Source organism: Magnolia sinica, chromosome 14 (genome assembly GCF_029962835.1).
Source record: "Magnolia sinica isolate HGM2019 chromosome 14, MsV1, whole genome shotgun sequence".
NCBI lineage: Eukaryota > Viridiplantae > Streptophyta > Magnoliopsida > Magnoliales > Magnoliaceae > Magnolia > Magnolia sinica.
This window is the reverse complement of record NC_080586.1, coordinates 78,030,995-78,154,750: the sequence shown is the minus strand read 5'-3', so window position 1 is coordinate 78,154,750 and position 123,756 is coordinate 78,030,995. Positions and strand designations below refer to the sequence as shown.

Here is a 123,756-nt window from a genome sequence, read left to right as displayed (position 1 = left end):
GGCTTGGTGAGGTGGTATGGATAATGCAGATGATCTGTGGGGCCCACCATATTGTATTTGTCTTATCCATGCCGTCCATCCATTCTTTTGGATCGTTTTAGGGCTTGATTCCAAAAACGAGGGATATCTAAATCTCAGGTGGACCACACCACCGAAAACAATAATGATTAAAAGTCCACCATTAAAAAACTACTAGGGCCCACTGTAATGTTGGTTTCACATCAAAGCTGTTGATTAGGTCATAAAGCCCTGGATGAAGGGAACAAAACAAATACCAGTTTGATCCAAAACATTGGTGGCCCACCAAAAGTTTTTAATGGTGAGTGTTCAATCAACATTATTTCCAGTGATGTGGTCTAACCGAAATTTTGATGTAACTTATTTTTGGACTCATGACTTAAAATTTTCTAGAATAATGGATAGATGGTGTGCATGAAACAAATACAACATAGTAGTCCACTTTTATCAAGCCCACATTACTAGCATTTTGAAAACATGGGCCCATTTTTATGGCCCACATATTGATTAGTTTAGCTTAAGAATCGGTTAAACTATTTATTTACATGGGATTAATAAAATAAAATAATTTTATCCCAATCTTCCTATGTATCAAATTGATTTTTCAATGATTTTTTATTTCAACTCTATCCAATATAAATATTTAAGTTATTACCTGTAACAAAGTTATAGATTATCCAAACACAAAAACAAAATTACCTATAAGTATGTTACAACTTACATCTAAACAAGCTTACTTGTAACTTACTTACACTTGTAAGTAAGTTATATGTAACTTTCTTACAACTAAAAAAAAGTTACAAGCATCCAAACAGGCCCTAGGCCTTCTTCATAGAAGAATTGCCTAAAACACTAGCTTGCAAAACACCCAAGCTTTGCAGGGACCCTGTCTTCTGCAGGACCGTTTGTCAATATAGATTTCAAACTCTAGTTTTCAAACCCTCATTTATAAATCCTCGATTTTCAGTTGATTTTCTTTTAAAATCATGGAATTCAAGGAAATTGTGTATTGTTGTTTGTATTCGACTTTTTATATATTTTTAAATTACTTTATGCATATATTCACGTAATAATGACATATGCCCTACATGTTAGCATAATGTTAAATATATTTGGCTCAAAAATAAAATAAAATAAATTTAAATGGCATGTTGCTGCAAAAGTGGCTCCACTAATTTTATAATTAAAACAAAATCATGTATTTCTTTACGATTGTTAAATATGTTCTATGTTAAAGTTATATAACAGTTTCATAAGTTTAATTTTGTAATATTTGCATTAACATGAGTATAAAATGTAGGTGAAAATATTCAACAATTGAAAACTTGGTCTAACCCTCTTCCAAGTGAGACACACTTAAGGTTGAGCTCGCAAAATGGTTCTATGCGATCAAGCTCACGGGAACTTCCCATGAGGTTGAGCTGTGTGGGCCCCACAATGATGTGTGTCAAAAATCCACCCCATCAGTCAGATGCACCATTCCATGGTAGGCCTCAGGCTTAAAAATCAAGTCAATCAATGACTTTTGTGGGCCACACCACGTACAAAAGATGGGAGCACTTACCCTCCCATTAAAACATTCATAATCATTTTCTGGGCCCACCAAGGTGTGATTCACAAATCCAGCCCATTCATTATGTGTGTCCCACTTGGATGAGGGGTCAGACCAAGTTTCAGATTCATCTAAATTTTATGTGGGCCTCACCAAGTGCTTTTATATGTTTTATGCATGTCTTCACATAATTTTAGATGGTATGGCGCACCTGAGTTCCATATACAGCTGATTTTTAGGATATCTCATAATTCAAAGGGGACCCATCAATTGCACGGTATGGATGTTCGACACACATCACGGTGGGGCCCACACAGCTCGACCTCATGGAAAGTTCCCATGAGCTCGAACGCATTGAACCATTTGCACAAAAAATAAATAAATAAACATTTCAATATATGAATACACCTCAGGTGGCGTGAACCAACTCAATAAGACAATGAGCTTGACGCCTGAAACCAAAAGCTACTTAGGCTCAATGAGAGAATTTTATTTTCATTAAATTTGAATACTTTTTCTCTTAATTGTAAAATTGATACGATGACAAATCTGCATGGTATTGCTTTAATCACCATGAAATAAGAAGAAAATTTAAAATTTAAAATTTAAATTTAAATATATATAAAAAAAGCCATTACATCTGAGATGGTGTCAAACACCAGATGGACGGCAGATTGAATGAGTCAGAACCATTTGAAATTAATAATGGTGAGTATAAGATATCGTACCATGTTACATAAGATAGTATCAAAGTAACCTTACAGGTCCAAGTAAACTTATGAACGGCTTAGATGGCAAATAAACATCATATTGGGCCCTAGAAAGGTTTCAACGGTGGGCATCAATATCCTGACTGTTCCTGTGGTGTGGCCCACTTGAGATTTCGATCCGCCTAATATCTGGGTGCCTGCCTTAACATTAGTTGGTGAAAAAGATGGACATATCAGATATAACATATACATCAGCTTGGGCCCACAGAGCTTAGTGCTGCAGGCAATCCACATCCCCCTTCTCCTAATTGAGTACTCCTAGCCGTTGATTAGAGGAGTTACGTGGAGATGAAGCTAAACTAACCGTCATCATTCAAAGGGCAAGAGTCCCCCAATCAACGGCTATGATCATCCAACCTTGTGTCTATACCCACCATGTAGATACCTGACCATGGTGAGATCCAAGCCGCTCATCAAGTGAACACTCCCCTCCATATAAATGGCCTCATAAGAAAATACCAATCATAGCATTCATTTGGTGGGCCCCACATGCATGTTGAATGTAGACTTTCAGTCAAAATTTTAACCGTTGATTTACATTCACTGGTTAAAGAACGACCATGGATGGCCCGAAATTTTCTATCTTCTGGGACCTACCTTTTATGAGAAGCCTCTGCTCATAGTTCAGAAATCCCAAACTCGACTCGATATTCCACCTCCTGGTTGACTCAAGAGTCGAACCGAGTCAGATATTTAACTACTGTAAATTGACCATATTAAGTTGGAAAATCTCTCATAGCGGCATTATGGCATATGAGCAGATGGTCAAAAGGTTGAGGGAATCGCGAGTCATCGAGTCAACTCGACTAGTCTCTCAAAGTCCCGAGTCATTAAGTTAACTCGAGTGGTATTGAATTGTATTAGATGGGATTAACATCATTATTGCCTAATGATTGCATGTTTGGAAATACCATAGTATTGTAGCCATCCAATTCCATGTTTGAGATAAAAATTTTGCTACCAAAAAACACCAAATTAAGCAAAATCATGTTTGGGGACCATGGAATTGTAATCCACGGACCAAATTCACAACGGATGTCATTCACTTATACACATGTGTAACTAGAACGTCACGTGTAAACGGTGTATATGGATGGACGGCATGGGTAAACGCATGCATCAATGTGGGGCCCACATGTGTAGTGGATTTAAAAATCCACGGAAATCTGCATGGGACCAAATGCAATTCCATCCCACAACCTTTCCCATCCTCTCTAGATGGTGGATGAAATTGCACGGGACCAAGTGCAATTCTATCCCACATAATCTCACCTAATACCCTGCGCCAAACGCCCCCTCAAGAGTCCAAGACAAGTCATGCCCGGTACCAAGTTTCCCAGTGACTCGGCTAACTCGGATCAAAATCTTGTTGAGTCAAGCTGACTCGGTTGAGTTTCGAGTCAAGTCAGAGAGTTTTGGAACTTTGCATCTGCCATCAATTGTGGAATCTTTGGATTGAATGTCAGCACTCAGCAGCTTTCATAGTAGGACCCATTGGATTAGGGTTCAGCTCTAAAATGTGGGGTCTATCTGATGTACGTAGCATATCCGACTCGTCCATCAGATGCATGATCTCATGCTACCTCCATGTCCTGAAAATCAGATTGACCCAAAAATCAGGTAGGTCTAAGAACAGGTACGAGTTGGGAGGGAATGCCCACCCTTGATTTTCAGTCTGAACCATCATCCATGTCAGATGAAGGATCTGAATGGCTTGAATTCCACATAAACAACACGGTGGGCCACCACTTGAATTAAGGGTGGTGTCCCCTCTCAATTTGTTCCCTGCAATCTAGACCGCCTGATTCATGGATCTGCCTAAATTTTGGGCCTGGAAACAACATACATTGACGCATCCGATGGACGGCTTGGAAGTCAAGCACTCATCACTTTGGCCCCACATCTGTCCGGTATCACCTTGCTGATGTAGAGCAGGTCAAGAGAAGGACCGATAGGAGGCGGAGATTCCATCATATCAACGGTAGGACACTTACTATGCATAGTAATTTACTAGAAGCTACAAATTTTAGGGAGTTTGAGGTGAGTTTGAGCTGGAGTTCGATTCTGAAACTTATTCCTCATCATCAATCAAATTTTGAATTTCTAGAATCATCTCTGTGAGGAGTCCTGAGAAGTTCCGTGGATTTGAGTCATCTCTGTGAGGAGTCCTGAGAAGTTCTGTGGATTCGAGTCATCTTTGTGAGGAGTCAAAGTAGCTCCGTGGATTCAGAGTAGTTATCCCCTTGAGGAAAACAGTGATCACCCTCATTACGTTCATCCCTGCATCACTTAAGGTGTTACCGGTACCACTGCAGCGCACACCATCAGATTAATGGTCTGGATTTCATGCATGAGTACTATGTACATGGAGACGGAGTGCTCGATAAGTAAGAATGTATAATACCATCTAAGTTCAGATAATCAGCTACTAAATTGTTCTACAATAATGATCTTGTTCAAGTCCATGATCAAGCAAAGGTGGATAATTCCATCTGATCAAAGAAGAGTCCAGATGGTCCACTATCAGGCAGCAATGCCAACATTACAGGAGCTTTAGCACCATCTTCAACGGTCAAGATCCCAGTGTTACAGTTAATATCTGTCTTGACAAAGCCAGGATTCACACAGTTTATGCAGAATCCTGGATATTTCTTGGCTAGAATCCTTGTATAGGCATTGAGAGCAGCTTTGGAGACTGAATATGCAGATAACATGGTGGGCCACCCATTGGGGCCCAAGAGATCCTCCTTGAAATCCTTTAGAAACCATTGCAACACCTCTTCCACTTTCTCCTCTGTTGGAACATCAACACCATCTAGATATTCTCTGGCCCTTGGATTGGAGATGAACTGAAATAACAACATGAGAAAAACCAGCATCATCTCTTCTTGAAATACCCTTTTTATCATTAAAAAATAGATATAGACTTGTCCAGTTTTTCTTTTTTCATAAATTAAAAACCAAGTATTGGATTTAAAAGAAGGAAGATGACATAGGGATTATAAAACCCAGTCACTCGACACCAAACTCGGACATGTCAACTTGACTCGATGAGATTTCAGCCGAGTCACTAGGAAAGTCAGAATATCAGTCTCAAAAATGGTATTTAAAAATAGTTAAACATCAGCTGCTGCATAAAGGAATTGGTTGCTCCTGTTATGTGATGCGGGGATGAATTGGTTCCTTATGAAAAGGATGGCCCGTATCAGCCCATATTGACCAAGGGGACAATATGCCCTGATTTGGCCCGTTACAAAGCTGATAAAGGGCCCATTTTGAAAATTTTTATTTTCAAGTTTTATCTCGTTTTTTGACTTCTTCATTTCAACCACGATGGAAGCTTACAAACTAATTTTTACTATTTTGAGAATCAAAACACAAATTTCAGTAGGATTTGATGAATTGGAGTTGAGCACTTTTGAAAAATATCGGAAGAAGGGGTAAAACATCACTTTTTTCTTTTCTTTTCTTTTTTTCCTTTATTTATATCGAACATGCCTTAATCCACCAAATCATGCTTGATTTGTATTCAATTAGGGCCTATTTGGTCAACTTTCTGCAAATCAAGCTGATTGTACGCGGTAGACAACATTCTTACCAAAGAATGGCTCGTTACACCATCACATACGTCTTCAAAAAAAATATATCAGGGATCCTCACATTTTTAAAAATATACAAATAATTTTTGAGATTTTTCCCCCCAAAATTTTTTTTGCCCGTTACATGACCGTACCAGCAACGTGGGGCCCATATCGGCTCATTATGCCAGCCAATACCATTTGTAGTACTTTGGTCTCAACTCAGAAGACCTGTGGAGTCAGCTCACATCGGTTGACTCGACACAACTCGCAGTGACTCAAGCTGAGTCACATGATTCAATGGATTAATAAAAGTAAAGCTACGTGAGCATATGTAACTAGCAAACCGCCAATAGCAGATCTGTTTAGCATTGTAACTAACTCATATATATATATATATATATATAACTAAATTATTAAATACCAAACAAAGTCCAAAGAACAGTTGATTCAGTCCTCAAATCAACCAACCAGGCTGGAAACTGAATCGAATCGAGTTTTCAGGTTTTTGAACTATGCTACTCATGAGGGGAGAAGAACCCAGAAGCCATCGGGTGTGAATCATTGAACTTTGATATTTCATGGTGTTTAAGTGTTATTTGATACATGTTCGAAAGAAACAAAATTTATATCATTTAAACCAGCAATGGTATATGTGAAGGCCCACATTTCTGTAACCTAAGTCGTTGATCGGATGGACTATGCACAATCAGATGGTTAGGATGAACTGGGTCCAGCTCCATGGTTTAGTGGTAGACAGACTCTATTTCAACACTGAGATCATGGGATCAAGTGCCCATGTGGTGTGGGTGTGGGCATGGGTGTGTGTTAAAAAGAGAGAAAGATGGTTAGGATCAGCTACTGGGGGGAGAGATTTTGGGCAATCTCCAATCCACCATGTGATTTGGAGCGGGTCGCAGACACTTTCACAGCAAAGATGGACCAGAGAAGGCCTGATCGGAGGCAGAAATGATACAGACCATCAGAACCTTAAAACAGTCGTATCTCGCAAACCAGGATGAGTTTTTCAACATATTATATATGATTTTAGATTCGAAGAAGCTCTGTGAGGAGTCCAGAGAGCTCCGGGGATTTAGAGTAGATATCCCCTGAGGAAGACGGTGATCGACCTCATCACACCCCTCCCTGCGTCACCATGGGGATCAGTACCTAATTGATCTTGGATCACCCAAATGCAGAACCCATTCACACAGATTATGGGGTTGAGAAAATGGATGGTTTACCTTTAGCTGCCCCATGTTGGAGGACACATTCACTATCCTTGCTGAACTGGATAGCTGAAGAAGAGGGAGAAGCGCTTCAATTACTGCTTTGCAGCCATAATAGTTTGTTTTCAGACATTCTTCTGCTTTCTCATATGTCTGCTGCATCACTCCCTTCACTAACTCGGATTTCTCGCCTACTACCTGCATGAATGAAAAGAATTCATTCCTTTAGCTAGCTATTACATTAGTAAATTTTTAAACCATAGTCCATAGCGAAAAGAATGCAAATTTCTCTTTTATTTGAAATTACACATCTTGAAAATATTTTTTCCTTAAATATTGACTTAATTTCGTGTACTTCGGCATACATCTTCATAGAATAGCTGTAGCTAACAAGAAATTCGATTCAATCTACCCACAGCAATAGATGAAAGGGCACGCACTAGTGGTATACAATGTTTTAAGTATCGATGATATCGGCCGATATATCCCATGATATATCTCGTATCCCACCTGTGCGATACGAAACCCCGCAAGTAGTGGGATATATCCCACATGTTCAATTCGGTGAGCATTTTCAATTTTCTATCCTTTTTTTTTTCTGTAAATCATATTAAATCAATGTCAAATTATTACAAATCCATGATTTTTCATGTTTTACATGAAAAACCATGGATTGCGAGCTTCAATTTTAATATGTGGAGGAGAGGGGCCAAGTTGCAGAAAATTGAAAAAAATCAAAATTTTCTAATTTCTCGCAAATCAGTTGCAATCTTTGTGTCCAAACATGTATGTAACATGATCTAGTGATTCATCTTTTGAATGTATTAATTGTGTTTCCACACATATTCTTACATTTATAAATTATATGAATAGACTTTGAATATACTTGCATTAATTCAGTCACACAATGCATAGATTAGGACGCCATACAAAGAAAACGTATTATGTGCACTTGTTTTTGTAATGTTTTGATTTATAAATGTGTATTGATGTCTTTTTTAACAATCACTGAAGTTTCATTGAAAAATTCGACCAATTTCCCAATATTTCACCGTGTTTCCAACAACAGCAATACATTACGCGATACAACCGATATATCCCATGCGATAACCGATGTGTATCTGTATCCCAAGGGTGCGATACCGATATTTTGAACATTGGTGGTATACGACCATAAGTTTACGGCAATACCGGGCAGATGTGGGGCCCATGTGATGTATAAAACACGTCTAAACATCCATCAGATGTGTGACCTCATGTTCTTCCGAGGTCCAAAAAAAATCAGCCCAAACGTAAACTTAGGTGGGCCACAGCATAGGGAACAAGTTGGGAGGGAAAGCTCACCCTTGATTTGCACTGGAGCCCACCTGACTTGCAAAACAGCCTGATTTTCGGCCTAACTCTTCATCCAGGCAAGATGAAGGGTCTGAATATCCTAGATGGGTGAGCATCCCCTCTCAACTTATTTGATGTGGTGTGGCCCACCTGATTCACAGACTGCCTGACTTTCAAGACCTGCGAATAAAATGCTCTGACGCATCTGATGATGGGTTGGACTTCATGCATGCATCACATGGGCCCCACATCTTCCTTGTACCACTGTAGCTTACAATGGTACTGGTATCACTGGAGTACGCCCCATAGATGAATATGCTGTTATGCTCATTATGTATGGGGGAAATGGACAGTAATCTGCTGTACAGGTGGGTCACACATTTTTGTGAACCGGAATGTTCATATGGTGGGCCGCACCGTCAATGGACAATGATGGAAAGAACTCCCGTGTTGGATAATCTTTGCCGACAACTTGAGTGCAATTTGAAAGAGAGAAAAAAAAGTGTCCACCTACCGAATGAATGTTATTGTTTGAGGGAGAAGATTTTAGCCCATTGTGCACCATGGTTGGACTCAATTGGATTAGGATCATTCAAAGATGGGCCCCACCTGTTTGGGATTCTGGCCTGATGAAAACTGTGGTGACCGGGCCGAGTCTGGTATATTTACCTCTTATATGTAAGCTATCAGTAGAACAAGTCAGTTACAGGTTAGAAACTTACCTCACCAGCCCCAAGTTTCAAGGCCCTTAGAGCCTCACAGTCTACTATAACTCCACTAACTCCTGCATTGTTCACCTGCATTGTATCAAAATCGTCTTTGTCATTATGAAACCAACGGCAGGACCAGCAAGTAGATGAGAAGAAGTACAAGAAATTCATCACTGGCACGAGTTCTAAAGGATTTCATCATTTCATCAATCAGGGGATCCTTTGATCCCCCAAACACTTGAAAAGCCTATGTATCTGTACATTCCTTCACAATCTACAAGCATTGCAATGGCACACGTGTGCAAGATCGGAGCAGTTCCTCACCTGGGCAAAACCTTTGAGATGTCATGACCCAAAAATCAGGCAGGTCCACTCATCAGGTGGGCTTAAGTGTATGCGACAAATGGTTATGATAAAATCCAGCCGCTCACTTGTTTTGTATACACGAGTAGGTCTACTCTTCAGGTGGGCCAAATTGTATGAAACAAATGGCTTTGAAAACACAGCCAAACATTTGTTTTGTATACTGTGGTCCATCTCATGAGCAGAAGAGAGTAAAATTTGGCCAAGCAGCTCTCTTTTACCAAGCCTATCAGCTTGTAAATGGGCAGGATTATACACGTGGGCTTAGAAAACCTGATTCCCGAGTATATTTCTTCTCTGATATACTTCTATTTACCAAGAATGGTACTTGGTGTATTTCAGATATTACAATCCTACTATCTTTTAAGACCAAGTGGCTTATTTTTTTCATTTGGATGCACTATTCAATTGCCCCAATTGGTTGGGATAAGGCTTAGATGACGATGATGCACTATTTAAATGAATGTGAAAGTGGAAATGACCATACTACAATTACCTTACTTCAATTCATATGGATGAACCAAGGTCCAAATTGCAATTATGATAGTGCTGTGTTTTGAAGCACTTGAAATTTGCATTTGTGGATGAAAGGTTTTGCAATTAACTGGAGTTGAAACGACCTTGTGGTCTGTGAAAAGAACTGTGAAAAGAACGGAAAACAGATTCCAGATTGAGCTGGCTATCTGTTTTGTGTCAATCTGGCCTGGAATAACGATTCTGCTAACATCATCTATGAGATGAAACAAGCAGGCTATTTGTTTTAAGCTTTTTGGCAGAAATACTCCTGCCAAAATGATTTTGAAGATACCCTAATGCAGCCTTACTTTCAAGCGGTGTTTTAAATAGCACGTAGCATATAGCGTAGCATTTGGCCCTCTATAGCATATAGCGTAAGCTACACGATATTTAATATTTTTTAATTAAAATAATAGAAAAATATGATCAATTTTACAAAATGCAAAATTCCTATGAATTTTTAACTGTGAATCTGGATCGTCAACCACATATTTCCATGCAAAATCCCTGTATCTCTTTGCCTTCAGACATCTCTAAGTGTGACCGCTTTTTTTTTTCTTATTATTGAAATACCACAAATTCACAATATGGACCACAATTTGGATGGTCCATAATGTAGTGCCACGTGTGATGGGGATGAGTCACCACCAATTTAAAATAGGTGTTGAACTAGCATAGAAAAAAAAAAACTTTAAATTTTTTTTTTTTTTTTTAAAGGAGATTTTGGGTAGCATACACTACGCTACATAATATGTAGCTTATGCAACATGCCCTGTAGCTTATGTGATGCGGACACAGGTGCATTCAAGGTGTACCAACGAAGAAAGCGCCAACCACAAGTGCCGTCCTTGTGGATAGGCGAATATTGAGGAGCTGAAGACCTTTCACATGTGATTGGACATATAGAAGACCCCACTTAGGGAAGACACATGTGAAGGAAGATTGGAGAAAGAAGACCGAGTGCCCAAACTTTCCCATACTTATGTTATTTGCACGTTTTTTGACTTAGTTAGGGGTCTTTTAGTAATCTTATATCTTTATTTGCTTATCCTAGGGGTATTTTAGTAATTTTACGTCTTTATTTGCTTATTTAAGTGGGGTAAAGCCCTAAACACGAATTTCAACTATTGATTAATGAAAAGCAAACCCTTTGGTTGCCTCCTTCCTCTCTTCTCTCTAATGGTGCTTCTTCTCTCCCCTTGATCTTCTTCTTCTAATTTCTTCTTGTGCCCCTCTAACATCCTCAAGATAATAACTTTCTTCCTTCTATTTTTCAGTTTTGGCTAATTCTTCTTCGATCAAAATCTTGAGAACCGATCTAAACCCTAAATCCCCAAATTCTCAAATCCCTAATCCGAGAAACTTCTTGGTTCTTCGGACTAGTGATCTTCATTGATTGATTGGGTGTGACCATGCAAGATCGGGAGGTCTCATCCCTCGCCGGATCCAACCTAAGTAGTAATTGAATTCCATACTCCATGGTTGTAGTGATGGCCCGCTCCATTGCATGTTTCCTTTTTGATTTTCTCAGTTATGATGATTACTGTTAGAATTTTAAATCATTTATTCCTTTTATTTCCACTGTTTAATTATCTCCATGAGCATGCATCATAATTAGGGCTGTCCTGCGTCATTATGCTACCAGGGAGTTACACTACCTACATATGCTACGTAGCGTTTTAGATACGCTAAGCTACAAGTGCTACTGAAAACACTGCTTTCAAGTCGGACTTCAAAGGAATGTAACTGCAATTTGGAGGATCCCTCGTTATTCAATGTAACTAGGATTTTGTCATTCCTCATGACTGAATTAGTTCTCATTATCCCAACTCAGTTCAACTCATTTGTGCATCCAAGAGCAGAATCTATATGCAATTTTTAAAAATAATAATAATAATAATATTCAGATGCCCATCATATACATTAGTTTGTTTCTTACCATAATATCAAAGCTTCCAGACGGATTTTGAATTTTGATGAAATTTCAATGAAACAGTACCCTATTCCTTTCATCATGTTGAAGAAAACCAACATCTGAAAGTTCAAACCTGTTAACTTGGACACAGCTGCATGTCAGCATTGGGCATGGACATGGGCTGTCAAACATGGGGGTGCTGAAAAGCCAAACATGATGATACATTCATGAAGATTGTTGATATGGAAAAATGTATTTGTATAAATTTTATATAAGCATTAGATTCAGAAAAAAGGAACCTAGCCAACTGAAGTACAAGAACCATGACATAAGTATATTAATACTGTTAAATGCAATGAGAAAAAAAAAAAAAAAATCCTAATCGAATTAGTCATCATGTATCCAACACATGTTTGACATGGGTATCGAACATGGCAATCTTTTAGAAAATATAGGGTGTTGTGCCTAAATTGAGATTCGATGGAATCTACATTCCCGGTCCGCGAAAGGCTTACAGCACTGAAATTTGCATAGATATGGTTATTGCTCACCTATACAGTAAGTACCCGACGTAGTGCCATAATGGAAACTGTTAGACTCTTGAAGCTCATAGTGACTTTTGATTCCTTTTTCCACAAAATGGATGAAAATGAAGGCATGGGTAGTTTGTAATATGCAATGTTTCTCACCAAGATGTTTACCCAAATTGGTTTTCATGAATTTTCTGATTAAGCAAACCAAAAGAGAGTATCTTACAAGAAATCAGCTGAAAGCGAGATATCGTAAGCTGTATTTTACACTTTTCAATGCTCATAGATCTTGCACTTTCTTTCTGCTGACATGAAATCAGCTGAAAAAAGATTAGGTATGTTGTAAATTGCTCTGTTGGTAGTTGGTATACAGTTCTCAATCTTTCCAAAATAGGTTGTGAATTGTGATTAAAGCCTTATTAACCAGTGATTTAAAACCCGGAGTGGACCAGACAGTCCAAATGGTTTGGACAAGATAATGCAAGGGCATTTTCACATCAAGCTCAAGTGGGTGGCCTGTGAGATGCAGGGGCACAATCGGGGTAGTGGCCTATGCGAGGCGGGTGGCTCGTTTGAGGCAAAACCCATGTGATGTGGGACCCACAAGGGGGGTTCGGCCGAGAACCTAACCCATGGGATGTGGGGCCTGGGCTATGAGATAAAGGGATTGATTTGCCATGCTCTATCACTTCAAGTTTTTCGAGCAAGTGGCTAGTTGTCCTGCATCAAAGTAGTATCAGAGCAGGAGGTGAGTGATTAATGTAGGGGCATTTTCACACCGGGCTCAAGTGCGAGTGGCTCTTGTGAGGCGGAACCCATGTGATGTGGGGCCCACGAGGGGGGTTCCGCTGAGGACCTAACCCATGGGATGTGGGGCCTAGGCTATGAGATAAAGGGAGGGATTGATTCGCCATGCTCTATCAGTTTGAGCTTTTAGAGCAAGTGGCTAGTTGTCCTGCATCACAAGAACTAGCCACAAAAACAGGGGTTCGGGACTCCTGCACAGAGGCACAAGGGTACGAGTCTTATAGAATTCTCGCTCTCAGTAGAGGTCCAGGAATCCTATGCAGAAGTGGCTCCACTTTTGCAGGTGATCAAGTTGGTGATAGAAAATGGGTTGTGGTCTGCAGTGGTAGATGGAGATTCTAAATGCATCATTACATAGGCATCAAATGGCCACGCCCATGGAGACTTTTCAGGATGATTAGCAAAGCAATGACCTGTGCAGAGGCATTCCCACCTATTTTCAGCAGCTGCGAAAAGAAGCCAATGACACCACAGATGCTCTCGCTAAAGGAGCATCTCGTAGAGAGTTGAGAATCTGGGATCATAGATTTGTTAGATAGACTGAAATATGCCTTGTATCGCTAGCATACCTTATATAGTTGGTTTCCATAGGTAGATGATTCTGATTTTATTTCTTTCCTTGTATAGATGCTGTAATCTCTATATATTCAACCCCTTTGGGTTGTCTCAAATACACAAAAGCTTTCAGCTCCTCTCAGTTTACATGGTATCAAAGCTTCACTGATCCAAATCCGGCACCACCAGTCAGATCCGACCACCCCTGCGTCGTCCGGCCACCCCTGCTGCGTCGTCCGGCCACCCCTGCTGCGTCGTCCGACCATCCCTCTGCTCGTCCGACCGTCCCCTATTGAAGATCCGACCACGTCCTGCTCGTCCGATCGCCCCTCTACTCGTCCAGCGTCGACCGGTCACCTTTATTGCTCGTTCTCTTTGAGTTCCAGCAACCCCATCCAGATCTGTTGCTCCCATCCAGATCTGTTGAAAATCTGTTGCTGTTACTCCCATCCAAATCTGTTGTTGTTGCTGCTGCGTAGCCAAATCTCGCTTATCCAGCTCCAGATCCACTATTGTTGTTGCTATTCGGCCAGATCCAGATCTATATTTTCCAGATCCAGAGCTCCTGTTGCTGTTCCTATTCCGCCAGATCCAGATACTGCTACCCCTTAGGTATCTCCTGCTGTACGGTACACCTAAAACATTCTTCTGCTGCAACTCTTTGCGTGCTTTATATTAATTCCGATCAATGGACAAGAACTCATCACGTACAGAGGCCCCAAGGTGTAGTTTTGATGGTACCAACTACTCGCTATGGGCCATCCATTTTCAGAACTTCCACAAGGGTCATGGTTTGTGGGGACTAATTGATGGATCTATTACTATTCCCACTTCCACGGATGCCGATAAATTGGCTGATTGGGAAATGAACAATGGACGGATTATTACCTGGATTCTCGATTCGGTCAATCGGTCCATTGCTGTTGGCCTCACACCTCATCGCACGGCTAAGGCAATGTGGGAGCATCTTCAAATAATTTATCAACAAAGTAATGCGGCCCGGTCATATCGTCTGGAACAGGATCTCGTTAACCTTACTCAAGGTGACGACAGTATTCAATCATTTTATTCTAAAATTGTTACAATTTGGACTGAAATGGCCTTGATGGATCCAATATTTCCTAATGACTTTAAGATTTTTCAAACTATGCGCAAGAGTGCGCAAGTTGGCCAATTTCTTATGAAACTGCGTCCGGAATTCGAGCATTGTCGAGCTGCTCTCTTGAACCGTAGCCCTACTCCTTCATTGAATTCGGTTATTAATGATCTATTGGCTGAGGAACAACGACTGAAAGTTCTATCACTTCCTTTCTCGACTCCGGGATCATCTGATATGGTGCTTGCTGTGTCCACCACTACACCAACACGTGGCTCCTCTCCTTTAACTTGTCGCGGCTGCAACAAGGTGGGTCATGTTGTCGCTCAATGCAAAGAATGGTGCGCTTATTGTCGACGAACTGGTCATGGTATTCAAGACTGTCGTACACGTGCATATGCATCTTCTTCCGGCCGTGGACGTGGTGGTCGTGGTCGTGGCCGTGGTCGTGCTCTTTCTGCTACTGTTGCCACTATTTTTTCCGAGCCGACTGTTTGTGATTCTACATCTACTGTTTCTGCTGAAGGTCTTTCATCTCCGTTGACTCCTGCGATGATCCAGCAAATCGTTCATGCCCTTTCTGCGGCTGGTATGTCAGGTATATCCCCATCTTCTACATGGTTCTTCGATTCGGGTGCTTCCAATCATATGACCGGTGCTGTATCCCATCTTCGTGACATTCGTCCTTATACTGGCAATCAAGCTATTTCCACTGCGGATGGCACTAGACAACCTATTCAGTCTATTAGATCATTGACTTTCTCTCCTTCTGCTCTTCGCCAGTTCACCCTTCGTGATGTGTTTCATGTCCCTAACCTCTCCTTCAATTTAATTTCAGTTGGTCAACTCACATCCAATAACTGCTTAGTTATATTTCTTCCCAACTGTTGTTTTGTGCAGGATCTGGCGACGGGGAAGGTACTTGGGAGGGGTAGGCGGCATGGTCGTCTGTACGTGCTGGATTTTCATCCATCTGTCACTCCGGCTCGTTGTTTCTTTTCTCCTTCTTCATCAGATATTTCTTCGGCAAATAAATTGTGGAAACTATGGCACTTTCGCCTGGGTCATCCACATTCCGATCGGTTACTTCAGTTAATTTCGTCTGGTATGTTAGGGAATATTTCTCTTAATAAAAATAATTTGGATTATTCTTGTTCTTCCTGTTGTCTTTCAAAAAGTAAGTGTGTTCCATTTTCTCTAAGTACTACAAAATCATCTTCTATGTTTGAACTTGTGCATACAGATGTCTGGGGTCCTTCACCAATTATGTCTCTCTCTGGGTTACGATACTATGTTATATTCATTGATGATTTCATACGTTACACTTGGATTTACTTTCTGCAATCGAAGTCACAGGTTTTTGAAAAATTCAAGTTATTTCACTCTATGGTGGAGACTCAATTTCGGGTTTCAGTTCAAACCAAGGTATGCCAAATCGGTTACGTATCGGCCGTATCGGCCGTTACGTAACGGTAACGGTGCGAACCGTTACCCGTTTCGGGGCCGTATCGGCCGATACGATTTTTTGTACCCGTATCGGCCGATACGGGCCCGTTACGGGGTGTAACCAGGGTGTGCCGAATCGGTTACGTATCGGCCGTAACGGCCGATACGTAACGGTAATGGTGGGAACCGTTACGCGTTTCGGGGTCGTATCTGCCGTCACCCGATTTTGTACCCGTATCGGCCGATAAGGGCCCGTTACGGGGTGTAACGGTCGTTACAGGCCGTTACGGGCCCGTAATGGGCTCATAATGGTAACCTTTTTTTTTTTTTTTTTTTTCATTTTAAGCTCTGTTTTTGCTGTTTTTTTGAAACCTCTTGCTTCCAAACTATTTCTCACTCCTTCTACTACTAATTTCGACCAACCTTAGCTAGGTATTTGAGATAAAAACACATTATATTATAGATTTTTTTGAATCAAAGCTCGGTGGGCCATTTTTCAGAAATTCATCAAAAATAAGTATTTATACTTTTTTTAATATGTTTTGCTGTTTTAATCATGTCATATGATGTGTTAATCATAGTAGAACATGTTAATGTGCAGTTTACAGATTTGGGGTGCCATTTAATAATTTTTTAATATTTTTTTCTATTTACGCATGAATTTTGGCCCTTTTTTTAAAATTCGAAAAATCAAATTTTAATGGTTGTTTTGCTGTTTTAATCATGCCATTTGATGTGTTAATCATAGTAGAACATGTTAATGTGCATTTTACAGATTTGGGGTGCCATTTTATATTTTTTTAATATTTTTTTCTATTTACGCAATTACTTTGGCCCAACTTTTGAAAATTCTTAAATTCATTTTTTATAGTTTCTTTTGCTGTTTTAATGACTTCATATGATGTGTTAATCATAGTAGAACATGTTAATGTGCATTTTACAGATTTGGGGTGCCATTTTATATTTTTTTAATATTTTTTTCTATTTACGCATTTATTTTGGCCCTTTTTTTGAAAATTCGAAAAAACATTATTTAATGTTTATTTTGATTATTTAATGTGATCATATGAAATGTTAATAATAGTAGAGCATGTTAATGTGCATTTTACAGATTTGGGGTGCCATTTTATATATTTTTATATTTTTTTCTATTTACGCATTTATTTTGGCCCTTTTTTGAAAATTCGAAAAATCATTTTTAATGATTCTTTTGCTGTTTTAATGACATCATATGATGTGTTAATCATAGTAGAACATGTTAATGTGCATTTTACAGATTTGGGGTGCCATTTTATATTTTTTTTATATTTTTTTCTATTTACGCATATATTTCGGCCATTTTTTTGAAAATTCAAAAAATCATTTTTTAATGATTCTTTTGCTGTTTTAATGATGTCATATGATGTGTTAATCATAGTAGAACATGTTAATATGCAATTTACATATTTGGGGTGCCATTTTATATTTTTTTAATATATTTTTATATATAAACAATTATTTCGGGCCAATTTTTTGAAAATTCTAAAAATCAATTTTTAATGATTCTTTTGCTGTTTTAATGATGTCATATGATGTGTTAATCATAGTAGAACATGTTAATGTGCATTTTACATATTTGGGGTGCCATTTTATATTTTTTTCTATTTACGCATGAATTTTGGCCCTCAAAAATAATTGCAAACACCTAAATGTAAGATATTTTCATATTACATTCATTCTAATATATCTATCATTGATAGTAGATAGTTAGAAAATTAAATATATGAATTTTGTAGTCAAATTCAGGTTATCTGGTTCATAAATTCATCAGATAGTCCGATACAACTTCTCACCAAAGAGTGGACCGTTACACCACCATAAACATGTTCCAATTTATAAATGAATGCATATTTGGAATGCTTAGAATATTCCGGATTTAATCCATATTTTTTCATATTTTTTTGACAAAAAAAATTTTTTGCACCGTTACGGGCCGTTACGCCCCCGTATCACCGTTACGCCCCCGTATCCGTATCGGTTTTGGAGGTCACCGTTACGCCAACCGATACCGATACGGGATACCTTGGGTGTAACGGCCGTAACGGGCCGTTACGGGCCCGTAACGGTAACTTTTTTTTTTTCCATTTTTAGCTCTGTTTTTGCTGTTTTTTTGAAACTTCTTGCTTCCAAACTGTTTCTCACTCCTTCTACTACTAATTTCGACCAATCTTGGCTAGGTATTTGAGATAAAAACACATTATATTACAGATTTTTTTGAATCAAAGCTCGGTGGGCCATTTTTCTGAAATTCGTCAAAAATAAGTATTTATACTTTTTTTAATATGTTTTGCTATTTTAATCATGTCATATGATGTGTTAATCATAGTAGAACATTTTAATGTGCATTTTACAGATTTGGGGTGCCATTTAATAATTTTTTAATATTTTTTCTATTTACGCATGAATTTTGGCCCCTTTTTTTAAAATTCGAAAAATCAATTTTTAATGGTTGTTTTGCTGTTTTAATCATGCTATTTGATGTGTTAATCATAGTAGAACATGTTAATATGCATTTTACAGATATGGGGTACCATTTTATATTTTTTTAATATTTTTTTCTATTTACGCATTTATTTTGGCCCTTTTTTTGAAAATTCGAAAAATCATTTTTTAATGATTCTTTTGCTGTTTTAATGATGTCATATGATGTGTTAATCATAGTAGAACATGTTAATGTGCATTTTACAGATTTGGGGTGCCATTTTATATATTTTTTATATTTTTTTCTATTTACGCATTTATTTTGGCCGTTTTTTTGAAAATTCGAAAAATCATTTTTTAATGATTCTTTTGCTGTTTTAATGATGCCATATGATGTGTTAATCATAGTAGAACATGTTAATATGCATTTTACAGATTTGGGGTCCCATTTTATATTTTTTTAATATTTTTTTCTATTTACGCATTTATTTCAGCCCTTTTTTTGAAAATTCGAAAAATCATTTTTTAATGATTCTTTTGCTGTTTTAATGATATCATATGATGTGTTAATCATAGTAGAACATGTTAATGTGCATTTTACATATTTGGGGTGCCATTTTATATTTTTTATATATTTTTTTCTATTTACGCATTTATTTCGGCCCTTTTTTTGAAAATTCGAAAAATCATTTTTCAATGATTCTTTTGCTGTTTTAATGATGCCATATGATGTGTTAATCATAGTAGAACATGTTAATATGCATTTTACATATTTAGGGTACCATTTTATATTATATTATATATATATATATATATATATATATTTTCTATTTACGCATGAATTTTGGCCCTCAAAAATAATTGCAAACACTTAACTGTAAGATATTTTCATATTACATTCATTATAATATATCTATTATTGATAGTAGATAGTTAGAAAATTAAATATATGAATTTTGTAGTCAAATTCAGGTTATCTGGTTCATAAATTCATCAGACAGTCCGATACAACTTCTCACCAAAGAGTGGACCGTTATACCACCATAAACATGTTCCAATTTATAAATGAATGCATATTTGGAATGCTTAGAATATTCCGGATTTAATCCATATTTTTTCATAATTTTTTGGTAAAAAAAAATTTTGCGCCGTTACGGGCCGTTACGCCCCCCTTATCACCGTTATGCCCCCGTATCCGTATCGGTTTTGGAGGTCACCGTTACGCCAACCGATACCGATACGGGACACCTTAGTTCAAACTCTCCGCTGACTCGGGGGGGAATATCTCTCAATTGATTTTCATACATTTCTTCAAGGGCATGGGATTATTCATCAAACCACCTGTTCTGATACTCCACAACAGAACAGGGTGGCTGAAAGAAAAAATCGTCATATTATTGAAACTGTCAATACCCTGATGACAGCTATGAGTGTTCCTCGTTCTTTCTGGGCGGAAGCAATGTTACATTCCGTCTACTTGATTAACCGGATGCCAACCAAAGTTCTAAACAGTAAATCTCCTTACTCTGTTCTCACCGGCTTACCTCCTGCATATTCCACATTTCGTGTTTTTGGCTGTTATGTTCACCTGGCTTCACATGAACGTAACAAACTATCTCCAAAATCAGTCAAATGTATGTACTTGGGATTTGGGAAAACTCAGAAGGGTTTTCGATGTTATGATCCGGTTTCTCGTCGTTTTCAGGTTTCACGACATGTTGTTTTTCTTGAACACATTGCTTTTCATTCATCTCTTCCTCCTCCGCACACTCCAAACTCTCCTGGTCTAACTGCCTTTCCAGAAATTTCATTTGCCTCAAGTACTCTCCCTCGTCCGTTGCAGGTATACTCACGTCGACCACGTATAGATCCACCACTTATTACTCAACCTGAACCTACTGTACCTGTTGCAGATCTTGAACTTACCTCGATACGTCGTTCCGCTCGTGAACATCAAGCGCCTGATCGGTTGATATGCTCTATGTCTGCCATGAATGCTACTCTGAATACCGTTTCTATTCCTACTTCATACTCTCAAGCAGCCACTCATGATTGTTAGAAGAAGGCTATGGCAGAAGAACTTGCCGCATTGGACGATAATCATACGTGGGACATTGTCACTCGACCTGCTGACCAACAGCTAATTGGTAGCAAATGGATTGATTCTGTCAAGCTCAAGTCTGATGGATCATTGGATCGATATAAGGCTCGACTTGTCGCTCAGGGATACAAACAGGAATACGGAATTGATTATGATGAAACTTTTGCTCTTGTGGCCAAGATGAAAACTGTTCGTACTCTTCTGGCTATATCTTCTGTTCGCTCATGGCCACTCGCTCAGATGGATGTGAAAAATGCCTTTCTTCATAGAGATCTCCAAAAAACCGTATATTTGAAACCTCCTCCTAGCTCTTTAATCCCTGACAATAAGGTATGTCGCCTAAAGAAAGCCCTGTACGGCCTCAAACAGGCACCTCGGGCATGGTTCCAACGCTTTCACGATGTTATTACGGGTGCTGGCTTTACTCAAAGTGGTCATGACCATCCTTATTTTTGCGCATCACTGCTCATGGAATTGTCATTGTTCTGGTCTATGTTAATGACCTCCTCCTAACTGGTAGCGATGTTACTGACATCTCGGCTTTAAAGGAAGTTCTACAATCCTCCTTCAAAATAAAAGACCTCGGCCACCTCACATACTTTCTTGGGCTTGAAATTTCACGTTCTAAACGTGGGATCCTGGTCAGCCAACGTAAATATGCCAAGGATCTTCTCGCTTTGACATCATTGACAGATCAGAAAACAGTTCAAACTCCCTTAGAACTTAACATTCATTGTGGCCGCGACGATGGTGATCTACTTGCACAGCCCGACTTATACCGCCGTTTGGTTGGGAGTCTGGTTTACTTAACTATGACTCGCCCTGATATTGCCTACGCTGTCCAAGTCGTCAGTCAGTTTGTTTCTTCTCCTCGGACTCTTCATATGACTGCGGTGTTACGCATCATACGGTACCTACGTGGAACTCTAGATCGATGACTGTTCTTCTCCTCCACGACGACTCTGGACCTTCGTACTTATTCGGATGCTGATTGGGCTGGTTGCACTCTCACACGAAGATCTACCACTAGCTACTGTGTTTTTCTTGGCACTTCTCTCATCTCTTGGAAGTGTAAGAAGCAGGCCACTGTTTCCAAATCAAGCACAAAAGCCGAGTATCGGGCAATGTCTGCTACATGTAGTGAGCTTGTTTGGTTACGTGGACTTCTTTCCGACTTGGGCATTTCTGTGCAAAATCCTACTCCACTCCATGTTGATAATCTCAGTGCCATTCAGATTGCCTCTAACCCGGTTTTTCATAAACGGACGAAGCATATTGAAGTTGACTGTCACTTTATCCGTGAGAAATTTCAGTCTGGGCTCATTTCTCTACCACATGTTGCATCCCATGATCAGATTGTAGACATTCTCACCAGGTCCCTAACTTCTGCATGTCACTCATTTCTCGTTGGCAAACTATTACTTGTCGATGACCCGCATTAGTTTGAGGGGGGATGTTAGATAGACTGAAATATGCCTTGTATCGCTAGCATACCTTATATAGTTGGTTTCCATAGGTAGATGATTCTGATTTTATTTATTTCCTTGTATAGATGCTGTAATCTCTATATATTCAACCCCTTTGGGTTGTCTCAAATATACAAAAGCTTTCAGCTCCTCTCGGTTTACAAAATTATCTAGGAGTATAGCATCTGCTGTATAGACTGGATTCTGGGTTTTCCTTTGAATTTTTCTGCTTGGATGGACATGGTTTCTAGCCACGAAACAGGCCAGTTCACCATAAAAACTGGCTGATTAAGCACACAACTGTTTTGTAAAAAAGAAATGCAATTACATCAGTCAAAGCTCACACTATAACCATTAGGCTAACTATAGATTGGTTATTAATTGAATCTGTTTTTTTTTTTTGTTTTTTTAATGATTTAGGTGAAGCAGATTTTCAGGCCAAAGTGGGGATGATGAGTTCAAATGGAAGTAGGACAGAATCAGCCACAGAAACAGGCCATGGCTTTGATGGTTTTAAAACATTGGTATTAACTGAAATGAAAGTTTCTAATCAAGCTTGCTTAAACACTATGGACTCTTGAATATTCACAATGCTGATATTTCTTTGTTGGGGAACCGTGGAAACACCCACAGACGAATCAAGCAAAGTACACGCAATCACAACCAAGTCCAAACAAGAACAATCTGAATTTTACATGGAAAAACCCTTGTGAGAAAAAACCACGGTAAAAAGCAACGAGTAATACATTATAAAAGTAGAAATTACAAGAGAGAGTGTTACCAATTCGAACAAGCCTCGAATCCACTTCACAAGCCCTAGCTATGCCCTTGAAACCCTTAGGAACAATTTAGAAAGCCCTAGAACACCTCTACTCATCTCCCAAATCCCGATTACACTCGATATATAAAGTATCACAACTGGAATAGGAAACAATTCCCGCACTTATCAACTTTGCGTGTGCGCTCGATGGGACTTCAATGGCATCGACCACACATCGAGGATCTGTCGATGGCATCGAACTCACTTCAATAACATCGAGTAGCAACACTAAAACATTCCAGCAATCAACACGGAATTTTCCGGATTTTCCCAATAGGATCGAGCACCTGTCGATGGCATCGACAGACCTTGTTGCTCACAGATTTAAGACATCAACAACATTCTCTTCGTGGAAGGATGGTGCTATCACATGCATTGGGCATGTGGAAGATCTGAAACAATGATATGCCAGATCACATAGATTAGATATTCCGACCATACACTCATTGGCCTCTTTGTGACATGCATTTTGCAAGGTGCCAATCAGATTGTTACCACTGTTTAATCAAATTAGTGCTCAAGAGACATGGGCAACCCAAAGCAGACACCTCAGGGTGGACATTCCAGATTGGTTGGGACCTTATTTCGTTGTGATCATTCCTGGCCATGAAATCATCAGCCTCTTTCATGATATTTGTCCGTTTTCGAGGACACTGGTCAGATGGTTAGGATCGTCTTCTCAATTTAATTCAAGAGAGAAATGAGCAATCCAATGTGCTGCATGCAGGGTGAAGGTCCTGATCAACAATTGCACCCTTTTAGCTATAATGATCAGGACTGTCCATTTTCTGGCCACTGACCTTACGATGAGCTTGTCCAGTTGATGTGGTTTTGACCCAATAGTCCACAAAGGGTGGCTGGATTAGATAGTCTGTCTCTGTCCAGTCGATGTTTCACACCATCCACCTATCCAGTACATGCAATGTGCATCATAACACAGTGCATATGATTTGTATATGATCATTCCTAGCTATTTAAATATGTATTTCTTTTATTTCTTACCAAGATGTCAAGTTTCCCAAATTGGGTTTTAATGAAATCTGCTAATGAAGCAATGCTTATTGAATCCTTCACATCCAACTGATGAAAAACCACATCAGAAATCCCAGATTCCTTTAGCTTTGCAACAGCCTCAAGACCATTCTTCTCATCTCTAGCTGTTAGTATGACCATGATCCTATTAGAAGCCAGCTGTCTACTGATCTCCAATCCAATTCCCTTGTTTGCACCTGTAATAACTGCCAACCTGAAATGACAGTTATACATGGAATGGAACGTTTAGAGACTTGGGGTGACGAGGGAGTTTGCTGTAAGAAGTTGGAAATATATGAACGTTGATTCATACACCCACCTGACTGACTTGCTACACCTGTTTTCCAATTTCTTGGGACTAAAATAGTAGAAAGTGTACTTTTCCATTTCCAAAAAAAAATGGAAATTTGGATACCCACCCTTATTGATTTGCCACACCCATTTTCCAGTTTTTTCGGGAATGAAATAGTACAAATTGTACTGTTCCAATTCCAAAATGAAAATTGGGACCCCACCCTCTCTCTCTCTCTCTCTCTCTCTCTCTCTCTCTCTCTCTCTCTCTCTCTCTCTCTCTCTCTCTTGCGCGCGCGCGCACTGAGATCATGGGTTTGGGTACCCACATGGTGTGTGTGGGTGTAAAAATAAAAAATAAAAAATAAATTCATGACCTCAGTGTTAAAACGCGCTCTGTCTACCACTAAGACATGGGTTGGAACCCGACCCACCCCTACAATTTGTCGCACCCACAATCCATTTTTTTGTGAATGAAATAGTACAAAGTGTACTGTTTCAATTCCAAACATTGAAATTGGGACACCAACTTATTGACTTGCTACACCCATTTTCCAGTTCTATGGGACTGAAATAGCATACAAGTGTATTGTTTAATTTCCAAAAAATGGAAATTGGGACACACACCCTTACTGATTTGCTACACCCAATTTCCAGCTTTTTGTGACAGAAATAGCACAAAAGTGTACTGTTCCAATTCCAAAAATGGAAACAAGGTCACCCATTATTATTTATTTGTTGATGCACCAATCTTTTTTTTCTTTTTTTCTTTTTTTTTTTTTTTTTTTTTGGGGGACTGGTTTTTTACAAAGTGAACTCTTCCAATACCAAAACTGGAAATCTGGACGGTACCCTCATTGATTTGCTACACCCATTTTCAGTTTCTTGGGACTGAAATAGTACAGAAGTGTACTGTTCCAATTCCAAAAATGGAAATTTGGACATGCACCTTGATTGATTTGCAACACCCATTTTCCAATATTTTCGGATTGAAGTAGTACAAAATTGTACTGTATCAATTCCCCAGAGAGAAAATTAGTATATGCAAATCAAAATGGATGAGTGTAAATGTACCTTTTCGAAATTGGGCGGGACATGGTTTCTTCTGCCATCTCTGAAGTGAAGGCCCAATATGTTGAACGGTGATGAAACTAAGGACTTGAATGCTGGTGTTCTTGTTTTTCTGTGGAAATCTACGGCACGCCTTTTGTCTTGGAGCCGCGCTTGGTACATCGCGCTAATCAACTCGCGCTCATACAGCCACTGGAGTGGAACTTTCATGAGATCCACGCCGTCCATCACGTACAATACATCATGTTCACTGTAGAACCCAAAAATCACGATCATCCAGAACTCAGTTAGGCTACACCATCAGAAAAGATTGGGATGGGACGCTCACCATTGGTTTTCCGTAGATCCCACCGAGCTTTTTACGTGTCATCCAATCCATTCATCTGATATTGATAATTGTGATTGAAGAATTACCTATAAATTACAGTATTAAAGAACCCAAGTGGGTCCATATCATGTTAATTTAGAGGTTATTTAGGTATAATTTTATGGAGTGGCCCTCATCAAGTGCATCAAACCTTGTTTAGCCTCCATCAAACATGATGGACGGAGTGGATTTCATACCCCTTGATTTGTTTCCCCATGTTAGAAAGTGACCATGGTAGGTATAACAGGATTACTTTGGTTGACCGAGAGCCACCTGGGTGGAAATTTCATGAGACCCATTTCATGAGACCCACCTCATCCATCAGGCATGCTGCCTCACGTGATAATTCAAAATCTCAGGTAGGCCCCACCACACGAAACAGTTGAGATGCGACTCCCCCAATTCAATTTTTTTTATTTTTATTTTTTTAATGTATCCACTCCATTCATTTGATATGCCTTAACAGGATGAGGAAATTACCCAAAATCACAATATTAAAAAATCAGGTGGGTCACACCACGTGAATTTAAAGTTCATGTATAATTTAAAAAGGTGGCCCACCCAAGTTAAAAATCAATATGATTTTTGTAATCATGGTGATGTGCCTAATGGGGTAGATTTCATGCATGTGAAGTTTTACCTTAGTTAGAGAGAGTAACCCAGGTGGCTACCTATGTTAAGTATGTAAGCATTTTCCACCCATCCATTTAAGGTTTTGAAAGGGTAAGCAAGGAGATGCAGTTTGTTTACATTGTCATCGACAGGACATTTACACTTGTTTAGAAGTTAGAGAATATTGCAGTATATGGTTGATTTTGCATTTTTCACTTTCACTAGGAAATAAAATTTTGTTTTGGAGGGAGAATGATCTACTAGTCAACCAAGTCTGATGTAGAGCGGGGTCACAGACACTTTCATGGCCAAGATGGATCAAAAAAGGCACAGTCAACGATAGAAGTGATCCAGACCGTCGGAACTTAAAACAGATATATCTCGCAAACCGGAATGAGCTTTAGGAGTTGGGCTTTAGGAGTTGCGCCCAAAAAAGTGCTTAGAATAATTAGGAGAACATCGTGGTTCAGCCAAATAGGACACTATTTTTGGCCGAAAACCATACACTAGCAGACATCACGAACGTCTATAAATAGTAAGTTTAAGTCGAGATTTCTAGAAGTTCTAGTTGTAGTTTAATTCCGAAATTTCTCTCTAGGGTTGTAGCCTTATTTAAAGAGTTGTAATCTCGTTTTTCATCATCAACCAAATTATTTCGAATTTCTTAAAATTATTTCTATTTTCTTTCATCATCAATCAAATTATTTCGAATTTCTTAGAATTATCTCTATTTTCTTTTCCTCGCAGAGAAACGTCCACAGAAGTTCTGTGGATTCAGAACAGTTATCCCCTAAGGAAGACGGTGCTCGACCTCACGCCCTTCCCTGCGCAAAGTCTGACTGCTCAGATGTGGCAAGGGTGGGCCATGAACAATGAAATCTAGGCTACTCCAACTAGATTTTCTAAAGCCCATTTTTCCATTGAATGTCAAACATTGCTATATTTTCTTTCTTAATCATTTATTTGTTGCACCACCTATTGAATGTTGTTCATGATATCAATGGCTTGAATCACTGGACAACGGGCAGCACCGCATCTGTATAAACTGAAAGCTGATCATACTGCACAAACATTCAACTAGAGCATTTGTACAATAACTCTTGTAAAAAAACATGGATGCATCATACCAGCAGGTCTAAAATCGCCAATGAATGATTTATTTATTTATTTTTCCTAGCGATGATTGGGCGGTGATACTCCCTTTGCACATAGAGATCATCTCTTTTTCATTGTAATTCAATAGAGATCATCTTTAATACTGTGTATAAACAATCTTAATTCTCTTGCCTTCCTCACATGTTCTGGTGAAGTATCATTTTCCGACTCACTCAAATCAATTACATCCATCTGCCGATCAACTGTTTCTCGAGACTCAGTCGCTTTACAAGCACGGCTAGGCAGCAAGGGTGTCGAGAGATCGACAACCTCGGGTTCAGCAATGCTTGGACCAATTAAGCCGAGATATGTGGCAGCGTCAGGCATGTCATCAGTTTGTGATTCTATGTCGAGTAAGAGGCGTTGGAGCTGCTGATCAAGTTCAATGGGCCTTGTTTCTTGACACTTAGCAGTCTTGCAAGCACGGATGGGAGGCAAGGGTGACGAGATATCGATGACGTTGGTTTCAGCACTGCTAGCACCAGTAGGACGGTGACAAATGGCAGCATCCTGCGTGTCCAACTCTATGCCGGGAAAGGGGCCGTGGGGCTGCTGAGCAGATTTATTTGACTTTTGTTTTCTCTTTTGTTGCTTTGCTTCAGTTCTTTTCTCCATGGTTTTAACACTGCTGGCACCGATAGGTTGATGATGCATGGCAGCACCCTGAGCATCTGATTCGATGCTGAGTGAGGGGATCTGGGGCTGCTGAGCAAGCTTCTTTGGCTTTGGTTTTCTCTTCTTCTGTTGTTTTGCTTCAGCTCTTCTCTCCATGAACTCAGCAATCTTCTCTGGGCATGCACTGAAATGATGAAAAAGTAATATTTTCAACATCGGGGAAAATGCAAAAATTAAGGGTCCGTTTGGGTAGAGGAGATCCTGCATAATCAAGACTAAAGTCTAATCCTGATTTTGGCAGGCCCCATGCCCTCCATGTAGGATTTGCACACTAAAACTGTGCCCCCCTCCACATAAATGCAATTAAATTATAGAAAAAACAACAACAAAACGCAAATAAAAAAATGCCACTAATTGCGTCTGTGCAGAGGATAGCACCAGCTTAGCACATTGAAACCTAATGGAGGGGCATGGGGCCCGCAAAAATTGGGATTAGGCATAATCCTGATTGTGCAGGATCCCCAGCCCAAAAGGACCCCCTTAAGGAACTACAAAACATACAAAGATGCAAGTTCTATATTTTTCAATGTGCAATGATACCATCGAACGCCTCTTATGGAAACTTTGGTCCGAAAGCCTGATGATGAGGCTCATGTGGACATGATTGTCTGGCCATTCAGCGGTGACTGTCGTGGATTGCTATAAGGAAAATCTGCTCTTATAGGACAATCCTAACAATTGAATTAGAGGACTTCTGCATGTTGAATGTGGAGGATATCTCTTTTACTTTCAATATTGGTATGACGCTGATTGAATTGCTAGGATCCTAGTCCACAACCTAAGGCTCTGTCCCTTTTTTTTTTTTTTTTTACGGGGGGGTGGGGGTGGGGGGGACTAGCGTTAAGGCTGGACTTGAGACCAGGTTGAGCTAGAGCTGGAAATCCTCAACCCGATTCGGGTCAGGCTGGACTAGCGTTAAGGCCTCGGGCAACCTTACTCTATCTTACATGAATAGTATTAATTATTATATTTAATGTATGTATGGTATTAGATACTAAATTATTAACACTAGTCAACTGCACTATCCAACCCAACCAGAGATGAATTGGGGTTAGGGATATGGTCGGGTTGGTCACGGGCTGACCCTACTTGATGTTGAGTTGGGCTCAGGTTGACTCCTCAACCCTACCTGACCTGACCAAGTAGCACCCTCATGAGGCTGCACGTATGAAGTGGGAAGTTCTCATGGAAAAGCCTGAGAGAACAGTGTAAACTGCAACTTTATACTGGTTCGACCCAATTCCTTTTCTTTCTAAACCAGACCAATTTGCAGCTTGTTGCAGTCTAACCAACCATACCATCCAGTTTGATCCCTTTTTTTTCAGACACTTCATTGTAGAATCACAGGAATTTTCATAAGAGGTCAAGATGAGCCGTCCCACCTGCCCACTAGTTGGAGGGTGAGTTGTCCCACTGAAATGAGGTCAAGGTGAGCTGAACCATTCAGCCTGCAGGGCCCACAGTGGATTGGCAACAGCCTGAAAATTTCCTCATTGGGTGATCCAAATCATCCTATCTTGACAATGCTTTTCTTCTTTTTCGGTAAATGAATAGAAAATTTTTGAGAAATTAGCTTCGTATTTTCAAAATCCAGGGCTGCTCAGATCAACAATCCAAATCCATGCCCAAAACTCATACAGGCCTGTCAGTACCATCATTGATTACAATGATGACCATCCTATATTTTCGAAAAATACAACATAGATGTCATGATTAATAAAAGAAAGAAAATTCCCAAATTCATATTACCTTTCCACCAGATCAGCAGGCACTATAGACGTTTTGAGCCCATCCACTTCTTCCCAAGCAACCTCGAAACATTCTCTTCCCTGCACTGTTCTTTGTTTTACAATAGCAGACACAGGACATGTAGCTGGTATCTGTGAATCAGAGAGACATTTAAAAAATGGGAGGAAAAGAAAAGAAGTAAATATCCAGTAGCATGCCAATCTATACTCATTATCTTTAGCCCACACACACCTCCATGAGAAGGTAGCACACTCGAGACATCTGAGCTATCCATTACTAGAAGGCCTTGAGGTGGGGCAAGACAGGGATTTGGGCACGCCACTTCTACTTTGCACATGACACGAGGGTGCTTTGCAGAAGCACCAGAAGATCAAGTTGCTCATCTTAAATGCACCCTTCGTTGTTTTGAGGCAATGTCAGGGTTGCAAGTAATAACCTCAATAAAAGTCACGTGGTAGGAAAGAAACTCAAGAAAGTGGGGCTGAAAATGATAATGCAAATCCATGGATGCAAGTTCACATGATTGCCAGTGAAATACTTGGGGACTCCATTAGGATCAAAGCCTAAAATCTCTTTGACTTGGGATCCTATTATTGAAAGGTAAAAAAGGAAACTGTGAATCACCTAATAAAATGGGTGCAGCTTCAAAAATGAAAGAAAGGAAGATTGGAGTAGGAAGACTACGGTAAACTTTAGCCTTCTAAGAGGGGTTGTCGAAGTTTTGGGACCAACTGGTTGTCTTAATTACACGTGAAGTGCACCTGATGAATAGACTAGCATAAATTTTGGGCTAGGTCATCTATACAATAGGCCCACCTTACACATGTAGGGACGTCCCACATGCACATGTGACCCAAGTGCAGTGCTGCATGTGGCTTAGCAGAACTCCAATCTATATAAGCAAATTCACAGTTCTAGTAATCATAAAGACCGATACCTTGCAAAATGGAATCCGTACTCCGAGTTCTTGTGAAGTGTTACGTAGGTTAGCAAATCGTCTAAGATCTCTCTCAGCAATCTTGGGAAGGATGTACTCATCTGCAAGAGAAGTGAGCTATGAAAAAGGAGAGTTGGAAAATCTATAAGATGAAAAAGATGAGCGTTGAAATAACTCACATAAGTCTGTAGGAATGATAGGATCTAGCTCATCAACAATTTATAGTTTGCTGATGTATTGGATTCCGAGTGGGACCCATTATTCAGTGGACCAAACCACTAACTTGATCATTCCTGCCATGGATAAGAGATTCCCTGAGAGTCCTCCGGATCAGAAGATCCCAACCCTTTGTTATGGTAGCCTACAGATATTGGAGGGTTAGCATCTTCCCACAGGGGGATTTTCAGACATCTCTCAGCCATGGTGGGGGCCATCAGATCAACAGTTTGGATCATTGAACTGTAACCCGCATGCATGAAGTCCAGAACATCAACAAACTATGACTGCTACAAGCAGTATCCTATAATTCCTCGAAGTGCAAACCCTGAATGTTTGCAATGTATTAGTTTATACAAAAATGTGTCTGTGAAAGACAGAGAGTACCTGTTTTCTCAGGAGTCCAACCAAAGAAATGAGCACATATCATTTGAAGTTGGCTTCGTTGAAATGGATGCGGAATGAACACACTGCAAAATTGATGGAGCTCAAGTGAAAACATTTCAATCAACTTTTTCCCTATCTTTGTTTTCAAGAGGGCAGGAATACAGATTGGGACTCGATAAGGACCTGAGCCTGAGTTCACTTGGAATACAATCGAGTTGAATTGTGTTTCTGAGTTTATAAAATTTATGTTGTAATCTTTTTCTTCTTTTTTTCTTTTACTCAATTGAGTTCTTTTCTCGTAGAGGTTGAACACGGAGGCTTGCTCGTCTCCAACAACTCAACTGAAAAATAGCACATTGAGCAACTCGAACCATAGTCTGATTGGTGCATGGGCACCACTGGTTAGGGCTTTGGCTAAAAACATGGTGGCCATAGAACTGTGTGAACCATTGGATTAGTAGCTTGGAAGTTGATAGTTATGGAAAAAAATGATGAAAAAATGGAAACAGGCATCGGTCCACCACATCAATGACTGAAGATTGCACTGGTCAGAAGGCTATCATTGTCCTACCACCATAACTTTTTGAACCATGGCCTGTCCATGTGGTGGCCCACAAGATTAACAGTTCCGCTTGCAGTAGAAGTGTGCAACATATACATGGAGATGCTGGACAAGTGAGTATCTATCTCCATAGTGGTTGGCGACCCCAATGCCTTTACATTTAGGGCATGTTTGAAAACAAGGAATCTAAGGTGTGGATATGGGAAAAATTAATGACTGCAAATAATTATCTTCTACTTTACTGTAGAAAGTAGGATTCCAAATTTAGGAGCCCTGTTTGGACTTTGGATGGAAGCGGAAATCTCATTTTCATTAGACAACGGTCACCTGGTATCTTATGCTAGGTAACTATCACTGTGGATAAGATTAATGATTATGTTGAAGAATCTCATATCCAAGCATGCCCTTTGGGGATATTTGGATTGGTGGAAAACAATGGAAAACCGTGGAAATGAAGCAGATTTCCACAGATGTGACGTTTTCCCCTGTTTGAACAAATACAATTAGATGTGGAAATCGATTCCAATTTCCACTGTTTTCCTCAAAAAATGAAAAAAAACCACTATTTTCCTAAAAAGCAAGAAAACCCATTTCTAGAGGGACACTGATAAATCTAGATTTCCACAGTTATGAGAGATATCTCACTTTTGACTGTAAAACTTTTTTAACATTTCTATGGAAAATACGTGTGCTAAAACAAATAGGTTAGTGTTAATTCTTTTCTATGCATTTCCCTCTCTAATGTGATGTTTATTTTTCCATATCCATGTTTTGGTTTCCACAAAGCAAAACAGGCCCTTATTAGAAACTAGCAATCCTTTCCACTTTACCACTTTTTTCTTCTTCTTTTTTCTTTCTTTCTTTTTCTTCTTCTTCTTCTTCTTCTTCTTTTTTGTGAAGGGTCACTTCACCTGCTTCTGATAGTGTCAAACTGGGTAAGTAATAGATCCAATTTCCAAATAACACTTATGATCCGAAGTTTTATAGACCAATGCACATCACATGTAGAACACATAATGCCAACACATGAGGTATAAACTATTTACCTTTGCACATCTGTTGAGTCCAGAGAGTGACATTTTGGCTTCAAATATGCATCAATCACTTGCAAGAACTGATGGTCTAATGCTGCATTTTGATCGCTGTCTACAAGAGAGTTAGTTAAGTGCGACCATTTCACATAAATGGGCCCAGAGGAATTACTGGGGTCCTGATGCACTAGGACATGAATAGTGACCTGATGTATCAGTGACATACAATGGGACCCCTGATTTGGTAATCCAGACATTTGATCTGATGGGACCACTGTCGATGAGGGATACCCAAAAGCTCTCAGATTCAAGATATTCAGTGACCAGCAAAATGTAAAGGAAAAAAAAAGGCAATAGTCCAGGAAAAAAGGGCCAAAGAGTGGATGGCTAGGGTTCTTGCATCTGCGGAATTTTTGGGCTCCCCCCATCTAGGGTGGGGCCCATCATATCAACAGTCTGGATCAATGAACTATAGTTGTAAAAGAGTGACGCGATATGGAAATATAGGAAGCATCTTTCTCAATATGCTTTGGAAGCAGGAGCAGGAGCACGAGTCCAAAGTGTGACTTGAAGCAGGAGCAGTACCTAGTAAGAAAAGATTGTGCAACAAAGAAAGGAGCCGTGGGCTCCACTTGGTGGCCATCAAATGGACAGTTAAAAGGAAAGTGGTCACTGGTCTATATTGATGGCTGAAATCAGATGGTTAAGATTGTCTACTCAGTGTCATTTTGTGCTATGCTCCATCCACAGCAGGGCCCACAATGTCGGTGGTCTGGATTGCCGAGATGTATGCCATGTTCCAGTGGGTGAATCACCAGCACTTCAAGCAAAAGGAATCACCAGCAGATGATATATTTTTTTCAACCCACCATTAACATTCTGCTTATCTACACAATTCTCTTTGCCTGTATTGCAATTGAGAATTTGCCCTTGTTTCTTTGACCCCCTTGTCTTCTTTGCGAATGCTAATCCCTCAGATGCAATCTGCTGCAGGACAAGATCGTCCCCTATTGATTTAACAATCTGGCATGCCGTCTCCTGCAGCCAGTGTAAATGCAAAATAAGCATGGAAGCAGGCATCTGGTCCAATGCATCCATAGAATAAACATCAGCTAAGCAGTAAAAATGGAATTTCCTTTATTCACGATGCATCCTCTGATGGGGTAGAATCCATCAAAAGATTGGTAAGAGGAAAAGAACCATGAAGCACTCTATGGCCAAATGCTATTTGCATTGCATGAGAAATTATAGGGTCATAAGTATCCACCGACATATGCTTTGCCAAGGCACAACATCCCACGCATGCAGAGAACATGATTCGGAGATACAAACCATTGATCTAACGGCTTAATATGGATGTTGGAAAATCTTCCAGACCATAAGATCCTAACCCTTTGATCAATGGCCTAGAAACAAACGAGCAAGGACAAGATACCACAGCAGTCCACCTTCAGCAGAAAATAGTCTAAAGGTAAAAGGCTTGGATCTTCCAATCTAGAATAATTTGAAGACAACGCCATCCACAGTGGGGCCTGCGGTCCACCTTCAGAAGAAAATAGTCTAAAGGTAAAAGTCTTGGGATCTTCCAATCTAGAATAATTTGGAGATAATGCCATCCACAGTGGGGCCCATCAGATCAATGGTTTGCAACATTGCATCACCAAATCATGAGGCTCAAATGGACCTGTATATCTGCTGGTGCGCATGACTCTGTCTTCCCTCTTTTGATGTAGTATCCTGGTAAAACAGTTCCCACAGCTTTTGCCTATTCTTTCTGTGTGCGCACATTTGTAGTCTCAATATGGCCATAGTTCAAAAAACCCAAAAACTCAACTCGACTCAATGTTGAGGTTTGGTTGACTCAGAGACACGACCCGACTAGACTCAATATTTAATCATTGTAAATTGAAAATATTAGGAACATAAATAGAAATTTAACAAAGTTAAATTCAATAAACTCATATAAAATGTAACTCTAGTCAACAACTATGTAGACACCTCACTATTTCATGTGTCCTGCTTCTTTTGGTTGAGGTTGGGGTTTTGAATCCCACTCCACCCACCTTATTTATTTTTAATTCTCCACCCAAGAGGTGAGTGACTCAGTTCAAGTCATGCTGAATCGCATCGAGTCAACTAAGCCATCGAGTCAACTCAACAAGTCTCTCCAAGACCAGGCTGAGTCAGCCCAGTACCGAGTTTCCCGGAGACTCAGCTCGAAATTTAGCAGAGTCAAGATGACTCGGCCGAGTCTTGACTCAAATCAGTGAGTTTTGAGAGTCCGAATATGGCGCACAAATTAACCATGAAACTTATGCGTATACAAAATGTCAAAATTGCAAAACCGCCACATCACTTACCTGACCAATCCCATGAACTCCTTGAGAATAGTCACTACCAAGAAAAAGGGCCAGAGATATCTGAAGATCAGAAATTAAACGAACTTGTCATATAAGAAGCCATTTGATGTGAACTTAAAATAATGGGGGGATCTGAAATAGCAATTTATTGAGTAATGGCATGCTCTATCTACATGAAGAGGTTTGCCAGCCACACTCGGACTCCTTCTCCTTTTTGTGCAGATTTGGGCACATCCCAACCTGACACGTTGTAGGAGATCTGAGCCATGCATTACGGTAGCCTCATTTTGCAGCTGACCAGGTGCAAAAATTGGGCAGTACAACCACAATCAGGAGTGCACATATCCAAAAACAATTGACAGTTTAGAAAAACTTGCCAGCAGTCACCATAGAATACACATGCGTGGCCCGAATGATGAATGGAGCATCCCCATTCTTGCACCAGGTCATCAGCACAGTTTGGTCACCTTAAGCATGGCTTCAAATTCCCACACTTGGCATCTACGACTGTGCCCAAGTGTAAAGGTGAGCATGCACAGGGTGCATTTGGAGCTGGCGAACATCTCTGCATCAATCAATCTATCTGCAAAAACACAAATATGAATGGTGAACACCCATTCACATGTTAAATGACTTGCATAGGAAAGCTTCATTTATTCACATATGTTCCTTGAGTTAGATTGAGAAGGAGAAAGGGAGAGAATATGAGAAAAAAGCAAGAGAGAAGGTCAAGAAGATAGTGATGCACCTAGTCTCTCCTCTTATATTATAAGGGCTTTCATAATATATGTCAAAGTACAAAAATACCCCCATGCTTAAGCCATTATCTAAACCAAAGCCCATATGCTTAAACTCTATGCTAACACAACACCTTAAAGACTAAAAGGGGGAATAATAAAATGAAACAATAGAGACCATAATCTCCATGTGAAGTGGGTCACACGAGAGTGATCATCGCCAAGGTATTCAAAAACGGTTACATAATTATGGATTATGGTTACGGGGCCATAACGGGACCGATGCAATTTAAAAAAGAATTGGCAGTAACTGCCATTATGGCCCGCATCAAAATGGTAATCATGGTGGTTGTTACAGCCACCATTACCATTATTCAATACCTTGATCATCACCATCCAGCATGGTCCATCAATAACATAAAACTCTATCCCAACATGGACTCAATGAGTAATGAGGAACCATCAAATGTTCAGTCTGGGAGGTTGACAACTCATATTTTCAGCTTGTACAGTATTCGTATTAGGTGGATAGCCAACTGACAAACTTCAGTTCCACCAAGCATTCATGAGAAATAGCTGTTTAGAACTTGGAGGAAGAGGATTCGCTAAGCCAACTCCAAATAGATGGGACAAGACTAGGATTATGATGATTTTTTTTAAATGGTAATATGTTATTCTATTTTTAATGAATGAAAGTAGAATTTATTAGACAATGCAACTCAGCAATAAAAATACAAACCCACAGGCAAATCCAACAGCAACCCAAAAAGGATCATGGGAAATCAAATAGAATTACACATGAGACACCATTTTTCTCTCTTCAAATTTGGGAGAAAGAAATCTGCCTATTGGAGCACAAATCAATGACTTCAGCAAGCATATTGCCCAATCTCGACGAGAATGCTTTAGAAACAGCCATTTTATTGTGTTTCCAAGAGTCCCCATCAATCATCACCATGAGACGCTGAAAGTTTACAGCTAGTCTAACTGCCTGTAGGAGGCTGGCTGCCTAAGCAAAACTGGATTCTCTAAAGCCAGCTGGAGTAAAGAAGGTAGCGATGTGTTCCCATTACTAACCCAGGCAATGCCACAACACCCTGCTAGACCTGGGTTCTCCAAAGAGCAGCCATCGAAGTTGATGATGATGACGATGACACGTGGGGCATTTTAGTGATCCAAAACATTGATATGAAGGCCCTCCTCGTGGACAGCCCATGTACCAAAAATCCCCAAAACACATATCCCACCCATCAAATCTTTAACATTTTTTTCTGTAAGTGGCCATAGGCATTTGCTAGCCCCCAAATGAAGGTTTAGGATTTTCCCATCAAGGAAACTATTGGTGCATGTACCAGATGCAAAAATGATGCATGAAAGATCTCATATAACAAGGATTGTTTGCTCAGCCAAAAGCATAAAACAATTGCAGGAAACGAGAAGCAAGTCACATTGGTCCCAGAAACAAATGCATTAAACCATGGACACTACTTTTACAAAGTAAAAACCAGGAATATTTGTACAAACTCTCGAACAAGCATTGCATAGTATTTGACTATTTGTAGACACCCCACCGGTAACGAGATAGTCAATTGCGCCCAATCGAAAGGATCGCTTATCACGCACAATCCTAGAACCATGCATGATACCCCAAGTCCACAAAGGTACATCCCAGAAAAAACCCCAACCAATCCAAACCAACAGAGCCTTATCCAACCCATCCAAGCCCCGAAATAAGGCCAGATTGGCTATCTAGTGGCAGTGGAAATTCAACTTCCGCTAGCACCTTTTCTCCCCTAGAAGTTGGCAGGTTTCCCATCAATCAATGGCCAATCAGTCAGATATCAGGATTCTCAAAGATCACTAGTAGAAATTGGATTTCCACTTTTATAACGACCCAATTATGACATCATTTCCACGAGTTCTAGGATTTCTTATCATATCAACACAGAAGCAAAGTTGTTACAAGTAAGATATGAACACTGCAAAGGATGTGTCCATCCATGAAGATCACTTGATGCATAAATCAATCAAATCCACTCAATAGGTGGGCCACACATGCACATTGAATTAGAACATCAGCTAGTAAACTCTAAATAGTATAAGCCATTGTACAATGTGGCATGTGTGCTCAGTGGACTGGCCTGACTTTTTCACCAGGTGATCTTCATCGTTGAACCTACCTTTTGCAGGGCTTTGGATGTTTTACGCACATGACATAATGGCACATGTGTTGCAGGCAGCCATTGTCTTGCTGTCCATCACAGTGTTTCAAATATCGCTCGTAGCGTATGCAACGTAGCGTAGCTGTAGCACTATGTAGCATAGCTAAATAGCATAAATCCCTTGCAACGTATGCTATAGGGTTCATAGCGTACGCTACAACTAAGTAGTGTGTAGCGTTAGTAGCGTACGCTACAATGTTTTTTTTCTTTTTTGAAGTTTTGTTTGCTACAATGTTTTTTTTCCATTTATCAAAAATTGTGTAAAACTTACATTATAAAATACTTTTAAAAAACTTAAAATGTAAAGCTAAAACCAAACATTTCTTTGTTTACTTTCCTTTAAATGGTGGTGATCCCTTGTTAAAGTTGGTGTGAAACTCACATGCTAAAGAACCTTTAAAACTAAACTTAAAAAAGAAAGGGTTTTCGAAACCCCTCTTTGTATAGATGGCATTTGTATTGTACTTCATACTCTTTACCTGTGGAATTTTTATTTCTTTTCATACTTATGAGTTGTGACTTGTGGTTTTTAATTAGACATTATTAATTAAAGTGGTTTACTCAGAAAGGTGTTAATGTGATAGTTATTTGATTTGGTTTATGAATTTATATATATGGATTGGCTTTTGATAAATGATAATTAATAACTTTCTTGAACATGCTTATACTTGAAAAAATGAATCATCTTTTAGGCATTTTTATATTTTTTGCTTTTTATTTTTATTTTTATTACTTATCATATTTTTAAATTAAAAGTTAGGTGTATCGTGTAGCTTACGCCACACGCTACAAAGGGTTGATCGCTATGCAACACACTACCGTATTTAAAACACGAGTCCATCATTCCTCATCTACATAAATCATCTATACACCTAGCTATATTTATTTAACCTTCAACATAACTCTAAAGAGGACCATTGAAATTTCAAATTTTTTTCGTCATCATCATTATCATCTAAGCCTTATCCGAACAAATTGGGGTCGGCTAGTTGAATCCCGTTCTGCCATTGAATCTATCAAGGACCATAATTTCAGTTAGAGCATAGGTCATCAAGTCTTTTCGTACTACCTCCACCCATGTCCCTTTAAGCCTTACCTTTGCCCTTTTAGAGCATTCAACTTGCACCAATTCACTAGGGGTGCAAACTGGGTCATACTCAACCTGAACCCGACTAGCCCAACCCGAAGTTGGATTTGATTGAGTTGAGATCAAGTTGGGTTCGGGCTAGAAATCTTCAACTCAAACCAAGGATTGGGTTTAAGCCTCAGGCAACCTAATTCAACCCAAACCCAACCTATGTCATAGGTTTTTTATCCCAACATAAGGTACTTCGAATTTTCAACCTCCAAATCATAACAAATTCGAAATGAGCGGATAAGATTTGGGCAGAGATGAGAAAGCATGAACCAACAAAACAGGTTATGCTTTCGGGCCATGTACATACACAACCCTACACAAGAATAAAAACAAAAAACAAAATCCCCAACTCTCTCTCTCTCTCTCTCTCTCTCTCTCTCTCTCAAGAAGAAGAAGAAGAGGCATGTCATTATTTTTATTTTGGTTTTTTATCTTTTTACTATGCCTCCAAATCTGGAACTTGGTGCCCATCAAAGAGACTATTTTACTCTCTTTTTTTCTACGCCTCCGTTAAATCTAAACCATGGAGCCTATCAATGGGACTATGCCATCGATTATGGAAGGTACTAATGCTGCCTAACCCAAACGACCCGACTCAACCCAACAAACCCACCCAGCCCAAATAAGATGGGTTAAGGTTGAGGAAATCGTAAATATGGTTGAGCTCAGGTTGGGGAAGTTGGGCTGGATCCTGGGTTAGCTTGGGCTAGGTTGACCTAGTTTGATGCCAGGTTGGGCTTGGATTAACCTTCAACTCAACTTGACGTACCCAGGTTGTACCCAACACACTCCTAAGACTGCAATTCTAGCTTCTAACAATACACCTTTGTTCTCATTAATTGCTTTTTGTACATCATCATTCCACCACCAAGTTTCTTTATATCAATGGCTTTTCCCCTGAGATACACTTAAAACATCTTTTGTCAATTTCCTAATGCACTCAGCCATCTCATTCCACATAACATTGACTTGTTCCTAAACATTCCACTTTCCTTGCTCCAAATTATTACTACATAACACTATTCTCTCCTTTTAAATTCCACCACTTGGTTTTTGGACACCTGTTAATTTCAATCCCTTATTTCCATCTTTTAATGCGCACATCCATAACCATTAACCTATGCTCACAATCAAACTCTCTCCTAGTATAATCTTGCAGTCCTTAAATATTGATCATTTTGTCCTTCCTGAGTAGAAAGAAACGTATTTGGCTTGTATATAATCTGCCATTATAAGTTATTAAATACTCATGTATCTTTTTAAAGTATGTGCTTGCTAGATATAAATTGTGTGCAATGACAAAGGCAAAGATAGCGTGCTCCACCCCATTTCTTCTCCCAAAACCATATCCTCCATGTACCCTCTCATATTCTCCACTTGCTTTTCCTACGCAACCATTTAAGTCTCCTCTCTCCTTTTAGAATTCCATGCACTAGTCCATCCATAACCTCCCAACATTATCTCTTGATTTTGTCCTCTAACCAAACATGTGGCACATAAGCACTAATAAAATTGATTACCTCCTCTCCCAACACAAGTTTTATTAATAAAATCCTATCGCCTACTCTCTTGACATCTACAACCTTATCCCTTAAATCATTATCTACCACTATCTCTTCCCCATTTCTATTATTATCCTTTCCTATATACTAAAGTCGATTTCTATAGTTTTGGACCCTTTCCACTTGGGTCTCTTACATGCAATCTATGTTAACTCTCCTTCGTTTCATCATATCTACTAACTCCATACTCCTACCTGTCAATTTTCTTATATTTCATGCGACAAGATGAATCCTATTTGATGGGGACATCTCGCACACATGCACGCCCCCCTACGCACGTACGCAAGGAGGAGAACCCCACCATCGATCTGGATCGATGACGACGTCCAGGGAGGGCCACCTAGTTAGAGGGTTGCGTTTTGGTTCGTTGGAGTAGACCCGATAGTCATGTGAATCCCACCATGGGTTCTCATGATCGTGGCACACTATTTTAATTAATCTAGTACTTCGGGTTTTGCTTATTATTGTTATTAGGAATATCATGGATGTTTTAGATTACTTTGATTAGTTGTTATTTTTTATTACTTCGTCGCCAAGTAATAGGTTGCGCACATGGCGCGAGTTTTGGGGTATAGGGTTTTATTATAAATAGGCAGCCCTTGTAGTCTTTTTCATTTAATGAAGATTAATAAAATTGTTGCGTTTTTCTGCTTCTCTAAATTTCTGAGTTGTGGAAACCTAATTGGGTACGAAACCCTCCCTTCTTCGAAGGGCTGACTACCATGGTGCGAAGCTACACCCATCCCAAATCGCCCCCATCTCCTACCCTCCATATTCCTCAATTCCTACAACCATCCCCTCATCAAATCCACCCACGTTTGCAGCTAATCTTTCTCCTACAGCAAATTTCCAGAATCTGGCCCTGCAGGAGGGTTGAAACTTCGACGGAGCACCGTATTCAAACCGATCATTCGTTTGGCCTGCAATTTGGAGGGAAGGTGGCCCATCCCTGGCCGACTAGGCCATAACTGGCCGATTCCACATTCGTGGGCCCCACACACGTGTGGGCTTCCATCCACGCACGTGCGTTAGGCCGGTTTGTTGTTCACACATGCGGGGTGATCAGAGATTCCCTCTCGTCTCTATTTCGCTTTGTTTCCATAACCCTAACCCTAGTTCATCTCAAATCCTCAAGTTCTATTCCGATTTTGAAACCTTAGGTTTTCCCGAATTGAAACGTGACAATCCCTTGGATTGAAAAATAGTCATTTACATGTGCGGATGAATCTACTATCCTTTGAGCATTGTTTGGCCTATAATTTTTAATTGATTCGGCCCTAACATGTGTAGGCTTGGACCCTCGTAGATTCCCCTTATTGAATGCTTGACTTTATGTGGGATGTGGAATTATTATGATTGTTTCTAAATTATTATGATCTAAAGCCTGAAATCTTGTACATCATATCTAATTTTCATGTCTTGCATCACTATTCTCTTGAACTAGCTTCTTGGCTACATGCGTCTAGAATGGTGTGGTAATTCTTGCCTACTTCTCACAGCAACCGAGCGTTATTACAGTATGTTGCTTCCAAGGGATGCCCTAACCAACCCTTGCCCGTTGTCACTGCAACCAGATTCCGATGCAGCGCATCGCTTATAGGCAACACCTATCATGAGTTTGGAATAACGTATTGTCTGGATCCATGATGGAAATTTTGGCAAAAGCTCGATGCAGGTGGCAACCTTACACAACCCTTATTCAGGCTTGGAACCAGCAATGATAGCACAAAACTCCCACAAGAGCACTGTAATAGACTATTGCGTAGGTTGATTACAATCAAGCACTGTCTAAAAGGTTTATTACAATCAACAAGTTCAATTTCAAATTTTTACAAACGAAAAAAATACATGCAAAGCCACTTCCTCCAAGAGCTGACTTGGAGCAAGTAAAAAACTCCAGCTTGTAAGCAGGTCCCACCAACCGGCTATAGGAGGAAACAGAACAAGAGTGGCACATGCAAGTTCAATGTGTTTCATCAGTCAGTTCTTTTCAAACCTTCCATTTTTTTCTTTTTTTGAAAGGTCACTTTCTTCATACATGATAGCCCAATTGATGTCTAAACCAGCCAATTTTTCAGGCCACATCACCCATACTGGGGGAGGGGGGAGGGGCCTGCCTGATGAATGGCCTGGATCACACAATATCGTGAGTTAAAACTTGGGTGCGTAAATTTAGAATCCAACTCCCGCGAGTAAACATCATATTCCTCTCAACAATGGGTACTATGTAAAAATCATAAACCAACTCAACCAAGAACAAAGATTGTTCAATAGATTTCAACCCAAGCAACCTGAAAACAAAGAAAGAAGATTACCAAAGAGTTCCTTCCAAACCCAAGTTTCTTTTCAATGTCTACCATTTCATAGCAAACAACATAGCCGCTCTCCCCTAATACATCAAAATATTTTTCATTAGCTATAGAATAATAACACTAAGTAAAATAAAAAAATAAATCTAGATAACCCATCCACAATACACATGGGATACATGCATGACAAACTAGACCATCCATATCATGGGGCCCAATGGGGATAGGACAGAATCCAAAAAATAAAATAAAATCTTGGCCAATCTTAACTGTCCAACTGCGATATCCAATGGACGGCCAGAAGAAATTGGTCAATGGTCCAGATTGAACTGGCAAAATCAGACTACTAAAACTGCTAGTCAATATAGTGAGCCCACAATTAATACATCTATGCCGCACTTCTGGTGGATGAACTGCATCATACGAGTGATATCTAGCAGTAAAGGGTAGCACCATGACCCTAATCTCAAAGGTTCCAGGCTTCTAGGAGTATGATATGAATATCCACATCAGCATAAACAAGTACATTGTCAGCTATAGAATCCACTCACCTAGGTAAAGATCTCTGTATACGGTCCTAGCACCAAAGAGGAAAACATCTGAATCTGCAGTGAAACATCCATCCTGGAGATGACATTTGTCATTACAATTCAAGCAACATGATTATCCACATCATACTCAGCATGCATATGTTCCACTTACACATAAGGACTCGGAGTTCAACAATGCACACTGTGCCTCAGCTTCCTCGAGCCTGATTAAGGAAAAACTGCACTTTTCAGCTGACTTTCATCCAGAAATAACTTCTTCATAATCCTCTTACCTTGGTAAGGATTACAGAATCTACATTTATGGGGTAATGATCACCTACAACTGGTTGTATGTTAGCTTAAGAAATAATATAACCCATTTCGCATACCAACATGTCACGCACGCTCACGCACGTAGGACATTCAAGCTGTTCAAAAGAGTGGCCCTACGATGAAGATCACTGGATACAAATAAGTAGGAGGGATTGCTACAGTAGGCCACACGAGTATGTTAAATCATATCATCAAAAGGGTTGATTTAAACCGTCCATTTCTTTTACAAGATGGCCAACGAGTGGACCAGCCTGGTTTCTGCACCAGGTGATCTAAATGGGGGCACCTTTGCACACTTGGTTGTCCTATAAGCATAACTAGTTCGCACCTTGGCATGTGAAATGGGTTACAACAACTGACTGTAGGTGATCATCTCCCTCCCTCCCTCTCTGAACAATGAGGTGCTCAATTTATCTAATTTATCAAATATTCATGGAAAGGAAATAAAAGCTTATATAGGCTTCAAGAAGGTGAAGAATTCAAAAAAAAATGGTTGGACTTTAAATGATGATAATGAATTTGAAATGTTCAGATAGGCAATCTTACAGTTCTAAGAGAACTTCAAGAAACAGAACTTTTAAAGAACTTCAAGATTTCATTCTTTTTTTTCCAACTACAGTACGATAGGAGATCTGGCAATTGACACAGACAAACCTCAATTCAAATCCCACACATGCTCAAACCTAAAAACTTTATATTAAAAAAAAAAAAAAAAAAAAGTTTTCCCCATTCTTATTTTTTGGCCAAGCATGCTGTTATTTGCCCATAGAAATTTTAACTTTTTGTTTTCATGTTAATTTCCATCGTTTTCTCACCATGTAAAATGAACATAGCTCTCTTCGGCAAGTATGATGTTAGTTGCCATAGACTCTTCTCATGCTTTTCCCCTTTTTAACTTTCCATGTTAATTTCCATCATTTTTACAACATGTAAAATTAGTGTGGCGAGAAGGACAAAATGATTAACCAAGTCCTGCTCTGAGTTCTGCTTGGCAAACTATCTCATACAATTGCAAATTGCATTTTTTCCCCTCTTCCTTGTGTGTATGTAGGGATTTATTTGTGCAGGTTGAAATATGGTTTTTATTGAATGACGAGTCCTTGAATCCAATTGTGATTGGATGATGGTCCTTTTGTCTTATTCTGATAATGAAAGGCTTGGCTTTGTATTGAATGATATGAGTGAAGATCCTATGCAAGAAACATTTTTCTATGCACGCAAGCCTATGGATAGAATTGGATTGATTGATTTGTGCTTTCATGTATGTATTTCAAGATTCTTTGTTGAGTTGAAATGGTGTGTTGAATCAATAATTTATTATTTTAATTAAGCAATGAGATTTTATGATTTTTTATTTTTTTATTTTTTATTTTTTAAAGAGGAGAAAACAACCCAAGCAATTAACGACCTGCACCTGGCTACAACACCCAAACGATTAAAGAAACCATGGTTGATTGATTAAACAAACTTATCAATCAGAAGACAGGAAAACCAACAATAAAGCAAAGCATGATACTGGCCCGTGGAAAAAAGCTGCAGTCAACTGGAGTGAAAGAAAGCTAAGAATTCCAACAAAGAACTGTCATTCTGCCAGAACAGCACTACCAGGTGAGGCTATGAAAGCCCATTCACCCATACTAGGGATCGAACAGCCCCATGACCAAAATTTGCTCATCCTAGAAGATCAGTCTGTTCCTCTCTTTACAGGAGAGGTTTTAAATCAATAATTGGACTGACGGCCATAGTCTGTAATGTATCATACATTGAGTGGGCCGAACTTTGGATAATACTGCTTGAGTTGTCACTAAAAGAAAGAAAGGTCCTAGGATGATCTCAACAAGAACAGAAATCACATGAAGGTAAAAGCTTGTTTGATTTTGATTTCCAGTATGAACGCGAACAGCAAAATCTTTATGCATAGCAGTTTGTCTAAAAAGTGCCCTTCTATGGCCTTACATTGCTTGCTCACCATTCGGGGCATACATGTAATAGTTGGGCTGTGGGTAAATATTGGGTTGGAGTGTGGAACAGTGTTGCCATGTGAGTAGTATCAATGTAAGCCTTTCGCATGGCTGGTTCCAAGAGCCTGTGTAAAAGAGGAAGCACAATGCCAGTGTACAGCCAATTGTAACAGTTCTACCAATCTATTTTTTTTCCTTTTTTGAAAGATGAAGCAATCTTATTAGGGCCAAACAGACAAAAAAGAGGCTAAGATGATAATGGTGCTTGTAACAATGAAATGATGGAATTGTATTGTAATAACCAAAGTAATATTTTTGCCGACTAGTCATCATTTATCGAGTAAATCCGTAACTCTTCTAAGCTCCTAGTTTAATTTCATTTTGTTCTATGAGGAATTTTCACTTCCCCGATTTAAGGCTTTGCATGGTGTACTTGGGTTTTCAGCTCAAAGTAATCAGGGAACGTTCAAAAATCCAGACTATTTGTTTGTTGCATCCAACTATCGATGGACCATGCCCAAAAATCTCACATAATGGAGATCCTAGCCACCAGTCCTGGGTAGGGGAAGATCCTAGCCACTAGTCCTGGGTCTTTCATCAATTGAATGTAGGTTATTGTTGTATTTCTCTTCTAACTAGCTATTTTTTAGGCCACAACTCAAAAAAATAGCATTTTCCTCTGAGGAGAGGCAGTGCATTCATTGTGGCTCCCTGATCACTTGACCATGGGCACCACTTGTCCAAAACTGGAAACTAGAGTAAAATTTGAGAAGCCTCAGGGCAAGAACCATATAATTCCTCTTTGTTCTACATTGTTGCATGAAAAAGGAAAATAGAGGAAATACTAAGATTTTAAAAATAAAATAAATAAATAAATAAAAACACAACAGGAAAAAAAAAAATCGTGCGAGAAGTAAATTACCCATTTAAGCAGGGGATTCCAAGTGCCATGCCCAGGGCTTTTGCCTCCTTTATCATAGTTGAAAACACAGAGCTCTTGTTTCTTGGAAGTGAAGATAACCCGTGCAAGTTTGACTCATCTCGAGTGACCTGGTTTGATAAGGGAACTAAAATTACCAAATAAACCAAATTGTGTAACAATGAGTAAAGAAAATATGAGTTGCATGGAGAGAGCCCTACCTCATTGCCTGATCCCAAACGTCGTCTGTAAGTAGACAATTTGATGGCAGGAATTGACCCATCTATTTTAAAAAGTAAAACCAAACAACGGTGAACAAAAAAATAACAATGAAATAAAATAATTCCATCATCTACTACTACTACAGCCACTTGTTTTATCAACTGAACAATTTGGAGGTAAGAACCGATCTAAGAGAACTAAATGGAAGAAAAATTTGTTTCATAAAGATAAATTTTCTACTGGTAATACAAACCAATGACTTCTGATAACTATACAGCTCATGGGCCGGGATTGATCCATCTAAAATAAACAACAAAAATACCAAATCTTTCAAAAGACTACCGTCTACTGATAGTACAACCAAAGATTTAGTAAGGTCAATGACGGAAACAACTATTTTATTAAAAAAATATTAAAAAAACAGAAACAAAATCTTTAAATTATATCATTCAAGAATTCACCCAATTAAAGTAGACTATATCAAGACTTCTAACTTTCTGTTGTATTTTTTTGGGTAAGTCATTCTATTGTCTATTATTTATGTAACCATATAGATTTTTTTACTAACTAGAGGTTTTGTTGCACATATTGAACCACCAAAAGAAACAATGAATTACTGATACAGCCCACGATATACCTACAGTGAGAATGGAACCATCCTAAAGAAATAACAAACTTCTTATCAATTCTATCATCCAATGTTGATATGACAATAGCATTCCACTCATTAGAGGACTCAATAATGCAATTCCAACCGTTTAAAAAATAACACAAAGAAAATGATTCTGATACGTGCAAAAGATGTTTCAAAGGTGGGAAACAACCCATCTTAAATTTAACAACAACAAATAATAAGAATAATAATAACAACAACAACAACAACAACAAAACATATAATATTCAATTGCTCATTCCCGAAGCAAGAATATAGTTTTCCTAGCTACAATTCACCTAGATTAATTGACCAATGAAGAATAAAAAATACCAGAATATCCTGATATTCCACCATGTACTTCCATTACAAGCACAAATTTCATGAAAGAAGCAAATACCCACCTAAAATAAAGAAATAAATAAATTCCAAAATCATACCATTTACTAGCCTTACAACACCCACATAGCCATCTAAGAAGGAGAAAAAATCAGCTACAATGACACTATCTACAACAGCATGAGCACAAGATTCATGAAAAACTAATAACCACCTAAAATAAATAACAAAAAGGGTAAAGCACCCATAGTTTAATCATCTACTTTTTGAACTAGTCATTTACCAGAAAAAAAATGCATACCATGCACAAAAACTACAAATTTAAGGAAAAAGTAACAACCACCTAAAACAAATAACGAGAAGAACAAAAGTACCCAAAATTTGTAATCTACTGTCTGTACAAGCAAACATTTGTGAAAAAAAAATGTATAGCATCATCCACAATAAACAACAAAAACACCAAAATCTTCTGAAATTCTGCAATCAATACAAGCATGAACAAGAAATATGTATTAAAGAAATGAAAATACAAAAATCTTCCAAAACATGTGGAGCAGTTAGTGCCCTCAAAAGCACAATTTCATGAGAAAAAAAGAAAATGAAGGGTATATACAGCTTGGTTTTGCACTTTTGCTACTTATAAGTGGGGAAGCTGAAGTATCCAAAATATATGTTGTACATGCAGACCAACAAAACTGTCCTGATCAGGGGCCCAACCATGGATGAAGAGTCCAAAAATCACACTGATCAGTCTATACTAACCCTCCAACTAGTATCCATGGAATAGATGGTACGAAGATAATAGTAACAGTTCAAATTCAAATGGCATGATCAGCTGGTTAAGATTTATCAAACCATGAATGATATGATCAATCAACAACAAGGCTAGAGATTTGGACAATCTAGATTAACATACATTGATATCAGTATATCACACATGCAAATTGTAATTGGGACATATGGGGTGTTTTGGTCTCTTCAAGGAGCTCAAACCTTCAAATATTCTTATCATTTTACTTGTTTCTCAAAGGCCATATGGCCTCTACGCTTAAATTAAAAACAATCCAAGTACTTAACAGTTAACCACACTTAACCTAACCCTAACTAATCATACTTCTTAATTAAGCTCACTCCAACCAGACCCAAATCCCAATCACTAACAGCCCAAGTATGAACACATACAGATATAGTATGTAACATGTTGCCGAGCTACCTTAATTGTAGCTAACAGAATGTAGTCTCTAGACCAAAAACAAATACCTATCTACAATAAGCAACCAAAACAACAGTTCTGAAACTTACTGTGTCGCATCGAAACTCGGTGAATCAAGTCGACTCAGTGAGATTTCGAGCCAAGTCTCTGGGAAACTAGATTCTTAGAACACTCACCGAGTCGACTCAACGCGACTCTCAGTGACTCGAACCGAGTAGCTCGCTAAGTCAGCACTATTAATAAGTTAAAAAAGTACAGGGGGCCATATGAACCATGCCCACAGCCTCTTACATATGAAAGATATACTAGTGTGATGTGAATATTTCAATTTTGTATTACTTTTTACTAAATCAAACTATTTTATCTATTTATGGGTATACCTGATACTTCTAATTATAGTTTATTAAATATCAAGTCGAGTCTTCGAATCGACCAGACCCGGCTTGACATCAAGTTGAGGGCCTGTTTGGATACCTGTAAGTTGGGTAAGTGGGAAGTGACTTACATGGAAGTCACTTACAGGTGGTGTTTGGGGGAGAAAATTCGCCTGTAAGACTTACAGGCAAATCTACCAAAAAACTGACTTACAGGCAAATCTACCAAAAAACTGCAGCGGGATGGGGGTGAGAAGTCACTTCCCCGAAAGTGACTTTCACCTGTAAGTGACTTACAGGTAAGTCACAACTTCAAATAACTTACAGGCATCCAAACAGGCCCTGAGTTTTTGGGTTTTCTATATATGAACCAAAAAAACCTACCAAAATTCAACCAACGGCTATCCAAAGAAGCAAATATTTCAAGAAAAAGGAAATACCCATTTTGCAATTTCCGCCCGAACTAAGCACCCATCTACAAATATCCACATAACTAATAAAATCTAGTAAATTCCAACTATGCCCTACCAAATTTCAAGAATAAACACATTCCCATTTGCAATTTCCACCACAAATAAAAACCCATTTATAAACTACAACATAAAAAAATCTTTAAAAAAAAACAAATAAAAAGGAAATGAAATCACATACCAGTAACAAGTATAAGGCTACAATTCAAAGAAATGAGGGCTCTAAGCCTGTGAAAGAGGCCACTGAGATACACTTTTTCCTTTAAGAAAGCTGGAGTTTTGCTTGCATTCTGGAGTTGGATTATCCAACACGATAGATCTATGCAGAATCTCTTGTTCCTACAGCCCCACAAAAGACCAAATTAAAAAATAAAAAATAAAATAAAAAAATCATTTTCTTCATGGATTTTGCAAGAAATGGTAGAGAATGTAATTCCGACAAAAGACTATGGGTAGTTTGGTGAACTCACTGAAGGTGGTGGAGAGGAAGAGTCTTCTTGCAGGATTCCAAGATATCCCACAGATTTTTCACCCCCATCCTCTCTCTCTCTCTCTCTCTCTCTTACTGAAAAATGCAGAAAATATTCAAAAGCAACAACTCCGGTGATAGTTCGCCACCATTGCATAGGTACGGAATACCTACCTAAAAAGGCGCTTCGGTGGATCCCTGACTGTGGGGCCCACTTTGATGTATGTTCCTTACATCCACTCCGTCCATCCGTTTTTACATAACATTTTAAGGCACGATTCCAAAAAATTGAAGCAGATCCAAATCTCAGTTGAACCAACCATTAAAGAGTGGTGAACGACCATTAACTGCTTCTTGTGGGCCAAAAAAGTTTTGGATCAATCTGAAATTTACTTGGTCCCTTCATCCATGTCCTTGTGACCTTATCAACGGACTGGATGGAAAATAAACATCCCCGTTGGCTCCAAAAAGTTTTTAATGGTAGGTATTCAATTACTACTGTTTCTGTGGTGTGGTCCACCTAATATTTGGAAATGCATCATTTTTAGAATCACTCTAAAACGATTTTTAGAAACAGATGGACGGCGTGAATGTAAGGTATATACACCTAATATTTGGAAATGCATCAGACATCCACTGAAGACCGGTCCCCAAAAAATAAGGTTGATTCAACACTTGGGTGGGCCACCACCAAAAATCTTCCACGTTCAAGTGTCACGGACAATCTGAGTTGGAATACTGTGATTTTTGGCTAACTATCATTCAGACGAATGGCTAGGATGCCATGTAAACACCACGGTCGGATGCCTATAGTAGGGGAGCGATCAGGGGTTAACCGGATAACACGTTAGTAGGTGTTACTTGACCGTATGGGGCCCACCTTGATGAGTTTGTTTTATATCCACACCGTCCATCCCTTTTGAATTTCATTTTAGCACTTGATCCCAAAAGTTTAAGCAGATCAAAATCTCAGGTGAACTACAGCACTGGAAACTGTGGAAAATGACCGTTAAAAACTTGTTGTAGGCTATAAAGTTTTATATCAATCTGATCCTTGTATTTTTCATTCATCCAGGTCTGTTAGACCTTATCAACGGGTTGGGATTTTCGAAACATAATTTGTGAAGGGTAAGAGTTATGCGTTGACGCAAAATCCTTCTTTGAAGATTGATTTATAAGAACATTAGGCGGTCTTAAAATAGGTTCGTGACCGTTAAGAACAGTCGCACACTTTTTTATGGCATTACTTAACGTTTTAATCAATTTGAATTTGTATTAACCCTAGGTCAATAACAACTGTCAAGTAGAGCAGTACATGAGTTGAACCAAGTCAAGCTTGGCACGGCTCGGCCACTAGCTAACCCTAACTCGAATTCAGCTAGGCTCAGTCCTCGAGCCTGACTAGCCAGCTCGGCTTGGTTCGGTTAGTAGCTCGAGCCAGTTTGAGCCTGTGCAACATGTTCTCAAACACATCGGGTGCATATTCAATTTATCACAGAATGCAAAATAGCAGCAACAATTTATAGATATTTTATCAAACACTCAGTATGCAACATCAAAATCAAGATACAATAGTAGTTTTATAATGTAATATTTTTTTGTAGTGATTTGTTTCATATCCATACATTCCTTGCCATCAACCGATCCCGCGGAGAATGTATGTGTTCACCACCCCAAGTATAGGGTTGCGATGTAGTAATAATCTCAGTAAGACCGAGGTCAAATCCATAAGGACTGAACCTTGCACGTATTCTAAAAGTAACTAAAACTAGAACTAGACAAAGATGTAATGTAATTAGGGGAAATTTAAGAGAATAACGATGAAATATTAAACTAAAGTTTGTAAAATTCAAAAGTGGGAAACTAGAGTGTCAAGGATCAACCTATAAAGATCGGAGAGATCTATGCTTGATTCATTAACACAATTGGATTTAGAGTCTCATCTTCATCCAGTTAGAGGATATAACATTAAAAATAAAATTTAAACTTCCCTTAATCCAATTTTTAAGAGATGAGATAATGAGAATTAGAATTAATTTTATCACAAAACCATGCCTATAAGACAAAGTAAACAACAAAATTTAACCAATCCACATCCAATCTGAGAGAGTTATGAACGTTAAGAATAATTCTATCATCAAACCATGTCCACGAGACGATGGTGAACAATAAGGCTTCCTAACTTCACACTCATAATAATGAAAAGGACATGCTCAGAGCTATCGCAGATCCATTGTAATTTCAATTACAATAAATCATTAAAAACTAAAAACATTCCTTATAATTAAACTAGAAGCAAGAATAATTCAACGTAACATGAATCAAAGCCGTAGAAAACATCTCATCACGCTACAAGCTTCACCTCTTAGCCCTAGCTAAGAGGCTTAACTAACCATAATCATGATTATGCTGAGATCTTTTAAAGGAAAGGTATAGAGAAAGCAAAAGAAGGAAAACGAAGAATGAACTCGAACCAACCTGCACATCCTCTTCTTTCTCTCTTTCTTCTCTCTCTCTCTCATGCTCTACACGTCAAAAGATAGCCCTCTCCACGTTTCTCTCTCCTTTATATCCATAGGGAAGTCGGTTGTGCGTGCGTAGCAAGAGGCTGGAGTCGGTGGGAGTGGAGAACATGCATAGGCTTTTTATGCACTCCTTTCGCAATTCGCATGAAACTTGCATGAAAACTCAAGAACGCAAATCTCCTAGCTTTCTTCTTTCCCAAAACGATAACGTCCCTTTGGATGGTTTTGGATGGCCTGCAAGATGGGCAATCCAGATCATGCATCTGGTCAAAGATGGTGGGCCACAACCGCCCAGAAATCCCAGTTTTTCCGGACATTTTGTTATACATGCGGATTCGTTGTGGTGCTCGGTGGGCCCCACAGTGATGTTTTCAGAAAAATCCACCTCATCCATTAGATTCGTGACAAAATTTCAGTAAGGAATGGATGGTTTTGCTCGAGTTTGATGCGGCCTGCTATATCAAATCACGCTGTTGTTGATCCTACGTTTAACATCTAATTTAAGGGGTTGAGACAAAATTGAAGTATATCCAGATATCAGGTGGGCCCCAAATCAGTGATTTAGTAGCTGGTCTATCCGTTGGGCTACTTCCACAAAGATCCAAAGGCTGGATTTTGACGTATACGGTTAATTTAGGGTCCTCGGGCCGGATATGAAGTTTTGAGTCAAACTGATGGTGGGAACCCTATGATCTTGCATTTAGGATAACTTTCAGGCCTCTTTATCGTTAATCACTTGATTTTCTCGGATCTTTTGTGTGTGAATTCTTCGATCTCGATCCCTTAAGATTCGTCTCTTGCCTTAGTGATTCTTGAGCATCAAATCTATGCTTTTAGTACCTTTTTCAGTCAACGCTTTTAAATTCACATTGTAACAAAAACACGATTAAAATAAGGCGTTAAACATTATCATGTTCGTAAAACTGAAAAATAACGGGAGTCTTATATGCAATATTTGACCCTCAACAGTATGCACCCGAAACAACACTTTGTTGAGTCATTTCATCAAACACTTGATGAGCAACATCAATATCGAATAATTGAGTCACCAAATTGGTTCGATTTGAGTTCGATTTGAATTGTGGTTCGATCCGAGTTGATTCGAGCTCAGTCAAGCTCGAGCTCAGCTCGTAATTTTTTCGAGTTCCAAAAATTAGCTCGACTTTGCTCAAACTTAGTTTTGAACCAAATCGAATCGAGCTTTTTTGAGTTGAGTTGAGTGAGTTAACCAAGCTAACTCAGTTCATGTACAGCTTTACTACCAAGTAATCACCACTTCACTTAATGGTCTAAGTTAAACATGCCACGTAAGCTCCGCCAAACAAAATGTCAGTACTCAATCGGTGGTTAAGTCAACCAAATGCACTAATTGAATCCTTGGTCTAACCCATAGTTCGACCATTGCTCGATGTGAGTTTAGACCAGATTGAAAAAAAAATGCTAATACTCCTTGCAACAATGCATGCGTGTAAATTATTAAATGTGCCGGAAAAGCATCCAAACAACCTTACAACCCACGTTGTTTACCTGACAACTTGTGGTGATTTGAACCATGGTTATGGTGGTAAAATGCTCTTATCTAACTAAATTCCTTAATCTCATATTTATATTTAAAAAGCATTTTTCAAATGGAAAATGCAACTTTTTCTAATTAGTTGAATTGGGAGGGAAATGCAAAATATATTTCGCTAAAAAAGGAATATTTTCTAGTTGTAACATATATACCCTCATTTCAACCCTAAAACTTAAACATTTTGAAAATTCCTAGCAGTCACGTTGCTAACGCGTGTTTTGTTGAAAAGGAAAGTCACCGTTTTATCCTTTTTCTTGGGAGGTGTTATTTGATACCTTGCAGGGTTTCATGTTTGATACATGCACTTTAAATTTCCACAAAGAATCATGTGATAAAAGTTGGGGCTACGCGTGCATAATTCAAGTACGTGCATCGACCAAAAAACTGCCAGAGTATCAAAATTTCTCTCTTTTGGAAATTATCAGCCATGAGGGGTCAAAAGGTGCTATGACGTAGATGTGCCAACATAGCTCATGTTTCAAGCTGTGGATTAGGTGAGGCCCAGGTAACAGCTAGGTGGGTGAGGCCCTGAATGTGGGGCCCACCTTCATTTGTATATTTACTCTGTTCCAACTCATTTTAGGACATGGTCCAAAAGATGATGTATATCCAAATCTCAAGTGGACCACTCGACAAGAAAATGGTCATTGAATGCCCACTATTAAAAGTAGGGCAGACTTGGAAGAGATCCAACATGGGAGTAAGACATAACCTGCGGTCTTTTCATTTTCTAAACCATCAGCAAATGGGTAATGATTATTTACTTTAGTAATTGCGGCATTGTTACCAATGCTTGATTTAATGATCACTTTTTTTTGGCTCTAAAACTATGGACACTTTAAAATATATTTGGGGCCTACCTTGATGTGTGGCTTATCCACACTGTCCATCTATTATGTCATCTGAATTTAGGGCTTGACCAAAAAATTGAGACTGATACAAAGCTCAAATGGACCACACCACAGGATTTAGGGAATGGAACGTCTACCCTAAAAAACTTATGGGTGCCACTATTTCCTTTAGTGTGAGCCACTCAAGTGTTGATTCAGCCTCCTTTTTTGGCTCATGCCTCAAAATATTACGTTAAAATGGATGGACGACACCAATATATCATATATATCAAGGTGAGGTCCAAAATTTTAAATCAGTCTTTTTAACTTAGTTTTCGAAACTTAAATGTAAGTGCATTTTAAAATGGGTTGGAGGAATAATAATTACTAATTTACGGGAATTTGGAAAATCAAATAGGCCAAAGAGTAGAAGAAAGCAAGAGTTGGATTCCTTTATTCTTAGATAGTCTTGATGTGTGCCATTCATGGAGCAAAAATTCAAAAGATTTCAAGAGAACTATTTTCTCTCATTTATGGAGCCTTTGAATCTTAAGTTGCTTAAGATAAGCTATTTAAGCTACAAGTAGCTTATATTAATTTCTAATTATTAAGAAAATGAGTATGTTTGGTAAACAACGTATCTATCAACTTCTTCTCTCTTCAGTCTCCTTTTACATCTTTTCAACTACTTATGAAAAGTTAAAAAGATTTTTTTTAAAAAAAATTAAAATTATTATGTACTTTCAAGTAAAAAGTTACTTATAACTAATTATAAACCAAATTTATATGAAACAAGTCACTTATCCACTGCTGTAAGTAGAAAAAGTAACTTATTTGGTGGTATCCAAATGGGCCCTTAAGAATATTAGAAAATCAGCCGCAAACAATAGATGAGTGACTAGTTTTAAAGTTCTTAATTTCCTTTCTATCCACTTGAGATGCAGAAACAACTTCCAACTATAAAGAGAGTAGAAAGGCTTCAATTATGCTTTTGTGGCCCTTGGGATGTTTCTAATAGTGGTGGTCAATCCTTGCTACGTGCCCACTTGACATGCCATATAGCCACACGGTCACTAAACGGTTACCTAGGCTTTGGTGCAGATTGGGTACTACCCCACCTATCAAGAGATCTGTAGGGCACATTATAATGTATATGTTTTATCCATGCCATTCATTTATCTTGATAGATTATTTAGGACATGAGCCCATAAGAGCCTAATTGAAGGCCGAAGTGGATAGGAATCAGTGATGATTGAAAGCTTAAGGTTGAAAACTTCCTGGCAGCACATAAGTTTTGGACCAAGCTGATATTTATGTTTTCCCTTGCACATGTTTATATTACCTTCCTAGTAGGCCTCAGGAAGTTTTCAACGGTAGGAATTCAATCCCAACTGCTTTCTATGGTGTGGTTCACTTTAGCCTTCAATTTATCTCCTTTTTGGGTTCATGGCTTAAAATGATATGTCAAAATGGATGAATATCATAGATAAAATATATACATAATGGTGAGGCCCACAAATCCTCTGATAAAATCGTCAGTCTTTAGATAGGTCCTGGTGGGGATGTAACACCCCGAGGTTTTCAGGGGAGCCGTGTAGGAACTCGGCCTCCAAATTCCCGGGTGTCGTTTATATCCTAATTATGGTGATTTGTATATAAATCAGTTTAAATGAGCAATAAAGGAATCGGCTGAAACATAAACCATAACTACAACTAATCTACTGAAATAAATGCAACTAAGAAATACAAGTCTATAGGAATATTAAACGAGTCGCACAAGGCATCACCCGACAAAATTTATATAAGAAATGCCCAAGGGAAATGGTGCGCTAGATCCCTACTCAATGACTTATAAACAACCTGCACAATCTACGGCGATTCACCCATAAGCTAGAAGTAGGAAAGCTCATCTTCCCTATCTGTGCTCACCTCGCTCGGCTCGTCGAGCTCCACCTCACCTGCATCTAGTAAAGAGTCTGGTTGATGTTTTAAAACACCGTCCCAGAGTGGGAATGAGTAGCTAACTCAGTGGTTACTATTAGCCTTAAGCTACAACAAACATCAACTATATGATGAATTTGATGAAAGGCATATATTCACAGATCCCTAACTAGTCTTATTAATGCATATGCATATATTATAATATGATATATGCCCTCGCAACAATACTTCGTCGAGCTATTTCGTCTAACGATCACGCATGACCAACACTTCCTCATTGCGACCTTAACTGCCGAGTTACCAAATCCTACCTAATGCGATGCATGGATAATGTTAGCCGAGTGTTTAGTAAATTTCGTTCATCCGGTAGATTGAGGAAACTGGTACACCCCACATATCATTGCCCTCAACTGGTTGCGAGGCCAAAGCCCCTCAACGTGCTAGGCCAGGACCCCGCGATCCTTGATCCCATTGAGTTCCTCATCCCCGATTTCAAGCACATAGGGAGTGCTGAGAAGAGGGATCGCTCGCGGTCACTACGGGAGGCTCGTCACCCCAGCGTAGGCCGACAGCTCGGTCATAGCGTCCCATTCCACCATGCCCGGCTCTTAAGACAGTGGATCAGTTTCAAATGATTATTAATGGGGTTCAGTGGTTGAAGGGTGTTACAAGTTCCATACAGGCGTGAGCAGACATGGCTAACAAACATGGTTGGTCAGTAAGTGAACTAGACCGTGCGAGTTCAGGCGAGTATGTGACGGAGGACATCGAATACAAGTGACCCATGTAGTCTAACTACTGTCGCCCATTCGCATACGCACAAATTCGCTGGTTTAGCCGTAGGATGGTCCTACCAACGGGACTACCTTCTCGCACCTCAGTTTCTTGACTAACATAGGGTTTTATGACATTCAATAACACTTCAACAAATTAAGATTTATCATCTAACACATGTGATATCATGCACTCATACATCAATACATGCAAATTCAAATTTTTCTACAATTGCAACTACTATCAATAATATGAAATAAATGCGTATGTGTGTTGTGTGGGATTAACGAAGGGAACAAGAGTTATACATCATTCATAGGACAAACATACAACAAGAATTTATGCAACCGAACATGCCACAAGAAAGGTTATACTAGGATCATATACGAGATGAACATACTATACCAAATCAAGCCTAATCGTGTTGAAGAGCAAAAAACAACACTCAATCATGCCATAGAATTTAGTAAAATCATGTATGAGATGAACATGCCACACCAAAATCAAATCCAATCATGTTGAAGAACAAATAAACAACACTTATTCATTTCATGGAATTTAGGGGGACCTATCATGTAAGGTCATGGCTAGGCTTTCCCTAGATTACTCAAACACCTCATCCTAACATTCATAATCATTAAGCTCATAGTAAAATTGGTGCTAGGCCACCTAAGGATAATATTCCACACCTTTTGATAATCCGCTCGATTCACGGCGCCCATAGGGTTATGGTGTTAGGAAATCATTGTTGAAATGCCTAAATAAGCATACAAGCTTATAAGAATTGGAAGAAATTTAACCCAAGACTTAAACCTACAAATATAACTCCATACTTACCTTCAATCGTGGTCGAATTGACACCAATGAAGGATGATATTGTTATAGAAGAGATGAGAGGGTGAAGGTGCACAAACCCTCATGCTTCCAAGCTCTCCCTCTCCCTTTCTCCTCTTTTCTCCTCTTTCTCTTCTCCCTCTCTTCCTTTCTTTCTTCTAGGGTAAATTCGTATGGGGAGAGGAGGTGCTCAAATGAGGTCATTTTATAATACCAAATTTGGTGCAAATGGCCTCAATAGTTGGGTTTTTACTATACTAGCCCTATGAGAGGATTTTTCTAGCCTCTAGGGCCCACTATGGGGTGTACATATTGATATACACCGTATGATAGTTAGCCCTAATGATGATCTACGTATGAATATGATCGGCCCACCATTTGGATGCGTTGATCGATATATATGATTAGAAGTCCGTTCAATGGTCACCAATAGTCGATCGGGGCCGCGACTATACGGATATAAGTAAGGAAATATCTTTCTCCACGTGTAAAGTTTGGTTGTAAACCGATGGTTCGAAATCCTCAACTTTGCATAAAAGTAGACGACCCAATTCACTTAAGTTTCAGCTTATTCCTTTAGGGTATTTGCACTTCTCATGCACTCGTCCTTTGGCTTAAGTTAAGCAGTTCTAGACAGTACCCAGGTTCGACTCCCGCGATGGACGTCAAGCCCAGTAAGACTGACATTATTCTATAGTTTTGAAACTAGTGGCCCACCAACGAGCGTTCTAGAGCTTATTCGGAAAATCAGGGCATTTCTAGAATGAATTAAGTATTGAGATTTCTCGTGGGCAATGACCAGGGTTTGGATTAACTATGTTCATAGTGTGGCCTATTTATAGCTAGTGAAAGTGGAGATTTGGTCATGTTTACTCTAAACTGTCAGTTTTAGGCTAAAAGAGTAACGGGGTTGATTTGGTCTATTAGTTAAAATTCGAGCCTTATCTGATTCAGCTTCGGTTAGATCTTTAATTTAGTTATGATTGTCTTGATTAATTAGCGATGGGTCGGCTAGATTTTGGGCCCTATGTAAGTAAATCATGGGGCTAAACTTAATGTTTAAGTAATCGGGTAGATTCGTTGGCTTCCTACGGTTGATTAATTAGACTTGTGCAGTTCTTTACTGCTTTCACCCGGGTATAAACTAACATTGAGTGCTAATGGTCAGTATCACGCCCCAAACTTGGAAACCAGTCTCACAAAATTTTCGATCACCGAATCTAGTGCCGACAGCCTCCTTAAAATCCCATTCTCGGCTCCCAGCGCCCATTCGCCAGGTTCCGATCCTGGGATGCTACGAGGAGGATTTTCAACATCAGTTTGATTCATAATAAGCATAACCAAAGGCGTAACCCACAAACAACAACCAAAAACTTCATCACATTTTCACTATGATAAAAAATTTTATAAGTACAATGAGCATAAAGGGAAATATAGTAATAATGGACAAAAAGCTCCAAGATGATCTGCTATGCGCTCCTGCCTCAACGCTGCTACTGTCCAATGTCACCTGCATGTAACGGTCGTGCATAAGCTTATAGAAAGCTTAAAGGATGGTGAAAGTGTATGCGCAAGGTAGTAATACAATTATGCAGTATTAGAATAATGCGGAATATGCTGATGAGTCCATGAATACCATAAGCCATACCAAGGTTATGCGATGCAAGATGTGAATGATGTCGGCCATACCAAGGCCATGAGATGCGAGATATAACCTAAGAATACAAATCCTCATCTAAATCCACATATCAATACAACTTAACTCTAGAATATAACCGGGGTCTAGTACACTCCAAGCCAAATTGCCGCCCCATCGCGCGCAATAAGGTGAGTGGAAAAGACTCCACTATTCGTCTGTCAATATCGGACTCGGCTCGTCAATAGCGGACCCATTCCTTGAGCTGGTCAAACTCAGCGTAGCTTTGCCCCCTCCTCTCGGGCGGGTAAGGCTGCACCCCCTTCCAACCGACCACGACACAGTGGAAAGCTCGACCTTTTGGTAATCGGCATTCGGCGCTCATGCACCTACTCGGTCTAGGCACTAGAGCAACCTCCTGGTACCATAAGGGTTTATGGACTTTCACCCAGGGATATCTATAGTACCCCATGTAGAACAAGATTTTCGGTATCCAATCCTGCCGACCACGATACGACTGTGGCGACTACGACCCTTATGTCGCTAGGGCATATAGTAACCATGTCATGCAATGCAAGATGCATGAATCACGCAATCTAATCATACAGCAAACATGTGTATACCGCGCGCTCGTGCGGGCAACTTTCCTTACTAGGGAGTCCATAAAAATCTATCTAATGGCATGTGTGATGATCAATCACTCATCTCATCACAAGCATACAGATGATGCGTATGAACATATATCATGATGCTATGTCATTATATACTCATAATCAAAATTGATAATCGGAAATCGATAATCGGAATAAAAAATCGGAATCGAAAATCGATTATCAGCCTATAAGTAAGGCGGGGCTCATATATGAACTGCCGATCAAACCATTATATAAAGATCGGTCGTCGGCCGTGGTTATATCAAATCTGATAGTACGAAACCGTTCGTTTGCGGCAAATGAGGTCCACTTATTTGGGTTAACCCACGAAGAGAATGAGCCTAACAAGGCTTAAGGGAAGGTCACAATGAGGACATCTAACCATCATTACTCATCAATGTGGACGTCAAACCAACATTACTCCCAAGGCATGACCGCTAAAAACATCATCACATACATCATGGTGAAATCTCAGTAATGAGCGATTCGAATTGGGCCGAATCAATGGGTCGATTCAAATGGGCCTAATCGAAAGGGCCGATTCAAATGGGCCAAGTCAAATGGGCCAAATCGAATTAGGCCGAATCAATGAGTCGATTCAAATGGGCCGAATCGAAAGGGCCAGTTCAAATGCGCCAAGTCAAATGGGCCAAATCAATGGGCTAATTCAAATGTACTGAATCGAATGGGCCGAATTAATATCAAATCGGGCCCACCCTTATGTATTTTTGAGATCCGACCGATTCATAAGTTAACCTAGAGATAGATTAAATGAAAACAAATATCAACTTAATTCCTTGGAGTTGAACGGTGGATGTCACTGCCCACTATTTCGATGGTGGGGCCCATTTGAATTTTAGTTTTGACTCATTTTTTACCTCATACCATAAATGATATCTCAAAATGGTTGGATGGTATGGATATGACACATGCATCATGCATGATGGGCCCCACCATCCAAATAGTGGATGGTGTAGATAAAACATATGCATCGTGGGGGGCTGTAGGACTTGCTGACTTCGAATCACCAGCCATGTAGCTGGTATGAGGTACCCCAGCCAACCTGTTCTCCTGCTGGTGGGTCCCACCATCCCAACATGATGGACGGTGGACACAACACATGTATATGGTGGTGTGGCCCACGTCCCACGCTGGACGTACACAACAGCCATATAGCTGTTGTACGTTGTAGCCATGGCTACTTAGGAATGCAGAGGTGGGTCCCACGTAGGGCTCACCCTCATGTAATATAATATAAAATATATCTATTTAATATATACCAAATGCCAACTGCTGTACATGCAGCTTTTCTGCATTAAAAGGGAGAGGTGGGTACCTCGTAGGGCCCACCCTTCAGTTAATATATATGATATTATATAATATTATAATATAATATATAATATATTATATCATATATTAATATAATATAATATAACATAATATATTAATATTATATAAATATGTAACGTCCAGGCCTTGGACGACCTGGACATGCACATTCATCAAGGGAGGCCCCACACGTGGGGTGGGTCCCACCGTCCAAAGATGGTGGACGGTTTTGATAAAACACATACATGATGGCATGGCCCATCTGGTTGGATGGAGGACGGGGGTGGGTCCCATGGACCCCACCATCACTCACACTTCTCTGTTAGCCACCCTCATTAGGGAAACCAAGACCTCAACGTTGTAACGAGGTAACTCCACTCAGACTACCAGTTGAGCTATTGGATCTGAGCGTGGAAAATGGGCCCCACACGGACGTGGGTCCCACCGCCCAGGGGTGGTGCACGGTCTGGATAAAACCCATATACAGTGGTGTGGCCCATAAAAAGGGATGGATGGCGTGGATGGGTCTCATGGACCCCATGTCAGTCCACACCCATGTCAATACACATACTCCATGTTAGCCACCTCCATAGGGATCGATACCAAGACCTCCAGTGTTGAAATGAGGCATCTTTCACTCAGCCTACCACGTGAGCTATGGAGCTGGGGCCCACGTCAGATCACACTTCACTGGCAGCCACACCCCACTGCTAGCCACATCTAGGTGGGCCCCCAATGGACGGTTAAGATGACATATAAACATCATGGTGTGTCCCACATGGATGGGGTCCACCGATAGATGGCATGGATGATATACACACATTATAGGCAGGCCATAATCATAGAAAAAGAGAGAGAGACATCGGCGAAGATGGAGGGGCCCCACCACTATGGAAACCTATTATTACAAGGCGTACATCAAGGTGGGTCCCACATATATGAACCCTTAAATCAAACAAATGAATGAAAGACAAAAATCCAAATCACCCACCGCCTTCTTCTTGCTCTCTTGGGTTCCTTTGCTCCTTAGCTTCGATCTCGATGGAAGAGGTGGAGTTTGGATGGTTGAGATGAGAGATGAGATTGTAGGAAGTGGGCCACACACAAAGTTCTTCTGGAGAAGAGAAAGAGCTTGGACGTGGGATTTTCTTGCTTGCTTGGGAAAGTGAGTTGAGAAATGAGAGAGAGGGCTGTAAAGAGAGAGAGAAAGATGGGTGATGGAGTGATGGATGTGGTAAGTGATGGGTGTATAAGAAACTTTTGACTTTGGGGTTGCTTGGTGTAAGAAAAGTATGAGCTTGTGTAAGAACTTTTTGACTTTGGAGTTGCTTGGGGAAGGGTGAGAGGTGATGGTGTACTTGACATGTACTTGACATGATGAGATTGATTGATTGATTGATTGATGTGACAAGTCGTAGAGATTCTCTCGGAATTCGCACGCGCGGCGTTTTCCTTGCACCGAATGTGGACCCACATCTCCTAACTAGGGTATCGGATCGGCACACGAGTCGCGGCATCGGAACCGTGGCGATGACGCGGTCGCTAGGGTACAAGTCTCGGGTTAACGACATGTGAATTAGGGTCGCGTGTAAATGTCGGTTAAGGGTCGAAGGTTGCTGGAATTCGACTGGAAAGACCGCGGAAGTCTACGGAACGGTATGGTCTAGGATACGGGGCTTACAGTCAGTAAGTGATAATATAAGCTAATTACATTTAAAAAATTAAAGATTTTTAGAAATCCAAAATAGTGAAAATCCGGGACGTTACAGGGGAAGTACCCAATCTGCACCCCCAGGCCCCAACCTCACTAAATCAGGCGCGGATTAAATGTTAACTTACCGTATGGCCCACCTTAAAGATATGTTGTATATCCACTCTGTTCATCCATTTTTCCAGCCCATTTTAAGATGTGATCTAAAAAATTAAGCATATCCAAATCTCAAGTAAACCACATGGTCCACACCATAAGAAATAGTAATGATTGAATGGTCACAATTAAAAACTTCCCAAGGCCCACTAAAAGTAGATTCATAATGTTTGCTTTCATCCAACTCATTAATAAGGTTAACCAGAATTGGATGTAAGTAAAATAAAAATAAAAATTAGCTTGATCCAAAACTTTCGTGGCCTACAAAAGCTTTCAATGATCATTCACTACTTTTCTAGTGGTTGGTCCACCACAGATTTTGATCTACTCAAGTTTTCAGATAACGTCCTAAAGTGAGTTGAAAAAAATGGATGAAACAAATTCTGTTGCAAAAAATATTGATTTTAATAAAAATATTTTAATAATAAAATAATATATAATATAAAAGTTGTTTTGAAAAAACACTTTTCTGCGGGTTTTTGGGAATAGTCCCACATGGAAAAGAGAAGAGAAAAAACTGTGGTTTATATGAAGGATGTGGAGTATTATAATATTTACCTACTTAGTCCGTGGACTATGGACCTTGCGTGTTCCAGTGCATAGCACTGGAACACCCGCACGCGCGCTCAGGCACAGGCACGGGCTCGGGCTCGGGCTCGGGCTTGGACTCGGACTCGGACTCGATCACGGGCTCGAGCTCGGTGCGAGGGCGTGGGCATGTGAGGCAGTGTGGCTGTAGAGGCGCTAGTGGCGCACTTTGCACTTCGCACGTCTGCATCGTGTCACAGAGGGAGAAATCTCTTAGTATAAATAGAGGGACTGAAAAGAGCTGTTGCAGCAGAAACTGTAACAGCTGAGCCATTAGTGCAGGGTCCAGCTGTAACTGTTGCATGGCTAGCCTAACAGCTAGAAAATGGCTAGCTGTTGTCTCACAACAGTCAGCATGCAGCAGCTTAATGGCCCATGCACAACAGTCAGAAAACGACCATAAAGGTTAGTTTTCCAACAGCCAGAAATAACTTAATGGAATTTAAGTCTCTGGACCATAACCCCCTAGCCACCATAGCCTATAAAAGGAGGACCTAGATGGGTTTCCAAACCATCTCAACTCACTCCAGCAAACCCATACGAACTAAGACAGCCAGCCCCTCTCCACTCATATATTCTAGTGTTTCCAGCAACATAGCAAGGCTTAAACCTTAGCTTGAAGAACAGACTAGCGGTGTGGTCTAGAACGGTTCAACTGAACCAGTGGCCGAAGATTTGAACTGACCTGTGCAGAAGTCAAAACTCTTTTTCTCTTCTTATTTTGGAATTTTTTCCTTTATACTGTAATACTGCCAGAAAGCGTGTAATTGAGTTCCATTTGGTGGACCTTCGTGTTTGCTGAACGCAGACCCACACCAGGCTCGTCGTATCCTAGAAGCTATTTGTCTGTAACCTATCAGCATATTCAATTCACTTGAGTAGGGGCAAATAACGCTTTAAGGACAGCGTTTCAGATGTGCTTCAGCCTGACCTGATTTCTGATTATTTTGCACTTTTCGGTTTCCACGTTATACAGAAATACATTAATCTGTATAATTTCCAACAAATTCATCAAGGTGGGGGCACACAACAAGGGTGATACCCACTAAAGTATTATCCGATAACAACTAATCCACTCCCTATTAGGGGTGTCAATTGCTAGACTTGGGCCAGAAAAATCAAAATTTTAAATAAGGTGGCTCAACCTAAATTAATTCAAAATCTGGACCAAGACCCACCAGGCTCAGCTCATTGAAAGTCCTACTCCGCACATAGACATGGATTAGGTGTTACCCTTATAATAAGCTTGTGTGTTACCCTTAGGACCACCTCGATGACATTCATGGTATGTTGCATATCCAGTCCACTTGTCTTTGGTCATAGGTGGCACAACCACCAACCCACTTTGCTATGTAAGCGGATTGTGTGGTGTGGCCCACTAACCTTAGTGGTGTGGTGACATGGAAAAGTTTTGTGGATCTATTATAATATACGTGCTATATCTACACCTGCCATTCATTTATATAAAGCTAAAACTAAGTTGGATTTAAAATTCGCCTGTGTACTTAGGTTAATTTTTTTTAGCGAAATTTCATTTGTACTCGGTTGATTCCTTTGTACTTGGTCAATTCTCTATATTTGATTAATTACTATGTATTTATTGGTATTAAAGAAGAAATTGATTAAATTTAGTATGAAAAAACACATTTATTCTCCATTCTTATCTCACACAACCATCGTTCCAATGAAATATGAGTTTAAGAAGAAGAAAAAGAGCACTATAAAAGTAAAACAAGATTTCAAAATAAAAAATTATTATTAATAAAATTTTTAAAATTTAAAATTTATTAATGTTACCAATTTAAATTAATGAACAAAACCCTAAGAAAATTTGTAAATATAAAATGATAATCACTGAAGACTCAACTCGAGATTTTAGGAAGAAAAAAATGAAGAGAAGAATATAAGTTTTTGCATATAGCTGTACGAATGGAATATAACCCAAGAAAGCAAAAAATATTTTTGTCCAAAAAGTCAATGTATATAATCCAGATTCAGAAATGAAAAATAAAGTTTAGAAGGTTTTGTTAGACTGTGGGTTAAAAGGGGAGTTTAAGGAGAAAAATTTTCAACTTCTAATTTTCAGACCCGAGCCCGGCCTATTTGCACTCCTGCTTTTGGTTGGACAGCACGGTTCACCACAATCTTCAAAATGGGATAACACGTGGCATGCATGCCTGTTCAGACCGTAAATTACTAGGCACATCGTGATGGAGCATATATCGAAAGCGACGGTGATAAAGTAATCGTAGCCATCCAATCGACGGTGTTAATGTAAAATTATGAGGGTACAGATTCCAAGAGTAAAATCAGGAGGTTGCTAAGATATTCTGCACGTGAAGAGTAAAATGGTGGTGAACTACCACTGGAGATTGCTGCTTTACATATCATTCGGCACACGTGAGAAAAGTCCCATCGATCATAGATTTGGATAAGGTGGTACACGTGTCACTATGCTCAAAGACAATTGGCATCAATGGAAAGGAGCCGCGAGGGCAATAGTGTCTTTTCAATCTTTCGCCGCCCATTGTCAGACGTCCTGAGATCGTAAAACAGCGGCCTAATTCATCCGGTAGAACACCAGTGATTTGTAAGGTTCATCTTGTAGTTTCCGTCAAATCCTATCCGTCCATTAGTTGATCCCACTCATTTCAACCGTAAATCTAAAAATAGCCCTATAAAAACTAAGGTGGTCCACACCTTGGAGAATCTATAAAATCAACGAAAACGTCCAAGTACATAAGGATGTGCCCCACCTGATCCTGTTCAGGTTGCATACCTGAAAACGGGTTGGATTGAATATGAATTCCATGATGGCCCCACATGCAACTCATGGTTGGTTTCTCCTTTTCATCATTCCCTGTGGTGTGGTCCACCTGAGTTGGGGATGGGGCTGAAATTTTTTCCTATATGTCTAAATCAAGCGATTCATCTGATGTACGCAGTAGATTTTAAATAGACATCACAGTGGACCACGCAGATAGCTCGGGTGTTGCACCCTTTGTTCAATATACCTCTTGGAGGATTCCGGTCCACAAAAGCCACTGCATTATTGACGAAGAAATCAATATCATTTGGGCAGCTCTCCTATCAATGGTCCGGATAGATAATTAAGCCCATTTTGTACGGTCGGGATGAGAAATTGCCCGGACGCATGGTATTGCTCATGGACGTGAATTTACCATAACCCCTGTCGTATAGTATGGTGTGGATACTGTGGGGCCCACCTGAATGTATATGTTTTATCCACGCTGGGTAGAATCCCAAAATTGGAGCATGTCCAAAGCTCACGTGGACTACACCTCGTAAAACAGTGGGATGATGATCATCACCGTTGAAACCTTTATATATATGTAAGATCCATGTTTATTTGTCATCCAACCATTTCATAAGTTCACACAGAGCTAGATGAAGGGCAAACATAAATATCAGATTGATCTAAAACTTCTGTGGCCGTTCAAAAGTTTTTAACGGTAGAATTTTAATTCCATCTATTTTCTAGGTTGTGGTCCACTTAAGCTTTCGAAATGTTTCAATTTTGGTCTCACTCCATAAAAATATCTGGAAAAACGGATTGACGGTGTGGATAAAGTATATACTTCACATTGGGCCACACATAATGTCCACATCACGCTATTGCGTGGTGAGCTGTCTTCACCCCCCATCCACCACCGCCCCAGGAGGCGAAAACTCGGGCGAAGGCCACGGGATGTTTGTGTGAAATCGAGGGAGTGCATCCGTTTCGGCGGCTCATCTACGGCCAAAACTCCAGAATCGAGGCAGAGCTAAAATTCAAGTGGGCCTGACCACAATAAACCGTGGGATTGAACACCCACCGTCGAAATCTTCTTGAGGCTACAGAAGCTTTAGATCAGACCAATGATTTTATCTTCCGTTCATGCTGGTGGAAATAACGTTATTAGCGGTTTGGATGGCATACAAACATCAAGGTGGCCCCACAACGGTTTTAATGGTGGATTTTTCCATCATCACTGCTTGAGTTCTGGATCTACGTCCTTTGGATTCATGTCGGAGAAACTGACGGACGGATTAGATGATACGCGGACATCGCGGTGGCTCCGCTGACCCTACGCAGTTCTCAGTAGTGGTCGGTTCTGCGGGCCCCACTATGATGTACATGTTTAATCCATGCCGTCCATCCCGTTTTCCAGCTCATTTGAGGGCACGAACCCAAAAATGAGGCAGATCCAAATTTAATTTGGACTTCGCCACAGGAAATAGTGGTGAATGAATGTCCACCGTTAAAAAAATTCTTAATACCCACTGTAATGTTTATTTGCCATCTTACCGGTTGATCAGGTCACACGAGGCTGCATAAAGGAAACATAAACATCAGCTTAGATGCAAAACTTTTATGCCCTCGAGAAGTTTTTAACTGTGGTCATTCAATCACAACCATTTCCTGTGGTGTGGTACACCTGAAATTTGGATCTGCCTCTTTTCTTGAAGCTGTAAAAATAGATGGACGGTACAGATAAAACACATACATCATCGTGTGTCCCGTAGCTTCGACGGTAATGGAGGTGTTACTACCGAATCCGTTTGCGTCCGTTATTCATGCAGCAGCTATTCTCGTCATTATACGGAGGACTGAAATGGGGATATATCCGTCATTTAATGCAGTATTTAAGGCAAGCCCAGCGCTACCGTACGTACGCATCTCCTTCCCGAGCACCTTCGCGACTAAGGCACAAGCGTCTGTTGCCATCATTGGCCCCACATGCTGAGTTTTCCGATGATCCAAACCGTCCACGTTGTGGAATCTATACAAGAAGGTCCCTATAATAAAATTGCACTGAGCAGATCACTTTTACTATCACCTTCTGTAGATGAATTTAGAACATTGAAAAGAACTTTTATAAGGGCTGGAATTTAATTCTAAAAATAACAAATAAAGAGCATGAATAAGTCCTCATTATTAAAAAAAAGATTCTCTAGGATAGGAACAAAATTTGGACGGTTCAGATGATCGGACCATCTCAGCATCTAGGCCCAGGTGTGTGCTGCGTCACACGCTATATCCTAAGTCGCGACAGACGAAAAACGAACTTCTACTTCACTGCCTAACTTTCTCTCTCCTCCTTTTTGTCCTCCGGATTAGAAAATCTCCGACACGTATCGGTTTCTCCCGAATCCCAAGTGAGTCAGCATCGGAACCGCTACAAAAATTTCCTTTTTCTATGCTTTGTATAAGCGATCATCTCTCACAGAGACTTCTATTCCTACGGCAGCGATCGCGGCGGAACGGCGTCAGATTCCGTCTCTGATTCGCCGGGAAAGTCACATACCGACGGAATGGCTGCCGGTTGAATAGACAGTGGAGCTCGTAGAACAGGGTAATTTGATCCTTTCAGCTCATTTCTTCTTCTTTCTCTATCGCGCTTTGTGCATCGGATTTCCGAACTGATGCAATGAGGAGTACGGAGAGAGTCTGATGCCATCGGCAGACGATCTGAGCCGTTGGATTGGGTTAGGATGTGGTTATTCTTTTATCATTTTTCCTTCTGTTTTTGTGGTTTGGTTTGTGGAAAGTTGTTATTTTTCCCCGTCTCCGGAGGCTATTGAAGGTCCAGGAGTGGTGTCTACCCAGCGCATGTTAGCAGGACTGCTCTCATTCGCTGGGAATGGAAGGTTACAGCTTCTTTGTAGATGGATGAAGCCGGGAGTTAGGCTGTATATACCTGGCGCACGTTAGCAAAGTTGCTTTTGAGCAGGTTAGGTTAATTGAGGATTACTGCTTTTGAATGGTTTGATGATGCCAGGGTAGCAGTGTCTACCCTGTGCACGATAGCAAGGCTGCGCTCTGTGCAGGCGGTTTTAATGATATGATACTGTCTCTTAATGGTCAACATGGGCAGGCTGCAAGGTCTACCCAGTGCACTTTAGCAAAATTGATGGTTCCTGAAGCGTATGGGTAGTGGCGATGTCCATGAGGCTATAGAGCCCTGGCTTTCTGTCTTTGGTTAATGCACTAAAACTGGCAGTGGATCAGCTTCTTGTCTCAATTAGGGGTCGTTTGGATGCCTGTAAATGGGCTAAGTTGTAAATGATTTACAGGTAAATCTGTAAATCATTTACGTGTTTGGATGGTCTTTTTCGCCTGTAAAGTAAATGATTTACAGCATTTACTCCCATCTCATTTACAGGAAAAAAGTTTGGATTTTATTTACGGCCTCTCCATTTACAGCCAAACAGCTATAAATGGAAAGATTGGCTCTCCAGGACTTAAACAATTTACAGGCTATTCAAACACAAACAATCATTTACAACTTAAAGCTAAACAGGACAGGCTGTAAATGATTTACACTTGTCAATCATTTGCAGGCATCCCAACGACCCCTTATGGTTAATCATACGCTGATATTGAGGCGCGTTACCTAGTGTTAGGCAATGACTTCCCAACATTCAGTTCATGGTTTTGGTTTCAATTATCTGCTGGAAAAGAAATCACATTATGTGTTTGTAACAAGTCCATGTGGTTGAAAGCATGGGTCTGCTCCTTTATTTCGCTGATTGCATAATGAATCTTTTGGCTGGATCCGTGGATGATGGTTGGGATTTTTTTTTTGAAAGATTATGAATTTTATTAAGCACACAGCTCAGAAAGAGGAAATAACAAAGAGGAAAAGCAAAACAAAGATCACCGAGGTAGTGATCCAGCTAACCAGCTGAGAAATCTAAGTTACAGACCTTGATAGTGGAGGAGGATACGGTCCACTCAGAAATCAACAGACGGACTCTGAGGGAAACACTGTCTGCCGGCTTTATGGTGTTGTTGAATCACCCGGCATTCCTCTCCTCCCAAACCGCTCACCAGATCGCCAGTAAAAACATCCTCCAAAGCGCCTTTTTGGGGTTTGAGAGCCTCACCCCATGCCAAGCTAGTAAGAAAGAATCAACTGAGTTCGGCATTGCCTACCGAATTTGGAAGCGGCTCAAGATATCTACCCATATCGGCTTTAGAAATGGACAGTGTCCATCTTGCATACACATGCTGCAGACACTCAGAATAACCATAGCCCTTTTTCTCAATTTGTCAATACTAAGAACTCTCTTCCTCCCCACAAGCCACCCAAAAGCTGCTATCTTTGGGGGAATAGGGCAAGACCAAATAAAAATAGTACAATTCTCCTCAACAGGGTTAGTGGGCCTGCCCATGAGGGAAAAGAAAGAATTCACTGAAAACCGGCCAGAAGAGTCAGCTTTCCAAACCCAAGAATCCACTTTGTCTTAATTAGGAACGCAGCTATCAACTTCCTCATCATGAAGAAAACGCCTGCAAAGGGGGCTCCCTAACCACCACCCCTCCCAAGCGAGAGAAGCAATTGGATATAGAAATAGTAGGGCCCGGCACTAGAAATGGTTGGGATTTCTTAAGAAATCTCCTAGAAATGCCATGACACTGCTATGGTACAGTACAAAAGCATGAGGACATGCGAGAATTATGTAAGGCTTCTTTAGAGTAAACTTTTTCATTCGCTGAAATTGGATGTTGATGAAGCTTTTGGGATGTTTCTTAAGAAAGCTTTTGGTGTTATGCCCAAAAGACTCCAAACAGTAGATGAGGAAGAAAGAACAAGGAGACTTTGTAATCAGGACTTAAGAATTATTCAATATGATTGATATTACTAGATGGTAAAAGCATTGTAGGGACTCCTAGCCTTTCTACTGTCAAGTTGGGATTGGGTATTGTAGGTTAACAATAGTTCTGCAATTGGTTGCCCACCAGAAATCAGCCTTCCTTATTTACTTGGGCACTTTAAACCAGTCATGACTAAATCTCACATTTACACCATTGTTTTAATGCGCTTGGTTGCACCAATTTCATGATATTCTGTACTTAATTAGACTGATTAACAATGAAATTTAATAAAATATCATGACATTTGGTGCAAACAAAGCAACCTAAAGTAATAGGAAAGGGCAATGATTAAGTATAAAGGTAAAGAAAGAGCAATGATTAAGTATAGAGGTAAAGAAAGAGCAATGAAACTGAGTTAATACCATTACTTATATTATTTGACTAAAAGCATTGAAAACATTATCTAATTTTTAGTGAAAATAGAAAAATGTAACAAATCGTTAAAACATTAATTGATTTTAATGTTGTAATGAAAATAAATTGTAATTCGAGCTACATAGTGTGTAGCGCATGCCAATTAATCATGTTGCCCAGGCTACATGTGACTTAAGCTATTTTCAAGGCTAAGCTACGCTATGTAGCATAAGCTACACACTACATGGCATAGCTATTTAAAACATTGGACTTCACACCACTCACATGCCAAGAAACCCAACTCAACTATTACACATAAGCTCTGAAGGGCGAGGAAGCAAATAGGGTCATGTAGTGGTAGTTGCCACTTTTGAGGTATTTCTATCGTGCAGATTCATTTTCCATATCTAATACATTTATGAACTCAAATGTATACAATGACACATATTTCAATATCATTTAACATCCAGATAGAAATGCCTCATTCCAGATTTTTGGGGCCTCCCACATCTTACACCTTGTGTTTGTGTCTGACACCAGCCCACATTTCTGTGCAAACTTACATAGATCCCATTCAATAACCTTGGTAAGATTTATTATAAACTCTAGCCCTTAAACCAATGTTTGACTTATAATCTGATAATGGTACGCATTGCCCAATACCCACTGATATCATCCATGAATGATGCAGCTGTATCATCTCAATACAAGGGTGATACGGGGCAATACGACCTCGTATCGGTCGTGGAAGATTCAATACACAAAAACCAATTTGCAAACCATGATGTCTCAGACTGCAAATGTGATAGCAGTTTACCTTTCCTACAGTGATTTAAAAAAAAAATTGTTTTTGGTGGTAGGCAAATCTTTGATATAGGAGTGACGGTGAATAATGCCATGATGCTTCATGAATATATTCAGTGAAGTGACTGAAATGTTAGAGAAAAGGTCTATGATAGCCTTGTTGTTGCTACAATGTGCTTTATGGTGAAGTTGAATCTCAATCACAAAGATTTGATAATGCATCGAGATAAAAAAAATCCTCAAATGACATTATTGATGCATCGAATGTTTCTTTGTGGCACACAGAAGGCCTAAAGAAGATTGTTTCTTTTCCATATAACCAAGGGGAATGGAATGTCTCTTCAAGGGACTTCTATGTATAGGGATAATGTACAGTTTTGAGCTAGGCAATTTTAACGTCGGCGAAAAAAAATGCTCATAGGCATTGTTCCTATTATCGTCAATACGATCGATATTCTCATCGATAATATTGGTATTGCAGGGTTGGTGATACCAAAACCCACTTTAATCATAGGATTTCTAGGTATCATCTATATATCACTGATTTATTGACATTTTTCGTGTGTCACTACAATATCGACGATATTATTGCTGATTTTAGGTTGGGGAGGTGTGTAAATATTGAAAAATGTGAAGGAAAAAAACAGAAAAAAGAGATTTTGGAGAATTTTTTTGTGGGGATCTTGTTTGAGACTTGATTTCGACCATTCCTTTTGAAGTCTTGTGAATCGAAACAAATTATTGGGAGAAATTGAAGATCTAAAGGTTCATAGGCCAGAACCCCAATGTATGATAATTGTAGAAACTTATGTTTTATTTTTATTTTTTTTAATATATCTTTTTACATGGATTTCTTGCCAAAATCCATGTCTATCCATAGTTCTCATGCATTGACATGGATTTGAGTGAAAAATCAAAATTAGGGAAATTGGGAAAATCCGTTTTTTCCCATTTTCTTGCTTAAATTTAGTAATTGGGGGCCCGCTTTTAGCATGAAGATGAAGGTTGACTGACCCATCGATACATATTGATCTCTTGATTTTTAGGAAAATTTAAAAAAATTATTTATAGTTTGAAAATTAAAAAAAAAAAAAATCATTTTGGTTTCAAAAAAATTATTTCTACCTTTTTGTTTATATTTCTACTTTGTTTTAGTTTTTTCTTCTTATTTATGATTCCATGCTTATGATCAATGGATTGCATTTGTTGATGGAGATCAGTTTATTTAAGAAAAATATTAAAAATTATTTGTATATTTTTAAAAATGATTTTTCCATTTGATTTTTTAATGGATGCATGGTTGTATCAGGAAATGTATGTATGGATGTGTGTACGTAGGCATGCATGGATGGATCATGGATGTGTGTGTGCATGCATGGATGGAAGGATGGATGGATGATTAGACATGCATGTATATATGGATGGATGGTTAGACATGTACGTATGTATGTGTGCATGGATGGATGGATGGATGGATGAATGGTTAGGCATGTATGTATCTATGGATGGATGTATGGTTGGTTAGACATGTATCATGTATGAACATTTTGGTTGCTATTACACTAATTTTTTACAACAACACATGCTTTAGGCCTCCATTAAATGGAAACTTATCATATATGATTCTTTTTTAATTTTAATTTTAAATTTTTTGTATTTTTTTTTGTTTGATTTCTAAATATGTAAATATGTGTATTTTATTGTCACCTGCAGTTTCACTGAATAATTCGACTGTTTTCCCCATGTTTCCCTAAGTTAGCGATGCATTTTGGCAGTAATATAGGTGACATTGCTGCATGTTTCTGTATCCCTGGTTAATGATACATTTAATGTTATAGATACTACGAACACTGGTTGCTAGATGAGTTATGCATGAAGCATCCACACTGATGGATGGTCATGCTCAAGTATTTGGCTGCACAAAATTGCAGGTTTTTAAGATAACCTAATTTATCAAAGAAAGAAAAGTACAATAGAAAGGCAGCAAGAATGAGTGACCCTATTGTCACTCTAAGAAAAAGTCCAACATAATGAACCTTGATAGGTGGGGTTACCAAAAAACTTTTGGAATCTGAAAACGGGGATATGTTTATGGGATTAACTGGTTTACAAACTACTAAAAACCTCGACATTCTGAAATAAAAAATCAATAGGGCCTCTAGAGAAGTGGAAATTCAAGAATCGGGCACGAATCTCAATAAGTGGTGGTGAAGATTCAGAGAGAGAGAGAGAGAGAGAGAGAGAGAGAGATGCTTATCTTATGATTGCTTTACTTTGATTGAGCGAGTTTTTTCATGCAAGATCTCCTTGTGCGACAGTATGAGGGAAAAAAGTTCACATTCTGGATATGTGCGATTTAATGGAGTGATGGTATCGAGTTGATAACCTTAAGAAAAAGAAGTTCACATTCCGGATATGTGCTACATGTGTTGTGAGGAAGCATCTGTTGATCAAGCGGCGAGAGTGGTTTGGCATGCATAAAAAGATCCATGGAAGACTGATGCATGCATAAAATATACTGAAAACAAAAATGAATGTAAAAAAAAATAAAAATAAAAATAAATAAAACTCAAGATAGGCAGTTTCCTATTTTAATTTAATATTTTTAAAATATTTATAAAATATCACGTTGATGTGATGATGTTGGCAATGATATGGCTGATGCACACTAATTCATTTTAGTTTTTGGGCCTGTTGACACACCCTGATTTCCATCTTTTTTCTGGCTGGCCAATTCTGACACAAGTACTGAGATTTTGGAACATTGGTTCCATGGGTCAAGAAAGTTCCCTCTCTATCCATCAGGTGGGCTGCACATGCACTTCAATGTGAATCTTTGGTTAATTTTTCTAACCATCCATTTCTTTTGTACATATGTGGTCCACTTGATGACCTGACTGTCTCAGTATAAAGAGTGAGAGGGTTCCACTCCCACCAGATGAATAGCTTTTTACAGAATCTTCTATGTTGCAGTCACACATAAGCTAATACTATCATGAACAACCCGAGTTATAAAGCTAATAGAAACTTTTATAAAGTTTTTTTTTTTTTTTACACACGCACACACACCACCACACACTCACGCCATAGTGGGATTTCACCACCTATGGGTACTCGAACCCTCAACCGGGTGTTGAAACTCCTGAGAGTCTACCACTGGAGTAAGAGTAAGGACCCGAAACTTTTATAAAGTTGCAGAATCTTGTATTCTGCAGATCACACAGTAGCTAATTCTTCAATTGCTTAGTCTGCTTTGATCATTTGTTGATTTTGTATTATTACACTAATACGATAATCTGATGCAAAATCTATCAGAGAGAGATCTTTCATTATCTCGAAATTGGAATGCTTGGCAATCATACCTCCCAGTTGAAGACAGCTCAATACGTTCTCAAGAAACGAACCTTTGCCAGTAAGTTTGTGCGTCTTCTGTCTGGTTCTTAGATGCATTTGACATGCGGTTCACTTAAAGGTCCTAATTATACAATTTGTTGGTAGCTTGTAGTGTGAATGGAGGATTCGCAAGGATTGTTGCCTGCAGGTTGGATTATTGAGATTAAAACACGGAAGAATGGTTCGCAAGCTGGAAAATGTTACAAGGTATCTGTTAGCATTAAACCTGAGTATTTGATTTTTCATCACTGCTGATATTATATGTCACCTTCCCCTTTTGATGTTTATATATATATATATATCCATTAAAGAAGAAAAATCCTTCTTCATCTTTTAACGCATGTTTGTTGAAACCTTTCAGTAATTTTCTGGTTTTGGAAGGTATATGCATGTAGAAGTTACACATAGGGAAATCAAAGGCTCTATGGCATATTCGAGGTGCTGACCCTTCACATTGTCCTATGTCACCTCAAATATGTTGCATGTTGTGCAAACTTTTCATTTTCTTTTGAATTTATTGTTATTTTAGTTGTAGATATCGATTCTTTAGCAGCAAAACTCACTAGCAGCATGCTAAACAATTGCAAAGTTGTAAATAAGTTTGTTCATCGGGTGGGCTACATGTCTACATTTTATGTCAGCCATTTGTCATTTTATTTTAACTGTAGGGATGTTAACAGACCGGGGCTACATTGGTTTGGAGCCTTGGGCCTATGAACTAGTCAGGCTGAACATATCCAAAATTTGGATTTGATTAGCCTGGGTTTGCTCCATTGACCATTTCTGCTATATGCATTTGGCCTTCCTGATCACCGGTCTAGCCTGGTCTTTGAGCCAGAATGGTGCCCATCTGATGAATTGCCCAGCATGCACATGATGGCCACGCTCACACTTGTGCTGTAAAAGAGGTTCTTAATTCTCTGTCCAGATATCCTTAGCAGCTCTCAATAGAAGTATCTTGAGAATACGCATATTGGAAATGTAGGAACTAAGAGGCTGTTTGGATGCAACAAAATTTTTGGTTGCGGTTAAGAAAAAGACCAACTCGTTGATTGAATCTATGTAATCGACTATTAGATAGCGCTTAATTATAATCAGCCTATGTATTACTCTATTGCATTGCACATGTGGGAGTTATATCCTCTCATTGTCGGTCCCCACCCTGGATAAAGGAGGGCTGTGTCAGGTTGGCTGCTAGCATCAAACTTATGCCATAACTTCCAACATGAATCCGAACAATATGACAATCCAACTCATTCTAGGGCATTCCCTGTAAGTGATGTGCTGCATTAGAACCATGGTGCAGTGGGAAATGGGCAAGTGTTGGCTAGGGCGTCCCCCAGAAGCAACCTGCCGCAACAATGCCTGTTTGTTGTGGGAAGTAGCAGTTGTTCCCACGCTATTCTGGACACATGCAAGTAAAGAAGCTAGTCCAGGAGAATATTTGTCTTGCCACAAGGAACATATGCAAAGTAAGAATATAGAGTTACTAGATATGATGAAATGAAGGAGAGTTAACATAGCTGATGTTCAGGTGATCAAGTGGAAAAGGGGCCAAAACTAGAGAAATTGATGGATATAAGCTTTGGTATATAGGAAAGGACAGTAATAAACATGGAATAGGGATAGTGGTGGATAAAGATTTAAATGATATAGTTATAGATGTTAAGAGAGTAAGTGATAAGATTTTAATAAAACTTGTGTTGGGAGAGGTGATAATCAATGTTATTAGTGCATGTATTATAGGAAGGGTGAGAGGATAGACCCAGTGACAATTGTGGGAGGATATGGATGGAATAATGTAAGCAATTCCGGAATGGAGAGGATATGTGGGAGGAGACTTAAATGGCTATGTAGGAAAAGAAAGTAGAGGATATGAGAGGGTACGTGGAGGATATGGTTTTGTGAGAAGAAACTATCCTTGATTTTGATATGGCATACAATCTAACACTAGCAAACACATACTTTAAAAAGAAAGGTGAATATTTAATAACTTCCAAAAGTTGATTTATATATATATATATATATATATATATTCTACTTAGGAAGATAGGATGATCAGTATGTAAGGATTGCAAGGTGATACCTAGATAGAGTTTGACGTTGCAACATAGGTTAATGGTTATGGATGTTTACATTAAAAGATGCAAGAAAGGGGATGCAATTAATAGGTGTCAAAAAACTTGGTGGTGGAAATTATAAGGAGAGAACAATGCTATTCAAAGATAAATTGATGAAAGAAGGAATGTGGAATGTCGAGGGAGAAATAAACGTTATGTGGATTAAGATGGTCGACTGCATTAGGAAGTGGCAAAAGATGTTTTAGGAGTATCTTGAGGAAAAATCCAATCATATAAGGAAACTTGGTGGTGGAATCAAGATGTACAAAAAGTTGTTAACGAGAAGCGTTCATGTTTCAAAGTTGACATTGGACTAGAAACAATGAGAATCTTAAATAATATAGAAAGGCCAAAATAATTGCTAAGAAAGTAGCAAGTGAGACTAAACTTAAGACTTATGATGATCTTCACTATAGGTTGGGAATAAAACAAGGTGAGTACATGTTAGATGATTAAAAGTAATGCACCAAGGGTTGGCATTGAGCTCATATTTTTATGCATTGGTTAGGGACGAGTTAACTAGTCATTTGTAGGAAGAGATCCCATGGTGTATGTTGTTTGCAGATGACATTGATTTGATTGACAAGATGAGGGAGGGCATAAACACAAAATGACCACTTTTAGTGTCATGGGTTGATAATTTATTGGAGTGGAGAGACTGATAAAGATGTTGCTCATAGAATTCGATCGGGATTATGCATTGGTTAGGGATGAGTTAACTAGTCATTTGTAGGAAGAGATCCCATGGTGTATATTGTTTGCAGATGACATTGATTTGATTGACAAGATGAGGGAGGGCATAAACACAAAATGACCACTTTTAGTTTCATGGGTTGATAATTTATTGGAGTGGAGAGACTGATAAAGATGTTGCTCATAGAATTCAATCGGGATGGAAGAAATGGAGATGTGCCTTTGGAGTTTTAGGTGATCGTTGTGTACTACTCATATTGAAAGGGAAATTTTATAGGATGGCTTTATGCAACATGATGTTAGACAGTTAAGGAACAACAGGCTCATAGGATTGCTGAAACGAGGATATTAAGATGGATGAGTGGCAAGACAAGGATAAAATTAGAAACAAATGCATTCAAGGGAAAGTTAATAGATGGTTTGGTCATGTGCAACATAGACCAAAAACTACCCTAGCTGAGTTGGTACTCTAAAAGGCCAAGGAGAATGCCCAAAAGTACGTGGGTGGGGGTAATAAGAAAGACTTGATGATCTAGGGTCTAGCTGAAGTTATGGCTCTTGATAGAGTGGGATGGTGGAAAGGATTCATGTAGCCGACCCCAGTTAGTTGGCATAAGGTTTAGATGATTATGATGGTTAAGAAAAAGGATTGGAACTAAAAATAATAGTTTAGTTCTATACAAAATATCAACCTAGTTTGGTAAATACATGTTAAGATGGAACAAATTTGAACTTTGTTTGAAAAATAATGGATTACTTTTGAATAAAAAAGTAATAATATACAGAGCACTAATCCATCAGGCATCCAAGAATCTGGCAATTAAAATTTCATTTCACTATTTTATTTTGTTTTATGATTCCTTTAAAGTGGGGCCCACCATTTGGACAGTTTAATTTTGAGTTACATGTCTCATGTGTTTGGTTTATGATTCATCTAAATTGAGGTCCACCATTTGGACATTTTAATTTTGAGTTTCATGTTTCTCATATGGGGTCGTGGGTAAGGGTGACAATTTGCTAGGCGGCTCGCTCGGTCCGACAAGCTAACCTGGATTTGGACTAGGCATGGAGCTATTAGGTTGGTCCGTCTACTAGGCTTGGGCTTGACGTGCATGACCCAATCAATTTTTGAGCCAGGCTTGGGTTTAGTCATTTTAGCCTGCCCCACCCTTGCCCGATTTATATGTCCGTCTTATATCCCACAATATGCCAATGTAATCCTTGATTAGGTAACAAATGCATCTTGAAAGGAGATCATTGATGTCGTTCTTTTTAAGTGTCTATTTTATGTGAATGTGTGGCCTACTTGATCAATGGATATATTAAAAACATTCAAGAGGGAAATAGCGACTTTATCAATTTCCAGGCAGGGCCTAATCAGAACCAGGTCCAACCAATTTTTCTTGAGCCCAGATCATGGCATGATTAGGCCGTGCTCGGGCATAGGGCCGTAAGTGTTGGACTGGGCTAGCTCTGGTCCAAACACGACCCATTGCCACCCCTAATTGTATGTTTAGGACCTGTTTGGATCGAGGGTAAACTGGGGAAAACATTTAGTTTACGTCGACAAGACATTTACACTTGCTTGGGAAGTGAACGATGCCATGACAAACTGTTTGTCTTCATCTTTTGCACCTCAACAAATGAGTAAAACCTTTATTTTTCAAAAAGTCAAATGGTGGGAAAGGAGTTTACCTTATGATGTGACATTTTAAACAGCAAAATTGGAGGGAAAAGAGCTTTCCCCTTGTGGGATTGCAACCCAAACACTTTTAAATGCAAAGGCAAAGCATTTTTCGGGACTTCTCTTTAGCCAAAGAAACAAGTGGAAGGGTTTGCTTCCCCTAGTGTTGATGTCAATGTACCATCTTCTTATGTCACCGTTTTGCTTTTCCTTTCATTCCCCTAATTTAATCCCAATACAAACAGGCCCTTACAGAGAGGGAGAGAGAGAGATGTCAAAATGGTTAAAAAGAAAAAGAAAAAGAAAACTACTGGGGGATTAGGAAAAAACCAATTCTTTAGGCTTTTCTGGTTAAAACAGTAACCAAGGAAAAAACTTTTCCATTTTTTATTTCGTAACCAAACATGGTTAAAAAAGAGTTAACCGGTTTATTTTATTTCCTATTTTAGCTTAACCGGTTATTGGTGTATCCAAACAAACCCTCGAAGTTATTGAAAACCTCGTGGATCATATAGTAAACTATGGTAACTGCTCATGTCTGTTCATGCTTTTTTGTAGTGTTACATTGATCTATTAACTGGAAGGAAATTCTATTCCAAGGAAGCGGTCTCTCGCTATCTCAAAAGCAGAAAGCTTGACAGTGAGAAATCCGGACCAAGGAAACAGAGAAAGATCAACTGTGAGGCATCCAAATCAAAGAACAAGAGAAAGCTCGACAGTGAGACATACAAATCAAAGAACTTAAGAAAGCTTGGCAGTGAGACATCCAAACCAAAGAACAAAAGAAAGCTCAACAGTGAGACATCCAAACCAAAGAAAAAGAGAAAGCTCAACGGTGAGACATCCAAACCAAAGAAAAAGAGAAAGCTCGACGGTGAGACATCCGGACCAAAGAATAAAAAGACATACACTCCCTGTCCAGACAATGTGAGCCCTTCATCAATTTTTCCCTACTGATTCTATCCACCTTTACATGCTGCCAAACATGCCAATGTGTGGGACATACTATGAATTAGATGGCTCCACTTGAGATGACCTGTCTTGAGATTGGGCTGATCTACTCATCAGGCCGGTCACATTTATGTTGATGTTGACTTTTGGATTCTTTTTTCAAACCCTCCATTGTCATAGTGCATGTGTGGCCCAACTGATGAGTTGACTAGCTTGATTTTGTGCCATGTCTTTACACGGTGAGCACTCCTGATGCTGTGCTTGAATGTTCCCACTCATGTATTAGGTTGGTACCTTTTTTGCCACCGGTGTAGGGCATGTGTAGTGTGTACTTAACAAAGCTTTTATATTTGTTGTGACTCATCTGTCTTTCATTTATTCATTTTTACTACAACTAGACTGCCTCTATGTGAAATGAAAATCTCTGAGTATTCAATCATGAATTGTTAGGTTGCATCTCAAAATGAAAGTTGGCCAGACTGCCTACCTCCAGGATGGACTAAAGAAATCAAATATAGAAACCGGATAGGAGCTGGATTTAGAAGAGACATGGTATTCACCTCTGCAATTGCTTATCTTTTGCTTTTTCCATATCTTCCATCTTATAATTCAACTGTGCGTCTGATTTCCGGTGATTTTTTTCCCCTTCCAGTGCATTCTTGTTTAGTAATTTTCTCAAGAGATACTAGAGATGCTTTTACCCCAGAGGCTCATCCCTTGCGCTCCACTATGTGGGGGTCCAGGTCCTTCATAGTAGGGGTGCAACGCGAGCGGCTTGGGTCGGGTTGAAGGTCAACCTGACCTCCAGAGGACCCAACCTGCTATCTGATCCCACCTGTTTTCCAACACAAAGTTCACCATACTTGATCCAAAGCAAGCTGACCCAAATACATGTGATTATTCTCTATCCAACCTAACCCAAGCCAAATTTGCTCAACCCAAACCCGACCCACATTCAAATCTGGTTGGCATTTTTCAACCTGAACCTGAGGGCCTTGACAATCCAACCCAGACTCAGGTTGGGTCTGATGGGTTCGGGGTGACCTGAACCCAAGTTGCAGCCCTACTTCATATAGTTCCCATGGGCCACAGAAAGAATCTGACTGATCAAAGATCCACACTTCTCTTGCAAGAGCAAGGTAGGAATGTGGATCTTTGCTATGTAGGTCATCCATGATGGGATCTACTCAATGAATGGTCTGGATCAGCAGGTGGCTTTCACAAGGGGTGGGCTTGTCAGTGGACCTATTTCTTGGTTACATATTGGTTTTATTAAATATTTATTATACCAACATTGAAACAGAGGAGGGAAGTTGTGGTGTCAAAATATAGGGGTCTTCTTTGTATAGGGCATCTAAGGTTTGGAAGGCGATTGAAAGTGTGACAGCTAAATTCAAGATGGGAGTAGTCGAGGATGGAGAGAATCTGATTTGATGTATGTCTGAGGGAAAGATCTCTTCAAGTGGATTTTCCTAGGCTGGCTAGAGTGGCTATGGATGGTAATCTTAGCATTGCTCGACGTTTCTTGAGTGTGCGAGAAAAGTTGTAGTCTCCTTCATGTGAAGGAACTTTTCTGAAGAGGAGATGGAAGAGTTTGTAAGGCTCTCAGCTAGGATTCAAGATTTTAGGCCCCCACCTAGGGTGAAGGATGTCTAATGTGGAAATTAGAGAAGTTGAACTGTATTTCCTTTCAGTCCTTTTAGGGCATCTCACTAGAGAGTGGGTTGGATTTGGATGCAGATCTGGTGGCTTTTGTGTGCAGATATGTAGCCCCTCACAAGATCACTGTGTTTACTTGGCGAACAAAAAGAGAGTGCTTACCATTGATAGTCTTCAAAAGCGGTCTATGATCATACCCAACATGTGCTTCATGTGCCTTAGTGATGCAGAATCGGTAAATCATTTGTTTATCCATTGGCTGTTTGCTTGGTTGTTATGGGAGAGGTTTTGACGGGTTTTCATGATTCCTTGGTTGTGCCTGGATCAATTGAAGAGGTGTTGCTTGCATGGCATGGTGGCAGCGCCAGGAAAAATGTAAGGATTTTATAGTGGCTCTTCTTGGTGGGGCTTTAAGCAATTTGGGGTGAGAGAAATAATTGGTGTTTTAGGAATAAGAGTGGGTAGGGGTCTTGCGTCTGTTCAATCGGGCTAAGGCAGATGTTCTTGAATGGGCAAGTTGTTTGAATATCTCCACAGATTGTTTCTTGTAGCCCTTGTTGGGTTTTTGTAGTTTTTTGTGCCTGTAGCATCTTTTAATAAAATTGCATTAAATTTCAAAATGAAAAAACCAGCACTGAAACTAAACATTAATATCTGTCATCATCTATGCAAACTGTCAGTATTACACAGATCCTGTTACTGGATTCATATTCCGCTCTAAAGTGGACGTCTTACGCTATCTTGAAACCGGAGAGCTTGGAAAGGATGCCAAACCGAAGAAACAAAGTATCAGCAACACACGGTCAATAGGCAACAAATTCTCTGTATGTTTGAGCCAACTGCTTCCTGATTTTCTAAATTACTTATTTGCTCAACTACATCTTTATATCATTCTATCTTTCTCGAGGAATGCTAACCAGACATGAGTTCCCATGGGATGTGTCAAAGGTGCAAAAGATCCAGATTGTGTGGCCCACAATTTTTTTGTTCATTGAGTGGAACATGGCCCAAAAAGGACAATGGTAATGTTTCTACATCAAATAGAGTGGTCATTACAGCTGGTCTGATTTTAGCGTGTCCCTTATATGGTGGGGGTGGCAGATGAGTGGTCTGGATCTTGTATGCATCTGCCACATGCTTTGTTGGGAGCAAAGTGTGTGATAATGGGTGCAACTTCTGATTAGCATTCCTAAAATATTTCCCATATTAAAGTTAACTGATCATTGAAAAAGTCTTGTTATGATTTTGAAGTGACAGCTCTAGCAGATAATCTAATTTCTATTTATTAATAAATATTGATGAGAGTGAAGGAGATATTGCACAAAGTATCCTCACATCTCTTGATCTTGTTTTAGGCTATTTGCATTAGAATGGCAACATGCTGCTAGATAAAATTCATAGCATTTTGCTGTTCCACGTATTATTTATTGTTTTTCCAAGCTAACGACTTTGATTTTTATAGTTTTTTTTTTGGGGGTCCTGTTTTAGTCTCCTGTTGCAGCCAAACAAGAGAAGTCAGGAAGGCGTGTTGCAGCCAAACAAGAGAAGTCAGCAAGGCGATGCCTTTTTGATAGTGACAGATTGAATTCTGATGGAAAGACGACAGAGAAGATCGGCACATCACCTTTGGGAGTACAGGGTGAAGTCTTAAACTTCATTATAACCAAATTACTGAGTGTTGACAGTTTTCTTTTGGGCATTCTCTAAAATGCAATTCAATCCTTAAATTCATATACAAACTTCAACAATTCATTAAAAATCCACAACTGATAAACGAAGGAAACATCCGATGAGGGACCATGCATGCATGCAGAGAATATTCCAACAATAAAACATGATTTTATTTTACAGCTTTTATGTATACGCATATAAAAACCAAATCAGAATAAAAGAGAAACTTGTAATGAATATTAGCCCTTGATCTTGGTTAGTTTCTACCGTAAATTTACTTAAAAAACACCTAGGACAGCCACACGAACTGTCCTAGTTTGACCTGTTTCTTAAGGCCAATTTGGGAAGGGTGCAAAGATGCACTGTAACATATTCAATAGCGCTGATTTTGACTTTCGAATAGACTTTTCTGTTGTGACATCACCGAAAATCACATGTTTTTCAAGTCTACATTTCGATAATTGGGTCTCAAAATGATATGGCTCTTGGACTACCTCCGAGAGGAAGGCCAAAATAAGGGACGCAGGAAATTCAATGTTGGCATCCCATTTGCTGTGGGAGACTTCCAACTACCCCTTCACTTTTTTCCAAAATTTACTTGAAGACCGGACACCTCACCAAAGCACCTTACAACTTAGTTGCATGATCCTTCACGATCTTTCAAAAAACGGTCACTCCTGCTTTAAATCATGCTTTGTACTCGCACTTCTCCTCCCTCGTCCTAGCTGCTTTATACTTGCTAACTTTTTAAAACAGACGCTTCCTTGCTCTCACACCTGAATCTGTTGCCCCTTTGCTTCACTCTTCCTGCAACTATGCCATAGAATGCCTCACAGATTCTTGGTTTGCACTGATGTTGCCTCACATTAGACAGTGACATCCACAAAATGAAGATGACTCACCAACAATATCTGATTACCAATCTCAAATCCTTTAATATGGTTGATATGAGATGCTCTTTCCGTTAATAAGCTTAGGCTCTTGGTAACTAGGGAAAGACAAAAAGAGAATGAATCTCCCTGACGAATACCTCAAGCTTTAGAAATACCCTGCAGGAGACCCATTCACCCATTCGCTAAGGGCCTGTTTGGATACCACCAAATAAAATACCTTTTTCTACTTACAGCAGCAGATAAATAACTTATTTAAGATAATTAAGTTTGGTTTAAGATCAATTATAAGTAACTTAAAAAAAAAAAAAAAAAAAAACTTAAAAGTTACTTCTTCTCTTCAGCTTAATATGTAGAAACCATGATAAGCTATGTAAGGCATAAGTAGCCTATCTTAAGTAACTCACGATCCAAACGCCCGCTAAGATTGAGAATGACGCTGAAGATATGCATTCCTTTATCCACCCCATCCATTTCATCCCACATCCCTTTCTTACAAGAGAGTACAGCAAGAAATCCCAATTGACCTGATCATATGCTTTTTCCATTTCAACTTTTCACAGAATTCTAGCCTTACCCTCCTTTGCTCTTGCACCAATGCATTGATTCGTGGCAGGATTACCATCCAAAATCTCTTTCCTTGATCCGTCACCTCCTTTAAATTCACAGTATACACATCCCAGCAAGCTGATTAAAGATCTCTTTAGAAGCTTTTGGACATGATAGGAGACCACCTCATGCTAACTTTAACCCAAAAGGCTCCTCTCGTAAGTAAGGTTTAAAATCGGTGTACCGGGTATTGCATCGTTCACCACTGATACAGCTCTGGATGGCCCTCTGTCAGGCTGATTCAGGTCAATACATCCATACGTTCATGGATGATACTGGTATGTATCAATACGTACCGGTTCTGGAAGATACTTTAAACCTTGTTCCTGAGTAGCTAGCTGATCAAGCTGACCAACTAAAATTAGCAAACTTATTGGAATTGAATTTTGGACATTTTACAAATTTTGTTTTTGACTGTTCAATCAATGGTTGGGAGCAACTACTCGGCATAATTTTTGTACCATGGTTCGTCGCCTCAAGCCCAAGATGGATTATCATCTGACCATCTCTGCGTATAGGCTCCATGGGGTGATGCATCGGTTGTATCAAGTTCTCAGCTTCTGAATTGTGATTGTGTTGCATTCCAGACTCCACTGGTTGCTCAAAGAGAAGACAGAGCGGTCACTCAAAGAGAAGACAGAGTGAGCGGATTCAAGCTGCTCAGATCATGGAGAAAGAGTCACCAGAACTCGAAGACGGGAAGCAGCCATCTAAATCATTGGAGAATGGGTTGCCATTGGAATATGAAGACAATCATCAGCAGCAGCCAGAGACTAGGGTGCTGTCAAAACTGGAAGACAAGAAGCTTTTGAAGAATGCGGTGCCCATGGAATCGGAAGACAAGAAGCTTCAAACAAATGGTTGGACATTGGAATGCAAAGACAAGAAGCTTTCAGAAAATGTTGGGCCATCAGAATCTGAAGGCATGACGCTTCTGGAAGATGGGTTGCTGTTGAAGTCAGTAGACAAGAACCCATTATCCAAAGACAAGCTCCCTGAGAATGGTCCCCTGTTGAAATCAGCGGGCAAGAAGCTTTTAAAGAATGCAGCTCTGTTGAAATCGACAAAAAAGAAGCTAGGGAAAAGAGAGTTAATGAAATCCAAAAACAAGAAGCAAATGGATACTGGGCCACAAATGGAATCTGTAGACAAGAAGCAAAAAGATACTGGCCCACGAATGGAAGCCAAAGATGAGAAGCCACTGGATGACGGATTGGTGAACGCGAACGAGGTCCCACCTGAATCAGAAGAAAAGAAGCTGAAAAGAGAGTTAATGAAATCCAAAGACAAGAAGCAAATGGATACTGGGCTGCAAATGGAATCTGTAGACAAGAAGCAAAAAGATACTGGGCCACGAATGGAAGCCAAAGATGAGAAGCCACTGGATGACGGATTGGCGAACGCGAACAAGGTCCCACCTGAATCAGAAGAAAAAAAGCTGAAAAGAGAGTTAATGAAATCCAAAGACAAGAAGCAAATGGATACTGGGCCGCAAATGGAATCTGTAGACAAGAAGCAAAAAGATACTGGGCCACGAATGGAAGCCAAAGATGCGAAGCCACTGGATGTCGGATTGGCGAACGCAAACAAGGTCCCTCCTGAATCAGAAGAAAAGAAGCTGTTACAGAATGAGGTGGAAAAGCGTGAAGCAAAAAGCACCCGTGCTCATTCCCGCAAAGCCAAAGCTGGGAAAGTGTCCATCTTGCCTCAAAGAGCGTCGAAACGTCTGGCTGGGCTTGAAGCCAACCTGGTGGTCTTCCAAAACCCTGACCTGGCTTGTCGGCTGGCCACTAAACAGAAAGTGGGACCTGCACCCCCAGCTTCCGGAGCCACGGAAGCATGCCAAACAGGAAAGGTTGAAGCCGAGAAACCGACCGTAATTGAAGCAGAGAAACCAATCCCAGATGAAGCTGAGAAACCAGCTGATGGCAACGTGCCACAATCGCCTCTTGTTTTGCCATTTGGGGATTCATGGCCTGATCCTTGTCTCGAGTTCGCCTTCAAGACGCTTACGGGTGATATACCAATGGATACATTGGAGATAGAAGGCTACTTCCAGCAGCAGTTAGGTATGGCCCAGCCTCAGAGCCCAGGCTGCGACAGTCTCTTTGAACCTCAGGTTCTTCTTGGGCCCAGCAATGGCAGCTTACCTTGTTTTTTGGAGAATGAGCTGCCAGCAAATGGTGGGAAGGAGAGAGAAAGGAATGCCAAGGGAAAAAACTAACACTCCTGGGATGAGAAATGTTAAGGCAGAATTGTGCAGGGATATCGGTAGAAGAGGCAATTCAGGGCATGTGTTAGATAGCACATGGCCCGCCTTAAACATGTCCTGACCTCAAAATCAGGCTGGCCATTCATCAAGTTGGCTACAGGTTAAAAGAAATCACCAAAAAAAGTCTCATACCCAATGTACTTGGGGGGCCCACCTGATGAATGAACCAGACTTTTCAGGCCTGGGTATGTGTCGTGGTGGGCTCCACCAGATGAATCTCCAGGACCTTGCATGGGGTTCTATTTTGGGAAGTGTGCTGTGAATTGCTTCTTCAGTCCATCCTTGCATGAATTTCCTTATCATTCCTTGAAAACCGCTTCTCCCACTTAAGATAGAAATGTAAAAAATAAAATAAAAAAAATCATGTAACAGGTCTTGCTTTCCGAATCTCTTCCTACCTGTCCTTTTGGATTGAAGCTGGTTGTGAAACTCTTTTTGCTCCAGAGGTTTTGCTAATTCTACAGGCAGCTTTATGTTCCAGATATGGAAGTCATCCATTTGGTGGGCCCCACTTTTTGATGCCCTAGCAAAATCTGGCCAGTTGATGGGGCTAAATTACTACAGCTTGAAAGCCTCCAATGACTGACATTCCAAGAACATATTGTGACCCCCACCTGATGCTTGAATGGACCTGATTTGCGGTCCTAGGCTTCTCTGCAGTGGAGCCCACCTTATGGGTGGTTTGGATTCGTCATAGACATTTCTGAAGAAAGAATAGGTGATGGTTTAAGATAGACTATCAATGTTTTAAAACCCACAACGGGCCTGGTAAAAGAACTGCCCGACTGGGTTTTTAGGTGATTCGTTCGCGACCAGTCACTCGAATGTGTTTTCAACTCTAATAAGTGGGACCCATGGTTTTTAGGTGAATGTCCATTCTTGTATATTTGGAGGTAAATGAGATGGAATTGGAGGTAAATGAATTGGGAGTAAATGACTAAAGTTGGATGCGTTTGGAAGGGAGTAAATGAAATGCATTGAAATCCAAATATTTTGTTTGGGTGGTAGTAAATTGGAAGAATTGGAATGCATTGAAAGTTTTCAATATAAGAGTATAGCTGATATAGGAAATCAGCTTTAACATTCCAAATTTGTGTACACATTAGGTATGTCAAATTCATTTGACAGAATGATTGTAATAAGCTTATTGAAATATATACCTCAAGTCAAAACTAAGGAAATTTCGAACCTCGGGTGGGCTACAAATGTAAGGATCATAAACAAGTAACTTGCCAACATTTCTTAATGCTCTTTTTAGATGGCCAACCTTTGGACGGTTGGATTATTCTAGTAGGGCGATTTTAATGATTTAGTAAATAATTGGATTGTTTAATAGTACCATAGGTGTAGGCGGGACATGTGCATAGTAACACCTTTGTTTATTCACGTCTCTCCAAAGGAGCTTCAATCATTTCACCCCATTTACTCAAAAATATTTCCTTAAATCTTTTTATTTTTATGCTTTTACTCCCATCCAAACACACCTTGAGATTCACCTCTATTTACTCTCACGTGAATTTTCTACAATTGAAGAGATTTTCTACAATTGAAGAGATTGTTGATGCACTGACACATCCATTTCTAATTGGTTTATCCAAGAATGGTTAAAAATAGAGTATAATCCTATGAAGTTTTTAACACCACCAACTCTTTCTTGTAATGTGGCCTATTTAATATTTTGATTTGATTATTGTAGGCCCGACAGCTAAGGACCCAAGGAAGCCGCACTGTTGTGATGTATGCTTTTATTACTAACAATTTCCCAAATTTAAGAAAGCTTCTTCGAGATTTCTTTTGGTCTCTAAAATGAAAATTCCTGTCACTCGCTTGCCAGTGGTACACGTGGAGCTTCTTTGGCCCACCATGATTGATATGTTAGATTCATACTGTTCAATTTTTCTAGATGACAAGGAAAAAATGAGGCACATCCAAGGCTCAAGTAGACCACATCACAAATGGTAGGGATTGAATGAACTATCATTGAAACCTTCCTAAGTCAACCATTAGGTTTATTTATCATATGTAAGATGGATCTTAATAAAGGGAAAACACAAATATTAACTTGATCAGATCTTTCGGGCGCGTTTAAGCCATTTTCAACTGTTGGTACCAATTCTCTTGATTCATATGGTTTGGTCTCCTTAGTTTTGAATTTACTTTATTTTTTGGCTCATATCATATGATTGCATAATTATATGAAAAACAGATGGATGATGTGAATCTAAGAAATACATTATTGTAGATAGGGTTGTATATCAAGCCCAGTCAAGTCGAGGTGGGTCAAGCTTGGCTTGGCTTGGCTCGTCCCTGCTCTCCTTGAGTTTGAGCTCGGCCTCGAGCTTACTATTGGAGCTTGGCTTGTTTGCCAAACCTTTGGAGTTGAGCTCGAGGCGAACTAGTGAATTGAGTCGAGATGAGCTTACATCGAGTCGAGTCGAGTCTGCTCCCAACCCGACCCAACACAACACCTAACCTGCACCTGACTCAACTTAGCAACCTAACCCAACCCCCAAATCAAATATTCAATTAATAATGTGTGTGTAATATTAGATAGAGCCATAAAGGGTACCTTGTTGTTTGTGCAGAGAGAGAGAGAGAGAGAGAGAGAGAGAGAGAGAGTGTGTGTGTGTGTGCAGGCCGTATGACTGAGATAAGTTGGGCAAATGTTGAGTTAAGCTCGGACGAGTGGCTGAGAGAGAGAGAGAGAGAGAGAGAGAGAGAGAGAGAGAGAGGAGCTCAAGTGCGGTAAATTAGGTAAGGAAGGGAAATGGTAAGAAAGGGACGGACGAGTATGATATGGTTTAAGGAAGGGAAATGGTAAGAAAGGGACGGACGAGTATGATATGGTTTAAGTTTTAATTTTTTTTAATATAATAATATATATAATATAATATAAAATATATTCGAGTTGAGTCTGATTCGGGTCAAGGTCTAATATGTTTGAAATTGTCTTGTTTTCAAAACAAACATGGTCATATGAAGCTTGGCTTGTCTCAAGTCATCACTTGAGTCGAGTTAGATCGAGCCAAGCCGAGTGAGCTTTTCGAGCTAGCTTGGCTTGTGTACAACCCTAATTGTAGAGCACATGTAAATTTCCCTAGTCAAGAAATTCCACCCATGCATGTTGTGCATCACATTCCAAGAGAGGAAAGAGGGAAAAGGGCGTACATGTGAAATATACGTGGGCCCCACCATAAAATGTGTCAGATCCATTATGTCTAGGGCTGTACACGAATCGGGCTAGCTCGATTAACTCGCTCGACTCGGCTTGAAAAAGCTCGACTCGGCCCTACTCGGAACTGAGTTCGGGTCGGGATGGGCCATTTTCTTCGGCCCGAAACTGAGTTCAGGCCGAGTTCGGATAGGTTCCAATTCGACCCCAACTCGACCTGGCTTGACTCGGCCCGACTCAGCATATATATATATCCTAAATTCTTACCCAGTTACTCTAACCGTTTACAGCAATCCAGGCCGTCCAAATCGTGGGTCTCTTTGTAGATGGACTAAAGTTCAAAAAATGTATGACAAAAGCCCTTCCCAAAAATCAAAGCCGTTCAAGTTACCTGCTAAAGCCCTTTCCATGGAGTAAATGGAGCAGAGTTAAAAAATCAAGGCTGTCCGAATCGTGGGTCCGAAACTGGCCCGAACTCGCTCGATTGCTGACTAGGCCGGGTTCGGGCTGGACAAGTTAGCCCGGTGACCGGGCTGAGCCGGGCTGAGCCCAATTCGACTCGGTTTGGCCTGATGTACACCCCTAATTATGTCTATATCTTTTTTCCCCTATCATTTCATGGCCATGCCATGAGAAAATAAAATAAAAATAGATCCTAGGCTCAAATAGCTCACAATGTAGGAAACAGTGTGAATTGGACGTTTACTATTGAAAACTTTTTAAGATCACAGGAGGATCAGATCAAACTGATATTTGTGTTTTTCCTTCATCCAGGTTAGGTCTTTGTAACTTTTGAAGAGTTTAGATGGCAAATAAGCCTCACAGTGGGCCTCAGGCAGGTTTCAATGCTAACCGTTTAATCTCTGCTGCTTTCTGTGGTGTGGTCCACTGAAGCTTGAGATGTGCCTCATTTTTTTGGCTCATGCTCTATAATGATCTGGAAATTTTGATGGACGGTTTGGATCTAACACATAAATCATGGCAGGCCAGAGATGTTGCACACGCATGAGTGTGTGTGGGTGTGTTTAAAAAATAAAAAATAAAATTCCATAGAGAGAAAATCGGCATGTTTGGTAGACCGGTGACATCGGCGATGGCTTGGATCAATGAGAAGCGAGGGCTCAAGTGGACCACACCACTGAAGCAGCCGTACTAAGGACGCGCCCACCATTGAAACCCTTTTTAGGTCCATTGTGTCAATTATTTTCCATCCAACCTGTTGATATGGTCATATACAATTTGGATGGAGCAAAAAACAAATATTGTCTTGATCCAAAACTTCCGTGGTCTCAAAGAAATTTTCAACGGTCACAATTTAATTCCCACTGTGTGGTCCATTTGGGCATTGTACATTCGTTATTTTTGGTTTCATAAACTAAAATGATACGTAAAAATGGATGAACGGTGTGGATAAATTTCATACATCACAGTGGCCCCTCAGTTGCTGTTTAATCCCCGCTTCTTTCTGCAGTGTGGTCTACTTGAGCTTTGGATGTGCCCCAATGGTTTTTGGCTCTGCTCTATAATAATCTAGAAAAATTGATGGACGGTGTGGATCGGACACGGATTGTCGTACTGAGTAACTCAGCACACTAAGCGTACTGAGTAAACTGTGGGTTCACCATGATTTACATATTTTACCCACTCCGTCCATCCATTTTAAAAGATAATTTTATGGATCTAGACCAAAATCTAAGTACATCCAAATCTCAAGTAAACTTCACCACTGGAAAAAGTGTGAATTGAAATTACACCGTTGAAAATTTCTTGGGGGTCACATAAGTTTTGCATCAATCTGTTATTTGTTTTTTTTTTTTTCTCACTTTCATCCATGTCTTTGTGATCTTATGAAATGGTTGGATGCCAAATAAACATCACTGTGGGGCCTACCAAGGTTTCAACGGTGGAAGTCATTATTCCCACTGTTTCCTGTGGTGTGGTCCACTAGAGCTTTGGGCATGCTTCAATTTTCGGCTCAACCAATAAACTTAGCTGGAAAAACGGATGTACGGCGTGGATAACCCACACACATTCATGGTAGGCCCAACTGAGTTTACTTAGTACAATAAAAGCGTACTTGAGCAACTCAGTATGCAATCCGATTTCGTGTGGATCTCATCTAAATCATAGACGGCCAGAAAAGTCCCACATTATAAAAGTTGTGTTGTGTAACGATTAGGTTGCTGTCATCGGCGATGACGATGTCGATCAATGAGAAGCAACGGCCATGATTTCCCTAGCTAGACGAGGATTTCCTGCAAAATTCTCTCAGAGGAAGTTCCTGCTGGGATGCTAGGTGGGCCCACTGAAAAATCCACTCCATCTATCCATCCATTTGTCCAGATCATTTAGGACATGAGACCAAAAATCAGGTGGATACAAAATTCAAGTCCATACTAGAAGGAAAACTGTACAGAGAGTTTCCAACCATTGAAACTTCTTAGTCTCCACCTTGATGTTTATATGACATCCAAACCGTTTACAATGTGATTCCCAAAACCTTAGCCTGATACGAAACTTTTGCAGTAATACGAATGTTTAAACAGTGGTCACCGCATCCACCTGATTTTTTGTCTACTGTCCTAAAATAATCTGTAAAAACGGATAGACGGAGTGGATTTTTCAGAAACATCATGGTGGGCCCCACCTAGCATCCCTGTGCAGAAACTTCCTGCGGAGGCCTTTCTCAGACAAGCTAAGGCCCGTTTGTTAAATCTAATTTGAAATCTGAAGTTTGAATCTGAAGTCTAAAGTCAAAAATCTTATTTGGTAATTATGGCTGAAGTCTGAAAATTAAGTACGGAATTTGAAATAATATGTTTATTAACAAACATATGTAATGTTTGAAATATGTTAATTTGACACATTTGCTCCTATCTCCTGTTTGAAAATGTTTTACATTATAAAGAAATTATTTTTGTTAAATGAAAATAAAATTATTCTATTTAATTCAAATAAACTATAAAGTACTTAATAGGAAATTAAAATATAATTATTCATAAAAACAGGTAAAAAATAAATGATTTACATTTATAAGTGTGGCGGCAATTTTTTCTTGCATATTGGACATAATAGTTTATTCAAAGTTTTCAAATATTTTTTTCACTTTTAGGCATATCATTTTCTGATTCGATATTCATCTCTAAAAGAACATTTTTATCATTATATTGTTAGAAGAGTGGATCGGAGATGGATTCTTTTCTGATTTAGTTGTGTAGTGTTGTGCATGCAATAACTATGGGCCTATTTATTAACGCTGAATTTTTGCACTTAACGCGGAATTGGAAAAATATTTCGTGTTTAGTAATGTTTGTTAATGCGTGTTAATAGTGAACGTAGAATGCACTCAATGAACTTTTCATTAAACGAAAATTTTTGCTTCTAAAATTACCCCTTTTTAAATTAGTAGGACAATTTTTTCTTTTTAAATTATTTGTGCAATACAAAATCAACTTTTAACCTGCGAAACTTCATCATGCCCCACCATAATGTATGTGTTTCATCCATTCAATTCATCTATTTTTAAAGATCATTTTAACGCTTGATACCAAAAATAAGAAGAATATAAATCTCAGGTGGACCATACCACATGAAAACAATAGTGATTGAATATCCACCATTAGAATTCTCCTAAGGCCCAATGTACTGTTTATTTGACATCCAATCTGTTGATTAGGTCATATAGACCTAGATGAATGGAAAAAACAAAGATCAGCTTGATCCAAAATTTTTATGGCCCCTACAAAGTTTTTAATGGTCGACGTTCATTCAACATTATTTTCCTGTAATGTGGTCCACTTGAGATTGGGATATACTTCATTTTTGGTCTCATACCATAAAATGATCTATAAACATAGATGGACGGCATGGATGAAACACACATCATGGTGTGGCCCACATAGCATTGGCTGTGGAGTAGCCAGTCTGTTTCCACGGACGTGAATTGGACACTGATAGGTTGAGTAGTGAGACTCAAAGCACAAACATCATAGTGGGCCCATGGAACTTGATGACATCATTTTAGTAGCGAATTAGCTAATCCATGTCAAGTAGGATGCAGATTGGTTAGTGTACCTCACACCAGCTATATAGCTGCTGGATTGATGTCAACAAGTTCTATGGTCCCATTATGATGTATGTATTATATCCAAACCATCCATCCATTTGGCGAGCTCGTATTAAAGCTTGAGACGAAAAATAAACTGCAAAAAGCAGCGGGGGATTGAACGTCTACCATTGAAACCCTTTTGGGGTCATAAAAGTTTTAGATCAATATGATTATTATTTTTCTCTCTTCATACAGGTATCTGTGACCTTATGAACATATTAGATGGAAAATAAACTTAAATAGGCCACGAAGATCAATATGTTTTCACTTCATCCAATTGGGAATGAACTTATAAACGGTTTGGGTAACATATAAATATAAGGTGGGCTTATCTGAAGGTTTTGTTACTTATGGTGTTCAATCTTATACAATATATAGTGACAATCTTCCCGTTAAGAAAAATTGAGGGCCTTATGATGATATTTTAGTTTTTTTATTAAATATTTTAGTTTATTTAAATCAAATATAATGATTTTATTTTCACTTAATAAAAAATAATTTCTTATAATGTAAAACATTTCCAAATGAAAGATAGTAACAAGTGGGTAAAATTAAATACTTCAGACATTTAAGATGTTTGTTAATAAACAGTTTGTTTAAGATTCAATACTTAAGTTTTAGACTTCAGTCATAATTATCAAACAATTATTTATTTATTTTTAATTTTTTTAATTTTTTTTAATTTTTTAATTTTTTTACTTCAGATTTCACATTTCAAGCTTTAGATTTAAGATGAGCAAAATTTCAAGCTATAATTTTACTTGGGCCCTACAATAATGTATTTATTATATCCATACCATTCATCAAATTTTCAAGATCATTTTAGATCATCAGCCAAAAAATGAATCATATCCAAAACTCAAATGGACCACACCAAAAATAGCAGCGAGGTAATGATTTTCACCGTTAAAAAATTCACAGGGCCCACTATAATGTTTATTTTCCATCTAATCTATTCATAAGGTCAAAAATATCTAGATGAAGAGAAAAACAAATTTCATATTGATCCAAAACTTCTGTGACCCCAAAAGAGTTTCAATGGTAGACATTCAATTCCCCCCTCATTTTTGCAGTGTGGTCCATTTTATCTTTAGATCTGTCTTATTTTTCGGCTCTAGCCTTACAAAGAGTTCGTAAAATAGATGGACGGTTTGAATATAGCAAATACATGGTGATGGACCCAGCACTTGCTGACGTCAATACAGAGCCAATCCGCTTCCAATCCCGTCCGGCCGTCCCCGGCCAATCCGCTTTGAGCGCGGATTGCGTCCTACCCACAGCCGGACAGATTACCGTCCGGGTAGGGCTCTGTGGGGCCTTCCTAAGCCGTTCATCATTTTTTTCATATTATTTTAATATATAATTCGAAAGATGAATCAGGTCCACAGCTTTAGGGAACCACACCAAAGGATACTGCAGTGATAATGACATCCACCGTTGAAACCTTTCTAAGGGCCACTGTGATGTTTTTTTTTTTTTTTACCATCCAACATATTCATTAGGTCATGTAGACGCAGATGAAGTGAAAAAGTTTGATCCGAAGCTTCTCCAGCTCCCAAGAACTTTTTAACGGTGGATGTTCAATCCCCACCTTGTGGTTTAATTAATTCTTGGACCTGCCTTTTTTTTTTTTTTGGCTCACAACTTAAATGATCTGAAAAAGTTGATGGACGGTGTGGATCAAACACATAAATCATGGTCGGGCGTAAAGAAGTTTTACACGGTAAAAGTTGGTTTGTATTGCGCAGATAATTTAAAGAATTTTCTGAAGTAACTCTGAAAAGGAATATTTTTGAAAGCAAAATTTGTTTTTAATAGAAAAACTTACGGAGCACGTTCCGCTATGGACGCGGATTGCGTCCTACCCTCACCCGGACGGTAATCCGTCGGGGCAGGGATATGTGGGGCCCACTGCGATCACCGCTTTTCTCAGATCATTATAAGTTGTGATACTAAAAACGAGGCAGGTCGACAGCTCCAGCGGACCATACCAAAGGAAGCTGCAATGATAATGACACCCACCATTGAAACCTTTCTAAGCTCCAAAGTGATGTTTTTTTACCATCCAAACTATTCATAAGGTCATGTAGACGTGGATGAAATGAATCAACAAATATCATCTTGATCCGAAACTTCTCTGCCTCACAAGAAGTTTTTAATGGTGGACATTCAATCCCCACTTTGTGGTCCACTTAAGCCTTTTATCTACTTAATTTTTATCATCATACCTTAAAATGATCCGAGAAAAGCGGTTAACGGAGTGGATAAAAAACTTACATCACGGTGGGCCCCACGGAGCCTCGCCCGGACTGATTACAGTCCGGGCGGCGGTAGGACACAATCCGCGTCCTTAAACCAGACTCCTATAGCGGAAAGAATTCAGTGAAAGCGCTTTCCGATATCGGCGTTAACAAACAACTCTTGATACGGAGAATTTTCTCCATTCCCAAACAGGCTTCTAGGTATTCTTTCCCATTGAAGATGTTACACTCTCCTCCTCAAAGCCATCCAAGTACTCACATCTCTTCAAATCCATCCAACTAACATCTCCTCCTCTTCAAATCCATCCAACTCACATCTCCTCCTCTTCAAAGCCAGTAATCATCACAAGACATCGTCAGTCACACCATGGAAGAATACATGAATACGTGGTCTCAACTTCCCAATGATATCTTGGTGACAATCTTACTAAAATCATCTCTACTTAATCGCATCCGTGCCGGAGCAGTCTGTGTTTCATGGCAGTCAGCCTTGGAGGAGATCAAGGCCCTCAAACTCGAACCTCCATCTCTATTGCTTCTCTCCAAAGATTTAGATACCGACATCCACCGCGTTCTTGATCTATCCAACAATACAATCTATGGAGGACTACACATTCCTGAAACCCACGATGTATTTTATTTGGGATCTTTCCATGTATGGCTAATACTTTCCAAGTGGTTTACTAGAAATATCTTTCTCTTTAATCCATCCTCGAAACAACAAATCAAACTCCCTATCCAAGCCAAAATTTGGAACTTGATAAATAACAGTAGCTATGATGTTAAAGATCTTGGGCAAGACGATATACTACCTTATAGTACAGCCATATTATCATCTGCACCTACTTCAGATGATTGTGTGGTTTTGATCGTGCATGCTCGGGGAAGATCATTATCCTTCTGTAGACTAGGAGATGAAAGATGGACGGTCTTCAGAGGAGTTCCCTTTTATGATATTGCATGGTATAAGGGACGTGTTTATTTCATAAGACGAAGGCTAGGATATGATCATATCGATTTGCTTCACTATCCCAACTTCAGAGGGTGGAATGATCTTCCACCCAAAGAAATTGAAATAGAGGAAGATTATATTGTTGATAATGCTTATTTGGTGGAATCATGTGGGGATTTGTTAATGATTTTAAAGTTAGGTCAAAATGATGATGATGAAAGTTCCGAGATATCTCGAGCAAGACAAGAATTCTGTGTTTTTAAGATGGATGAGAGCGGGCGATTTTCGATTAAGGTTGAAAGCTTGGGTGATCAAATGCTTTTCGTCGGCAAAAGATGCTCTAAATCCTTTTCAGCTAAAGGTTTGTTGGGGTTTGAAGAAAATTGTATATATTTTAGTGATGATTGTTCCCGTAAGTTCAGTGTCTTCCACATGAAAGATGGGAGTATCAAGCCATGCTTTCCAACCTGGTATTTCCAACACATTCTTCGTCCATTCATTTGGCTGATGTTATAGATGAGTTTTTTTATTTTATTTTCTTTTCTTTCTTTTAAGTTTGATGATGATTTTACTATATTTCTTTATTTGTTAACATGTCATAGATGAGTTTTTAATTTCTAGACTTCTATAAGTTTTTAATTGCGGGCATTCAATCACCATTGTTTCCTATTGTGTGGTCAACCTGAGATTTGGATCTAACTTATTTTTTAGGTATGCCCTAATGTGGCCCATATGTCGTAGTTGGCCCAAAGAGTTTTTCCAACACCAACCAGTACAGAGGTGGGTACTGGCGGTGTCACTACCGAATTATCTTAGTAACATGTGGGCCATCAAACTTTATCAGGCCCATCATTGAACCAGCTGAATTGAAGAATTTTTAAACATGGGTTTTTGACATTGGGATGCATCTTATCAACGGTTTGGATCATTGAATTATGGGGCCCACTAGTACAAACTGGCACTTGGCACTAACCATCAGCCCGAACATTGATTAATGAGGCACACTACTCTTGTGGTTGTTCGATCTATGAACAGATAAATTCATGAAATGATAAGAGAGTTTATGTTCAAGGCAAGAAAAATAAAAAATAAAAAATCAAGTAATGGATGGACTGGAGTTTTAACGTAATCTACTTCACGTAAATTCATGCCTAAAACCTTTAAAATCATGTATTATGGCCCACTTGAGTTTAAAATGGCCTGAATTTTTGTGTCCATTCATCTTGGTCAAATGCATTTTGGACTAATTATGCAAAACATAGTGGCGTGATATCCCAATTGATTCGTGAAGTGTGGCCCACCTGATTTTTCAATTGGCCTGAATTTTGGGACCCAAGAGAAATAGGGGACTGATCAAGTAATGGATGGACTGGATGTCATTAAAACATCACGGTGGACCCATATATTGAATGTAGTAATGTGTATAGTGGATCCCCAGCGTGCCCCATGAAAGGTTTTGTCTAAGAATATGGTGTTAGAACTTAACCGTGATTAAAAGGCAGGTAGGCCGTTGATCAATGTAGCAAAATAGTAGCCCGTCAGTTAGGCCTTCGATGGATTATTTAAACCCCACTTCTGGAGGTACGCCCCGCAGTGAACAGGCAATGAGGGTCCTTGCTGTTGCTCCGGTGGTAGACTCTTATTAGGAGTTTCAACACCTGTTCAAGGGTTCGAGTACCATAGGTGGTGAAATACCACTAAGGTGTGAGTGTGTGGTGGTGTGTGTGCATGTGTTATAAATAAATAAATTAATTAATTAAAAAAATAAAAAATAATAAAAAATCCTAGTTTACTTTTTGGATGGTTAGGATTTTAATTTTCCAGAAAAGTAGATCGTTAATTGCTGTTTTTTTTTTAATATTTAATTTTTTCCAAAAAAGTAGACCGTTCATTGCTCAAGAATCACTAAGGTAAGGGATAGATCTTAAGAAATCAAGAAAATCAAGTGAGGAATGAAGAGAATCAAAAATTTGAAAGGAAGAAAAGGAATCTTAAAATCGTCCTGAAAAAACATATTTTGAAAGTAAAGATTATTTTGAAAACCTGTGTAGAGTGAAGTCTCTTTTAACAAATTGTATAAATTTGAAGCGGTTTATAGAATTTTTCAACTAGGTACGAAAGTTGGTATTGCACAACTATAAATAACAGTCCCCAGTGGTATCTTTCATACGAGCGCTACCTTAGATCAAAACCCGGATGATACAATAGGGCACAAAGTTAGAGATGTTGGTGACAAATCCACACCGTCCATCTGTTTTGAAAGACACAGTGAGACATGATTATATCAATGAGGAAGATCCAAAACTCAAGTGGACCACACCGCAATGATATTTATTTTTATAGTTTATTTGAGTGGTAATAATTCTATGAATGATTTGGATGACATATAAACATCATGATCAGCTCTAGGAAGCTTTCAACTCGGTGGATATTTCTGTTCTCACTGTTTCGTTGGTATGGCCCAAATGAGTTTTGGATCTTCCTCATTTTTAGAATCTATCGTGATCTTTAGAAACATATGGACAGAGTGGATTTGTTAAGGATATATCAGTGGACCCCACACAGCCCCTGGAACAGAGATTTCTTTGCGCCGGGGTCATAGAAAATCCCCTGATCCGGGTCCACCTGAGATTTGAATCTGTTTAATTTTTGGGACTACCCCATAAAATGGGCTACAAAAACGGATGAACGGTGTATATGAAAAATCATTAAGGTGGCCGCCACGGTGAGCACAATCCCCTTTCGTCCTGGAGATCCCGGACCTAGACCCGGATCCGATCATGTTCAAGTATACATAGGGCATTGGAAGTATGGTTTCAAATAGGATTCAGGTTTAAGTAACCATCTTTGGACTTTAGTTTCAAGTGGAATTGGGGAAGGGTTCAGGTCAAATCCACACCAAGTGTATTTATATATTCAGGCCCACTTAAATAGATGGCTTGGATTACACACTTGTGTGCCACTGAGCTCATGCTTCATCAAGTTCTTTTACATACGTGTGGCTCAGAAACCCTTATATGAATGTTAAAATAATTAATATACACTTAATATTACTATTAAAATATACTGGACCCGACCCAACCTAATTTTAACCCGATCTAAGTTGGTGGGCCAGACACAGACGGAACCAGACCCGGTTTTTAATCGGGTCCAAAATGGAGGGTCCAAACCCGATCAGATTTCCGGGACCCAAACGGGATGGTAGGAACAGAGAGATTTGTGGGCGTCTAACTTTCATGGTGGGATGACCCTGATGAACAGCTTGGATGTCATCCACACATCAGTGGACCCCACACACAGCACTTGCAGAGTAGCTAATGTTATCCGACAGTCCATGGACATGTCATACACGGATTCTCTATTCTTGCGAGTGGGGCCATTGTTCCATGATCCAGACCATTGGTCCGTTGATTTCCACAGTGGATGGAGCATGCCCCAAAAATCACCCAAATCGGAAGATCACAGCCGCCAATATTAGGTTCCTTTTCGGATGAACGTGGGCCATGCTTGTATTTTTCTTCTTTGTTAGATGCTGACGGAGAAGAATCTCGGCCCCAACACTGGTTAGTGAGGCCCGTTCTTGTGATTCGCATTAGAATCTCAGCCGTTCGATATATGAGCAGATAGATTCATGGGGTGTTAGATAATTTACATTCATGGAATGTTATACAAAGAGCAAGCCCATCAATTTTTTTCAGATCATTCTAAATGACGCGCCCCAGAATGGACGCGGATTTCCTTCGAAAGCCTTTGGCAGGAAGTTCATGTTTTGGAAACCTAGGTGAGGCTACCGTGATGTTTGTGAGAAATCCACTTTGTTCATCCGTTTTTTTAGGCTAAAAACGAACCGAATCCAATAATCAAGTGGGCCGGAAATGTAAGGATTGAATGTCCAAAATTGAAATATTTGTGGGGTCACTTAAGTTTTGAATAGTCTAATATTTGTGTTTTTAGTTCATACCAGTAAGAATGACCTTATGAATGGTGTGATGGCCTGTAGACATTACTGGCAACCCCAGGGAGGTTTCAACCGTAGGAATTTCCCTACCCACCTTTTACCTTTAGTGCGGCACTTTTGTCTTGGGTCCGGTTAAATTTTGGCCTTGAGTCGTTAAGTTAGCTCAAAAAATAGATTGATAAGGTGGATGTCTCAAAAAAATCACAGTGGGCCCCACCTAGGTTCCGGGCGCAGGAACTTCACGCGGAAGGCTTTGGTAGGAAATCACAAAGTAGCGGGATTAAAGGCGCGGATTGGCTACTGATATGTTGAGTAGCGAGACTGCTATTTAAGTGAGGTTACTAAGTTTCGTGGGCCCTACCTTGATGTATGTTTTGTATCCACGCCGTCCATCTATCTGGCGATATCATTTTAGGGTAAGATCCAAAGAATGACTCACATCCAAAGTTCTAGTGGACCCTACCACATAAAACAGTAGGGAGAGTGACGCCACCGTTAAAAACTTCTAAAGGCCACAAAAGTTTTTGATTGACCTGATATTTGTGTTTTCCCTTCTTTAATGTCTTTTTTAACTTTTGAATAAGTTGGATTAAAAAAAAGAACGTCATGGTGGGCTTTAGGAAGGTTTCAATTGTGGTTATCAATCTTCCCGCTGTTTTCTATGGTGGGGTCCACTAAAGCTTTGTATCTGTGTCATTCTTTGGCTCATGTATTAAAATGATATCTCCAAATGGATGGACGCTGTGGATACAACAAATACATTGTAGTGGGGTCCAGATAACTGGTGACGTCACTTCACTAGCGAGTCAGGTATCTAATATGCGCCCGGGTATCTAATATGCGCCCGGGGATTGAATGAGCCGTGTCAAAGGTACGGAAACGGATTGGCTACTTCCCATGCCACTAACCGATGGCTGATGGTCGGAGCTCTGTGGGCTCACCATGCCTTATGTGTCTCATCCATTCCGTCCATTTATTTTTCTAGATCATTTTATAGTATGAGACCAAAAATGAGGTATATCCCAATCCCAAGTAGACCACGATACAAGAAATAGTGTTGAATGAATGTCGACCATTAAAAACTTACAGGAAATAGTGTTGAATGAATGTCAACCATTAAAAACTTTTTGGGGCCCATAAAATTTTTGAATCAAGCTGATCTTTGTTTTATTCCCTTCATCTGGGTCTTATGACCTAATCGACAGATTGGATGTCAAATAAACCGTACAGTGGGCCTTAGGAGGATTTTAATGGTGGATATCCTATCACTATTGTTTTTCAGTGGTGTGGTCTACCTAAGATTTATATACCTCTAGTTTTTGGGATAAAGCCTTAAAGTTATCTGAAAAAATGGATGAATAGAATAGACGAAACATATATATCATGGTGGGCACACAGAGGACCAAAAGTACCTTCCTAGGGGATGCGGATTGGGAGCGGGGCCCATCGTGATGTATGTGTTTTATCCATGCCGTTCATCGTTTTTCTCGGAACCCTTTAAGGTATAAACTACAACTTGAGGCAGGTCCAGGGATTAAGTGGACCACAAGGTGGGGATTGAATGTTGACCATTAAAAACTTATTCGGAGATGGAGAAGTTTCGGATCAAGCTAATATTTGTGTTTTCGATTCATCCATGTTTACATGACCTTATTAATAGGTTGGATGGTAAAAAAAACATAACGATTCACGGTGGCCCTTAGAAAGGTTTCAACAGTGGGTGTCATTATCACTGAAGCTTCCTTTGGTGTGGTCCACTGGAGTGCTTGATCTGCTTCATTTTTAGTATTATTATTTAAAATGATCCAACAAAAACGATGAACGGCGTGGATAAAACACTTACATCACGGTGAGCCCCACAGAGCTCTGCCTGGACGGTTTACCGTCTGGGCGGGGGTACTGTCCTTATGATCCAAGATCAAGTGGGCCGCACTAAAGAAAAATGCGTGCGGGGAAATTCCTGCCGTTGAAACGTTCCTGGTCGACAGTGATGTTTATATGCCACCTATACGGTTTATAACGTCATTCATATTGGGATGAAATGAAAACACAAATATTATCCTGATTCAAGGCTTCCGTAGCCACACGAATATTTCAACCGTTGAAGTTCAATACTCACGTTTTTGGCCCACCTGAGTATTGGATGCGGATCATTTTTGTCCTTGCGCCCTAAAATGAGTTCAAAAAACGGATGAATGGATTTGATTTCTCAAACACATCACCTCGGGGCCCACCTAAGTTCCCTGCGCAGGAACTTCCTGGGAAAGGCTTTCGCAGGGAATTCCCGTCCGTGTCGTGTGAGTTGATGTCATCGGGAATGTTGACGTGAACCAATGAAAAGCGACTGATCAGGATTCACGTGGACGAGGATTTTCGGCGAAAGTCTTTCTTTCCTGCGCGTTGGGATGATAGGTGGGCCACCATGATGTTTGTGAAAAATCCACCCCTTCCATCCGTTTGTCCATATCATATAATACATGAGACGAAAAATAAAATGGTACAAAACTCAAGGTAGCCAGAAGGAAAACTGGATAAAGAGTTTCCAACCGTTGGAACATCTTGAGCTCCACCATGATGTTTATATACAATCCAAACCGTTTATAAGGTCATTCCCAATGAGATGAAGGGAAAACACAAAAACCTTAGCCTGATACGAAACTTTTGTGTCGATACAAATATTTAAACGGTAATCATTGAATATCCACTGTTCCTTTCGTGCAGCCTACTTGAGTATTTTATCCACCTGATTTTTGTATCTAGTACTAAAACAATATGTAAAAACAGATAGACGGACTGGATTTTTCAAAAACATCACGGTGGGCCCACCTATCATCTCAACGCAGGAAATTCCTGCAAAAACGTAAACAGGAAATCCACGTATTCCTGTATGAGAAAATTATCACTGTAAACGCCATCTTTTATCCAGCGTATTTTTTGAACAGTGTAAAACTTACCTTTCCAACTTAGACTTTGTACACGCGGACAGAGCATTACGAACGGGGGGTATTTTCGGCCTGAAATGCTCTGTCCGCACGTGAAAGGTCTAATTTTGGAAAGTAAGTTTTGGACTCTTCATAAAAGACGCTAGAAAAAAGGTAGCGTTAACAGTGGTAATTTTCTCATTCTTTTATCATTGAAGATGTTACACTCTCCTCCTCTTTAAAGACATCCAAATCACATCTCCTCCTCTTCAAAGCCATCCAACTTCAGAAATCATGAATATGTGGTCTCAACTTCCCAACGAAATCTTGGTGACAATCTTACTAAAATCATCTCTAATTGATCGCATCCGCGCGGGATCAGTTTGTATTTCATGGTGGTCGGCTTTGAAGGAGATCAAGAAACTCAAACTCCAAACTTCAGGTCTATTGCTGCTCTCCAAAAATTTGGAAACCGACATCCACACCGTTCTTGATCTATCCAACAATACAATCTACGGAGGAATACACATTCCTGAAACCCATGAGGTATTTTATTTGGGATCTTTCCATGGATGGCTAATACTTTCCAAGTGGTTTACTAGAAATATCTTTCTCTTTAATCCATCCACAAAAGAACAAATCAAACTTCCCTTCCGAGCTAACATCTGGCACTTGGATGATAACAATATCTATAGAGTTAAAGATTTCACCTCCCATCGTATACCTCATAGTTCGGCCATATTATCATCTGCACCTACTTCTGATAATTGTATGGTTTTGATCGTGGATGCCAATAACTTATTTGGCTTTTGTAGAAGAGGAGATGCAAGATGGACAGTAATAAAAGAAGTTCCCTTTGATGATGTTACATGGTATAAGGGACGTGTTTATTTCATAAGACGAAGATACCATCGCAAGATCTGGAAGTTGCTTCAAAATCCCAACTTCGGAGGGTGGAAGGGTCTTACTATCAAAGTAGTTGAAATAGAAAAAGATTATAATGGTTATCAGGCCTATTTGGTGGAATCATGTGGCGAGTTATTGATGGTTTTAAAGTTACGACGTCGACACGGTTCGAGAAAAAAATTCTGTGTTTTTAAGATGGATGAGAGGGGTCGATTTTCGATTAAGGTTGAAAGTTTAGGTGATCAAATGCTTTTCGTAGGCAAAAGATGCTCTAAATCCTTTTCAGCTACAAAATTGTCGGGGTTTGAAGAAAATTGTATATATTACAGCGATGACCATACTGGTAAGTTTAGTGTCTTCCACATGAAAGATGGGAGTATCAAGCCATGCTTTCCAACCTGGTATTTCCAACATATTCTTCGTCCATTCATTTGGCTGATGTCATAGATGAGTTTTTAATTTTCTTTCCTTTTCTTTCTTTTAAGTTTGATGATGATTTTGCTATATTTCTTTATTTCTTCAGATACTTCATGGATCTCTCTCATATATACAAGTCATGATTTCAATAATGTAGTCCTCCAAATTGCATAGGTCCACTTTGATAGACAGTTAAAATTGTGTTTATTTTATTTTAAGTAATAATATTAATTATGTATTAGATACATAAAGCTCTAATACATGATGAGGTCATGTTGATAGTAACTATGTATTAGAGTCTTGATCTCTAATACATTATATATTATAGTTAACTCAAATGAGATGAAATTCATTTTTAGGTGTCTATTGAACGTAGCGTTAGTTTTTTCTACTTTGATTAATTTTTATTTTAGGACGATGGTGTACTGTTAGAGCTATAAGTGTGATCTTGTTTAAACAAGAGAGCTAAACATTCATAGCTATGTTATTTTCTAATATTACATTCTAAAAGTTTGAAAAAGCTCTGTGGCCCTACTAGCTGATATTAGGACATGAGGCGATCCAAATCTCAGTGGACAACACATCAAGAAACAATGGTGATTGAAGGCCTGCCATAAAAACTTTCTAGGACCCATTGTAGAGTCTATTTTTCATCCAACCTGTTGATTAGGTCATTCAAACTTGGGTGAAAGGAAAACATGATATGGGCTTGATCCAAAAATTTTCTGACCCTCTATGAGTTTTTAATTGCTGGCGTTCAATCACCATTGTTTCTTATTATGTGGTCCACCTGAGATTTAGATCTAACTCATTTTTAGGTCATGCCCTAATGTGATCTCCCAAGATGGTGAGTAAAACGTATACATCATAGTGGGCCATGTGGTCCAGTTATGCGCCCATTGGCTCAAACTTTATGAGGCCCATTATTGAACCAGCTGAATTGAAGAATTTTTATAACATGGGTCTTTGACGTTGGGATGCATCGTATCAACCGTTTGGATCATTGAATCATGGGGCCCACTAGTACAAACTAGCAATTAGCACTAACTCTCAACCCAAACATTGATTGATGAGGCTCACTTTTGTGGTTCGTGGAAGAATCCTGGCTGTTCGATCTATGAACAGATAAATTCATGAAATGATAAGACAGTTTATGTTCAAGGCTTAAAAAAAAAAAAAAAAAAAAGTTCCAAGTTTATTTTTTGGATGGTTATGATTTTAATTTTCCAGAAAAAGTGGACCGTTCATTGCTTGTTCATTTTGGGGCCTACCTCTAGAAGTGGACTAGTTTACATGATCCACAGAGGCCTAACTGACGGGCTACTATTTTTCTACCTTGATCAACGGCTTACTTGCCTTTTAATCACTGTTAAGTTCTAACACCACATTCTTAGACAAAACATTTCTTGGGGCACGCTCCGGATCCACTATACACATTTCCACATTCAATATATGGGCCCACCGTGATGTTTTAATGACATCCACTCCATCCATTACTTGATCAGTCCCTTATTTCTCTTGGGACCCAAAAATCAGGCCGATAGAAAAATCAGGTGAGCCACAATTCAGTGAATCAATTGGGATATCGCACCACTACATTTTGTATAATCCAAGATGCATCTGACCAGGATGAATGGACACAAAAATTCAGGCCATTTCAAACTCAAGTGGGCCATAACACATGATTTTAAGGGTTTTAGAGGCATGAATTTACGTGTATGGGATTACGTTAAAGCTTTCAGTCAATCTTGGTTGTCCAATGAGAGTCGTGGTTTTAGTCTATCCATTTTACAAATTATTTTAGGATATGAGCTAAAAAAACAAGGCTGATTGAAAGCTCAAGTGGACCACACCACAGGAGCAATGGAGATTGAATTCCTACCATTGAAAGCTTTCAAAGTCGTGCTACGATGTTTATTTGCAATCCAATCTTTTCACAAGGTCATGTAGACACCTGTACGTTTACATTACGGTGGGCCCCACAGCCACTGACAGGATACCGTCTGTCTCTAGACCATCCAATTAAATACCCTTACAAATATAATACAGCTGCAATTATGTGGGCCCACACTGCCTTCTACCAAAACCCGGATGATACAGTAGGGCTTGGATCATTGAAATGTGGGGCCCACATGTACAAACTGGCAAACACTGGTTAATGAGGCCCGTTCTTGTTCTTCGAAGAAGAATCTGGGCCGTTCGATATATGAGCAGATATATTCATGGAATGTTAGATAATTTACATTCAAGTCTAATATTCGTATGGCTAGAATTAATTTTTCAGAAAAAATTGGACCGTCAATTGCCTATTCATTGTGGCGCCTACCACCAAAGTGGGTTTTACACTGGGGCTCAGATTAGGTGAGGCATGATTGGAGGCCCACCTGAATGTATGTGTTGTATATCCACACCGTCCATCCGTTTTGCAAGACCATTTTATGGCATGCTTCCAGAATACAAATCTCAGATGGAGTACAAAGCAGGGATTGAATTTGCACCGCTAAAAACTTATTAATGTCTACAAAAGTTTCGGATCAAGCTGGTATTTGTACTTTCCCATCATCCAAGTCTGTGTGACTTTATTAACAGGTCGGAAGGCAAATAAACATAACAGTTGGCTGTAGGAAATTTTAACGGTGGGTGTTCAATTACCATTGTGTTCCTACGGTGTGGCCTATATGATATTTGGATCTGCCTCATTTTTTGCACCATGACCTAAAATAACCCGAAAAAACAGATGAACAGTGTAGATATACAAAACATACACCTAGGTTGGTTCCATGGTTAATCCTCACCCAGACCGTGGGGCCCACATCGATTGTATGTATTGTATATTGATGAACCATGCTAGGTAACCATTAGGGTTACTTTATCAAAGCAGAGCCACGTGGGTGAAACTTTCATTATATCCATTGGCTTGCTTTAACCCTTGAACCTAAAAATTCATGACCATCCAAAATTCAGATGGCCCACATTGCAGGAAACAGTTGGGATGAAATGCCCACCTTTAGTTTTGTGTAGGACCCACCATAGTTTTTAATTCATTCATCTAAAGTACCTTATCAGGATGAAAAAAAAAAAAAAACAAAACGAAAATCATAGTATTCTAAACCTCATGTGGGTGATACCACGTGAAATTAGAGATTTTAGGTATAAAGTTTTTGGGTGGCTCAGATGAGTATTAAATCATCCTAATTTTTGGGATCAAGGTCTAGCAATGGTTTGAATGTGTGATGGACGGGTTGGATTTCATGCACGTTAAGTCGCTCTCCCACATTAGTGAAAGTAACCTACCTAAGTACAGTCACCCAACTGTTTTCCAGACGAAACCTTGCATGTACAGGACTTCTGATGTTATACTTTTATTAGGACTCAGTTTCTTTTTTTAAGGAATAGTCTATCTTCAAATCTCCTTGGTTTGGTGAATGATTCTAGTTTCTATATAATGATTTTTCTATTTTATAGCAGCTTTTTCTATTTTATTTTATTTTTTCTTTTTTAAAGTCTAATAATGGTTTATTGTAATCTCCCAAATAAATATATTTCTTTATTTGTTAAAATATGTATCTATTAACATCTCTATGGACGCGGATTGCCTACTGAGTAAACTCTGTGGGGTCCACCATGATTTACTTATTTTATCCACTCCATCCATCCATTTTAAAAGATAATTTGAGGGCTCTAGGCCAAAAAAGAAGTATATCAAAATCTCAAGTGGACCTCACCACAGGAAACATTGTGAATTGAAATTATACCGTGGAAAATTTCTTAGGGGCTATAGAAGTTTTGGATCAATCTGTTATTTGTTTTTTCCTTTCATCCATGTCTGTGTGATCTTATAAACAGGTTGGATGACAAATGAACATCACTGTGGGGCCTACCAAGGTTTCAACAGTGGAAGTCATTATTCCCACTGTTTCCTGTGGTGTGGTCCACTTTAGCTTTGGACGTGCTTCAATTTTCGGCTCAACCACTAAAATTAACTGGAAAAATGGATGTACGGCGTGGACAACACAAACATTCACGGTAGGGCCAACTGAGTTTACTCAGTACGATAAAAGCGTACTGAGTAACTCAGTAGGCAATTCGATTTCCGTCTCTATAGATATCTCATAGTATTATGAGTTGTTGTCATCGGCAATGACGACGTGGACAACTGAGAAGCGACGGCTCAAGATTTAAGGGGCGCTGATTAGGTACTACACCCGCCTGTTCGGAGCTCGGGACAGGCGGATGATCCGATGGCCACTGAGGGACCACCGTGATGTATGAATCTTATCCACACCGTCCATCCATCTTTTCATATCATTATAGAATACTGGACCAAAAATAAAGCATATCAAAGGATCAAGTTGACCACACCATAGGAATCAACAGTGCTAAGGATTCCCACCGTTGAAACATTCCTAGGGCCCACTGTGTCGTTTATTTTACATCCAATCCCTTGATATGGTCATATACACCTGGATGAAGTGAAAAAACAAATACAATCTTGATCTAAAACTTCTGTGGTCCCTAAGAATTTTTCAACGGTAATAATTTAATTAAGATTGTGTGGCCCATTTGAAACTTATATATTCTCTATTTTTTGCATAATGTTCTAAAATAATATGAAAAATGAATGGACTGTGTGGATAAATTTCGTATGCTCCTCAGTGGCCATCGGAGCCTCCACCTGTCTCGAGCTCCAAACAGGCGGACGAGGATTTCCTGCGAAAGTCCTTCTTTCCTGCGCGTTGGGATGCTAGGTTGTACACTATAATGTTTCTTAAAAATCCACCCCATCCATCCGTTTGTCCATATCATTTAGTACATGAGACAAAAAATAAGATGTACAAAACTCAAGTCGGCCAGAATGAAAACTGGATAAAGAGTTTCCAACCGTTGAAACATCTTGGGCCCCACCTTGATGTTTATATACCATCCAAACCGTTTATAAGGTCATTCCCACTGGAAAGAAGTGAAAACACAAAAATCTTGGCGTGATACGAAACTTTTGTGTCCATACGAATGTTTAAACAATGATTACCGAATCTCCACTATTCCTCTCGTGCAGCCCACTTGAGTTTTGTATCCACCCAAATTTCGTATCTCATACTAAAATGATCTCTAAAAACAGATAGACGGACTTGATTTTTCAAAAACATCATGGTGGGCCCAACTACCATCCCAGAAAGTCTTTCGCGGGAAATCACGTATTCTTTCTTTGAAGATGTTAGTGATGTAACTGATGTTACACTCTCCTCCGAAATCACGTATTCTTTCATTGAAGATGCTACACTCTCCTCCTATTTAAAGACTCACATCTCCTCCTATTTAAAGCCATCCAACTCACATCTCCTCCTCTTCAAAGCCATCCATCCAACTTGAAAAATCATCAGTCACACCATATCTTACATGAATATGTGGTCTCAACTTTCAAACGAAATCTTGGTGCGTCCGTGCTGGAGCAGTCTGTGTTTCATGGCAGTCAACCTTGAATGAGATGAAGGTCCTCAAACTCCACCCTTCATATCTATTTCTGCTCACCAAAGATTGGGAAACCGACATCCACCGCGTTCTTGATATATCCAACAAGACAATCTACGGAGGACTACACATTCCTGAGACTCGCCAGGTATTTTATTTGGGATCTTTCGATGAATGGTTGATACTTTTTAAGTGGTTTACTGGAGAGTTATTTATCTTGAATCCATACTCAAAAGAACAAATCAAACTCCCCCGCCCAGCTGAAATTTTCAACTTTAAAGATAACAGTACCTGTGATGTTGAAGATTTTCGGGAATGCGATCAAATACCTTATAGTACTGCCATATTATCATCTGCACCTACTTCGGATAATTGTGTGGTTTTAATCTTTGATGCCAACAGTAACTTTTTATCCTTCTGTAGACGAGGAGATAAAAGATGGACAGTATTAAAAGGAGTTCGCTTTTATGATATTACATGGTATGAAGGACGTGTTTATTTCATAAGACGAAGAGAGGATTTCATGATCTGGAAGTTGCCTGAATATACCAACTTCAGATGGTGGAATGATCTTCCTCCCATTCCAGTTGAAATAGAAGAAGATTATAATTTTTATATGGCCTATTTTGTGGAATCATGTGGCGAGTTATTGATTGTTTTAAGGTTACGTCCCAATTATGATGATGATGAAAGTTCAAGAAAAGAATTCTGTGTTTTTAAGAGGGATGAGAGTGGTCGATTTTCAATTAAGGTTGAAAGCTTGGGTGATCGAATGCTTTTCGTGGGCGAAAGATGCTCCAAATCCTTTTCAGCTACAGAATTGTTTGGGTTTGAAGAAAATTGTATATATTACGGCGATGCAAATACTGGTAAGATCAGTGTATTCCACATGGAAGATGGGAGTATCAAGCCATATTCTTTTCCAACCTCGTACTCAGGTGTTTTTTTTCCATTCATTTGGCTGATGTCATAGCTGTTTTTTTTTTTTTTTAAAAAAGAATAAAAAATTATTTTCTTTCTTTAAGTTTGATTTTATTATATTTTTTTATTTGTTGAGATTTATATATGTTAAAATCTTCAGATACTTTATAGATCTCTCCTATATATAAGTCAGGATTTATTAGCTGGTGGTAGACTACCGGGAGTTTCAACACCCGGTGAAGGGTTCGAGTATCCATAGGTAGTGAAATCCCACTACGGCGTGAGTGTGTGGGGGTGTGTGTGCATGTGTAAAAAATAATAATAATAAGCCAGGATTTTTACAATGTAGTCTTTTATGTTTTAATAGTATTAAGTGCCTAATTACTTAGGCCCAGTTCGATAGACACTTAAAATTGTGTTTATTTTATTTTAGTTAATAATAATGATGTATTAGATACCTAAAGCTCTAATACATAATGAGGTCATGTTGATGGTGACTATGTGTTAAGAGTCTTGATCTCTAATACATGATTATATATAGTTAACTAAAATGAGATGAAATTCATTTTTAGGTATCTATCAATTGGAGCCTTATATTTTTCCACTTTGATTAATTTTTATTTTATTTTATTTTATGATGGTGTGTTAGAGCTATAAGTGTGATCTTGTTTTATTTTATTTTATGAAAATATTGTGTTAGAGACATAAGTGTGATCTTGTTTAAACAAGGGAGCTGAACATTCTTTGCTATGTTATTTTCTAATATTACATTCTAAAATTTCGATGCGAAATATTAATTGGACCTGTCTTGGGGCAAATCCATTGGTGTGTCGTGTATGGTGAGGCTTCGTTGGGACTTGGATTAGGTAGAGACACCGGGTACAGGTCCGGACTAAAAAAGCTCTATATATGGTCCTACTATGATGTATGTGCCATCCAGTTCGCAGGCTCATATTAGGGCTTGAGCCCAAAAATGAGGCCGATCCAAATCTCATGTAGACCACGCATCAAGAAATAATAGTGATTGAACGCCTGCCATAAAAAGTTCTTGGGACCGAGCCTAAAAATGAAGCAGATCCAAATCTTATGTAGACCACACATCAAGAAATAATATTGATTGAATCCTTGCCATAAAAACTTCTCAGGACCGGAGCCCAAAAATGAGGCAGATCCAAATCTCATGTAGACCACGCAATATTAAGAAATAATAGTGATTGAATGCCTGCCATAAAAACTTCTTAAGACCCACCATGATGTTTATTTGCCATCCAACCTTTTGAGAAAATCACTAGGCCTTGGGTGAAAAGAAAGCATAAATATGTACCTGATCCAAAAAATTTCAAGCCCTAAGTTTTTAACTGTGGGCATTCAATCACCATTGTTTCCTATGGTATGGTTCACCTCATATTTAAATCTAACTTATTTTTTTAAGCTCATGTCTTAATATGATCTCTCAAGATGGCATAGTGGGCCCATCGAGTTTTTCCAACACCAACCAGTACCGAGGTGGGTACTGGCGGTGTCACTACCGAATTATCTGAGTCCATATACATGTAGGTCAGTTATCTGACCATTGGTTCAAACTTTATCAGGCCCATTATTGAACCAGCTGAATTGAAGAATTTTTTTAACATGGGTCTTTGACATTGGGATGCATCTTATCAACAGTTTGGATGATTGAATTATGGGGCCCAGTAGTACAAACTGGCAATTGGCACTAACTCTCAGCCCAAACATTGATTAATGAGGCCCACTCTTCTGGTTCTTGGAAGAATCTGGCTGTACGATCTTTGAACAGATAAATTCATGAAATGATAAGACAGTTTATTTTCAAGGTATAAAAATCAAAATAAAAAGTTTCAAGTTTATTTTCTGGATGGTTAGGATTTTAATTTTCCAGAAAAAGTGGACCGTTCATTGCCTGTTCATTGTGGGGCCTACCTCCAGAAGTGGAGTTTAATTACATGATCCACAAAGGCCTAACTGACGGGCTACTATCTTGCTACCTTGATCAACGGCCTACCTGCCTTTTAATCACTCTTAAGTTGTAACACCACATTCTTAGAGGATCCACTATACACATTTCTACATTCAATATATGGGTCCACTGTGATGTTTTAATGACATCCAGTCCATCCATCACTTGATCAGTCCCTATTTCTCTACTTGGGACCCAAAAATCAGGCCGATCGAAAATTCAGGTGGGCCACGCAGTGAATCAATTGGGATATCGCGCCACTATGTTTTATATAATCCAAGTTGCATCTCACCAGGATGAATGGACAAAAAAATTCAGGCCATTTCAAGCTTAGGTGGGCCAATCAGAATCATGGTTTTAAGAGGGTGCGGATTGGGTACAATACCAGCTTGGACCTAACTAGAGCTAGATGGTCCTGTCAGTGGCCCGTGGGTTCCACTGTGATGTATATGTTTTATCCACAAATAAACATTTTAAGGTATGAGCCCAAAAAATAGGCTAATTGAAGGCTCAAGTGGATCACACCACAGGAGCAATGGGGATTGAATTCCTATAGTTGAAAGGCTTACCATAATGTTTATTTTCCATCCAATCTATTAGCAAGGTCATGTATACCAGCATGAAATAAAAACATAAATATCAGCTTGATCCAAAACTTCTGTGCCACCTAAGAAGTTTTCAACGGGTGGAGAGAGTGGATAAAACGTTTACATCATAGTGGGCCCAACAGCCACTGACAGGATACCGTTTGTCTTTAGACCATCCAATTCAATACCCTTACAAATATACAGCTGCAATTACGTGGGCCCACACTGTTTCTTGGTTAAGCCATTTCGGATGGCACACGTGAGATCTATCTATCTGGGACATTTAGGTAATTTTGTACTCTGTACATGACATTATGTCCCAAAAATCAGGGTATGTAGGCTGAATTTCAATGGTTGGATTTTGTTTCTGACCGTCCATTTTTATCATGAGATTGTGATCTGTCTGATCAGCAGACCAGTATTACTCTTTTGGTTACGAGCTTTTCACAGCTTAGCTTATACTTCCTGTTGAATACCATCCAACGGTGGCTACTGGGCCCGGTGGCATCTGTCATTCGGGCACTGCCTTCTATCAAAACCCGGATGATACAGTAGGGCTTGGATCATTGAACTGTGGGGCCCACCTGTACAAATTGGCAAGCTGCGCAAATCCGCCCGGTCTTGTGGTTCGAAGAAGAATCTTGGATGTTCGATATATGAGCAGATAAATTCATGGAATGTTAGATAATTTACGTTCAAGTCTAACGTAGGATGGCTAGAATTAATTTTACAGAAAAAAATGGACCGTCAATTGCCTATTCATTGTGAGGCCTACCACCAAAGTGGGTTTTACACTGGGGTGCGGATTAGGCGAGGCATGATTGGAAGCCCACCTGGATGTATGTGTTGTATATCCACACCGTCCATCCGTTTTGCAAGACCATTTTATGGCATGTTCCCAAAAATGCGGCTGATACAAATCTCAGATGGACTACAAAGTAGGGATTGAATTTGCACCGTTAAAAACTTCTTGACGTTTACAAAAGTTTTGGATCAAGCTGGTATTTGTGTTTTCGATGAAGTCTGTGTAACTTTATTAAAAAGTTGGAAGGCAAATAAACATAACAGTGGGCCCTAGGAAATTTTAACGGTGGGTGTTCAATCACCATTGTGTTCCTACAGTGTGTCCCAGCCGATATTCCGATCTGCCTCATTTTTTGCACCGTGCCCTAAAATAACCGGACAAAACAGATGAACAGTGTAGATATACAAAAAATGCATCTCGCCCACGGGTGTGGCCCTGACTGTGGAGCCCACCTTGATTGTCTGTATTGTATATAGGGGTGTACATCGAGTCGAACCGAGTCGAGCTGGCCTCAGCTTGACTCGGCTCGGCCACTAGTTGACCTCAGCTTGAACTTGGCTCGGCTCGGTCCTCGAGCCTGACTGACCAACTCAACTCGTTCGAGGTGAGTTTGAGCTGAGTTCGCCTATGCAGCATTTTGATAGACACCTAGACCGCACCTTCAAAATCCGATTGTTTGTCAAACACATTTGAGCAACATAAAAACCAAGAAAAAAATGGGTACTTGTTTCATGTACATATCTTCCTTACCACCAGCTACACTTCGTTGGGTCATTTCATTAAACACTTGGTGAGCAACATCAATATCAAAGGGAGGAAGACTGAGGTGAGCACCTGAGAGAAGAGGGAGAGACTAGAGAGAGAGAGAGTGAGGGAGGAAAACCGGAAGAGGGGTTAGAGATTAGGGGCACCAGGCAAGGAAAGTGGGTTAGGGTTTAGGGGCGCCGCTGTGCGAGTAAGGAAAAAGGGTTAGCAGAGAGTAGTATGATATATATATATATATATACACACACACACACACACACACACACACCCTTGCACCGAGTCAAATCGAGTCAAACCGAGTCGAGCCGAGTTCGAGCTGGATTCGATCTGAGTCAAGTCAAGCTGGGGCAAGCTTGAACTCATTTTCGAGCTCCAAAAATCAGCTCGATTCAGTTCGAACTTATGTTTGAATCGAGCCAACTGAGCTAGCTTGGTTCGTATACACCCCTAATTGTATATTGATGAGCCACGCCAGGTGCGCTTTAGGGTAACTTTAGCAACGGAGAGCTGATGGGATTTTTTTGACCTGTCGTCGATCGATCGTGAGCCCTGCTCGACCGGTTGTGGGTTGGTGTTTGACCATTAGTGGGTTCGTGCCCTGACACGACTCAAAGTCCAGCGAGTGCGAACTGATTTTCTCTAGGGTGCTCGACTGGTCGTAGGTGGTTCACAACGGGTCGTAGGTGGCGCTCGACTGGTCGTGGGTGACGCATGACTAGTTGTGGTTACGCAGATTCGTTCCGCGATTTTGCGCGGATTCTGTATCGCAAGTCCTTTCGCAACTGGGATGCGGAAAGGAGTTTCCTAAAACTTTAAATAGGAGTTCTTAGGGCTTTCTAAGTATGACAAGAGGGTTTCTTAAAGCTTTACAAGGGATTTGCTAAAGGGTTTAGGGGCTATCAAAGGTGAGAGAGAGAGGAAAAGAGAGAGAGAGGAAGCTTATAGAAGGAAAATTATGCTCGTAGAGGTTATCTACTGTACAATCTATATCTCAGTGCTTCTATGTCCTCATAATCGATGAGATATCTCCATTTTTTTTGTTTCTCTTATTGTTTATCCACTCCTGCGTGAGTGAAGAAGGTTGTAACGTTCTACTTCATAGTGGATTGTTGATCTGGACGAGGTCCCGTAGTTTTTACCTCTTTGAGGGTTTTTCATGTAAAAATCTCTTGTGTGGTGTGTGGTTTATGCTTTGATTTATTTCATTGCTTTATTATCCATAATTCTGGTTTGTTTCGGGAGGCTAGATCCTAAGATTTTGTGCAAGGCCCCCAATAAAGTGGTATCAAAGCTAAGTTCATTGAACGGGTAAGATCGGTTTTGAATTATGGAAGGTGGCTCATCAAGGATGATCTGCCTCAATAGTTCTAACTGGACCATATGGAAGGCTAAGATGGAGGACTTGCTTTATTACAAGGACCTATATTCTCCAATTTTAAGCATATCAGCAAACTCCAAGGATATGTCTAATGATGATTGGAAGAAGATGGACCGAAAGGCTGTGGGGTTTATTAGACAATGGTTGGATGATTCAGTGTTCCACCATGTGTCTACGAAAACCTCAGCCGCTAGCCTATGGCTGAAATTAAAAGGGCTGTATGAGAGGAAGACAGCTGGTAATAAAATTTTTCTGATAAGGCGACTTGTGAATCTCAAGTTCAAGGATGGTGGTTATGTGGCCGAGCACATGAATGAGGTCAACAATATAGTGAACCAACTCTCCTTTATGAAGATCGTCCTGGATGATGAATTGCAAGCTCTACTTTTGCTTAGTTCATTGCCTGACAGTTGGGAGACATTGGTGGTGTCTCTAAGTAACTCCGCGCCAGACAAAAAGATATCCATGGAACAGGTAACTGGCTGCCTCTTTAATGAAGAGACAATGAGGGAGTCTTAGGGGTTTACTCAGCAAGAGGCTCTTATGACATAGGAACGGGGAAGAGAAAAGAACAAGAAGGGCGAGAAGGCCCGAGATAAATCAAGAGGCAAGTCGAGTAACAGAAAAGATATTGATTGCTAGAATTGTGGTAAGAAGGGCCACTACAAGCATGAATGTCGTGGTAAGAAGAACGACAAGAAAGGAAAAGGAAAGGAGAAGGAAGATGAATTAGATTCCACTGCGGTTGCTTCAGATGGTGACGTTGTAGTTATTCTTTCAGCAGATCACGATGTATGTCTCACGGTTACGAGTTAGGACACCGACTGAGTGATTGACTCGGGAGCTTCTTTTCATGCAACTCCACGCAGGGACTTCTTCACAATCTATAAGTCAGGTGACTATGGGACTGTGAAGATGGGGAATTCTAGCGTATCGAAGATCATATGAGTTTGTGATATTTGTGTGAAGACCGATGTGGGCTGCACATTGGTTCTCAGGGATGTGAGGCATATTCTAGACCTTCGCCTCAACTTGATATCGACGGGAAGGTTGGATGATGATGGCTATAAAAGCCGTTTTGCTGGTGGGCACTAGAAGCTCATCAAGGGTTCGTTGATCATGGCCAGAGGAAAGAAGTATTGCACCCTTTATAAGTTAAGTGTCAGTATGTGCAAGGGTGGGTTGAACGCAGTGGAAGATTCAGCTATTGACATGTGGCACAGGCGTCTAGGCCACATGAGTGAAAAAGGGCTTCAGGTACTAACAAAGAAGCGGCTTCTTCCAGACATAATAGGTACACTTCTCAAAACCTGTCTTGATTGTTTATCAAGGAAACAATATATAGAGTTTCATTTATTAAAACTGTTTTTCATGTTAATAAAGTGCATGCATTAGATTTGGTTTATTCTGATGTTTGTGGTCCTATGAGGACAAAAACCTTGGGTGGGGCATTGTATTTTGTTACTTTTATAGATGATGCACCTAGGAGGGTTTGGGTTTATGCTTTGAAATCTAAGGACGGGGTCTTTGGTGTGTTTAAATTGTTTCATGCTATGGTCGAGAGAGAGACAGGTAGATCATTGAAGTGCATCCGCACTGACAATGGTGGCGAATACATTGGCGACTTTCACGAGTATTGTAAGTCCCTAGGTATACGGCATGAATAGACGGTTCCCAAAACCCTCCATCATAATGGTGTAGCTGAGCGAATGAATTGCACCATTATTGAAAGAATCAGATGCATGTTATCCCATGCAAAATTGCCCAAGACATTCTTGGGAGAAGCAATGCACACGGAGGTATATTTGATAAATAGGTCTCCATCAGCCTCGTTGAATGGAGAAGTGCCTGAGAAGGTGTGGACTGGATATGATCCATTGTACAGTCATCTCAGGGTGTTTGGATGCCTTACAGATTGTGGGATCCAACCGAGAGGAAACTCGTCAGGAGCAGAGATGTGGTTTTCTTTAAAGATCAGTGTATAGAAGACATTGGTAAGCCAGAGAAGAACTAGCCTAGTTCAGGTGAGCTAAAGGACATGAATCTGATTATTTCTCCCGTGGTGCATGATGACGAGGGAGTACAGAAAGGTGCAGAGGATGAGAGAGTTCTTTCAGAAGATGGACCGGGGAAGCAGCCCCCACTTGATTCACCTATTGAGCCACAAGTGAGGAGGTCATCTAGGGATAGACAGCCGTCTAAGAGGTACTCGCCGCATGAGTACATTATGCTGACTGATGGGGGAAAGCCAGAAGATTATTCTAAGGCCCTAACCGATGAGCATAAGGGGGCGTGGTTGAAAGCTATGCAAGAGGAGATGAAATTCTTGCATAAGAACCACACGTATAATATGGTGAAATTGCCTAAGGGCAAGAAAGCTTTGAGCAACAAATAGGTGTTCAGAAAGAAGGTTGTGCAGAAGAATTCACAGACGAGGTTCAAGGCCAGACTTGTGGTGAAAGGGTTTGGTCAAAGGAAAGGCATAGACTTCGAGGATATATTTTCACCAGTGGTGAAGATGACATCCATACGGGTGTTGCTTAGGTTGGTGGCTAACATGTATCTGGAGATAGAGCAATTAGATGTTAAAACTTCCTTCCTCCATGGTGACCTGGAAGAAGAGATCTACATGCACCAATCAGAGGGGTTCGAAGTCAAGGGCAAAGAGCATATAGTGTGTAAG

At 39.6% G+C, this 123,756-nt stretch overlaps 4 protein-coding genes across 11 annotated transcripts; 2 read left to right on the top strand and 2 right to left on the bottom strand.

The window, feature by feature from the left end:
- Window positions 1-4,717: 4,717 nt before the first annotated feature.
- LOC131226318 (salutaridine reductase-like) lies at window positions 4,718-25,904 on the bottom strand. Of its 3 annotated transcripts, XM_058222135.1 has the most exons (5): window positions 25,665-25,821; window positions 24,270-24,513; window positions 9,205-9,279; window positions 7,163-7,345; window positions 4,718-5,189 (listed from the first exon to the last, which is right to left on the bottom strand). In XM_058222135.1, exons 1-5 carry the CDS (start codon window positions 25,700-25,702, stop codon window positions 4,809-4,811), a joined length of 921 nt encoding a protein of 306 aa, XP_058078118.1. In that variant the 5' UTR covers window positions 25,703-25,821; the 3' UTR covers window positions 4,718-4,808. The 3 variants fall into 3 exon arrangements, with proteins under 3 accessions (XP_058078118.1, XP_058078119.1, XP_058078120.1); XM_058222136.1 differs by lacking the exon at window positions 24,270-24,513 and having other exon boundaries at window positions 25,665-25,904; XM_058222137.1 differs by lacking the exon at window positions 9,205-9,279 and having other exon boundaries at window positions 25,665-25,822.
- Window positions 25,905-27,776: 1,872 nt separating this feature from the next.
- LOC131226317 (single-strand DNA endonuclease 1) lies at window positions 27,777-51,284 on the bottom strand. Its single transcript, XM_058222134.1, has 14 exons — window positions 51,164-51,284; window positions 50,875-51,032; window positions 47,645-47,706; window positions 47,427-47,554; window positions 44,383-44,434; window positions 44,232-44,304; window positions 43,687-43,760; window positions 35,713-35,772; window positions 34,222-34,390; window positions 33,368-33,467; window positions 31,760-31,842; window positions 31,157-31,257; window positions 30,220-30,350; window positions 27,777-28,594 (listed from the first exon to the last, which is right to left on the bottom strand). Exons 1-14 carry the CDS (start codon window positions 51,229-51,231, stop codon window positions 27,877-27,879), a joined length of 1,977 nt encoding a protein of 658 aa, XP_058078117.1. The 5' UTR covers window positions 51,232-51,284; the 3' UTR covers window positions 27,777-27,876.
- A 19,500-nt stretch (window positions 51,285-70,784) lies between these two features.
- Window positions 70,785-90,918, top strand: LOC131226316 (methyl-CpG-binding domain-containing protein 13). Of its 6 annotated transcripts, XM_058222129.1 has the most exons (9): window positions 70,785-70,872; window positions 70,965-71,069; window positions 77,851-77,945; window positions 78,032-78,133; window positions 82,982-83,350; window positions 83,825-83,926; window positions 85,714-85,857; window positions 86,522-86,672; window positions 88,791-90,918. In XM_058222129.1, exons 4-9 carry the CDS (start codon window positions 78,044-78,046, stop codon window positions 90,425-90,427), a joined length of 2,493 nt encoding a protein of 830 aa, XP_058078112.1. In that variant the 5' UTR covers window positions 70,785-70,872; window positions 70,965-71,069; window positions 77,851-77,945; window positions 78,032-78,043; the 3' UTR covers window positions 90,428-90,918. The 6 variants fall into 6 exon arrangements, with proteins under 6 accessions (XP_058078112.1, XP_058078116.1, XP_058078115.1 ...); XM_058222132.1 differs by having other exon boundaries at window positions 70,819-71,069; window positions 86,522-86,677; window positions 88,820-90,918; XM_058222131.1 differs by having other exon boundaries at window positions 70,819-71,069; window positions 77,849-77,945; window positions 78,039-78,133.
- Window positions 90,919-108,146: 17,228 nt separating this feature from the next.
- Window positions 108,147-109,430, top strand: LOC131225796 (F-box protein At2g26160-like). The gene has a single exon (XM_058221391.1). It carries the CDS (start codon window positions 108,148-108,150, stop codon window positions 109,198-109,200), a length of 1,053 nt encoding a protein of 350 aa, XP_058077374.1. The 5' UTR covers window position 108,147; the 3' UTR covers window positions 109,201-109,430.
- The last annotated feature ends 14,326 nt before the right edge of the window (window positions 109,431-123,756 follow it).

Coding starts and splice junctions, on each gene's coding strand:
- LOC131226316 (XM_058222129.1), top strand. CDS start 78,044: ATGGAGGATTCGCAAGGATTGTTGCCTGCAGGTTGGATTATTGAGATT. Junction 78,134..82,981: donor AAGCTGGAAAATGTTACAAG/GTATCTGTTAGC, acceptor GCTTTTTTGTAG/TGTTACATTGATCTATTAAC. Junction 83,351..83,824: donor ACACTCCCTGTCCAGACAAT/GTGAGCCCTTCA, acceptor ATGAATTGTTAG/GTTGCATCTCAAAATGAAAG.
- LOC131225796 (XM_058221391.1), top strand. CDS start 108,148: ATGTGGTCTCAACTTCCCAACGAAATCTTGGTGACAATCTTACTAAAA.
- LOC131226318 (XM_058222135.1), bottom strand. CDS start 25,702: ATGGCAGAAGAAACCATGTCCCGCCCAATTTCGAAAAG. Junction 9,280..24,269: donor TTGGGAAACTTGACATCTTG/GTAAGAAATAAA, acceptor GATACAATGCAG/GTGAACAATGCAGGAGTTAG. Junction 5,190..7,162: donor CCAACATGGGGCAGCTAAAG/GTAAACCATCCA, acceptor TTGTTATTTCAG/TTCATCTCCAATCCAAGGGC.
- LOC131226317 (XM_058222134.1), bottom strand. CDS start 51,231: ATGGGGGTGAAAAATCTGTGGGATATCTTGGAATCCTGCAAGAAGACT. Junction 34,391..35,712: donor GAGTTCATGGGATTGGTCAG/GTAAGTGATGTG, acceptor CACTGGCTGCAG/GAGACGGCATGCCAGATTGT. Junction 31,843..33,367: donor GACTCAACAGATGTGCAAAG/GTAAATAGTTTA, acceptor TCAATTTTGCAG/TGTGTTCATTCCGCATCCAT.